The sequence below is a fragment of the Lathamus discolor genome, chromosome Z, assembly GCF_037157495.1.
Source record: "Lathamus discolor isolate bLatDis1 chromosome Z, bLatDis1.hap1, whole genome shotgun sequence".
NCBI classification, from domain to species: Eukaryota; Metazoa; Chordata; class Aves; order Psittaciformes; family Psittacidae; genus Lathamus; species Lathamus discolor.
The window spans coordinates 3,578,577-3,720,911 of record NC_088909.1 but is presented as its reverse complement, the minus strand read 5'-3'; the positions used below and the strand labels follow the sequence as shown (position 1 = coordinate 3,720,911).

At 46.8% G+C, this 142,335-nt stretch overlaps 4 protein-coding genes and 1 non-coding gene across 17 annotated transcripts; 1 reads left to right on the top strand and 4 right to left on the bottom strand.

Moving 5' to 3' along the window:
* Positions 1-6,120: 6,120 nt before the first annotated feature.
* KIAA0513 (KIAA0513 ortholog) lies at positions 6,121-36,713 on the bottom strand. Of its 10 annotated transcripts, XM_065661916.1 has the most exons (15): positions 36,598-36,713; positions 35,470-35,639; positions 33,562-34,620; positions 33,256-33,302; positions 16,869-17,353; positions 16,027-16,126; positions 15,552-15,625; positions 15,370-15,440; positions 14,347-14,554; positions 13,903-13,943; positions 13,254-13,332; positions 12,856-12,933; positions 8,785-8,865; positions 8,411-8,505; positions 6,121-8,301 (listed from the first exon to the last, which is right to left on the bottom strand). In XM_065661916.1, exons 5-15 carry the CDS (start codon positions 17,195-17,197, stop codon positions 8,252-8,254), a joined length of 1,206 nt encoding a protein of 401 aa, XP_065517988.1. In that variant the 5' UTR covers positions 17,198-17,353; positions 33,256-33,302; positions 33,562-34,620; positions 35,470-35,639; positions 36,598-36,713; the 3' UTR covers positions 6,121-8,251. The 10 variants fall into 10 exon arrangements, with proteins under 10 accessions (XP_065517988.1, XP_065517984.1, XP_065517989.1 ...); XM_065661912.1 differs by having other exon boundaries at positions 33,256-34,620; XM_065661917.1 differs by lacking the exon at positions 33,256-33,302.
* A 3,517-nt stretch (positions 36,714-40,230) lies between these two features.
* On the bottom strand, positions 40,231-68,317 carry FBXO31 (F-box protein 31). 3 transcript variants are annotated; one of them, XM_065661455.1, is made up of 10 exons: positions 67,911-68,317; positions 60,817-60,888; positions 58,826-58,912; positions 54,573-54,649; positions 53,056-53,223; positions 51,668-51,742; positions 49,829-49,938; positions 48,956-49,109; positions 47,991-48,340; positions 40,231-46,799 (listed from the first exon to the last, which is right to left on the bottom strand). In XM_065661455.1, exons 1-10 carry the CDS (start codon positions 68,290-68,292, stop codon positions 46,577-46,579), a joined length of 1,698 nt encoding a protein of 565 aa, XP_065517527.1. In that variant the 5' UTR covers positions 68,293-68,317; the 3' UTR covers positions 40,231-46,576. The 3 variants fall into 3 exon arrangements, with proteins under 3 accessions (XP_065517527.1, XP_065517529.1, XP_065517528.1); XM_065661457.1 differs by lacking the exon at positions 67,911-68,317 and adding an exon at positions 61,231-61,563; XM_065661456.1 differs by lacking the exon at positions 58,826-58,912.
* A 332-nt stretch (positions 68,318-68,649) lies between these two features.
* On the bottom strand, positions 68,650-68,722 carry TRNAM-CAU (transfer RNA methionine (anticodon CAU)). The gene has a single exon. It is a non-coding gene; the product is annotated as a tRNA-Met (tRNA).
* A 9,232-nt stretch (positions 68,723-77,954) lies between these two features.
* On the top strand, positions 77,955-87,357 carry MAP1LC3B (microtubule associated protein 1 light chain 3 beta). Its single transcript, XM_065661384.1, has 4 exons — positions 77,955-78,119; positions 80,905-80,960; positions 83,407-83,513; positions 85,562-87,357. The coding sequence occupies exons 1-4, from the start codon at positions 78,080-78,082 to the stop codon at positions 85,734-85,736; spliced, it is 378 nt and encodes a 125-aa protein (XP_065517456.1). The 5' UTR covers positions 77,955-78,079; the 3' UTR covers positions 85,737-87,357.
* A 3,809-nt stretch (positions 87,358-91,166) lies between these two features.
* Positions 91,167-141,554, bottom strand: ZCCHC14 (zinc finger CCHC-type containing 14). 2 transcript variants are annotated; one of them, XM_065661382.1, is made up of 13 exons: positions 140,758-141,554; positions 126,832-126,955; positions 104,795-104,868; positions 101,971-102,042; positions 101,656-101,765; positions 99,693-99,787; positions 99,546-99,600; positions 98,226-98,499; positions 96,760-96,851; positions 95,703-95,830; positions 94,953-95,093; positions 93,392-94,867; positions 91,167-92,179 (listed from the first exon to the last, which is right to left on the bottom strand). In XM_065661382.1, exons 1-13 carry the CDS (start codon positions 141,319-141,321, stop codon positions 92,124-92,126), a joined length of 3,261 nt encoding a protein of 1,086 aa, XP_065517454.1. In that variant the 5' UTR covers positions 141,322-141,554; the 3' UTR covers positions 91,167-92,123. The 2 variants fall into 2 exon arrangements, with proteins under 2 accessions (XP_065517454.1, XP_065517455.1); XM_065661383.1 differs by having other exon boundaries at positions 98,226-98,331.
* Between the last annotated feature and the right edge of the window lie 781 nt (positions 141,555-142,335).

The window sequence follows — 142,335 nt, the reverse complement described above, 5'->3', positions numbered from 1 at the left end:
CAAGGCAATTTGTGAGCTATCACACTCTGCCCTCCATCCAGCTGCCTGCTAATGAGCACCAGCCCAGCCCTGCGCCTGCAATGAGAGCAGCAATCAGCCCTGCTGTTCTCCTGCGAGGAGCAATCGCCCTCCTTCCCTCCTCTGCATACATTTCCCAGGCTGTGGTTTTCAGACTCTGATCCCACATAGCTTTATTCACAAGAGAAGTCCCACTGGGGGCAAGGAAATTACTCCAGTGAGCAAAATTACCCTGTGCACGGGATGCACAACACAAGGGTTGAGAGGGTGGGGGGCTTGCACCATAAATAAATCCACCAAAGGATCTCCAAGCCAAGCCTTGCTCCTGACCATGGGCAAGAGCTGGACAAATCACAGCAATTAACAGGAAGAAAGAACCATGTGGACTTTCATATCCACAAACCTCAGGATGCGATCGGGGTGGGGAGAACATTTCACAGTCACACACTAAAACCAAAGCACATCACAAAATACTCGCTGTCCTCAGAGGCACAAGATGTGCCCTTCGGGAAGGCAGTGCCACACTGTGAGCAGGAGGCTGGCACACATATGCCATGGATGGATGCATGGCTCGTGGGTCTGCAGCAGGACATAGGCAGTGTTGTACCCGGAGCAGAAGCTTTTCCTGATGGAGATTGAATAGCAGGTTGTGCACAAGCGCTGCCCTGGTGGGAAATGAGGGAAATGAGGGCTCAGCTGTGATATTCCACTTTTTCCCTGCAGCTGCAATTGGATGGGCAGAAAAACTCCCAGTGCTGTGCTCAAACACTCGCTCTTGATGCACCAAAGAGTTTTCCACAAGCAACCGGACAGAAAAACGATGCTGCTTTAGCACAAGCTTATAACAATACTGGGAGGGAGGGAATTGTCCAGTATTTCCAACCTAAACCTGAGTCAGAGCCAGGAGGTGAAGCCCACCATGCAGGCAGTAAGGTGGCTGCAGCTTCTCTGGCTGTTTGCTCAATAAGAGCATCCCAAGGGTGAATAAGGCAACTGAATCAGAGCTCAGCAACCCTAAGAAACAAAGGGGAAGTGGGGGCCAAACCCAGCACCCCTCTCCCAGACCCCCCTTGCTGCTGCCTCTCCATCACCCACGTGGCTGCCCCAGCCCATGGTGGGGTATTAACTGCATCCCCAGCGCTGTGTGAGGATGCTCTGGCTGCAAGCAGAGATGTGAGCAACCTCCCCTCTGTGTGCAGAGCTCCAGGGATGGGACATTTGGCAGCTGCCTGCGGGGAAGGTGTTTGAAGTGTACTGCTTGTGTTGGGAACATGAGTCAGAGCTCCCCGGTGCAGGAACCTGACGTCTCCCTCCTGCTCGTTTATTCAGCACGTCAAATATTTGCCCTGCACAGTTGCACCAGATGCACGTGATCCAGGAAAGGGTTTTTTCCTCCCCTTTTTGCTGGCTTATAGTAAAACACCACAGTGCCATCTTGGGAAACTTGGGCTCGCAGATAAGCGCGTTACAGCACCCTTTCCCTTGCCTGCTTCAGGGACCAGCTCCTCTGCAAGCATCTCCTCTGCTGTACCACCAAGGCCCTGTGGTGGCCAGGAGGGTCTGGATACCAAAACCCACAGGAAACAGCAACCACCCCAGAGTCTGCAATGGGGTAAGGTCATTTCAGACCCATTTCCAGCACATTTGTAAATCTGGGAGCCTGCAGGCAGTGAATGGTCCCCCTGTAAATGCATCCCGCCTGGAAGCGATGCAGGCAGTGGCAGGAGAGGCCAGCCAAGGAAAACGGCTCAATTTTGCCTCCCTTTAGTGAGGAATTGGCTTTGCTTGCTGCCAGCTGCACAATAGTCCCATGGGGACCTCGGTCTTTTCTTCTTTGTGCCACATCCTTGGATTTCTTATTTCTTATGCCTTGAATGTCCAATTCCCAGGGAGGAGGAAGAGGTGTTTATATCATTAACAGCTAAAGGCTGGAGAAGGTGACCTTGTGCAGAGGTGACACAAGAAGCCTCGTGTCCCACATGCCCCCCCCCGCCCTGGGGTTTCTATCCCGTGACTGCATCCAAAAATGTCCTGTTTCATCAGGAACTGCAGAAATGGGTCATAAAACACAAGCTTTAGGGATGCAACACCCGCATGGTGCACTGCTCGATCAGCACAGCGTGCTGCAGGGAAAACACATGTCCCTCCACCCTGTTTGCAGGAGGAACATCACCCTTCAATCTCCACTTGCATCCCCAACAAATACACACATAGGGCTTTAGGCCCTCAGAGTTTTCCAGGATCAGGGCTCCACTAAGAAAGCATCCTTGAGTATCGTGCTTAACTGGCTCCAGAAGGATCTGCCCCATCCACCTTCATGCTGGCAGGGAAGGACCAGCTTATCCAGCCTTTAGCCCATGGCAAAAACTGCCCACAGCTGAGCCCAATGTACTTTGGGAAGTCAGCAGTGAAAAAGCAGTGCTTGGGTAAAAACAATACAGCCAAGACAGCACCATATGCCTCCTGGTCCAGCCAAGGAGCTGCAGTGACCTTGCCCAAACTCAGTGCCTTGGGTTGACAGTGCAGAGCGAGAAGATGTGGTTCACATCTGGCTGTGGCTGCAAAGGACGGATGTGTTTGGTTACTGTCCAGGGCCTTATCTGCAGCTCTGTCTATGCACACAATGACTCAGCCTTGCCTTCGAGCCCTTCTGAAAGAGGAGCTGTAGCACATCTCTTCCCAGCAGCATCCCTGTGCTGCCATAAAATAGATTTGGGACATTCAGACTCCTGCAAGGGAAAAAGAAATAAATAAAACTAATCAAAGCCGTGTTTCTCCATGGGAATCTTCCAATTTCAATTGTAAATCATTCAGAGAAGGATAAAATCAAACGCTTTAATGATGGAATCTATCTCTCTAAGCTTAGAGACTTAAAAGCTAAGCATACCCCCATCCCAATGGGAAGGCTCTGGTGAGGCCCCTGTGTTTTCTTAGACACTTACCATAGGGCAAAATGAAGCATCTCCTGGAGATGCTCTGTGTCTGGAGGGAGGCAAAAGTGGATTTCAACAGGTCTCTTTCCTATAATCCCTAGGAAATTCAGCAGCATTTAGTGAGGAGAGCCCCAAAGCCCTGAGGTAATGCTGAACCACCCCATATTAGACATCAGAGGGTCTAAGGATGGGAATGCTGCAGCCAGCCAAACGCAGCACATCCATGAGTAACCTGCAAAACCCAGACCCAGACCCCATCTCCCTCACCTTGGGCAGTGTTTCCCTTCCAATATCACACCCTTAAGCAGCTTTTATCACATTCATCCTCACTGTTTGTCCATCACTGCCTATGGGGACGGAGGGACAATGGGGTTGACGGCTGGGGGTCCCCTGGCAAGCAAATCAACTCCTGCTCTGCACCGCAACCGCCTTCACACCAATGGTTTTTCCAGTGGGAAAGCAGATGGGGCTACATCTGCTGGGAGCTTTTCCCGAGCACATCCTGGCTTTGAAGGCATCAACAGAGTCATATTGTGTGTGATACCGGGCCAAGCGCTGCCTGACCTGGGGGCCAGAAAGCTGCGAGCCAGCAATGCAGTTCACTTGGCAGACACTTGATGGGGCTACGAAACCGATTACCAGCACACCTGGCAGAAACGGGGGGGCAAACCAGCCTCTGCCAGATGTTTTGGGGTCCCGTTTTGCGGGTATCAGGCTGGTGTTGCAGTAGCCAGCAGCATCCATGCAGGATGCTGGCCTTGCTGCAGTGGTACCCGGCATTGGCAGCTCTGCTTTAGCTTTCGGTTGCGTTCTGGACGCTGTGGCAGAGTGAGAATTGCCAGCACATGGATAACGCTGGAGGGTTTATCCCCAGAAGATTGCCCATGCTCTGCTTTCATAAGCACTGTGGTGATGGAAAGGGAAGGTATGGAATGGACAGGTCTGGTAGTGAAAGCACTGATCAAGTTCTACACTGCTGCTGCTGCAGGGTTTGGTGGTGGTGTTGGAAGTGCTGGGGTAGCGGCTGGACTTGATGATCGATAAGGTCCTTTCCAACCTGGTTGATTCTATGATTCTATATACTAGGAAGTGACCTTGCTACGTCCTGACCCACCACTGCCTAAACCCAGACTGTTCACAGGCTGCCGCAGTGGGATTTCCCCATGTTTCACCCCAAAACAAGGGGAGGACGGGGAGATGCAATCCCAGAGCAGACCGTGAGCACTGTGAGAGGTTCAGTCCCGCATTGCAGAGCCCACTGCAGGCAAGGCAAGGGCCAGCCCCCAATTCCCTGAACTTTCCGGCGTGGCTCTAAATCCACCAGGCCCTGCCTGGCTCCAGCTGGCTGGGCAAGCTGGCAGCAGCCAGAGAGCAGATAGCGAGAGTCAAAGCTTCTCTTGCTGGAGGAAAATAGACCAGAAAGAACAAGAGAGGGTCTCCATAAATCACGAGCTTGTTACTGATGGAGAGAACTCCCCTCCCTCTTGCTCCACACACTGCAGTACGAATTATGGCCCCAACTTCGCTGTTGTTCAGTGATGAACATCTGAAAAGGCTGTGACAGATGAGAGAAGGGATGATTTAACAGCCATAAATCCAGCCAGCTTAGAGGTGTTTTTACAACCAAACCCATCTTGAATCCCCTCTGTTATGAATACTTATCACTCCCAGACACTACTACAATGGAAAGATTTTTAACAGCTTTAATAGAGATGCAATAAAACCCCCCAGAGCCCAGCAAGCAAATGTCCTTTTTATCCCTCAAGGGAAGGAGAAGGGGGCTGAGAGCCATTTGCTGTGCTCAGGCTCGAAGGATCAGAGCTGGAGCAGCCACAACTAGCCCTTGTGTTTAATGGATGGGTGGCATCAGCAGAGATCTGTATCAGCTTTCCTAAAGCTGCTGCAGGGAGGGTGTAATTAATACCTCGTAGGGAGGGAGGAACGGGGGGAACAGGCTGTGCCCATGATGTGCAGCACCTTCCACCTCTCTCTTACCTCTGCCACGTCTCCTCCTGTGATTACCCAAGTCACGTCTAGTCTGACCCATCCTGGGGGGTTCAAAATGAGGTTGGTTTCAGCCCAAAGACCCTCCTGGGTTGGTGCCACCCCTCGCTGCTGTTAATGCACCTCATTTCTCATGCACTGAAGGCTAAACAGGCTCAATGACCACCACCAAACAAGCAGAATAAGGGCTCTGCTCACTGTCGCTTCGAGGAGGCTGGGAGATATCCCAGCTCAGGGTTAAGAAGCCAAGGATCTCACTCCCTCTTGCTATATGTGCTGCCTCTATGGCCTCTCTATACCCTTCTGCACATAGAGGCTGCACCCAGCCAGCAGAACCAGTGTCTGAGAGATGCCAGGGTTGCACCCACTGCAAAGGGCACCCGGTGCTGAGCAAATACCTAAGGAATAAGATACCCCTTTCTTATACACACAAACTTATCAGGCATAGCAAGGTGATAACCAATTCATGGGATGGAGGGAACAAAAGCGCTCCCAGGGCAGGTGGCTTCTGGTTTTCCATAGCTGGAAAACCCCAGGTAAAACATCCAAGCACAAGCTTCAGGGATGATGGGTTTCCCTCCTGCAATGGTGAATCCATGGAGTGCTTCGAGGAGTTAAACCAGAAAGAGCAGGGCAAGCTCTTTCCTAAGAGAAAGGTGGCTATGAAACCTTGTTCTTGGGCTATTGAGAGAGACACCGGCATGACAGAGATCAGGCTCAGCTTGACCGTAGGGAGACAAGAACAAACGTGGTCTCCAAAGCCTGTGTGGAGGATGAAGCTCCCAGCCCATTAATCTAAGGGAACATCTTCTTTTTTAATAAGATAACAGTGAGTAATTGATTTTTAAATACACTGAAATCGAATGTCCTGAGGCGAGAGCAGGATCCCAGCTCCATCGTCACATCAGCAGCGAGTGGCAGGGATTGAGAGCACAGGGGAAAAGGAAACAAACCCTAAAGCTCCTTCATGTGCCTTGCTGGCCCCGGGGCAAACATGAAGGTTTCTTTTAGAGGTGCATCAATCCTCCTCTATTAAATACTAGGTCATCAAAAGGGAGAAGCCAGTGAGGGCTGAGCTGGGGCAGGCACCAGGGACCAAGCAGGCTGAGCAGGCAGCATGGGTAAGATCCATCTGATTAAAACACACAAGAGCTGAGTGAGAAAGTCACTTTTAAGACAATTTATTCCATCCTTTCACTCTCTCAACCCATCCTTCACACAGCTGGGAAGGGCTTATGGATGTTTTTTATTTCATTTTAATTCTTTTTGGTAGAAAAATACACGTGCAAATAATATACACTTCACCGCTGAGCTTCTTTTCATTTTGGGGAAAAAAAGGACGATAATAAAGAAACAAAGCAGGATTTGGGAAAGACCTGAGTGGAGATAAACACGGGGATGCAATAGGGATGGGATGCTCCAGGATGCAGGTCCTGGTGCTGAGCTCCCTGATATCCGTGGTCCAGCACATCTTCTCCATCAAATAGGTGCATGTTAGGCCTCTCTGACAGTCCCTTACCCCAGAAAGAAACACTCTCTGGTAACACTGCCCACACTGGGGAATGGTCAAGGGAAAACCAGTGCTGAATCCAATCCTTCATACGAGACCCAGCGTGGAGCAGAGCCCCAGCCCCAGCAGCAAGGGAAGCCCAGCTCAGGCAAAACCATCATTCTCATGGTAGAAAATGACACCAGAAACAGGGAAAAAGCCCTGTTCTGCTATTTATCTGATGGGATACAGCCAACAGCATGGGGAAAAATAGACTGAGGATTGGTTGGAACCTGGACTTCAGTTTCAGGACAGTGTTTTGGGGGTGAGACTGCGTGATGGGCCCTTGGCTGCTTGGAACTGGGGTTTACTGACCCCATAGGCTGAGCTGACCAGGTCCCATCTGAACAGGGATGTGCCCTGTGGAGGGGAGCAGCGATGTCCCCATATCCCCAGCCTCCCTGCAAACCCTGTGCCAAGGAAAAAGCAGATACGCTGCATACCAGGGAGCTGCCATCACTGGAGCAGAATAGGAGATGTGCTTTTAAGACAGAGCTATTTCAGGTTTGATCGATGGAGCGAAGGGGATGGCGAAGGAGAGGGCAGCGAGATGCAGCCTGGGGGAAGAGGGTGATTAATCTCATGGCACGGCTGCTTTGGGAAGCCAGGAGGCTTTGGGAAACACCACAAGCCCACAGCAGCCCTGATGCTGAGGATGCAGCAGGAGCGGGTACAGGGGGTATCAGCCTTGGTGCTGTTTCGCTGCCTCCTCCCAAGCAGCTTCCATGTGTGCTCCTCTCCCAACAATCCTGCCCAAGGCCACGGTTTTTCTCCTGCTGATCCAGGCTAATGATACGGAGCAAACTGCATTTTCTCTCTGCCCACAGGTACAAAACCACACATGCGGTGCAGGGAAGATGTCCCAGGGGAAGGATTTCTCCCCAGCTCCCAAGGAGCTGTATACAGAGGAAGGCAATAGCACTTTGCCAGCCCCATCTCTGTTCCCAGCAAGCCTCCCCACCGTCCATGTCCCCAGGCAGTGGTGACATCCTGGGTACACAGCCCTGACCCAGATGCCTGCTGCATCCCATTGCCATCCCCAGCAGCCAGATCCCGCATTGCCAGGACGAGCCCATGTGCTGAGAGCACCCGGTGCCTCACTATGGAGGGAGATCAGTCAAACCAGAAGCTGCTCTCCCAGAGGAACTGGCCTCCCTCGGTGGCTGCATATGGCCCCAGGGGCTGGATGTGGTCCCTGCCATCACCTCCCATAACCCTGGTCCAGCTGCAGCCTCCATGCAGATGCCAGTGGGGAAAGGCAACAGAAAGGTCACAGCCTTGGATTCCTTTGGATTTACCACCATCCACAGCAGCCTTGGGAAGGCACCGAGCAGTGAACACGTTTGGTTGCCATGGAACACCCCAGACCACAGGCAGCATTCCATGGTGGGGCTGGAGACCCTCAATCCAGCTCTCGCAAACACACCTGGAGCCTGCAGCAGTCACTCTCTCTTTGCGTTTGTTTGGGTTTGGTTTTGCTTTTTTACTCACAAAATACACTTTTGGGGCTGTCTACTCCGAAAACAGATGCGAGGGGGTCTGGCGAGGGGCAAGGGGACTGTCTAGCTCCTATTTCTACGTGCTGCCTTGGTGCAGCGCTAAGGGTTGGTGGATGATCATGCAGGTTTTATCGCAGCTTGTGTGTGTGGTTTCTCAAAGCAGCACAGCTTCAGTTTCAGGTATATCCCCAAAGGTGGGTTTCTTTCCCCATCTTGCCTGCTCCAACCGCAGCGCGATGGCCAGGCAGCTATTCGGTAGCCATCTGCTCAATGTGGTCACTGAGCAGCTTGAATTGCTCTGTGGAGGAGAGAGAAAACGGTGCTGGGAGGGTGCTGAAGCATCCCACCCAGGTAGGAGAGCTCCATCCCTCTGGAATCCCATGGAAGGGGTGCGCATCCTCCCCTACCTTCATCCAAGTTGCCGATGGTCGCCTGCTTCTTCAGGAAGTCACTGCAGAGCTTCTTGTTCAGGCCGAACGCCAGCATGTTGTGGATGAAGGTGCTGAGGAAGGACAGAGATGCTCTTGGTGAGGGAAGGGCCAGGCTGCCTTCTTTTCCCCCCACCTTTCTCTTTGTCCCTTCATCCCCTTGTACGAGGCACTGGGATGATGCTCAGCTACGGGAAGGCATGCTAAGAGACACTGTAGTGTCCAGATTTCAATTTAAGAGATAGGAGCATGTCCCAAACAGAAGCACCAAGCATCCTCTGCACCATAACGGATGTTCCCAATGATGGAACATCTGTGATGTGTCCCCCATCAACAGCCCGTGCCCTGCTCACCCCAGCTGCCCGAAGGTGATGTTCTCGTTAAAGCGGAGGCTGTCATCACGCTCCTCCTGCGTCATGTGGCACCACTTCTCCCTGCAAGGCACAAACCCGTCTGGCACCACCATCGCCCCAGAACCCCCTGCCTGCATCCCCCCCTCCCCAGGACACAGAGAGCACCAAGACTCCTTGGCATGTGGGGTGCAGGATGAGCTCCCACAACTGCATCCATCCGCAGGTCTCTCGCTCTGGGGCAAAGAAAGAGATGTCGCAGGAGAAAGTCATCTTCAAGCTTGGCTTGCTCCTGAAGGTTAAGAGCTAGGAAAAGCATTGGCCTCTTGGCACAGAGCTTGCATCTCTCATCTTCAGTGCCATCGCTTTGGCACGGGGGATGAGTGGGGAAGCAGTGGGTCTGCAGCTCATGCTGAAGCCTCCACAGCCCAGGAGGGGTACCACAAGGGTACCAGGCACCTCTCCCCCATCTGCAGTGGGGCTCCAACTCCCCAAACCCCGAGCAAGCCATTCCCCAAACATACCTGCCCCTCCGACAGCATGAGGAGCTCCCATCCTCTTTCCTATGGCCCCACTCAAGGGCCAAAGTGCCAACATCACACTGAAGATGCCCTGGCTCTACTCCGCCTCCCAAGCAAATGCAACTGCAGCATTGCCTTCAAGGAAAGGGGTTTATGTGCTTTAGATGTTGGCAACCAACTCTAGGTGGTGGCACGAGTCCCCATCCAGGTGTCCCACTTGTGGGGGCTTTGGGAATAAAGCCCATGTCATGGAATGTCACTGTGGTGGTGTGCTCAGGTGGTGGCAGCAGGGGCTCAGTGCATGCACACCAGGTGAAGCCAGCCCCATCCCGAGAGGTTACAGGCAAGGATAAGAGGAGGAAAAGCAAGGAAAAACAGGGATAGGTAGAAGAAAAATAGCTCTATGGAGGAGAAGGAAGAGGAGAACACCAGGAGCGCATCACACGCTTATAGCTCGCACTAGCTCGCCAGCACACCAAGCGGGATGGGAGGAGCTGTACTGGGTGAAAACAGCAGCTGGGATGAAGGGTGTCTCACAGTGCATTCAGGGGGTGAGCTCAGCCCCAGAGCGTGTTTGTGTTGCTGAAAGTGGAGAAGGATGAGTGCCCATCCAGGCTGACCGCATGGAGGTGAGCCTGTCCTCACCCCAGCCAGCACAGCCCATGCGGAAGGTGCTGAGCCGAGCCTCAGGGAGAGAGCTGCTGCTATTCACAGGGCTCTGGAAACTTGTATGGTATATTTAGAAGTATTTAAGGAAGAAAAAAGAGGTGTAATTTCTTCCAGATAAAGCTCACAATAGCAAATGAAAACCACATCCAAATCTGGAGGCTGCAAAGAAAGGAGAAGAATCAAATTAAGGGGGCTTTGAAATCTGGAAGCGGAACTTCACAGACCTCACTGGCCCACTTACAGAAGCAGCATGTTTGTAACAATTTTTTTCCTGCCTTTTTATGTTTTTGAGGGAGGAAGGAGAGAGGAAAAAAACATTATCAAAGAAAAATCTGGCTTGTTATTCGGGAGTAACATGCCTGGGAAGGGGGGAAGCTCGCATGTGGCTCTACTCAGGCCCTTTGATCTTCATACTAGCACAATGGGGCAGGCGCAGGGGTGTGTAACCCCACAGTGTGATAACACCTTGCCTGTATTTTGGCGTACCCAAGAATGTCTTGCCATGGACAGACAATGGTGAGAACTGTGCCTGTAAGATGCGGCTTCATCCACTTGGCATCACCAGTCTTTCAGCAACAGCATTTCACCCCACACAGCCGACCTGAGCAATGCTCTGTCTGAGCAGTGTTCCAGTTATCCATTTGCTGGTGCATGCCTTAGCCACGTGGGAGATTTACTGCCAAGCTTCAAAGAACCCTCATCCTCCTGCTAATGCCCTCACTTGCAGTGATTTGCTCAGAGATTGACGACCCCATGCTCCAGCACAAGAGCCGTGGCTCTCCCCCTGTCCCGATCCCAACTCAGAACACCAATGGATGCGGCTGCATTTGAGCGTTTTCAGCTGGCAAAGGACCCTCAGCACCTCTATGTGGCAGCAGAAGCCAGGAGCAGGCAGCAAAGACAGGAGAGGGGGATGCTTTCTCCACGAAGAGACTCAGTTCATGTCCAAAACCTGCCTGGGGAGCTGTTCCCAGCGTAAACCCTTGGCTACCCCATCAGTGGGCATCTGATTCCCACAGCAAAATGTTACAGCTTGAAACTGGACAAGTTTCCTTATAAAAAGCCACATTAAAGAGGCCTTTCTGGCCCTTTTGAGTGGGTGATGGACACAGAGTCAGATCTCTGGTGGCCCTTCCTCCTCAATGGAGAAAGGGCCTTTCAGAGCCCCCCCGAAACATGTTACCCGCCTCCCCATGGCAGGGTTTGGACCTGAAGTGAGCATCGGCCTCTGGACACTAACGCACTGAAGTAGAGGGACAGACACACCTCTTCTCCTCTTCCTCCCCAGTGTTCCCTCTGGAGCGGCAGCAGAAACAGGGCCGACAAGAGTGGTGCGTGAAAGATCATGCAAGATAGAGGGATGGAGGGGAAAGGAGGGAAGAAGAGATGGAAAGAAGGTTGTTAGAGGCAGAGAGAGGAAAGAGAGAGAAAAAGAGGTTTAGTTCTGGTTCCCATCCCCTGCCCACCCCACCGACAGGAGCAAAAACCTCCCCTGCTTTACTGCAGCCCCAGAGGATACAGCCCAAACACTACAGAGATGCCCTGACCACCCCATAGAAATGGTCACAGCCCTGTCACCACGGGCCATCCAGACACCTTCTGTGGCCAAGCATCCCTGGTGTTCCAAACCCATTCCATGTGACACCAGCCCTCACCAACCAGCTTCTCCTGCCAGGGCTTTTTATCCTCAGTCCAGCAAGCAGCATCCATTCACCCAGTGGCATCCATTATGCTCTCCAGAGCACTGAGGGGGAACCACCACCACCTTCCGACCCCCACTGAGATACTCAGAGCACTCCAAAGGTGCAGCTCTCAAAGCTCATTAGTTAGGTGGGCTTGTTTCTGCAGCAGAAGCAGACTCAGCCATCAGTTTAATTGAGAAAGGCACTCGGAGCAGAGAGCAGCTGCCGGTGGCGTATGTCCTTGTGAGACACTTGCTGCTGCTAATTTGGGGCTTAATCAAAGCAAATGCAGTTATGGTTACATTAACTGTTCAATAGGTTCTCTTGGTGGCTTGCTTGGGATAAAAGGAAAGGCAATAAAGGAGAAAACAGAGATTGATCGGCACGCTCAGCTTAGCAGAGCATCCCATGGTGTGAGCCAGGGCTGCTGCGGCTTAGCTCAGGTTGTGGGGGGGGATGCGGGAGGGCTGTCTGCTCAGAAAAGGGGCTGTTCAAGTGCTCTCACCCTGAGAGCTCAAAGCCTCAAAGCACTGCACAGACACACAGCAAGGGGGAAACTGCAGTCGAGAGAGGAGTGAATTGCTCAAGCCCTCGTGGCAGCTCCATAATGGAGCAAGAGATGGACGTGAGCCTGGCGAGCATCTCACCTACCCTTGCACCCTGTCGGATCTCCATGCCCGGGCACCCAGATGCTCCCAGCACACAGCCACCTTCACAAACAAGCAGCCCCTTCCCTTTGCAGGGTTTCTTTCCATCCTACAGCTCTCAGGGGTGATGCTGACGTCTCCAGCTCCCATCCTTGCTGGTTGCCTGGTGTTGGTCCACACGCTATGCTGGCACAGCATGTCCACAGTCCCCGTGGGGAGAGCTGGTACCCAGAGCATCCCCTCCCTATCACTGCACTAAGCATCTTTCCCTGTATCTGCTTGCAAACTAATCATCAACATCCTGAACCAAGCTGGGTTTTCTGGGAACACCTCTAGGGCTTTGTTCTTGCAAAACTGATGCAAAACAAGCAAGAAAACCTTCATGCACCTAAATCCCTAAGAGGATGCTCCCCACAGCCCAGTAGTCCCACGGATTTGCCATCAGGGGCAGAAAGGAGAGTGTTTCCCCATGGTTGGTGATGCTTAGGACCATTGCGAATGCTGTGAGGCTGGAGGGGACACAGCATCTCCTCTTCTGATGGGAACACATCCTACCTGGTGGTGGGGGACCGCTTCCTGCGCTCGCAGTGCACAGCGTCGAAGAAGGCAGCATTCCAAAACCGCAGGTTGTGCCTGCAGGGATGGAGGGAGATGTTGGGAACGGCCACCCCACAGCTCCCATCTCTTCTATGTCTCTGGGTCTGCCCAGGGCCAATCTCTCCCATTTCCCAAGAGCCAGGAGGTGATTCAAGGGGGTTTAAAGCAAGTCTGGTGGATTTGGTTCATTTCTGGACCCACTCCTTGGGTGGCTGCAAACCCACTCTCGCTGGCACAAGAGGTGTGAAAAAGCCACCAACGTCCTCTTTTAGGGGCAGCAGCAGCTTAAAAGCACTCATAAACATACAGGGAGACCAACACTGGTCAGGAACCAGCTCGCCCCGGGCAGGCTTTACCAGATGGGCTGCTGCTTGAGGTGCATGTACAGGTAGATCTTCTCTCCTTTCTTCTCCTCCTCTGGGCTCTGCACGGAAACTGTGGGGACACAGTTATATACCGAGGTCTGGACGATTCCCACCTTCCCACCCATGGACAGACTATGTGACCCTCTTCCAGCTCAGTGTCCAAGCAGCCGTGATGGCAAGGTCTGCAAATCTAATGCCCATCCCCAGCACATCCACAGCAACAAGAACAAGAGCTTTGGCTGCCCTTTGTGGGCAGGTATAAGCTCTGACCAAAGCATGGATGTCCCAGAAGGATACTTGAGGGACTGGGTCACTGGTGGGTAGCACACACAGCTACTGAGGGGAAACTGGTGCAACGTGAAAGCTCAGGGGCAGTGGATGCCCAAACCTCTGCAAGCTGTGTCACTGAGGACAAGATGCCACAAGGTGTCCTGTGGAATAAGAGCTGTGATTGCTCCAAAGCAAGGAGCTGTGAAGGCTCCTTTAGAGCAATTCTCTAAGGGCTCAGAGAAGATAGCATCTTCCTGCTCTTCTCCTGGCCCCACAGCTCCAGCAATGCTGGTCATGGTTATCTCATACTGCCTCCGACCCTTGTTCCTGCACTGGGGTTGCCATTACTGCCAGCATTGGCTTCACTCACCCGTCTTCTTCAGCTTCTCCTTTGGTTTGTCCTCCCCTTCGCTGTGGCACAGAAATCAGTGTCAGCTCCCAAAAAGCCTGTCCCCACAACAGCACATATGGCAAAGCCCTGCCCACCCCAGCAAGGGGATCACCCTCACTGAACCCCCCCCCATTTCCATGCCATGGTCCCCAAGGCTAGAAAGGTGGCTAAGGGACTGTGATGTCCATCCCAGTCAAACCCAGTACAGAGATAATGCAGAAGATCACAAAGCAACAGCACCATCTCCTAGAACCATACATTTCCATGCCCAAGGGACATAGGAATCCCACACTATGAGATACCCAATGACCAAAGTACGAAGCATGGGACCACCCATGGTAACTCCTGGCTCACGGTGACCCTGCACCCAGGAGGTTTCTGCCTTGGTGCCTGCCTCATCCCACCCAACACAGAGGTACTCACTCGCTCTTTTTGCTCGTAGGACCCTTCAGTTTGGTCTCCAGGCCCCCGAAGAAGCCCTTGACATTCTCTGTCTTGGCTGATGTGGTTTTCAGCAGCCGCTCGGCAACGTCCTTCTTCTCTGCCAGCCAGCTATTTGCTGACTTCAGGTACGAGTCGATGCTGCCCATGGGCTTCTCCTTGGCCTCCAAGGGCAGTGTGTGGGTCTTGCCTGTGGGCAACACATCAGGAGCTCAGCTGCACGCATGGTCCTGGGTGCTGTTAGGTCCTGCAGGGCCTGCTCCCAGCACAGGCTGGACCCGTCCCAGTTACCATAGGTCTTTACCCTCCCCCTAATTTTGGATAGGAATTCAGGAGTGACCACCACACACCAAGCAATAAACCAAGGTGGTTGTGGGTTGGGACATTCACAACAGAGCCCCAGGGTCAGGGAACATCTGGGGATTGCCAGACGTAGAATCGTAGAACAATAGAATGGTTTGGGTTGGAAAGGACCTTAAGATCATCCAGTTCCAACCCCCCGCCATGGGCAGGGACACCTTGCACTAGACCGTGTCTCCCAAGGCTCTGTCCAGCCTCGCCTTGAACACTGCCAGGGATGGAGCACTCACAACCTCCCTGGGCAACCCATTCCAGTGCTTCACCACCCTCACAGTAAAGAACTTCCACCTTATAACCAATCTAAACCGCCCCCCTGTTTAAGTTTTAACCCATTACTCTTTGTCCTATCACTACAGTCCCTAGTGAAGAGTCCCTCTCCAGCATATTCGCTACGTACCTATAGAATCCCTTCTTGTTCTCCTTAACATCCCTAGCCATGAACATCCCTGGATAGAAGCAATGACAAACCAGCATCAGCATGAGCATCAGTGAGGGTCTCTGGAAGGTTTGCATTGCTTCTTGGCCATGGAGGATCTTTTCAGCTCAGTATCAGCCAAGCCTGAGTACCCTCCATCAGCCTTCCCATGCACAAGGCACACTTCACCACCAACACAAGCAGAGCCCAAAGGTGTAGGTGCCTCTTACCCACATAGTAGTAGGTGAAACACATGGTCATGAGGTTCTTGGCAGGGCTGAAGTCATCCATCTGGTGACACCTATCACAGAGTGAGGATTTGGTAAAGAAAGACACCCATCGGTGGCAACCCATGGGTGCTGCCTATAGGCTTTTGGTGGTCCGAAGAAGCCCCATCCCACCCCTGACTTACTCAAACAGCACGAGGGCAAAGGACTGCATCAGGCGATAGAAGGTCTGCTCCGAGACGCACTTGGAGTTGCAGCGCTGCAGGCACAAAGCCCAGGGTTTAGCACAGGTAAAGCAACAACCTCAGTCCCCACCATGGCCCCCATGCAGGGAGATGGGCAGAGCCTCCCTCCTGGAGACAGGGGTTTGCCTCTTGGAATTGTTTTTGTAAGGAACAGGACATTTCTGAATGCTGATGGGATTTCATTTTACATAGAAGAGGTGACTTCTGTTCCCACACTGCGATAAAGATGTATTTAACTGCCTCAAGATGCATTCATTCACTTCTCTATCTCCCTGTACTGAAGTTCCTCCTTTTACCCCAGCTCCTGCCCTCCATAAGTATTGCTTTGGGGTGTTGTTGAATACCCCTGGCTCAAGCCTCCTGCCCCAAAGCCCCAGTGCAGGGTCACTGCTCCTTTGCCAATCTTTCCCCTTACCTGGGCACTCACGTATCTTGCAAACCACTCCCTGCCCTTCCCATTCTCGCTGCTGCAGAGCTCACCAAACCTGGCCTTCTCTTCTTGGTCCAGGTCCTCTCTGAAAGGGGGTAGAAAGAGAGAAAAATGCTATTAAAGGTGAGGATGTGGCTGGCATCCCCTATCCAGCCACCAACGGCTTAGCTCCTCCACCTCCATCCTGGTCCTGCAGGGAGGAAGCAGAGGAAGAAGAGCATCCATTTTGCCATCCCTCATCTTATGCTGCTCTTTTGTTCCTCTCTGGCAGGAGGAAAACCAAAGGCAGAGGGAGAAGGGAAGAGCTAAGCACAGCCCGAGCAGAAACTGAGCTCCAGAGACAGGCACTGTGCCCCAGAGCAAAAACAACCCCTGTTGCTGCTCATCACACTCCATTTGCTCAATCCTGTTTGACACACCGAGCCACAGCGTTATGGAGACCACAGTGATGGGAGCTGGGGGGATGCAGGGCTGGGGTGGGAGCCAGGGGCTGCTGCAGGGCCAAGGGGCACGTGGTGAGCCGCTGGTGTTGGCAGGAGCATCATTAGTGGGGAGGAGGAGTTGGAGACCACGACATGGGAAGAACCCCAGCATAGGAAAAGGGAGAAAGGAGAGGGGTGGGAAGCTGGGGGTGAAAGATGAGCTGGGATGTGCCTAAGAAAGGGATGCAGGTCAGAGCCTGCATCCTCGCCTTAGCTCTGACAACACCGGGAGCAACAATCCGCATCATCCAGGCACAGGGAAGGACACAAACCAGAGTGAGAGAGCACCCAGACGCCATCCCATGGGATGTCCCCTAGCAGCCTGCTCAGGCCCCGTTCACTCACCCCCCGGTGAAGATCTTCTCCACGTAGTGCCGCATGAACTCCCGGCGCTCGGCCGTCTCCTCATCCCGAGCTGATTCCGTGCTCTGGCTGGAGGAGAAGGACTCGTTGGATGAGGAGCGGTGGTACCTGCCCCAGTGCTGGGGGGAGTCACCCATGTCATTCTCACTGTCTGCAGACTCGGTGGCATCGCTCTCCTCCCCAGCCACATCCCCCATGTCCCCCTGGTGCCCGTTGCTATTGGGGGCTGAGGGCTCCGAAGGGATGCAGGCGGGTGTTTCAGTGTCGAAGTCGATGAGATTCCCTACAGGCACATCCTGAGGGGCCTCCATGGCTCTCCCAAGGGATGTGGTGTGTTGGGGGGGACTCGGTCCTGGTCCTGTTGTCCTCACTGGGGTGTTGAGGTCATTGCTAGTGGGATGCTTGGGAGGACAGTCTGGCTAAGGCAGGCAGGTCCTTCTGTGCAGGGACAGGTTACTGCAGGGCATCTGAAAGACAAGGGGAGGACAAGAGTGAGGACAGGGCCCAGGGGAACCTCCACCATGGACCTTGGGCAAGGAGATCACAGGCCACCACCTACTATATCCCCAGGATGCCCATCAGCGGCATGGAGAGACAGGACAGGGATGCACTGATCAGACAGAGCTGGCTGCTCTCCATCAGCCATGTGAATAAGCAAGCCCATGCAGTGCTTGCGTGCTTTCTGCACTGTTCAAGAGGGTTTTTTATCCGTTGGCCCAGAATAGAGACAATTTGAGCCCAAGCTCCATATGCCACATTTGGGATGTGACATCTCGCAGCCTGACAAGCAGAACTGGGCCAGCGTGAGCCAGCAGCTGGCAAGCACACCGGTGATTTTCCACGGCAGCCCCAAAGCATCATCCTCCCCTCTTCCATCCCCTCTGCTCTTGGGTCTGCCTGACCCCATTTGTAAATGGGTCCTGGATGGAGCATCCCAGTGTTAAACACGCACTGACTCAAACTGGGAGTGGAAAAGGGGATGCTGAACACAACAGAGACTGTCATGGGATGCAGATGTAGGGCTTTGGGCTGCGATTAGGTTAATTTTGGCATCCAAGCCACATTGCAAAGGTCCTGCAAAGCATTCCGGGCAGTACTGCATCAGTTGCTGTGCAGCAAAAGGGGCTGCCCTGAAGCTGCCTCTTCATCAGTGACTCATGTCCACAGCAAGCATGTTTGTGCCCCAGGAGGTGGAAGTGATGCTTTCTGAGGAGTGAGCCTGGTACAAGCATCCCTGCTGCAGCAGCTGGGCATGGGGCCAGCGCAGGGCAAGGGAACACAGCACAGGAGCAGGGACAGAAGCACTGTAAAGCAGTGACATCTCCATGCCAGCGCCGCAACAGCACTGCCACTACCCTGCTGCCTTTGAGGGAACTGACCCCAGGACACAGGCAATCACCCCCAGAGCAAAAATAACCCCTGATTTCCTTCAGCTCAAAGAGTAGCACAGCCCAAAGGGCCAATGTCCTGCCCATCAGACAGGAGTTCAAAATAGAACACATCTGAAGTGTTTCACCAAGCTCGGAGGCTAGGAAAATAACCATTCGTGGCAGGAGGAGCAGCATTCACAGCAGTGCCCTCCTCCTCCTCCTGCTTCCAAGGCCCCTTGTGGTGAGTAGGGTGCTGGGACCCACAGGACAGAGAGGAAAGCACCCACATGCACCCACACTGAGCAGTCAGCCCCCTGCTCTACACCCTCCCTCGCACTGAACCCTGCTCATCCCCCTGCACGCACCTAAACCGGGATCCTGGGAGAGCTGCGAGGATGCTGCTGCAGTCAATGAGGCAACAGGAGCAGAAGCTACTGGGAGGAGAGGAGCAGCCAAGAGGCTGCGGCACAGGAGGGACTGGCCTGGTGCCCACAGGGAGCCAGATAGCTGCAGCACAGCTCAGCCCCCTGGGCAGTGTGACTCTGTTCACCCATCCACCATCCACCCATCCCTCATCCACCCCTACATCCATCCATCTCTCATCCATCTATCCATCCATCCACACATTAACCCATCCATCCATCCATCCATCTCTCCATCCATTCACTCATCCATCTCTCATTCATCCATCCCTTCATCCATTCAGTCATGCATCCACCCATCCACCTACCATCCACCCATTCACCCATCCATCCATCCATCCCCCATCCATCCACCCATCCATCCATCCACCATCCATCCATCCATCCTCCACCATCCCTCCACCCATCCACCATCCATCCATTCATCCATCCACCCAGACACCCATCCATCCATCCACCATCCATCCATCCACCCATCCACCATCCATCCATCCACCCACCATCCATCCATCCATCCACCCATCCATCCATCCATCCATCCAACATCCATCCATCAATCCATCCATCCATCCACCATCCATCCATCCACCCAGACATCCATCCATCCATCCAACATCCATCCATCCATCCATCCATCCATCCATCCATCCATCCATCCATCCATCCATCCCCAGCCCTTCCCACTCCCAGGGCAGATGCAAGGTCCCTTTTGCCCTGAGGGAGCAGCCCCACAAGCTCATTTCTGACCATCCCAGGCTCTACTTTAAGAGGCCAGGATGCATGCGATGGGCTTTCACACAGCTGTGCTTTGTGGAAGCATGTGCCTCCCTCCCTGAGTTGCTCATCCCCTGTGCACTGCGATCAGGAGCAGACCTGGAAGCAGGAGGCAGCACATCTGCAAACTGAGCTGTCAGAGCTTTTTGAGCAGATTTTCTCCATTCAACACTGAATGGAAGGGAATTGGTGGGGACAACGAATCCCCCTGACCAACCATGCATGGATGTGGCACTGAACAAAGTCTGGTGCAAAAGACTTTGTGCAGGCACAGTCCCAGATTCCCCCTATCATGTGCATCCTGTAAAGAAATAGTAGAAATTCATCTACCAGCTGAGCATCCCTATATCCTTATGAGTATCCATCCCAATCAGGTTTGCTCCCACTAGGTCACCTGGGGAGACAACAGTGTTTCTGCACGGGTACTTTGCAAAGAGTGCCAAGCCCTCTGTATGCCTGAACAAAGGGCTTTGCAGAATCTGCTCCAAGCAACACATTGCTTAGGAGCAAAACACAGCCAGGATTAGGGAATTCCAGCTCTAGAAAGCAAGTGTAAAGGAAGACGCATCTCTTGGCATCATCTCTGGCTCTGGGCAGGTCTGTCCTGCCCCAGAAACCCAGCGCCAGCCCAGCAGTGGCTCAGGGGGAAGACAGCCACCTCCAGAGCAGTTTTTATCCAGACATCACCAGAAAGGAACCAGATGTGCTAGGGCAATGCTGGCTCCTACTCTGCTTGAGCCCATGCCTGTACCCAGGAGGGCACAGAAGCATCCCTGAGCTCTCTGCCAGATGTGCACAGCAGGCAGATGGCACCGCTGCTGATGGGGCTCTGCCCATCCCCGTCCCCTGCAGGCAGCAGCTCAGGGTCTAAGGGCACATGGCAACGTGCAAGAGCTCACACACAACACTGCCCAAACACATTGACCTTCTTCATATACACACATCCCACGACCCTACGGGAGAGAGGACTTGGGGTACAGGCTGAGCCAGACCCCAGGACTTGCAGTGGGTATAAGGAGCATCGCAAGCCAAGCAGAAACCTGGCCAGGGCTGCAGGCAGCATTGCTAAGTGCATTTCTGACCAGAAAGGGTTTAACCACTCGCTGACCAGCTCACAGTGAAGTCCTGCCCTCGAAGGAAGGCCACAAAAGGAGATTCAAGTGCTCCAAGGTTGCTGGGTTCTCAGCACAGAGCCCAGAAGAGCTTCAAAACCAAACCAAGCCTCAATCTCAGCCCTGTACCCACCCCACAACCCAGTTGTTGCTCCAATGGAACAAATACAGGAAAGGGATGGCCAAAATACAAACCAAGAGCCCCAGGTCCTACATTCTGAGCACTCAGTTCCGTCAGCACATCCCAGCACCAGCCAGACACAGCCCAGAGCATCCTGCTCCTGGCTTGCCATTGCTGGGTCAAGCTTGAGAGTGAATAAGGGCTGTGCAATAAAAATGGACTTTTTTGGCTGCTTGAGAGCCTACCACAATATCACAAGCTTCAGCATCATCACAAGCTTCAGCATCATTTGGGTCCTGCAGTTCCTGGTCTGACTTCATCCACGAAGCTAAACCAGACAGACAAGGCAGCACAAAGCTGACTATAAGCTTTCTCACAAGCAAGCATCTTCTAGTACATCTGTATTCCCTGCAGACATTTGGAGTACAACAAATCTGCATCTTCCCACTGGAGACACCAGCCCAGGAATACTGTCAATGAAGAAAGAGTTGGCTGGAGCCATGCATGGAAATGCCGCAGGAAACCTGTGGTACCCTGAAACTTTGGAAAAGGCCTGATTTTAACTAAAAAAACATGGGGTGTTTAAACCTGGTGCCAGCAGAGGAAGGGGTGAGGAGCTGGGATACAAAGTAATGGAGTTGGGGATGAGGTAGGACCTTTTTCTGCTCTGTTTCAGAGGAATGCCAGGAGGATCTCTGCCATCATCCTCCCATTTGGTCCCACCGCATCCTCTCCAGGGAACAGGACCACTCAGTGTGCAGTTGAATTCCTTGCTCCCTTTGCAAAACCTGAGGATATGACAGAGGGGCAAAAAATCACCCCCAAAGCATCACTGAGTGATGCTGAAGTGGTACCCATGGGATCGAGACCAGAGAACAGCAATGATAAAGGACACGACACAGCCCATCTTCAAGCACAGCCTTTGGGGAAACCTCTGTGCCCGTGAGCAGCAGCCAGCACTGGTGCAAGCAGTGCACTGAGGTGTGATGGTCTCCCCAGGGCAATAGCTTTGACTGTGAGATGAGTGGCCTGGCCAAGGTGACATGGCAAACCCAAAACTGTCCCTCCCACCAACATCACAGACCCCATCATCCCACCCAAGCCCAGCAGCAGCCCTGGTCCCTGCAACATCAGCTCTGTCACTGTGCGAGTTGTGTGTCCTTGTGCCATGAGGTACATCCTATCAGGCAAGGGGATTCCAGGATGAGGTGCTTTCCCTGAGTCCCTAAACCCTGTGGGGTTCCCCCTTGGGGTTTATTACAGGTGTGGTGGGTGCTGAGGCTGGGTTTGCTGCAGGACCTCAGCAATTCACGGCTGGGAAGTGGGATGCAATCCCAGTTTGATGTGATGGAAATCCCACTGTGGAGCAGGATTCAGCCAGTCTGTGGCTCATTGCTCCCCAGCCCACTCAGTCACCAGAGATGGATGACAAACTCCACTAATCAGTGTTACCAGCTCAGGCCGTGGGTGCATCATGTATCATGACAGTGCTCGAACCCACACTCGCATCTGTCTCCTACACAGAGATGGTGCTGCAGCCCGGAGCCTTCAGGGGTGATTAAATACTGTAATTAAAATGAAGGAACCTCTGCCTATCTTCTCATAGCTGCAGCATTGCACCCTCCAGTCCCTCTGCTCACTGAGATGCGCACGGACACTTAGTGCAATGGCTCTGAAAGTGCCTGTGGACATCCAGCCCGTTTGCATCCCCACCAGAGATGCTGCTCCAGGGAAGGGGCAAGACACAATGAAGTCCTGTAGGACATACCCTATGTCTCCATTTTCCAGCCATGTCAGGGGACATGTGCTTCCTAACACGCAGGAAGGGGGATGATGCGTTGCTATCGTCCTCCCACTGACCGTCCTGCTGCCCTGGAGAGGATGCAGCCTGGATGCAGGGGATGATATGGGGAGTCACTGCTGCTGGCGTGACAGCAAAGAGCCATTGCTCAGTACTGGCACCTTTCCACGCTGCAGCTCACCACAGAGCTCCACTTGTCCCATCCTTCCTGTGCATAGGGAGTGCATCCAGATCCCGGTAAGGAGACTGAGCAGCCTCTCTCCTCCATTGCATCCACGGGTCTGTGCTGGCACAGCACCTCGGCACCAGTGGGAAGTGCCCTGGTGGGCGCTGGGCCAGCCTGGACGGGCTCTGCAAAGGTACCCTGGACAAAGCTTTGTTTCTGCCAAGGAAAACTCCCTGTGCTCTAAGGGAACGGCCTGTTTCCTCATGGGGAACTGGTCAGTCTTGTTCCCTGCTGTCCCTCCTGCAGTGTGAACACCTGGGCAGCTGGGTCATGGCTGAGGGATGCTGACCCCTTGAGTGCCAGATCCCTCAAACCACCCTGAATACAGAAGCACAGCACCTACCCCTCTTCTCAAAGTGTTCCATAAACACCTGAATGCCCGAACCTCCTTGTTTAAACAAGCCCTGGGAGCCAGGGCAGCTGAAATTCCCCCTCTGTGAGTCTGCTTGTCCCTATGCAGACCTGCTCTGCTCCCTGTGCGGCAGCCAGGACATGCTCCCTGTTCTATCAGGGTGTAAGATGCATCCTCCTCAAGGCACAGCCATGTTATCCTGACGCTGCTCAGCCGCTCACAGGGCAGAGAAGTTACAGCCTCTGCAACTTAATGAAAGTAATACCCTGGATGCTAGGCCTCATCATCACCTCCGTGGTGCTGGCCACAAGCAGGGCCCTTTGCCTCCCCAAGGCAGCATTAACCCACATGGGTCGCTCTACAGACCCAGCTCGTTCAGCCTTAATAACGGAGCTGTTTCAAGACGATCTGAAGCCCTGCAAGCTCCCACCTTGCCCTGCTATGCAAAAAGCCCTTTTTCCTCCGCTGCCATCAGACACCATATGGCAGCTCCCCATTTGCCTGGACTTCAGAAGGGAATTAAATATCTCTTGAATAGACCTGTGCTGTGTAAGAGCAGCTTTTGTGCCGAGCAGCAGCTTCTCCTTTAACACTTGCAAAGCAGCATAGCTTTCACTGTCCCCCCTCCCTTGCCGTGCACACACATCTCCAGGGAGCCCTGAAACTGGAGCTGTTTATTCTGCAATTCCAGCATTCACCCAGTTTTCACGTCGGAATGCTGAGGGGCCAGCCGGTACGTTGGACATGAGCTTCCCTTCCCCAAACACGCTCAGCCCCGTATTCCCATGGGAAACACTGCCTCCAGCCTCCATGGTTAAAGATGCAGCCTTTTGATGAAGGAGCGCAGGGACCCGCAGGGCACCCATCCTACCCCAGGAGGATGAATGCATCCAACCCGCAGGCTGATCCTACAGCAAAGTCCAACTCCTCCTTGCAGGAGATGGGGAAAGAGAACGGGTTAAACCTCAGCGGGGGGGCCCATGCCCCCCGGGCCTGTCCTCACGCAGGGTCACAGCGGACTCCGTCCGGATGCTGCCCTCCCTTCCTACCCTCTCCTTTACCTGCACGCAGGGCCCTCCTCGCACCGTTGTCAGCGGCATCCGTCGGGGCCGTACCCCCCGTGTCCGGCGCACCGGGAGCCCGGCGGCGCGGGGCCGGTGCGGTCGCTCCCTGCGGAGCTCAGGCGCATCGCTGGTACCCACGCAGCACGCACGGCTGCGCGCAGAGCGCTGCCGCTCCGCCTCGGAGCAGCGGGAAGGGAAGCGGCTCATTGTGTAATTCCGACACAGTTTTCACGGCCGGGCGAGCTCCTTTCCCCTCGCCACAGCGCTTGTGCGGCGGGATGCCCGCACCGAGCCCGTCACCCGACACCCCCAAATCAGCCTGCACAAGCCATTGAGCGCGCAGCATCCAACCTATGAAGGCAGGTTCGGCGTGCTCCCCATCAAGAGTTTTTCATCCCTTCACATCACTTTTAGCTGGTATTTAAACACCCCCCATCGCTCACAGCCCTGCAGATTGAGTTACCTGCTCCGCTCCTCCCCACAGTAAGGCACTCCAGGAACAAAAAGTGCGAGTTTTGATCAGGGGGAGGAAAAAGCCCCATTGGGGAGGAGAAACCGGGTGAGGGCAGCTGGTGCAGTTGACAGGACAAGGGCTGTGCTTCAGTGAATTATGGCTCACCTGGAGGGTAGTGCTGCCAGAGTCCGGCTTTTCCCCTGGCACCGTTAGGGAAAAGGTTCCAGGAGTTTCATGGCAAGAGATGGGAGAGAGGGGAAGGACAAGCCCCCTGTGATGGATGTCCCAGTGAGGGTGTTGCATGCCTGGGTGGCAGCTTGGGAGTGCTCACACTGATGGGGAGTCTCTGATGCGAAGAGAAGCAGTAAAGAAGGCCACTAACCCCTCCACCTTCTGCCAGGTCCTGTTAGGGCATTCAGCCATCCCAAAAGGACCTTGTCACTTGGTCAAGCCACTGTTGACATTAACGCAATGGCTCTCTCCAAAGTGGGGTGCTCTGGGGGAGCTACAGCCTCCCCCAGCTCTGCTGTACTACCCATGACAGTGAGGGGAGGCTGGAAACCCCCTGTGTCAGCATTGTACCCCTGGTCCTGCTTATCCTCCCTGCTCCAGCATCACCTCAACTCAGAGCAGAGCCTCTTTTCATACTCCTGTATCCGCGCGTCACTATGGGCAAGAACACAGCGATCCCTGACCCAGCACACCCCACAGGACCAGCAGCAACAGTCAGTCCTGTTCTGCCACCAGTGGGGAGCAAAAAACTGGCTTGGCTGTAACAGCAGCATCTTCTCAGCTAGGAGATGCCATGGGGAGATGGTCCAAGAGCAGCAAATTGTATGAACCCAAGGAAATATCGCTGGGACTGCAGCATCCCTGGCAACGCCTGTCCAAGCCCAGCTGCTGCTGCACAAGGGCACTCTAGGGAGAGAGTCGAAAGCCTCCGCATGCCTTTTTTAGTCCTTTCAAGCTACACAGGAGATGGGTGAGTCACTCCTGCCATGGAGCATCCTCATCTGGAGAGCTCAGATGCTGCCAGTTAGCATGGAACTGCTCAATGCCCCTTTCAACCCTATGCAGAGGGGATGCTGCCCGCCCCACACACTCATCATCGTCAGCCCACAGAGGAAGCAACGCATTTGTGACACAATGTTTGAGCTCAGCAGAAATACAAGAGCGTTACTAATTGCCTGTCTGCTGAGGGTGATTATTATAATTAAGCCAGATTTCAGAAATGGCAAATGACATGTAAAAACGCACCCCAGATCCACAGTTTTTATGTAACACCACAATGAGGGGTTTGCTGCCTTCCACTTGGTTGGGCTTTCATGTGGATGCCCAATCATTAAAGCACAACTTGAAGGTCAGAGGTTGGGGTTTTGTCTGTGGCTGCTGTTGTTGACCTGGGTTTTGCACTGGAGCATGGGAGAAGGAAGCCCCTGGAACACACATGTTCCTGGCACTGAATTGAACCCAGCCTCCAGCACTGGGATGGGAGATGGGCAGTTTTGTGCCTGCTCCGCCTGGTTTGGTAACCCAGGAATGATTTGCCTGATTGAAGAAAGGAGAGACCCCAGGATGCCAGGAAAGCATCCACCATGGGACTTGGCCATGGCACACTGCCTGCCCTGGAAGCAGCCAAGGACCAGGGCAGTCCCTCTCCATCTACGTCTCCTGGAGTTATGGACCCACCTGCACCCATATGAAACATAGACTCGTTTAGGTTGGAAGGGACCTTAAGATCACCCAGTTACAATCCCCCTGCCCTCACACTAAACCATGTCACCCAAGGCTCTGTACAGCCTGGCCTTGAACACTGCCAAGGACGGAGCATTCACCACTTGTTTGGTCACCCTATGCCAGCACCTCAGTACCCTCACAGTAAAGAACTTCCTCCTTATATCCAATCTAAACTTCCCCTGTTTCAGTTTGAACCCGTTACCCCTTGTCCTGTCACTACAGTCCCTGATGAAGAGTCCCTCCCCAGCATCCCTATAGGCCCCCTTCAGGTACTGGAAGGCTGCTCTGAGGTCTCCACGCAGCCTTCTCTTCTCCAGGCTGAACAGCCCCAACTTCCTCAGCCTGTCTTCATACAGGAGGTGCTCCAGCCCCTGATCATCCTCGTGGCCTCCTCTGGATCCTCATGACCCTCTTCTGGACATACGAGAACATATGAGATATTCAAGACTTCCCAAACAGCTCATGGAAGCGTCTCCATGGAGGTTCCCCCCCCAAACACCCTCATATGGGAACAACCCCTCTCCCCATCTCCATCCTCAGCCAGGAACCATCTCCCACTGCTCCCCACACTTGCAGCCTCATCCACCCTCCAGCATCCACCTCCCTCCATGGTGCGTTTACAGGCATCCTGCAAGCATACACAGACGATGATGCCCAGCTGCATCATCGCACATTGAGAGCTGCCTCTGCCCCCGGACTGACGTGGATATTCATCACTGCATCCCTCTCCTCACAGACAAAAGGCTCCGGGGGTGGCTGTGTCTGTCGCACACGATAAGTGGCCTATTTTCCTTCCCTGATCCCAACACGGCACGACTCCAGCAGTAGGCGGGCGCCGTGAGACAGCCAAGCTCACATCTGCCTTGTGGTTCTCCAGCACCAGGAGGGGGGAATCGGTGCTGAGCAGAGGGTGACATCCCTCCTAGCAGGCAGCTGCAAGGGGAAGCACCTCTTCTGTGGAAGTTACTAAAGAATTGGGCAATGTTTTGCTTCACACCCTTGAGCAAAAGGCAGCCCAGGAGAGCAGGGCTGGGCACGAGGCATAGGGGAAGGCAGCGACAGCTCCGGAAAGGAGATGGGGTTTCAAAGACAGAACGATGTGATGCAAAATCCCACTGTAAAGAATGGAGCGGAGCAAGAGCAGGGAGGAATGAGGTGAAAACACTGATAACAGGCCCAAAGCACAGGTCCTGCATGGAAACACTATGGGGTCAGCCTGTAGGCTGAGCCCCACAGGAGAGGGCAGCCCCTTTGCTGCAGCCTGGGCAGCGTCATGCTGATGAGCACAGCAAAAGCGCATGGAGCAGGACAGGGACAACAAGGCACTTCCACACCACAGAGCCACATGCATAACGATGGATTAACTCACGTTGAAAGACCCACAACAGTATGAAACCATCCAAACCCTAATGGGTACTCACCCGCTGTGATCTCATGGGTAAGGGACTTGGTTCAGACTCACAAGACAAGGAAGATGTCAGGTTCCTGATGCTTATTTAGCAGTGTTCTTCCAATCCCTCCCTCCCTTGGCCACCCAACACCATCTCCCCTGTGCCCAGCCCCGCTGCTCACTGAGCCCTCAAAGCCAGCACCCCAATGTGAGCATGCAACGCAACAGTGTGTTGCAACACCAAGTATAGTTGTGACACGGCTGCTAAAAACCTAAATAAGCCGCTCTTCCAGTCTGTCCTTCTGCAAATCCGTCCTAATCCAATCTGGTTTATGGCATTAACTTGGACCCTCCCATACCAAACACCCCTGTTTGCACAACGGTTGGGAAAATCCTCTCGTTTCCTTATTGCTGGTTGAATCTAATGCAGAGGTCACCGGAGCTTCCTCTTCCTTGCTTAGGAAAGGGACTAACAACAGGGATCTGACTGCACTCCCGGCTTTACACATTGCTGCACATCACATCCATGGCACAACACTGGCTCAGGCATGGGAAACCTCCCTTTGCACCGGCTGTAAACGGGCTGGATGCAACCAAGCACCTTCCCCTTTGCTGGGTGTTTATGTGTTTGAAACACAGGGGTTTCTCCACCTTAACCAGACACAGCAGAATAACCAGAGGGGGTGATCCCTGTGCTGACTTCCAGCTTTGCCAGTAAATCACAGATGGGATCCAGGTGATGAAACGAACCCCAGACTACAGGAATTTGGTGCGTTATCCACGCAGAGCAGAAGATGCCAGAGCACACACTCCTCACCTCGGTTCCAGTGATGCTCTGCCCCACATGGGACCACCCCATGGCTGGACCCGCATCAGGGTGACACGGCTGCATCGCCAGCCACCCCTTACCTCCCTGCTGAGCAAAGCAGAGCAGCCAAAGACACGCACCTCCTTGATGCTGAGTTCTCTAGGGAGGGAAAAGCCTCTCCATGTCTCCCTGGGGTCCTCTCAGCAAACATCTGCCCCATCACAAGCTCAGCAAGGGAGGCGGGCATCAAGGAGATGGGACCAAGGTGTTGTAATTACCCTCAGTCATCTGGGAAGTTATTGCCATGGGAAAGGAAAGCAGCAGAACCTATTTATAACTCCCTTCCCATTGAGACGCAGATGGCCGGGCTGACACGAGCTCGAGAAACAGGAGCGGGGCTGCTCCCCCTCTGCTTTCCCTGCAAACACACCCGGATCACGTTTGGCTCCATCCAACACTTAATACAGAAATAGCTGGGGCCCATGTGGGTGTTGCTGGCACCATTGCTGGCCGCACGGCGAGGCAAGAGCTCCGGCTGCACCTGCAGGTTAAACAGTCCCCCCGAATGCTGCTCTTTGTCCTTCCCCTTCCCTGCAAACCAGCCCATGGGAGCAGGGCAAACCACCCGGGGAGTGCTGGCAGCGACGGAGCTGGGAGGAACAAAGGTGGTTTTGATCCCTCCTGCCCATGCGAGGCAGCTGGGATGGGCGAGGAGCAAACAGCAGTGATGGGAGCGCAAAGGGGCAGCTCAGCTGTGTGCCAGCAGTGCCACAGGGCTGGGGTGGCGATGGGGACATCAGTGGGGAGGCAATGGGGACGTGCTGTGCGGTGGCTCCCTAAGGAGTAGAAGGGGCCTCAGTGTGGTGGATAGAAAGATGGAATGGTTTGGGTTGGAACGGACCTTAAGATCATCCAGTTCCAACCCATGGGCAGGGACACCTCACACTCAACCATGGCACCCAAGCCCTGTCCAGCCTGGCCTTGAACACCACAAGGGATGAAGCATTCACAACTTCCTTGGGCAACCCATTCCAGTGCCTCACCACCCTCACAGTAAAGAACTTCCTCCTTATATCCAATCTAAACTTCCCCTGTTTCAGTCTGAACCCATCACCTCAGCTTGTGCGAATTCCAGGTGTCAGGAAAGGTGGTGTGGGCAGCTTGATGCTGGGAAAAACCCCGTGGTGCCTCCGCCAGCCTCCCCAGAACATGCTGCTTGCTGACACCTGCATCACCTGCAACCGCAGCTCCTGTGTTTTATGTCCCTTCTCCCTCCCCTTGCTCGGTGGCTAGAAAGGATGACAAGCCATGGTTAAATATCACCTTAAACCCAGCCACAGCGGGGTCCTCTGTTGCCGCCCCACACAAGGGACAGGGGAGCCTGTGGCAGCCCTATGGTCCTCAGGGTGTTCAGACGTGAGCAGCTCCGTGGATGCTCAGGAGATGCTGGCAGCTGCAGCACCAAAGGGAAGGTCACCAGCAAGGTGGTGCGGATGACTTGAGCTCAGTAACACGAATGCTCAGGGCACAACATGCTGGCAAAGGACCGAATGCTGTTTTCCTGCTTGTATCCCAACATCCTGACAAAGACGCAGATTCCTAAGCAGGCCAGCTCACCCATCCTCTGCTTAGGTGTAACCTCACCACAGACCACCCTGCGTTCCCAGTTATCATTCCCAAGGGATGGCTGATTTAACTGTAACATCACCAGCATCCTCTGCAACCGTCACTGTGCTGCCTGCAGCATCAGCCATCACCATCAACCTTCCCAACCAGCAGCACTTGGTACCCAGCATCAAGCAGGCAGGGACAGGGAGGATAAAAGACACGTTGCATTTCCAGACAGGAAATCACTCCATCCCCAGGGAATCCCATCCCTAATTGTTTTGCATTAAGAGCTTCCAAATTCATGAGCGTGATAACCAGAAAGAGGAGAAAAGCAATTAAATTAGCTCCAGGAGCCATGAAAAGCAGCCTTGCAATGCAGCAACGGGATGGGATGGGATGCGATGCCAGTTAGACGGTGCCACTCACACCAATGTCTATGCAAACCAAACTCATTTCACATGCACCCACCAAAGCTGCTTCCCCATCATGCTCTTTTGAAGTGCTTTGTGCCATATAATTTCCTTTCCAGTTACAACAGCCAGCAGTGACTCCCGGCTCTCTGTTTGTGTAAAGCTCTATCACATGCCGGATAACAGCCCAACAAGGAATTTATAAATACAGGCAGTAATTGTCACTCCAGCCATCTGTTAACATGGAGAGCCAGGCAGCGGCGCGGCGGAGGTGGAAACACAGGGAAAAGCGTCGCAGTGGTGCCATGGATGAGCATCCGACAGGGAGCCAGGGAGATGCCGTGATTTGGGATCGGCACTGTGATCACTGGCCATTGATCCTGTGGCTCATCCTGCTCGCCATCCAGAAAACCTGCGTGGTCCCCAGATGACATCAAATTTGACAACTTTCCCCATCCCACACCTTCTTTTGCCATGTGGGATGCAGACCCGGCAGACTCCATCATGGCTTTGGGATGCAGCCATGCCACAGGGGGATGCCCACCCTCTGGGAGCCCCAGCCTGCTCCCCATGTTGCTCCAAGCACCAGTTTGACTTTTACCTTCACCCCACGGGTGCTGGGTGCCGGGGATGCTCCTTCCAACAGGCAGGAAGCAGCTGGTAGAAGGTGATGTTCTGTGAGCCCCAGTGATCTCGATATGGTGCGGACACAGCCTGATGTTACAGGGATAGCCCTGCAAGCATTTACTGGTCCTTAATGCTTATTTAAAGCTACAACTACCAACATAAAGGGAGCCAGTGACGCATCGGGTGCTTTTCCCCCTCCCTAGTTGACGCCCCGCTGCAGACGTGCCCAAGAGCCGCAATGGGAGCTCCGGAAGGGACTGTGTGCCAAAATGCAGCCCAGGGCAGGACTGGAAAGACCTGTTGCTGCTGCCAGAGCCACGAGGGCACGGTGCTGGGAGGCGAGGTGTGGCAGAGGCCAACGGAGCCTGCACTACTGCCACCAGCACTTGGGAAAGGGTTGGAGCAATGGAAGCAGGCAGGGGTGAATGGATGCATCCCATAGCCCAGTGTGAGCCCAAACACATGCGGACCCTTCGGAGGCTGTGCCTGTGAATGGAATACACTGATTTAAATCTGCCCTTTGTCTGCAGGGCCCTGACCCATGGCCAATGCTCAAGGATTAACCCAAATCTTATACCCAGGGTCAATGGGATGACCTGATGCAGCCACTCTGGTACCCTGGTCCCCGTCTCCCATTACTTCAAATACAGCACAAAGCGCTGACAAACCAACCAGGGAAAAAAGGAAAAAAAAAACCCAGAAAATAGAGGAAAAAAACCCAGAAACCAGCAAAAAAAGCCCCAGAAAACAGGAAAAAAGCAGCAGGTTTATTTCTCCCTGACATCTAATAATGTTTATCGCCCTCCGAGCAGCAGTTTCCCACTCCAAGAGCCAGCAGCAGGGCTGATCCTCCTCCAGGCTGGAAGCAGTTTAAAGCCTGGCATCTCCCCATCTCCCGCCCTCCACCACCAGTGAGAAGCCCAAAAAGGTTCAAAAGGCACAAAACAGAAGGAAACGCTATGGGAAGCAACAGCCCTGGATGCTGGGGCCAGGCTGGCTCCTATACAGTTCGATGCAAACCCTGCATCCCTGCTGCTCCCAGCTTCATCCCATAGGATTCCTTGGGCTCTGTGGTTGTTTTCCAGCTCTGAGCTCATACAAAAGGTGCTGAGGCCACAGCAGAGCATCCAACCCACTGGATGAGGTAGTTACTAGGCGAGGGGGAGAGCTGCTGACAACTTGCAGGAGGCAAAAGGAGAAGTTAATGGTGCTGCAATTCCCACTGCCTCTGTCATTAGGAAAAGAAAATGCATTCGAGCATCCTCACTCGAATGCGCAATGTAATTTGTTCTAAGTTTAATATCATTTTCTTTCCTGGAGATGGGCTGAAGCTGGGGAAAGTCTTTGGTTTTATCAGCCATGCTTCAGGGCAGATGCAAGGAAAAGTAAAGGATTTGCAGAGTTTTACAAAGGGGAAAAACTCATTTAAACCTGTGCAGGGTGGCTGCTGCAAGAGGCCACCGGCCACTGAACTACTACAGACGTTATCACCCCGAGCAGTGTGCTCATAAACCAGCTCAAATTAGCTCAGTATTTAACATAGGTCGTTAATGGAGGGTGCGGGTTTTGTCCTGCCCACCAGACTCAAGCTGCCTGTTGCCACCACGCTCCTGCACGAGGCAGTGGCATCGCCTCACCTGGAAGCACCAGTTTTGGGGCAGAACAGGAGGAAAGGGGAATCCCGGTTTGTCTGCGGTTTAATCCCCTCCTGGAGCCCTGGGCTTTGCACAGGGAGGTTGGGATTTTCCCCAGCCTGGCTCATGCCATTTCCTCCTTGGGGCCTCTTGTTTGTACAGGCTGCTGCAAACGTTTCCTCCTCCTGGCGCCACGGAACAACACGGCTCTAGGGGGGGAGCATCCTGGAGCATCCGCATCCATGACCCACCCCCAGTGAATAAAACACCACGAATTAAAGGATCAGATCTGCCCCCCCCCAACACCCCCCCCTCCAAGAAAAAAAGCAGCAGAGCTCCCCTGCACCTTCTCCTTCTGGCTTTTAACCCAAGAGCGCAGCGGGGCCACCAGCCTTGCGCTGTGTAATATAAATCAGGTTTCCTGGCACTGCTGGAATAGAGAAATGATAAAATACAGACCTGGTGGTCCCACGGCAGCGGAATCGACAGGCTTTTTCTCTCCAGGTCTGGAACAAGGAAGAGATAAACCACGCTTGCTCCAGAGCACAGGCAAACAACCGCTTATCACCACCTTAGCAGCCTCAAGGCTATTGCACGGCTGCAGGAAAAGTATTATTCCTCCCCGCTCGCGGTAAAGTTTCTATTTTGGGCCCCTCCGTCACACAGAGCTGCTGCCTCAATCCATGCTGGGCTGGGAATGCAGCCAGCCATGCAGCCCCCAGGGACCCCTGCAAAGCCCGTTTCCTCCAACGCTGCCAAACTCACCAGCAAAGGGATAAACTTTGGGTGAACCGGAGGTAGTTTTTGTTAGAGCGGCCGATTCCCGTCAGTTCGCCTTGGTTTGGGTGTTTTGCTGGGGTTTTTTCGTTGGTTTTTCGCTTTAAGTGGTTTATTTCCTAGGAGATGTCCTCAATGCACCACCCTGCAGCCGGCCCTCTGTGGCGTTGCCATTGCCAGCACAGATTTGCAGGGGGAGTTAAATCAGGGCGGCTGAAACGCATCCACCTGCAGATGCCGAAGGGCATTGGGTACTGTGAGCCCGGGCTGGCTGTGGCAGGGAGGCAGCTCTGCCCTTGCTGCTGATGGGGAGCCTGTCCTGGAGGGCACGCAGCAGTTTGGGGACGGTTTGATGCTGTGGGGGGTCCAACCAGGGGTACCCTCTGGTATCTGGGCTGGTGCACTGAGGGATGCTCGCCTGCCTCATAGGGGGAGATAGAACCATAGAATGGTTTGTGCCGGAACAGACCTTAAGATCATCCAGCTGCAACCCCTGCCACGGGCAGGGACCCCTTCCACTGGAGCAGCTTGCTCCAAGCCCCTGTGTCCAACCTGGCCTTGAGCACTGCCAGGGATGGGGCAGCCACAGCTTCTCTGGGCACCCTGTGCCAGCGCCTCAGCACCCTCACAGGGAAGAGCTTCTGCCTTAGATCTAATCCTGTTTCAGTTTGAACCCATCACCCCTTGTCCTACCACTACAGTCCCTGATGAAGATGCCCTCTCCAGCACGTTTAAGATACCCAAAGGGCAGCTGCAAAAAGCCAGACTTCGTGCTGGGCTTTCCAATGACACTTTGAGGGTTTCGGGGTGGAAAATGGGGAATTCTCCTTCCTCAGAGGGGCAGAAGAAGCCGCAGCTGATCCGGCCCTGCATGGTCTGCCAGGTCCTTCTGCCAACGCATCTGTGACACTCTCCTCCCCTGCACCACGTTTTCCTTGGCCGGAGAGAACAGATCCATTCATTTCATGTCTCTGCTGGTTCCACTTCCCAGGTCTCATCAGCGAGCCTTGGTTGCGGAGCTGCCGCCGCGGTGCCCAAATCCAAACACTAAATACAGCAGAAAAAGAACGTTTTTGATAATTACGTTCTGTAGGACGGTGGGATCTGTAATTGAGGGTGAAATTACATCCACGGTACATTTCAGAACTGAAAATAGCATAATAAATTAGCTCAGCTTTTTCCTGGTTGACTCAGCTAATCCTTCAGACGCCAACAGACAGATCTGATTGTATCGCCTCTCCTTAGGCTCAGTTAATACGAAGGCCAAGTCGTGGCAGCTGCAGAAGATATATACAGAGCTGCTGCCTGCAATATATAACCTGCCCTTGTTTCTCGATGCACCACGGCTCGGCAGCAGAGCTGAACAGAGGTCGCTCCTGCTCCTGTTTTGATTTATGAATATGGATCGTGTTGGTTAAGCCATTAGGAGCGGTGATGAAGCAATTCAGCGTACATCCTGAACTGCAGCTTGCCTTATTGGAAGCCCCGCTCTGCAGAACATTCTCTGTGTCTTCCCCCTACAACGCTGTTCATGCAGGGAAGATTATATTAAGGCTTTGTCTGTGATGCTGTAATTCCACCTTGAGCCCTCTCAGATGTGAAACAACGCAGCCGCAGGCAAGGAAAGGGTTGCAAAAGGAGATTTGCACCCATGGAAGGTGGGAGAAGTCAAGATCCCACCCAAAGGGCTTAAAGAAAAGCATTAAATCAGCTCAGACCCCTGCCCTGGCTGTTTGCGGGGCTGCCCCAACGCCTCCCATGCATCCCAAGGGGCTCAGGGATGCCCTGAGGTAGCTGGGGTGGGCGGAAACATCCCACTCTGTTCCATGGGCAGCATTCCCATGGGAGCAGCCCTTCCATACCCCCTGGGAGCAAAGCACTCGAGAGCATAGTTACCATCATGGCCATGTCCTGCTGAGAGGCCGAGCATTGTTCCCCAAGGAAGCCGAAACCGGTTCTATCCCTCTCCTGCGGCCTTTATTCCCAGGTCAGCACGTTCCAGCCCCATTCCACGGAGCTTTGTACCAATGTGGAGTAAAGAAACAGGCTGTGCCCGGCAGGCCCCACTGTGCAATTAGAGAAAACAAAGAGGGAGAGGGGAATTGTACGTACGGGGAGGGCCGGGGTACAGCCCCTGCTGCCTGGTTCCCAGCTGCCTGCCGGCTCTCGGCCCTATTTTTCCTCATTGCTGCCCTTATCTGCTTGTTTTGGACAGGAGGAGGCTCCCCCCCCGGCTGGTGATTGCCTCCAGCTGCCCTTGTGTCAGGCACTGTGCTGTAGAAGGCCAATTTGGCACCTTCTCCCTAACAAACCAGCACGAGCCAAGATGTGGTCGTGGATGAATCAAACGCGTTATCCGTGTGGGAGCCTTTGGGAAGGGTCCCAGCGGGGGCAGGTTTCTCCTCTCTGCAGCAAGCAAGATGCTCAGAAAGGGGCACACATCATCTCCTCTCCTTCCTAGAGTGGCAGAAAATCACATTTCCACATTATTTATCCGAGCATCTCACAGATCTCCTAAATGGAGCGGATCCATCCAGCATCATTTGCCAGCCATCCCCCTCCTCGTTTGTTTTTAATTAGCAGCAACATGCAGGGGGCTGAGCCAGGCAGCCCTAGCACTGCTGATGCAGTGACAGATAACAGGAGCTTGCCTTCTTCCAGGTGGGATTAAGGGATATCAGGCAGTTGGCTGCAAATCACCCTCCTAATATGCTGGGAGCAAGGGTGGGATAAATGCAGTGGAGCAGGTAACAAGGTCAGTGCCAGAAGGACACTTGCTCTGGGCCTCAGGTATTACAGTAATGAGGGTTGAGGGACACAGGATGAAATGGAGCTCCATGAGAAGAGCAGTGACTGCAGGCACCAGGGTGAGCTGTGAGACCTGCCCTAGTCCGTGACTAATTTGGGTTCCTGGAGGTGAGGAGAGGGATGAGAAGGTGAGAAAAGCCCCAGGGAGAAGCCAACCACAAAGAAGAGCATTTGCAAGAGAGGTGAGAGGTGAGGGCTGACAGGGAGAGAACTCACACACAGGTTTAAAGCAGCTGCATCCTCAATGGCTCCTTTTGAACACAAAACCTTCGCCACGGCTGAGGTGGGCTTGGCAAGCGACAGACTGAATGTGTTGATGGGAACCGGCTCACCTGGAACGCATGGGGAAGGGTGCATTGGTGGGTGAGCAGCAGGGATGCTCCAGCTTGCACTTCGCTCAGTCTGACCCCAGGGCAGCCCATGGGCCCCAATGAGAGACCATTGTTCCACAATGGGAACATCGTTGTTGTCATTCTGGCTCCATCCAGCCTGGACCCTGCTTGCACTGGGGGTTGTCCCAGCAGCCTGAACTGATGGACAGTGGGACAGAGCAGGCAGCAGGGAAGGAAGCACATCAAACAAACTACTTATTGAATAAACCAGAGAGAGACAATGGCTGGTGGCCACAGACTCCCATCACCCTCCCTTGCCCTTCGCACCAGCATTCTGGTTCATCCTATGCTGTGTTCCCAGAGAGGTCAGTGCTTCCTTAACCGGCTCAGCACTTCCCACTGGGTGTTGGTGGGAGAAAGCGTTATCCCCACATCCCCCTGGACCAGGCATCCTCCAGGCGTGGAGGTTGGTAAAGCCAAAGTCCCTAAGTCCCCCTAGGGCAGAAATGGAGACCAGTGGCAGAGCACCCTGAGGGTGCTGGGTCCCTGTGGGTGCCCCCAGTGTCCCCATCGGGGGGTACGGATGCTCCGGGGGTCCCCGGTCCCCTCGGTGGCCGGTCCCTGGTGCACTGGCCCACGCGCGTCCGTGCCCAGTCTCTGGGCGCCCCCTGGCGGACGCGGAGCAGCACAGCCCGGCAGCGGCTGCAGCGCTTCCTAGAGCGAGGAGATTCGGATGGGGACCCTGGATACAAGGGGGAGTGATTCCCCCTTGTTCAATGGGGTTCAATGGGGGCGATGTGACATTAAATCCTGGTCGCAAAAGCGCAGGACAGAACCTCGGTGACCCAGGAGCTGGCAGTGAGCAAGCCAAAGGCTGACAGCTCCAAGGAACAGCAGAAAGAGCTCAGGAGTCTTTAATTAGCCACGTAGAGCTTGGTACTAATTAACCTTTTGCACTGGGAAGAGGAGGAAAAAACAAAGCACTGCTGGGAAGCGGGGTGAGCAAAACACATGGCAAATTGCTCATCATCCTCCCTGCCAGTGCAGTGGGGAGAGAGGCAAAAAGGAGAGGGCACACCCTGGTTTGGACAGCCAAACATTCCCCCACATGGCTTGGAAACTGGGAATCAGCAGCGCTTGGAGCACAGAGTGAAGTGGGTAAAGTTCCTCCCTCTTCCCCTGGTGCCTGGACTCAGCATGGACACACAGCCCCCAGGAGTGATGGTGTGGGTCTGTCCCCTCCGTCCCCTCCTGCAGAAGAGAAGGCAGATGCTGCTCCCTTCTCACAGGAAGGAAAGGGCTCAGGGTAAACCAAATGGCTGACAAGCACAGAACAGTAAGAAACTCAACCCTCCCAAGTGGCACTGAAGGGAAGCCTTTGTTCCAGCCCATTCCCAAGGGAGCAGGGAGATCAGGCAGTGTGCGAGACAGTGTTTCGCACAGCTCAAGGGTGCTGATGCTCTGGATAAGCTTACACAACATCTGGACCAAACACAGCTTGGCTTGCCAGGCCAGTTGGCATGAAAATACAGCCCAGCCCAGCAGTGCTCATCTGAAAAGAGCCAAAAATAAAACCAGCATTGGGCAGAAAGGCAGAAAGATTGCATTGAGAGGGAACGGCAAAACTGATGCCACTTCCACACCCATCCTTACCCCAGCGTAAGGTCTCCAGCTGCTGCCAGCAGTTGGACTCACAGGGAACTGGTTTTCAGCCACATGCAGCATTGAGAACAGACACCTACCTTCCTTCCTTCCTGGCTGAAACCAACAGGCTCTGTGTTAAGGCACCAAAGCCTTGCTGGTTTTAGAAATGAGCCAAGTAGCAAGAAGCAGCATCACCACAAATGGCAGCGGTGGCCTCTTTGGCACAGCAGAGACACAGACCTAAGAGGGGACCAAGATCCAGCTGCAAACACAGCCCCCAAGCCACTGTGGGATGTGCCTACTGACAGCAATCATCTGCCCAAAGGGGGAAAAACCTACCCTTGCATGGCCATAGTTTCTAAGAGAGAACCTCCTCCCTGTTCCACAGTTAAAAGCCCAGAACTGGCCCTGACACTGAGGACTTCACCCCTAGCAGATGGAAAAAGCAGTTCATCCATCATCGAGCCAGGAGGAACAACCCACCTGCTGAGGAACATGTCATCCAGATCATGGATATCTCCTTACCCCTTGGCCAGGGGCTGCAGCAAAGGAGGTCGAATGAGGCTTAGCCCCGCTCCTCTCCAGGAGGTGTTAGGCTGCCCAGCACTGAGCCTTCACATCTCCAAGTTTCCTTGGAAGGAGAGGGGTGGTTGCAAGCCAGCATTCAGGAGGTGCATGTGGTTGGTGTTCAGAAACGCTGCCACTTGAGGAACTACATTTGTGCTCCTCGAAGGCCAAACATATGGTCGGAGTTACTGCGTGTTACACCATTCTCTCTTGCTAAGGCTTGAACGACTGCGCGATTATATATAGAACACTTCACATAAAGGAGTGGGGTCAGATGTGCCTTTAGCACCAGAAAATTAACTCGTGGCATTAGGGGAAAGCGGCGGTGGTAACAAAAACAAACAGGAGGTCACACGTTCATTGCAAACTGCGCTTGAGGAGCTCTGAGTGTGCGCTCTGGTCTTGACTAACTGCCAGCACCAAGGCAGAGCCGTTTCCAGATTAAAAATTAATGTGTAAACTTTGGTAGTTCAATGCCCCACGGCCAAGGTTTGTTCTTAAAAATAGTAATAACCCGCCAAGAAACTTACTGGCAGAGTGGGGCTGCAACGCTCGAAGCACAACATCTGCTCCAGTAAAGGCAGGCTCAGGCCATTCACACAGAGCTGGGGACTCCATCGTGCATCCTGGCACGAGATGCACAGCTCCTTGGTGGCAGCTGAACTTACACCACAAAGTCTCCCATTTCAACACAGCCACTCTTTTGGAAAAGCAGTGACAGCAGTTCAGAGCTGAAGTGGGTGTGAATTTGAAGGTGTGTGTGGGAAACATGAACAAAGGAGTAAGGAATACAGACAGCTTTAGCCAGATTCCATAAAGAAGGGAGCTTACACCATAACACTGTCTCCCCCTCATGTTAGTTTTGTGTCAATTGATCCATTTCAGACCAAACCAAAGGAAGAATGAAGAAAGACCCAAATTCAGGACTACCATATGCTTCCATGCTTCCTTTTGGAAAGAGAAAGCTATGGCTTGGAGGGCAGAAAGACTTGGTCAAGGATCAGGTCATCAGTTCTGCCAGCCCCAGCATCTGCTGTTGGAAGGAGCCAGGTAGTACAGGCACCCATGGGTAGATGCAGGGGGAACAAACATAAATAGGGACAAGAGAAGTTGGATTTTGCAGCATGAGGTGTGGGGGTGAGTGCCTCCCATCTTCAGGAAATCAGTTCAACTGCTCATCAATTATCCAAACAAGGGAAAATTAATTCTTACGACGTGGTGGAAGACAGACTGCTGCATGCCAGGAAGCTGGAACTCATCTCCCACTTTCCTTTGGAACAACAGAGGAAGAAGAAGCAAACAGAAGTAAGTTCACAAAACTTTGCTTTTTATTATTTGAAACTGGAAAAGGCTCCTTGGGTAACAATGATCAGGTGTAAAAGTAACACACGCGTTTTGCTCAGCTTTCTGATAGCTGGGATGAAGTAGGCAAAGTGTTGCAAAGTCACATCTAGCTTTTATCCAGCCTATTACTCTCAAAACCCACAAACAGAAGGACAAGCAAAACAACTCAGACAGGTGAGTTGTTTAAACTACAGTTACCATGTTCCACAGGGATATCTGTGACATGGAACCAAGCTGTTTGATGTCAAATAGCCTTTCCAAAAGAAAAGCTCACGTTTTTTCTCTGCACTATGCTCTACATGGAACATGGATCTGATGTTTCACCTTCATTTTTAAGAAGTATAGAGAGTTACATATACACAAAGCCTACAGGAGATGCCCAGATTAATCCACTGGTGTAATCTTGAAGTAGTGAGTGCAAAACACACATGGAAACAGAGATGTAGAGTATTAATCAATCAAAAAAAGTGCAGATTGCTTTGATTAAGCTAATGAACACAGTTGATCTGAGTGCTTTTTCCCCAAAAATTAAAAATACTGCAATCCAAACAAAGAACAGAATCATAATTCAGCACACACACACACACAAAAAAGGTCAGTGGCACTCACAGTTTGGTAACTTATCTTCCACTCCACCTCCCCATCACACCTCTCAAATCTTTCACTGTCCAACTGGTAAGTTACACTGTGTGCTTGGCCTGCAGTGAAGGCCAGCACATAATCCTTTGGCAGCTGAATGCAACAGAAAATTATTGGCCACGTGAGCAACCAGCTACAAGACAGAGTTAATATATTATCATTTCCTAAACTAGCAAGTTGAGATTATACAACCCAGCTCCACACAACACCCAATACCCCCGTTAAGTTCCACTAGTTTAAAATTAATAGAAAGCAATAAAAAGTCACCCTTGTTTAAAAGTAAACATTGAGCCAGCTGCATTTTGTTTTTTTCCTGGTAGCTTACAACTCCAAGCACACTTCCAACCTGAATTAGCTATATCCCCATTACAAGTTTCCTACCTTACTGCCATCCAACCTCTGCTGTCCCATTCCAGAGTAGCCATGGCAGTACTGCACTGTTCACTGTCAGCAGGAAGCTGACAGCTGAATTACAAGTAATTCTGTCCTTTTTACTTCTCCTCAGTAAAACAAAAAGCCTGATGAGTCCACGTGGACTGCAGCGAGTCTCCTACAACCACAACACCCGATCACAGCACTTTTATAGCTGTGAAGTCAGGCCCAAGGCAAACAAACAGGCGGGATGAGGATCTCTGATACTTCTATTTTCCAGCTGGCCAAACCCATGGGTTTTGACAACTCCAAAAGCACACTCTAGGAGCACAACACAGCCCAAGAACGTAAGCCAGTCACTTGCTTATTGCTCCTCAGCTAGAATAAAACCTAAGGTCTTGCTGTGGCAACTAGGGCAATGCTGCTCTGCAACCTAATTTCTAGCGTTTCAGTCCAAAAGGCTTCTGCCAAGAGTATTGCTACCCCTGACAAGTTGTTTTCCATCTTCCCCAGCACTTCCCACCCATCTGGGATCAAGAAATAAAGCAAACTATCCCCAAGGTTTTTCTACAGAGAGAAGAGGACAAGGACACATCAGCACCAGAAATTTATCACCATCTGCAAGGCACCACCACACATTATCCCTGTCGACAGCTCACAGAATTATCGCAGCAAGCTGGACAAGTAGGGAACAAACAGGGGATGCAAGGAGGTGGCAGAGCCTCTACCAAACATGAACAAGTACAAAAGTACAGGTCAGGTTGGACAGAGTCTAGGGTGACATGGTCTAGTGTGTAGTGTCCCTGCCCATGGCAGGGGGTTGGAACTGGACAGTCTTAAGGTCCTTTCCAACCCTAATTCTATGATTCTATGAAAACACTGTGCTGTAGCACTGCTTCCACAGGTACCACAAAGGAAGGCAGGACCAGGGCTGCAGCCACATCCCCCTTGTCTGATGCACAGATCCAAACTGCCTGCTGCCACATCTGGCTGCACTCCTCTTCATTCCCCTATCCCAAAACTTTCAGAGCTGCCACTTATCTAAAGGGGGCCTACAAGGATGCTGGAGGGGAACTCTTCATCAGGGACTGTAGCAACAGGGCAGGGGGAATAGGTTTAAGCTGAAACAGGGGAAGTTCAGGTTAGATATAAGAGAGAAGTTCTTCACTGTGAGGGTGGTGAGGCACTGGCACAGGTTGCCCAAAGAAGTGTAAATGTTCCATCCCTGGCAGTGTTCAAGGCCAAGATGAATGAGGCTTGGAGCAACTTGGTCTAGTGGAAGGCATCCCTGCCTATGGCAGGGGTTCAAACTGGATGATCTTAAAGTCCTTTTCAACCCAAACCATTCTATGATTCTATTCTGCTTTTCTCTGAAAACACTGATGTAGCCATGCACAAAGGAATGAGCAAAGGCACAAGAGCACCTAGAGCATTGATGCCAATCTCTCCAGATTCACTCTCTCAATAGCTTTCTTCGCTAGCTTTAGTCACAACAGAGGAAATTTTCTTCTCATATGCCACAAAAGCCTGCCAGGCTTTCAGGAGCAGAAGGTGATAAGAGAAGGCAGAGGAGGAGTATTAATACAAAATTTGCTACTTTCACTGCCTTCACTCTAGACAGAATAAAGCCACAGGGTATCAGCAGTTTTGCCTTTAATCAGGACTAGCACACTGACATTTTGAGGCCAACCAGGTATGCTATAAATAAAAAGATGCTACTACAGGGGCAAAGCTGAGCTGTGAGAAGTTCCTGCAAGAGTGAATCAGTCCTCTGCGAAGCCCTTCCCTCCAGCCACCCAAGCAGGTCCCACCTTCAAAAGGGAGACCCTTACCACTGCCACTACAAAGGTCTGGAAGGGACAAGCTACAAGCAGAACAACTGTCTCAGTCTGGAGAACAGCAGATGCACAACCTGTGCCAACAGCCAACCAACAGGTCCTCATCCAAGTGACAAAGCAGACCCATATCCAGCACCGAGCAAAACCCCAACTGCTACCATAGGTTTGCAATCCCCAATAGACTCCTGGTATCAAGGGGACTTTAAGCTGCAGGTAACAACTACTAAAAACATCCTGTAATACATCAGTGGAGCATACCTACACCACCTTTACGCTCCACTAACCCAACACAGCAGGTTACAGTGAGGAGAGTGGGTACAGAAGCAGTGTCTCTTCTTAGGAGACATTGAAGCAGGTCTCAGGCCAAGTGCTCACAGTGCATTCAATGCAGTCTGGATTTTCAATCTCACTTTAAAAAACAAAAAGTAAAAACTATTAAGTCAGTTACATAAAACTTCAGGATTTTTATCTCTTTTGGGTGAGTGGGGACATTGCGGGAAGGAGGAATCCACAATGCAAATTTGAAGCTGAAGCAGAGCTGTTTTAGGAACGAGCAATTGAAACAGCTGCCCAAGGGGACCTCTCTCATCCCTTGAGGCTGTTAGGGAGAACACAAAGCAGTCAACATACTGGCTGCACCAGCCTAACAACAAGCTCCAAGACAAAGTGGCCACCAGATGCCAAAAAGATTCCTGATGCCTTCAGGTATCCAAGAAATCTGTTTTCATCGAGCTGGAAACCTGCGTCTGCAAGATTAAGCATTAAGATTATGCTTAAGAAGAGCTGCTTTTCTGCACACAGCTCAGAACCTGGCTCAGCAAAATGCTGAGCTGCCCAATTTTTGCTTCAGCTCACCTTCCTGCCCATGCACCTAGGCTCAGAGCACTGCCACCCTTCCTGTCTCCCAGCCTTACTTGGTGGGGTCAGATCCAAGTCAACTCTACCCTCTCTGCTGATGACAACAGGAACACCTCTAACAGGCTGCTCAGAAACAACCTGCTTTTTATAGCTTGTTCACTAGAATGGTAATCGCACTTCACATCCTCACCTCTAACACTGAGGCAGGTTTTCCACTACCGACAAAGCAGTAGGAAACAAAGGAACAAGTGCCCCAAATCAACCTTCAAATTCCCAGAGGTTTGTAAAACTATATTCAAGGAGACAGGAATTAATCCTGTGAGTGACGTGACCTTCTGCTCCAAGTCTCTGCTGGAGTCTCGGTTCTCACACAGCTTGAGTGAACATTCAAGAGCCAGAAATGGCTAAAAGCCCTTGTGAGAGCAAGAATAAAAGCTGCTTGCAGTGAAACCAGGCTGTGACTGAAACTTCTCCACAGAAGGGGTCTGAATTTTCCCTTCCTGGCCCAGGGGTTGAAGAAGCACAGCATTGACAGGTGGGACAAGGCAGAGCAGACACCACTGCATCTTGCTTGTGCAAATGGATGTTGTTACATACCTAACAGAAAACAAGTGTAAGCTAAACTTTTTTGACAATGATTACAGATCACCACTGATGAAGGCAGTACAGCACCAGCAAGAAAAGTGCGTGGCTATTCTGCTACAGCATGATGCTGACCTGAATCTGACAGATGCAGATAGCAATACTGCCCTTCATCTTGCTGCTGTATCTCCTAATACATCCGTAGCAGGGCTGTTACTTGACCATAATGCCAGTGTTGATGCCCAGAATAAGAAGGGATATACCCCACTTATTCTTGCTGTCTCCAAACATTAAGAAGAGATAGAAGAATTTATTCTACTACAGACATGTACAGACTGTACACATGTAGAGACACATTTACAAACCAAGACCTGCAGAAGATATAAAGGCAGAGTTTTGTTAGACACAGATCTGTCTGGTAGCAGGAAGAGAAGAAACATGGAGTGTATCATCACAGCCAGAGAGCAACTGCAGCAAAGGATGTATTTTCCTTGTAACCAAGATGTTCCTTACTAATAGCTCTTTTCTCTCCGCACACGGGTCCCTATCATCTCTTTCTACACAGGATTAATAACAGGTGCTGATGCAATTGCTGATGCTTTATACCACAACTCACAGCCTGTACATTAGCATTAGCCAGAATTTTCCTGGATAGGACAGTCAATACGGAATCTGCTTTGTGGCCTGCAGAGACCTGGAAGGTAGGGTCTCATTTCCAGTGGAGCTCAGGTCTGCCACACAGAATGCATGTATTACGGAAACAAATTAAGCCCAAGAGATTTCTGTTGAAGCAGCAGTCCTTCGGGATGAAACAAGCACAACTAGAAAGGGAACAGAAGGTTCTTAAGAGAAGAGCAGCAGCATCCACCTGACAGCACCAACTGTAAAATGTGCCAGAACAAGCCACTGCAGTATTAGGAGAATCCTCCATCGCTCCTTCAGACTGCACAGGGCAACCTGATAGGAGAGTGACACCTAAAAGGAGCTATATCAGTACCAGCGACACATGCCACCTTCTGCTGCCCATCACAGAAAACAGTCATCAGGCTGCAGCTGGGCTTATTTCACAGTTGGTTTTCTTTTTTCTTCTTCCTTTACATTTTCAAACCCACTTTAAAGATCTGACGTTAACCGTTCAGGTACAAAGCCAATCTGAATGCACCAGCATCTGCAATTTACACTCACTTCCAGTTCCATACCCAGCTGCTGTAAGAAAAATCATCTCCTTCTTGCTCAGGGAGACACCCACACTTGGAGCCCCAGGGACAGCACATCCATCAGGCTCCAGAATCCAGGGTAACACTACACACATTGTCATTTACAGTGGGAATCCTCCCCTTGCTGCCAAGCTGAGGGAAATTCTCAAAGGAAACCACCCACTGCAATGACTAAACCAAGGACTGCAGGTATTACAGCAGCCTCTCTTAACAATGCTGCACCCAGAGAAAGGTTTCTGGAGAGGAGGATATGCTTTGTCAATGGTGACATTAAGCAGCCACCCAGTTTGCAGCTGGGGACTACACAGCTTTTCAGGACAGTAAAGCAAGTCTCCCAGAAGGACAGATCATCCTACAGTGTAGCAAAGGCTTTAAATGAGTCCCCTCCTTGGAGAAGAGCTCTTTCCACAGGAGACTGCTAATAGTCAGAGAAGAGGGCTTGCGTCCATCCTGTCAATTAGATGTTCTTCTGATCCAACTCTGACCTCGAGTTACTTTTGTTCCAATACATTCTTTTTCTGCAATAAGAAAGGTCTGTTTCCTCCTCTGCAGGATCCCTTCAGCTATACAAAGCTATATTACAGACTGGGTAACAAGAACTGCTAGGGAGCAGTGTGGAGTGGCAGGGAGGGAAGGACAGTCATGGATATTTTAACCGGGATGTGTACATTTGGGGTAAAAAGGCTTTATTAAAAGTGCATGCTTTTCTTCAGAGGTACCAAGAGCAAGGAATCCCCATCTAAGCTCTGGCTGGGGGAGTGCAGCAGCCTTTGCAACCCCTAGCCCTGTCCATCACTACCCGTCAAGTAGCCAGTGACTGAATGTTCTTCAGCATTTCATCAAAAGCCTCACGGGAAGGTGCTTCGGCATTCTGGAAGGCCACCTTGATCCGGCTATAGAGACTGAAGGACTTGAGCTCCAGCCAGATGAATCCGAAGCGGTCGTCATCGAAGAGAACAAACACACCCGGTGTTCGCTCGGGGCTGGTGAAGCCGTGGCCAGCAATAAGCCCCGTCCCATAATAACTGCAAGAAGAATAGCAAAAAAAAAAAAAAAGATGTGAGAACAGCCATAATTACCTGACATTTCATAAGAAAATAAAACAAAAAAACAAAAGTACGATCAAGCTGTTGTCAAACACTGCCAGGTGCTACAGAACAGCCAGTTTTATACTCAGCTCTTACCACACAGCTCAAAACACTGTTGATACCATTTTAAGTAAAAAAACTCTCTGCTGCTATTTGGAAGTTGCTGCTTTTGGCTATCCTAACTAGCCTCTGCACACCGAGGCTGATTTTTTCCTGTAATTCAGCCCAATAATCCATCTGAGATTTACTCCTGCAACTCAAGGATCAACCAAAGCCCAGACAATCCTCACAGAAAAGGCATGTTGAGAGAGTGACCATAAAGGCAAACCTTGTGATAAAACCTAGGGGAAGGGAAAGAAAGGATGATCTAAACAACAGGGAAGTCTAACTGGAGCCGGGGAGGAGTAAAGGTCAGCCTAACCTCCAAGCAAGCAGCAGGTGGAGCAGGGTTTTACTTAAACACAACTCGGTTGTGACAGCAGGGATCTTTGGGGATTAACCAGCTATAGGTAGGTTTTTCCATGAGCACAGATGTTTGGCTGAAGGTCACCTGCCTAAGCCTCAGCTTTTGGGCTTTTTTTCCACACTTCATTTAGTATGCTGCTTCACTGACTCCAAGTCCCTTTCAGCAAGGCTCTCTGCATACTTGTACTGACTGCTTAGGGTGCTCAGCACCTTCCAGAGCTTGCCTCAAGGTACCAGAGGTCAGGGAAGGGTGGGAGAGAGCACTGTGTTCTGACAGCCAAGGAACAGAAATGACACACACAGGAATGGGAAGCTGCTTGAACAGGTCTTCAAATACACAAACTGGGCAGCTCTGGGAAACAAAACACACACAAAAGAAGGCGAGTAGGTGAATTACAGGAGAGTGCTTCCTTCAGAAGAAACAGGTTAAACATCTAGCAAGGAAGCAGAATGGCAGATAACTGTGGTGAGAAAGAGGGGGAGCAAACAACAGCATGGAAGGTAGGGCAGCGACAGCACAAAATCTGAGGACAAGAGGGTGGGAGATCCACATCCAGGTAACAGGCAAGCAAATAACAGAACAGATCTCAAAGATACACCCTTCCCTTCTGTTTCAAAAAGCGCCTGGCATGACCAGGCTCTAAACCCACCACCCCCCATTACCAAATTCGGCAGGTCCGGGGATAGTCCTCATTCCTCGATATGACTCCTATGGGCAGCACAAAGGGCTGGGAAGCTGGTGCCTTGTCCTGGGTTGACCCCTCCGCTCCTGCTGCGGTGTCTTCCCCCTCAGCCCCTTCTCCTCCCAAGGGCTTTGCAGCAGGCTGGGAGGGGTCCTCTTCCTCCTGACGGTGTTCCTGTTCCTGCTCTTCCCGACGCACCTGCTCCTGGACCTCCAGGACAATGCGAGACAGCTCACTGAAATCACGAAGGTTCTCAATGTCAGGCAGGTGCAGAGGATGTGCCAGGTCAATCTCCACAGTCTGCTGTCCAGCCGGAATATTGGGATCTCCCTACAGACAGTAAACAACAGCTTGGCTGCAAAGCTCAGACCTGTATCCTCCCCATGTCCACCATCTGACTTCTATGTAGTTCTCCCTGTTCTACAATCACCAATCTGGCAACAAAAAAAGACCCTCTTGGACCTTGTTTGCTGCTCCCTGAGATGTCTACATCATGTCTGCCTCTTGCCTCCCAGAAAGAGAATTTTGAATTAAAAGCTACAAGTCAGGCTGTACTTGCAAGGGTGAAAGTCAAAGCTGCAACTGCATTTTAACAGTCCCTCCCTGCAGAGAGGAAGGAGCTCACTAGCCTGGCCTTAGTGAAAAGCTGCCAACATTTGGTACCTAATCCTCAGATACATGTAAGCGATCTCCAGTGACCTGCTACCAGCTGCTCACAGAAAGCAGCTGGAAGGGAGAGGACAGGAAAAGGGAGCCAGGTGGCATCAGGAGAAACTTAGAACAGCATGTTTTAGCTGCTCTGCACGTGTGAAGATTCACCTGATGCATCAATCCCCACAAGAAACAGGATCTGGGGCGACAACAACCTTCCAAAGGCCTCTCCGATGGATCCATAACATCGAGAATATTTTAACAAACATCTGAGAGAAAGACAAATGCACTCACAGTGATTTTAGTCCCCTTTGCTTTCTTCCCATGAAAGCTCAACATGACAATCTCCAGCCCATGGCTCCCATAGGTTCCTTTGAAGAGACCTGGTTTTATAAGGTCATCAGGGCTACTAGGAGGGAGGTAGATGCGTCGGTATGTCAGGCAGTTGCTGTGCAAAAACCAAAATGTTAGAGAGGTTAAGAGAGAATCCCTCAACATGAGGAATGTGTCTGCAGTCTGTTCCTCCAGAGAGCTTTGGGATGTTGACAAAAGAGAGGTGGGTTCTGTGTTTTCCACAATACAAATAAGCTTAACAGACTTTGTTTTAAGCCTATACAAGCATTCCCTTCCTTCACTTCTCTATGCCAGTACTCAGCACACCAGAAGGCTCCAGCAGGAAGACCACAGTAAACCTCCTCACTCCTTGGGATTTCCAGAGAACCCAAGAGTGAAGCATATTTAAACATTTGCTACAGTGAGGAGGCTGCTATTATCATAGAAGCATATAATGGTTTGTGCTGGAAAGGACCTTAAAGATCATCTAGTTCCAACTATTAGAAGCTGGGAGCAACAGTTTAAAACCCACCAAGTTCTCCAGGACTGATTGATTCCTGCCTAGCACGCTCCAAAGCACATACTGCTTATTAATATGGATACTGAGCAGATAGCTTCTTGAGACTACAGGTACTTGCTCTGTCTCCAAACTAAATACAGTGAAATGACTGGAAAGCACTGTGCTTCACTGTGTCTTTGCTCAGAACCTGCAGAGACATAACATCCCTCTGGCTGTTAAAGCCCATTGCAAGCACCCGGTCTTCAGAAAAAATGATCCAGTGTGGTCTGCAAGTTGCAGCAGCCTCAATTCCCAAAAAAAGCTGGTGACCTTACTCATATTGGCTGGTGTAGATGAACTTCATTAAAATGAGCTCTTGCATGTGTTCGTGGAAGATGTCTTCCAGAGTTCGACCCCACTCTTCCCGTAGCCAGGTCCGGAATTCCTGCAGCACAAGAAGAGAAAATTGGGAAGATAAAGGCATTTAATTTGTGACAGTGATGCACCTCAACATGACTTCAGCTCATCAGCATGATTTACTGGCAGAGCCACAGAGAGAGCATATGCTCTGTCAGACAAGAGGATCATGGCTGAATTTGCTAACTAGCATGTGTTGCTACAGAGCTGCCTTGGAAATACACTTAACAAGTAATGATAATGGTAACTGCCCTATACCTGCCAGACACCACACAATAGACATGTGCCACTTCAAATACATTACAGGCAGAACCAATACGCCTCCTCAGAATAAAAGCATAAGCATCACCTGTTACTGCAAAGTAGCTGATCTACTACTTCTTTACACCCTGACTTACCTTGCAGTTGCTGATTTGTGTACCCATAAGCTGACTCCTGTGCCCTACCACTGCATATTAAACACAGAAGGGGAAGCTTTTGAACAGAAGTGAAGATTTAGAAGGTTAAATCCTGATGCATCTAAATCCAAAGGGTGCTTTGAAAACATCTCCTAAAGTACTTTTACACCAGCTCTGACAAGTTAATACCCTACCATGAGTTACAAGTGATAACAGCTTACACTAAGATAGCAGCCTACCAAGTGATATTCCAAGCCCGCTTGCTTTATCTTCTAAAGCCAGATCCTCCAATTACCATAATGCCACGCACATTTAACACAGTGCTTTGAAAGTATTAAAGCATTTCTCATCTGCTTCAGAACCAGAAAACACTTAACTAAACCTTTCACCCAGCTGTTTCCCATTAGTAGACAGACATTTTAAAACATTTGTTAAAAGCAACTCAAGTTTATCAGATTTGTCAAGTTTAACTAGCTGGCAGCAAACAGCACTACCTGGAACAGGTATTAGCTGAAGGTTTTCATCCTGACATTTATACCTGCACCTTAAAACATGTAGTTTGAGCCAGGAATCTATCTTGCTGGGTATAGCTGACACACACACAGGATAAACAATTAAATGAAGCTTTCAATCCCTCAACCAAGATGATAAGCAGCAGAAAGGTGCCCCACTGACAAGGAGGTATTCAAATGCAGCTGGTACTCTGTATTAGGCCTGTGTCTGATAGATTTTAATTACACAGACAGCAATACCATGAGATTAGTGTCTGGCGAGTGCTGCAGGACTACAATGTGTATTGCTATCTTTGGATACTCCTGCTATCAAGCAGGAATGGTATCACAGCACAGGAAGGAAAAGTTCCTGGGGGTCCTCTAAGCACCTTGCTCAGAGAACTGCCTGAAATGGCTTTTTTCTCAACAGGATGGATATTTACAGCCTGCTCCAACAGCCTGATACACACTGAGATTAAGGCATGGAGTCTCAACCCAGACATTCTGCAGATGTAACACTGAACTGATACTTAAATCATACCTTGGCAAGTACGGAAGAGGTTCCCCAAGATCCTGCTATTATTCAAACATGGCCATTTACATTTCATTAAACATGAATTTAACTTTTGATTCAAGTCACAGATTGATTCTACGCACTTAAAAAAGATTCTAGTGTATCGGTCAGAAGCTACCAGCCTGGGTTTTCATGTATGTTCCATGTATGTTCAGATACACAGAAGTTAGAAGGCAGAAGACCACCTCTCTGACCCCAACACTAGCTAGGAGCTTCGGTAAGACAGAAATGCTTTATCTTTAGGGAAGGGGACATACAAAGAGCCCTAATGCAGACTTGGCAAAGGACTCGTACCTCTTGTCTTCCCCCTGACATCCGATGGTGGTCTGTCTGGTTGCATTTTGTGGAGAACTCATCCTTCTTTACAATCTGTAGTTACCATGGAAGAGAATTTAACAGGTTACAAATCTGTTTAGAGATGCTTAGGATGATGTAACTAAGACTGCTGAGAGTAGATGCTTGCCACAACAAACATTACTGAATTTACTACAACAGAGAAATCATTAAGTGATACCAAGTACATCAGCTACAGAAATGAGAAATAAAAGCAATAAAACCCCAATGCATGCTAATGAAAGATAACAGGTTTAAGTTGCCTCTCTATTTCAGCTTCCTTCTTTAAAAGAAAAGGAAACAAGCTCTCAGGAGCCTTTTCAAAGCATCCAGTGTACTGAATGGATGCTACATCATCTTTTCAAGGTCTCATCTTAAGAGAGAGCTGTAAAACAGTACAGGTCTGTGTGTCTGCTTGGACACATTCACCAACTGCACAAGGACATGTTACATACCCTTTCCCCCAGCCTGTACACATACTGGTGCTCCTGCACTCCCACCATGCTCCAGCCCAACAGAAGACAGTGCAACAGCCTTGCTGTACGACTGCCAGTGAACAAATTCAGAGTGGGGAACAGCCCACACAACTTGCCAGACACATTGACGAGCATAAAGCTGGCATCCACACAAACAACAAGGTGGTGAACACCACATCCCTTAAATCAAATTCTCATGCAGTTTTTTGATGAGCCCATTTCCAGAGCCAATGTGCATGATTGAAGGAGGAGAAGGAGGAGCAGGTTGAAGTAGGTGATCCTGTCCCTCTACTCTGCTCTCATGCGACCTCACTTGGAGCACTGTGTACAGTTCTGGTGTCCTCAAAGAAAAAGGACATGGAACTGTTGGAGCAAGTCCAGAGGAGGCCACGAGGATGATCAGGGGCTGGAGCACCTCCTGTATGAAGATAGGCTGAGAAAGTTGGGGCTGTTCAGCCTGGAGAAGAGAAGGCTGCGTGGAGACCTCAGAGCAGCCTTCCAGTATCTGAAGGGGGCCTATAAGGATGCTGGAGAGGGACTCTTCATTAGGGACTGTAGTGAGAGGACAAGGGGTAACGGGTTAAAACTTAAACAGGGGAAGTTTAGGTTGGATATAAGAACAAAATTCTTTACTGTAAGGGTGGTGAGGCACTGGAATGGGCTGCCGAGGGAAGCTGTGAATGCTCCATCCCTGGCAGTGTTCAAGGCCAGGCTGGACAGAGCCCTGGGTGGCATGGTTTAGTGTGAGGTGTCCCTGCCCATGGCGGGGGGGTTGGAACTGGATGATCTTAAGGTCCTTTCCAACCCTAACTATTCTATGATTCTATGATCACACACAGGATGGATGATGCTGAAAGTGCCAGAGGAACTCACCTGGATATGGCCATTATGAGGTCCCTTATGACCATACATACACTCAACTGTTGCAGCCTTCCTCTCCATGAGATGGATCCTGAAGAGAGGTTTGAACCTCATTGGATCATCAACATGAGGGTCATGAGGTGGCAAGTACATCCACCCAATGATGAACAACCCATCTACCTGCAGAGGGGTGGTAGAAAAAGCACATGAGATCATCTCTGCATTTTTAATGAGTATGCAGCTAACAAATCTGGGGCCTATTCTGCAACAGGGTGGGAGCTGTGGAACAGCTTGCTGCATTTCCAAACTGCCTTCCAGCAATTAAACCAGACCATATGCACTCGCAGCACACACCCGGTGAAGAGGGAGAAGGTTTGTTTACCAGGCTTCCCGCACCACTGGAAAATCAGGCCTTTATTACTGCAAACGACTTTGTGACGGATGCTTGGTGTGCAGGATCCAGAGGGAGAGGCTGCACTGAAGAGACCACACAGCTAGTCAAGCTGTAATTGGTTTGAGAGCTCATGCTGGCAGATACTCAAGCAGACGAATTCTGCTTCTCATGATTATCCATGTCTTTTGGACAAAGAATTATTTGGCTCCATTACTCATAGACAGCACAGGAAGCAACAACCTCCTCTGCTGAGAGGTACAAGTGCCAGCCCTCTTCCTGCATGCCTAACAGAATCCATCCCCTCTAGCCCAACAGTTCCAGAGAAAGGATATTTTCCAAAGAGAGATCTGAGACAAAAGAGAAGCAGCACCACAGAGGCACTCTTGTCTTTATAAGGTCATAATATCATGTAAGTATTGGTGCACTTGGATGCACTCTTCTACTAGTTCACGGAACAGAATCTCGTAAAACCCAAAGGTCTTGTGATTTGTTACACTTCAACCTGTCAGCTATTGAACCCTGGTGCAAAGAACAAGGGCCTCGGGCAAGCTTCTGGCCCAGCTCTTACCAGTAGAGTCAAATGTTGTTCATTAACTGCTCTTCCCAGCAGCACAAGAGCTGCCAGGCGCCACAGGTCTTGCACCAGTCAGGCCCCTGTATCATAACATCTGATGCCTTAGTCTTAGACATGGCTGGTGAAAGACGGGAAGGAAATGAACATGTACATGAAAACCCTTTGCAATATGATCAGCTGCAGGCAAAGATAATGCAGTAAGTGATGGGCCAGTGCCAAAACCTCTGCTGTACCCCACACACAGGGAATGGACTTCTGTGCCAGTTACAGGAATAACAGCACTGAACTCTGAATCAAGCCTTCCCCTGAAACACTGCTCATGTTTTCTGTATGCTCCTGTGGCTGCTTGGAGTACAGCTGAAACACAAAAGGACTCCCTGTGGAAAGGCGGTGATGACGAAAAGGTCAAGAAGCAACCTCTTGGTCCCAATCATTTGCTTCAGGACTGACTATCCAGAATCCTCAACAGCTCAGAGGTGGCAACCAGGTCTAGAAAGCTGTATAAAAAGAAGACTCATGAGCTCTCAACATCACAGCCCCCAGAATGAGGTACTCACTCACCACCACGTTCAGCAGTCCCCCATAGGGCCCGATGTCCGGCTGCCATAACCCCAGGATGTGTCGGTACCGGTGCAGCACTAGGGAACAGTGAGACACTGGAGTGAGCACATCACACTAAGGAATTGGGATTTTGGGGAAGGAAAATAAAAGACTGCTACCAGACCGCACGGAACACTGCCCAATACCACCCACAACTGCCTTTACTAATGAAAACTGGTTACTTCAAACCACAACCAGGCAGTTCTGAACTGAGGCCTCCCACAGGCTCACACAGATTTACACTGTTCCCTGCAGCCCTGCTCCTGGCCTGGTGCAGGAGTTTAAACGAACAGAAACCTCACCAGGAATTCACAGAAAACATGGTCCCATCAATGCAAATCACATTATCAGAGCTAAAAACAAATAAATTATCTGCCGTCTCCAAAACATGTTCTTGATGCCTCAGGCTGCAAAGCAACAGAAAATAAGAAAGAACAGAAATGCAGTAAGGAACAGGGGAATTTGGATATTTTGAAAGCATTTCTTTGCCTTATCTGGGCAAACTTGTCTCCAGAGTTCAGCATCCTTAAGAACAGCCAGCAAAGCGTGCAGACCATGCCAGCTCAGGAGATCTGGGTGTTACCATGTCAGTAATGGCATTAAAAAAAAAATCTAAGCAGCTACACTTCAGCACTGCCCAAAAGCTGCTTCAATGTCACCCTCAAAGCCTACTGCAGCAGGTGAGGCTTCTCTGTCATCTCAGAGATAGGTGCACTTTCAATCCCACCAAAAAGGACAAGTAGCAACATCATCAGCAAGCAGGAGACAACGGTCTTAATAAATCTCCAGTCCTTATACAGTCAGCCATTAATTCTCTCCATGTCATCTCCTGACATGACCAGTACAATCCGACATTTTGGTCAGAATCAGGATGCAAATTTCTATGTAGGTGGCAAGAAGATACTACCCTTGCCTTAAAATGATGCTCCTGGCCAACTCAGAAGGTCATGATAACCCATTTAACTTACAGGAGTGGCTTGAAGAACAGTTTCTGCTTTGCATCAATTTATAGGAAGAATTGTGTTTCGGTGCAGTTGCTATAACAACTTTGTTGCATTTACCACCAAAGATAACAAGAATTATAAGAGTGGATTTATTACACCAAAGCAGAGAACTTCCACAAAGGTTTAGGACAGCAGGGAGGGCTGTCCAGAGCTGCTGCCAACTGGCCCGGAGGAGCCTTTTTCCTGCGCAGTAAACAACTTAAGATTGATAGCCTGGATGACCCAGTGAACCAAGTGCAGCACAAACAGCACTGAGGCAAGCAAGCAAACCACATTCCCAGTCTTCTCATCTCAGTGTGGTAATGTCACATTAATAAAGGCGCTGAGCGTAAGCGGCACCACCTAGCACAGTCTGCCTTCTACCCTGTCTGGCACGGAGCTGATACAACCCAGCTTAAAAGAACACTACTTTTAGGACAGAAAACTTCATGCTATGCTATCCAAGAGCGATGAGGATGTCCCTCTCCCCAGTTCCTGTCGCAGAGCTGTAGGTACAACTGATGGGCTTTTCAACAGCCTGGTAAGTGTCTGTGTGAAAAGGCAATCCCTTCCACTGCAAGCCACATGCCCACTGAAGATGGTTTGTGTGCTCACTTTGAGTAAACAGCTGGCTCCAGCTGCAGCTCAGTTCACCAGGAACCATGGTTGAGAAAACATGTCTGAGTCACAGACACATGGCTGAGTGTGTTTCACCATCTGTCCCGAACACCCAGAAACCCAAAGGAGGGAGGAGGCCAAAAAAGTCCCATTCACCTTCAAAAGAATCCTACCCATTGGGTAACAGATTCTGTGCTTGGTTTACACACCAACAGCAGGGACACCTTAACGGACAAGCCGTCTTCCTCACTCGCTCAGGATGCTGTGGACTCCTCCTTCTGTTCTTTCAGGAAAGGAAGTGACTGGGGAAAATGCTGGTACTTGGCCAAAGGCCCAAAACAAGTCTCAAAGCAAAAGCACAGCTCCATTTTCAAGCCTGGAGTGTCTCTGGGCTCCAGCATGCCAGCAGCTATATTCATAGCAGGGAAAACCTGATGAATTCCAGCTCTGGCTGTTCCTGGAGGGAGACAGGATGGATCTGACAGTTGTTTCCCTCCCTGCGCCTCGAAAGAAAACAGCATTTGGGTCTTTCTCCAGCATTTTCCTCTGCTAAAAATGGTGTCCATTTTTCTCAATCCTGAAAAAGCCTTTTGCCTATCTGAGCCACAAATCCTCACAGATGGAGCACAAATAACATCCACTGGATGCTTCAGTACAAGCCCCATCCAGCCTGGATAATACCCACATTGACACAAGCAACCCTGCAAGCTCTTCAGATGGGGAGGCAGCTTGAATCCAGCTGGGGATGGGCGAGGAAAAGCAGTGAATGACCAAGCTCCCACTAACAGAAGGCTGCCTGGGAAAGGACTAAAGCTGTGCTCTTCACTAAGAGTTAAGACACAGGACAAGGAGGTGACACTGAGCAAATGCACAGCGATTCAAGCAAGCATTGCAGTGCTCACACACCACAGACACTACAGGTATGAGCAGACAAGTTACAACCCCAGAATGGGTTATTAAAATGGGAGAGCAGGTGCTTTCAGATTCTGTTCTCTTATCCCATTACTGTGTTCAGCTTGGAGAGCACATGCAGAGAAATGCAAAAACCTAACACGCGAGTTGTCAGTGAAATCTGTAGCATTTAAAGCAGAAGTAGCTAGCTTTGAGTGGAAAAAACCTGATCAACTACAACTCCCAGGGCCTCTCAGGATGCAGCAAGGTATCTCTAAGCAAAATGAGTTGGAATAATACAGGCCGTTGCTGCCCCCCAGCTGGTGATAACTGACCTGCTAGTGGGAAACACTAAATGTTAGAGCCAGGCTAGTTTAAAACACTGGGGGAAGCAATCTGAACTGACCTGGCTAGTGCTGAATACAAATTAGGGAGCACTCATGGTAAATCCCGGCAACAAGGTCTTAATAGTCAGGAAGGGAAAAAAGGAGGAAATGGGCAACTGCATCTTAAACCACACTTGCTTTTCCAACATGCCCCTAGAGAAAATGGGCATGAGACATCAAAAGTGTGGGATTGTGGCTAAACAATTAACTGAGGGAACAGCACAAAATGCCATTTGAGAGCCACCAAAAAGAGCACATTTGGAGCAAACACCCAGGAAGCAATCTACAAAGGAATCCCTCATCCTACAGGACAGCTTGGATGTGCTTCTCCTTCCCACCCAGATAGAGAACAAGGCTGCTGTCAATGCACAGGACTGCTAAACCTAAAATTTCCTATCAATTCCTGCTGTAGCACTGCTGCTGCTTGTCTGTCATGACTCACATTAATGACACCATCTTCGCTTTGCGGCTACCTATGCTTTCTTTAGCACAGGTAAGTCTGCAGCATCCACTCCACTCAGTGTGTGTGAAAACTACATTCCCAAGCACCAGTGAGTTAGTAACTTGACTTGGCAAAACTCTGCAGACCTAAAGAAGCATTATAGACAGCTCAACATCCCCTCTGAAACACAAGCAGTAGTGACTTTCTTAACTGATGTTAAGAAAGGAAATACTCATCATTATTTTCCCCCAATTCCTGCTGAACAGTGAGTGTTAAACTCCAGCATTTTAATATTCTTCCCTCAACACAACATTAGGAGGGAAAGAAGTTTACCCAAAGCAGCTTCTTGACTAAAGAAGGTAAATCACAACCTCTGAAACACCAGGAGAATGTTTCCTAGAGATGGAGATAGTGCTTTAAACGATGCACTGTGCAGGGAGGGACTTAGTATGGGAACTCTCAGCATGTTTCACTGGGAAGGGCTGTGGACCAAATGCATCTTAACTGGATCATGAGAAAGCTTTTTGCCAGTCCAGAGCTTACTCAAACTTGCTTTTGGGAGCCCTTACCAAGGTATCTGAAGATTTCCTTCTAAGAAAGGAGCAATCTCTGAAGAGCAGAGGGAGTGCTCCCTTTCTATGAACGGAGACCCACAATTTTCTAACTCAAAGCACTCCAAAAAGAGACTCAGCATACCTCAGTGGCTGCCCTACTCTCATTGCCACTCTGAAGAGTCAGAATACTCCCTTAACGTGCAACAGCATGAACTAACCGGCACCCTCTACACTATCCCAAGGTCCACCCCAAAATAATCTGCTTAAAGCCACGTCACACTCCATGCAGCATCTTGTGTGTGCTTAGTGCAAGAAGCATCAACCAGCAGGAGGTACGTACGGCAGGTGTAAACATCTCTGTACTCCATGTGCTCGTAGTCGGGAAGGATTTTCATAAAACGCCCCGACTTCACTCGTGGGTTTATACCTGAACAGACACAGCAGCGTAAGTACCAGCAAACTCTGCTCCACTGTAACCAGCACTGTTAACAGCATGATGAACCTGGACCAACCACGCAGGAAAGTCAAACTCTTTTTCGACTTCACTTCCAGTTGTGGGGCACCATTTGTTTGCATCAGCCCAGTCTCAGGTATACATGGTTAGCAGGATTACTCACAGAGCTTGGTATGCTCAAAATTCCCCACAGTCAATATGTATAAATGGCATCCAGTGAATTCAAAGTGGAATCAGGCTCCTCTTCAAACTCTGTAGTGGGACTGTAATGAGCAGTGCTGCCTCAAGAAAGCCACTTAGGCCAAGGTAGTACATGGACAGTAGCCCAGGCCTTGGATTAGTTATGCTTTCTGTAACTTAAACTCAGTTCCCCATTTCCCACACTACTTCTTAGAGAAACACATTCAGTGGACAGAAAAGTGTATGTGAGCCCTGCCAGTAGCCCCAAATTAACTCTTCTGTAATTAGAGAGGTTTATGGGACAGTGGAGAAAATAAGGTCACACCACCAGGAAACTGTTCCACTAAGAGCCTGCAACAGGGCAAACTGCTGAATCTGGACAGGAAAGCAGAGATGGTGCAGCCCTGAAAGCCAGAAACTTTGGGCAAGTATTCTCACTTTAGATTCACCATTGCTAGTTAGGACTGTTGAATGGATATGGACACAGTCCTTACTCAGTACTGCAATAAAGTCTGTCACAGAGGTTCTCGCATGTCAAGTGCGGCTCTCTGCCAATGAGTGCAGAAACTAGTACAAAGGAAGACTGGAAACATGTGTAAGACAAAGCCTGTCTGATTTTCCTGTGGATGCTCAGCAAATCTACTAAACGTGGGGTTAAAACCCTTCTGCCTGTTGTTCTTTCCAGCATTAAGATCAATGCTTGAGGTCATCACTGTCTGAAGGTTTAACAAATACAGTACATGTAGAAGCTGAGCCAGATTTTGAGTCTGCAAATCTACAGAGACCTCTCATGACTGATTTCTCTGCTTTTGTTTCATAAAGCAGGACCTTCTTCAAACAGCCAGAAACCATAGCTCAAGTGCTTCAGGTCATATCTTATTTTTTATCCTAAGGACCACAGGTAAGTCAGTCCTTTACAAGATCTGTGATTAGGGAATCAAGACAACACAGCTTGGCAGTGCTGGTATGGGAGCTCTCAGGAGCTTTGCAAGGCTCTCTGAGCAGACAGCCCAGCTTCTGACTGCAAAGTGCAAGGTTTGGCGACAGGGGAGACAGCCTCACCATGGACCCAGGCCTCCACTCAGCCCTTAGCCTACTTTGGTTTCTCTCATCTGATGATGCCCACACCCCTCCTTACCGTAAGACAGAATATGTGCATCTGCCTTGCATAAGCACGGTGGGTCTTAGGATTTGGGGTTCTACTATTTTACTATTCCTAAACTCACACCTCACAGAGGCCCAGCCCTGCTAAGCTCTCCTCCTTCAGGAGCAGCTCAGAGGAATGCTCATTCCTTTACCTACTGTGCTTTCTCACTTGACAGCATCTAACAGTGTCTTTTCACTGAGATCAAGACATAGCTACATCAGGGCTATGAAAAAATACCAGTTAGTTCCTTAGCAAGATTTGAAAACAGCAAAACAGGAAAGGATGAAAAAACTCCAATACACTTTATAATAGGGTTAAATTATACTCTCTTTTCCCATCAAGGGATTGAGGGGCATAGACATCCCACTTCTTGGCATCTGCTTAAAAATAAAACTCCAGACGTATGAACTTCACAGATGAATCCCCTGCCATCAGCAAGTAAGTCCAAATAACTTATGCTCTCAGCATTTAATAAATATTCAACACATACATGCTTTCAAAATTGGTACTAAGCAAGGACATATGGATCTATAGCAGCTTTATCACTTACGCTTGGCATAAACATCTCGACAGGACACTCCTGTGATCTCCAACTTCCGCAGGTTTTCACAGACCCCGTATTCTGCAATGACACAGATAACAATGTCAGCTCTGGCACAAAGGTGTTTGCTATCCCGGATCTTGAGATCCACTGTTCGAGAAAAAACAAGATCTTATTAGGTGTTTATTATCTTGCAAGAATAATCTTTTTATTCTTGCAAGCTGCTGCATTAGTCCAAGAATCTTATTTCTGCTTTGAAGAGAAAACAGAAAATTAGACGTAATTTCACTAAAGTTTGGGAATCTAACACATTTTACAAGCAATGCCTGCAACAATAAACACACCATCAGGAACATACAAACACACCAAAGCTACAGGTGCTTATACCTAGACCACAAAGAAGGTGAAATGTGGAAGACCTACTCATTCCAGCTGGGACTGTACACCCATTTAGATCAAATCCTGACTCTGTGTAGTCATTATCTACTCCCACTGAGGTACCCAACAGGGAAAACTGCTTATTAGGATCCTACAGAAAAGGTCACAGACTTTAAAAAGAATGAAACGGAGACATAAGACAGGCATCAGCATGTACAAATATGGTTACACTTGAAAGCAGATCAGATTGAGACGGGTCTGTTGTACATTCAAATGCCTTTGATTGCTTACAGAACACCCTGAAAACAAAGCAAAACAGAGATCTTATAGGCAGCTTTGAAGCAGAAAATGAGATTCTCCTCTTTCATTTTCAGGAAGTACATGCTGAACCTCTGAGAAACCTTAAAGAAAAAATAAAAATAAAAGCAAGCGCTAACATCTCAATACAAGAAACCTTTGGAAGACCAGAGGGAGGAAATGAGAGGAGGGAGATCCCAAAAAATCATCAGCAACAAAAACCACCATGCTGCAGTGACCCTGACAGATCAAAGACATCTACACCACAGATCAAACACCAGCCTTCCTTAGCAGTACCAAACATCTGCCAAATATGTGATTAAAGTGTATCTGCGAAGACCCTTATCCAATCATTAAATATTAAACTTATCCGCAGTAGAGCTTCCTTGAATTAACAATTTACTGTGGCTGCCAAATACCACTACTGAATGCTGGTAACCTACTGCAAACTGAGAATTCATTTTTCATATACAAGAAAACCAGAAGTTTCCCTGAATGAATTCAACCTCCTCCATTCTATAAATACACTTGTGCTACATGTACACGATGAGACAGCACATGCAAAAGCTTACCGTCAGCCTGCCTACAGGGAACACACATTCTGCACAACATCGCTTTGGGTAAGCAAGTTCAATGAAGAGTAGGCAGAAGGGACAACAAACACATTGCCCTTCATTAAAAGATGCAAAGGTCAGTGGGAGAGTTCCTTCTGACTTCCTTCGCAAAAGCCAGAGGAAGCTCTAAGCATTATCAAACACAAGGTGGGATGAGGAAGCACCATCAGCCAGGGAGCAGACAGACAAGCTTGCAGTAAAGGACTTCCAGCACAAACAAGCTATTTAGTGCTGGGCTGCAGCCAGCTGACCTGAGACAGCTAATTCTGCAGATGGGTGAAACCAGAGCTCTGTTGGAGACTGGAAATTCAGACCCAGGCAGCAGCTCACCCAGCCCTCCTGCCAGAGCTATCAAGGCTTTCAACCACTGGTGTGCATTATGTGCACAAGTGGGTATGTGTTTGCTAATGGAGGGAACAGCATGTCTCCTCAGCCTATCTGAAAGTCAGAGATCATTATAACAGAAACAAGGCGGTCATAGCCTGCTGTTTGCAAACAGGCAACTCTTTGCATGTAAACAAATACTCACCTGGCCACAGAACCAGTAAGATGCAGGCTTTGTGCAGCAGGCATTGCAGCTAGATTAAATTCACTATCACTGAAGATATCTGTGCTGCATCAGAAAGGGAGGAGACATGCAGAGGGTCCTGCCCAAATGGCATTTCTCCGTGTTGCTCTAACAGCAGTACTAGCACAGTCATATTGTCTCTTCCTCCAGAAAGTGCTAATTTTTCAGTTTTCCCTACTAGATCTATAAATCACTTTGAGTGCACTGCCACAGTAAATCTATTACCAGCAGGTATCTTAAAACAACAGGGTGGGGTGGGAAGTGATTGATGTTAAAGCTCTATCCCAGTTTTATGCAAGTGCCCTTGGTAACCTGCAGTGAAATATTAATGTCATGAAAGCCAAACCGCTACTAAAGGTGCATTTCTAACTGCTGGAGTTTGTATCTTTCCTGAAGAGTCAAAGTTCTTCCAATAGCAAGCTCATTTAATTAAAAAAAAAAAAAACAACTTAGAATTTAGATATGCTACATGTGATTTGATGTTAGATTCCAAGGCTTGTAAGAAAGTATTATCAGAATAGAGAAAAATAATCAAGAATAAAGAAAATAACCTCATTTTTGTGCACTTTAATACATCTCATTTTCTGACAACTAGTCCGTATCCTGTTTTGTACAGCAAACAACTACAAAGAGTCAAAATCCCATAGAGATGGTTAAGCTCTGGTTAAGCGCATCACTTCAGCTTCTCTGATCCATGAGATGTTAACACCACAATGGCCTCTTCATGAGGCAAAATAGTCCTTTGGCTCACAGTGCCTACAAAGCCTCCAAATATCACAAGCAATAAATGCAAGCATCTCTTTAATCCATACATAAAATTAAAAATAAGTAGAACTTCAAGATAGCTACAGTAAAATAAAATGGATGTTTTCTTAACAGAGAACAGAAAGCCTTTTCCAAGAAAGCTTTGAAGGGCTCAGGCTTCCTAGGAAATTCCACTTCAGTGCAATTAAATCTATTTTCAGGAAACACATCTCAGTGCAACAGCTCCCTGAGTATTTTAAAGAGTTAATAGTCACAGAAATCCACACACAAAATTTAGACTGTTAGAAAATGGCTACTTAATCCTACTTCAAAAGCAAGGCTGGAAATTGGGTTTAAACTTCTTCCCTGACCAGCTGGAAAGCCTGTTTTATTAGATTTGTAATAAATGCTTGAAAGATTTACCAAACACAGTGCTGTTTCCACAGTCACATGCACTAGAATTTAAGGGACTTGGGAAGGCAATTCTCCATTTATTAGGAACTGCACTAATGCAATTTACTCCCTGGCCTGCCTCTTGCCATATGCTCTTTTGAACCTCATGTTCCCATCTCCTCTCTAGAAGCCATGCCATACATCTCCCTCCTTGTGGCCTGCGCTGAAGCTTAAAAAAGCAATCAAACAAACCAGGTTCTTCCAGCCCAAGTAGGGAAGAACCCCCATAATCTTATCAAAGACCAAATCACTGCTTTTCCTCTCCATCCTTCTCAGCATGGCAATGCTAGTCAGCAGCTGCAAGCACTCAATGTGGACATCCGCAGTTCAGAGGAAGTGAGGATGTCTGGAAGAGCTTGACACCCTTATCACTGCTATGTTTGCACTGTACCCTGCTTAATCAAGTCCTCCAATTACCCCTGGATAATTGTGTGTTTACAAGGCTGTGCACAGAACAGAAAGCACAGAAACTTACTAGATTATTTCAGGGAACACAAAAATGGAAGATTCTGAGGCTAACACTCCCGAAATACCAGGTGGACAAGCTTGGAACCAACTTCTTGATTCCAAAGGCTGAACTACCAGATTGAGATACACCAAACAGTTTCCCAAACACTTCTCCCAAGGGAAGGCCTGTAGTTACTACAGAGGTATTTTGCAGTCACAGATAAGGAGATCTGATCTGCAACAAATGAAAGCATTTGTGGAAACCCTGAAGCAAAAGATGGGTAGCTCTAGGTCTACAGCTTACAAGCTGACCCAAGGAAGACTCTCTGAAGGATGGCTACAGCTAGTGAGCACCTGCCATTAGCAGTAAGAAACAGCAAACCATTGCCAAGTTGTACTCTAAAAGCCAAAGAAAATGGTCAGAGATGAAGAAAAGCCCATGATGGTTCACTAGAGAAACACATAATACAGTGTTTTAACCTCATATAAAGGGAGATTAGAGCCCTGCGACTTATTAAAATCACCTTCGTGTTTGCTAGAGTGCAGCACTACAGGAAATTGTTCCTGTTGTGGGAGCAGTTGTACATCAAACTCCTATGTGGATTCTCTGGAGTCCTGTAAGAGCTGAGCTTCATGCATCAGCTCCCCCACTGACTGTATAAACAAGATTTCCCACTCTTCTCCACAGGCACCTCCTTCTGTACAACCTGCTGGAGGTTAGCATCTTTAAACACCTTGGCTGACATTTTTCATCAGGTCCAAGAACTGCTGGAGGTCGTTCTCACAAACAAAAGCCTTTTCATTCAAGTTCCAGATCTGCTTATTCTGAATTACTGGCCTGTTTCCAGGTGTTCTGCTGCACCTATGCTGTTTTATTTTAAGATGAAAGTGGTTACCATTTAAAATAGACTATCAGGTGTTAATCAAGGTAGGTGATTTCACCAGCCAGGGTGAAAGAAGCTTTAATTCTGCTCCCACTGCAGAGATCAGCAATCTCCTATTTATAGAAAACATGAAAGTGACTGCAATCCTCTTCTTGCCAAAGATGCAATAGAGACATTGTTTACACCAAACAGTTGCAATGATAAAAGGACAACAGCCCTAAAAAGCCATGCCAGTGTTGCACAACCACTTCTGGTTAATCCCAGCACTCTTTCAGTTCAAAATCCCCAGCAAAAGCCACCCCGCTTTCAGGAGGACAAGTCCTCTGAATGCTTGCACTAACCAGAAGATGCTCTCAAATCAAATCTACGGCTGAGTCAGCCCACAGTAGTGCAAGAACAAGATACCAACACTCAGTGGTTGACTGAGGCAATGGCTGAGCTTCTCTCGGAGAACTGTTCCATTTAATTTTAGAATAATCTTTCTTGTTTCTTTACTGCTGTGCATTTCTGAAAAAGCAGATTGTTTTGCATATGCAACTGACACAAAGTCGAAGTTTACTAGTTACTACCTCAGAAAGCTCAGCTCTGGAACATCATCAGTAGGCTTCAGAGTAAATAAGACATCAATGCAAGGAGCACACCAGGAGAGGTGCACATGCTCTCGTTCTGTTTCTAGGACACGCAGCTTCACAAGAAGACTTGGGCAGATACAAGCACACATTGCCCTCAGCTGGGAAGTGGCTTGTTTTGGGGAAAAATAAATTTCGTTTCATCTTTGACTACCACACAGTAACCAGTGTAGGGTTATACAGAAACACAGTACAGGATGTTCTAAATTTTACGTGTGCATGTATATACCTGATGCTCATGCAGGTCCTCAAGTAGTTGCACACTCACATTTGAACACACTCAGTAGCTGACCATGTGCAACAGATCATTGAAACACACACAGATAACTGCAAAACAGCTCCATAAAATGACAGATTTCATATGTGTACAAATGCTCACGGATGACAGCACTACCATAAGGGTGATTACTTACACTGCTGTGTAGAGTACTATGGACAGTGCAAGTCCATACTAACTGCTTGGAGAACCATGACTGTTTAAAAGACTGCAGTAACAGTTTCACAGATTAAAACTTGCTTTATGCACCTCTCACCTTGTACCTAGCCAAGGGCCTTGAGACAAAAGTGTAATCTAAAAACTTTCCCTTCCTGTCTGGTTCAGTTTTAGCCATATAAAGCCCACTTAGCTTTTGAGCATTGCTTTATCTACTTGCAAGAAAATACAAGGAGCAGTGACAATTTTGGAAAGCAAATTTATTTCTCAATCAAGCCTAATTTAGTGGGTCCTTTCGAAGACAATCTAGCTTATATAGAAGTTGTATACATTTCTCTGTAAACATATTGCCAGGATCATAACCTATTAAAATAACTAATCAGTGAAGTTTTGCAAACCATTCATAAAACACACATTCATGAGGATTCTACGTTAGTAGAGGAGTATAAGGAAAGAATGAATACTATTTTATTAGCCTGTCTCCAAAAAACAATATTAAGTTACTGGGACAACAGGATCATCCCATGCTGAAGTAAGGAACAAGAATGCTTTGGTGTACATTTTCTAGGTACAGCCTTTGTACTGTCCAAGGGTTCCTGGATAGTGCTGATAAGGCAAGAACTCATTCCTTCAAGGCTGAATGCATTTGAACAGATCCCACTGCTGATGGCAGGCAGCCACTCTGCCATATCTAAATTCTTCATCTTGATGCCCTCACTGGTATTAAAAACAGAAAACAACAACAACAAAATATACATGACTTCATGTGCTGGCAGCAGATGCACCTGGCAGGATCATACTATTTAGAGAGACGATGAGCACAGTAGGACAGTCACTGGATTAGCAAACAGGGAACAGAGAGCCACAATGTCGTCAGAAAAAGCACAAGGAGGAAAGAGTAAGAATTTCAGCCTAACAGCAGCACAGAACTGAGACACTGTACCAACAATCTCCTCCCCCCTCAGGCTTTGCATTAATGCAGCACAGCATTCTTGTAACAGACATTCCTCAGGCAATGCACATGCAAACTGGGAACCCCCAGAAACCTGGCCCTCTGCTTCCCGGGATGGGACAGGAACAGATGACCTTACCCAGGGCTGCCCTTCTCCATCTGTTCACTAGACCCCAGCGTGATCCCTGCTCCTGCTTTACCCACTGTGCCTCCACGCCTCCAAGGCCCCCAGCTCAGCCCCACTCTGCAGGGACTGATCACTACCTGTCCTCTCTGCCTGAAATACAGCATCCTCAGGATTCACCCAAGGACACTCTACAAGGAGGCATCACCCACCAGGGCCTGGTCCCATCCCCATTCCTCCCATCCAGCTGCCACCCCGGGGAACAACCCCAGCTCGATGCCCTTTGCTATTGCCGCTCAGACGTCACTCCTTCTGCAGCAAGGTCCACCAAGTAAGGACCGCGCCCCAGAGGACCCGAGATGTACCCTCTTCTCCACCTCCACCCCTAGAGCCCTGCCTGGCCCACTCACAACCCCACAACCCGCAGCCCTCATCTGTTTCCTCCACCCCCAGACCTCCCACATCATCCCCTCCCGTCTCTGCACCGCCCCACCACCTCCCCATAACCTCCGGCTGCTTCTGCACCGCAAGGACCCTGTCCTTGCACCCCTCCGGCCCCCCACCTCAGGGCGGGCGGTACCTTCGCGACAGCGCCGCCGCCAGATCGTGTCAGTGCGGAGGATGCGGCGGAAGGTGGTGCAGACGCGGGCCAGGCTGGGCAGGTCGGTACCGGGCAGGGAGCCGAAGATCTGCACCAGGAGCTCAGGGGGCAGCTCCAGGATGGACAGCGGGGCCCGCCCGGCCGGGCCGGCCTCGGCGGGGTGCGGCAGGGGCCGCCCGCCCTCGATGCGCTCCGCCGCCTCCTCGTCCTCCTCGGAGCCGCCGCCGCCCGCCTCCTCGGGGTCGGTGTCGGTGTCCGGCTCGCTGTCCCCGGCCCCTCCGCGCCGCTGCTCCCTCGCCGCTCCCCGCCGGCGGCACCCGCGGGCCGGGCCCACGCCGCACAACCGGGCGCACACCGCCATGACCGCTACCGCTCTGCCCGGCGGGGCGGGGCGCTGTGCCGCGCGGCGCCGCGGGCCCCGCCCCCCTGCCGAAGCAGCCAATCAGCACCGTCTCTAAGGCCTCGCCACGCCCCCGCTGATATTATGCCCAGACCCGGCACAACCGTCAGTAGGCAGCCGAGATCGCCCCCTAGCGCGCGGGGGGACCGAGCGCCCGGCGAAGGGGCCGGTGCGCGGTGAAGGACCGGCGCCGCAGCCCGGCCGGCGGTGCTGGGGCCGGGGCAGCGAGGCCGGTGGCCCAATTCGGTTGGTAAAATACAGAACCCAAAATGGCACTTTTTCGCTTGCCGAGGGGAAAAACAAAGAGGACACCTTGCTTGCCCCGTGTGAGGATCGAACTCACGACCTTCAGATTATGAGACTGACGCGCTACCTACTGCGCTAACGAGGCTCCTCCTCATGTGCTCTTCCGCGTTGTGCACCTCCGCCTACTTGCATCCCCCTGGGACCCTTTCGTGTGTTCATTGCCCTTTCATGCTTCTCCGTGGGGTGTTGCACGGGAACCCTCCCTTCTTTGCTTCTTTTCTTTCTTCGCAGAAACACATGCGTTGTTTTTTATCCCTAACTCGTCCTTTTCCCATGTTTTCCTGCAAGACCTGACATATTTTGCAAATGGCTCCTCTTTCCCATGCTGTTCTGCAAGAAATACCTTGGGTTTGGATTTTTGTTTCAGTAAACGGTTATTTTTATCCATGATCTGCAAAACAGCTGCATTACTGACTCCTGAGCATCCTCATCCAGGTCTGCTGGCCAGAACAGGCTGCGAGGGCTGCACTGACAACATGCTTGCAAAGAAATCAAGTTGTTTTCACATAATTGCGAAGATTAAAGCCAGCCTTGTTTGTGTTTCTGCTTTGCAGAGTCGCTGCTCGACTGGGATTTCTGCAGTGAAATGAACTCTATGCATTCAGTGAAGTGCTCGGCAGAAGAGGCTCCCTTGTGTTGCCACAGAAGTGCTGCCCTGAATCCTTATCAACAGGCCTTACCCTTAGTGAGGGTCTCCAGGCAGCAGTCACCATGACAATCAAGCAACACGTACCTAGATTGGAAGAAGATGGGAAAAGAGATGCTTAATTGCTTTGGAAAGTCTCCAGACCTCACCCACGAGCATCACTGCAGGGAAGCTGTTCACCTGCAGAGCAAGCAACTGGCAGAAGATGAAGGAACAGACCTTTAAACATCATTCCCACCAGACAAGAAGAGATGTCTGGGTCAGCCCAAGGATTTTGCCAAGGGTCTGGTGGGCAGCTGTCATTGTCAGGGGGGCAATACCCTAGTTTTCAAGGATCAGATGGACATTCAGGTGTTGAATTCAGGCTGCAAGGCTGGTGGTATGAACAAAATCACTGCAACCACAGGATGAGTAAATCCAAGGCTTCTTACAGCCTGAACCACTGCATTCCTCCCTCCAACACTGCCCACGTGCAGAATGAGGATGGCATTTTTAAGAATGTGCTAATCCTTTGGTGCTTCAGTGATGGACAAGTTCAGTGCCCACAGTTCTGATCACATAAAGAAAAGCTGCTCCAAGCATCTAAACCAAGGCACATGGACAATGAATCACCTAAAACAGACATCAACCATTGGGAAATGTCTATAGCTGTTTTCCACCTGTATTGAATCACATGTTTTTGCCCTCACTATGTTACACTCAGCTGGTACTCAAAAGTTTCTGACACAGCTATAGAAGGCCTTGTCGTATCTGTTTGCTTATGAACTGATGGATTCATGGTGAGGACAGGAAAAGTACCGATGGCAAGGATTTTCATGTGAATGAAACAAAAGATGTCCTTGGTGATATTGCCTCGAGCAGAAACTCAGCAGCCTACAGCACACACAAGCTTTTCCCTCTTTTCCATTTTCTGTTTTTTATCTGAACTTTCTTCTTTTTCCTTTTCCTCTGAATATTCCTGCTGTGCCACATAACCTTCTCTCCTTTTCCCTCTCCCACCTCTCCCTATAACCTTATCCCCCAGCCTTGGCTCCATGGATGCTGAGCCACTGCATCCTGCTACATCACTCAGTGCTCAGACTTTCCCCCTGGCCCACTGACCCCCTTTCCAGACCAGCCCAGCAGAAGGCAGGACAGCCCATCATAAATCCATGCCAATTCACACAGAGCTCCATCACCCCATGCCATTTCCTCCAGATTAAGAAGAAAGGGAAAAGTCCATCTGGCTGAAAGGCAGTGCCACCTCCATGATGCACTGATGTCACCTGGCAGGGAGCAAAGCCCAGCAAAGACAAGGCAATGCAACAAGCCCTGTGGGCTCCTAGTACTTGGGGTGACTGCATTTCCCCTTCCCATGGATCAGAGTGGGGGAATGTCAGCTTGTCATCACATTAGAGAGGAGAAACGATCATTGTCTCCACCCCAAGTTTCATGACACAAACATAAAAGGTTTTCAGTGCTGTTCTTATGGAGCATCACACCATAGATAGTTACATGCAGAGAGTTGGAGGCTGGGCACAAGGAAGGTCCTTGGGGAGAACAGAACAGGGTTCTTATAACTGAACATAACTTACGAATTCACTGATAGCCACCCCACCATCAGACGATAAAACTGGCACTTTCCCCTCTCTGTGACTGAGTCCATTATCTGAATCTACCAGCTTTGTTCTTGACGATAGACAAAACCAGTAAAAATGTGTTATCATCATCTTCCACCCTCTGTGGCGCTACCAACTGTCTGAGCACCTTCCTTTGTAAACATTGCCCAAGTAATAGCCCTGAGCTTTCCAATCCTGCTGTTCCAGGCAGGCAGTTTGCAGCCATTAACAGAGGGCTTTAAAAAAAAAAAAAAACAAAAAAAAACCAACAACAACAAAAAACCCAAAACAAAACAAAAAAAGAAAGATGTACCAAAAGGAGAAGATTTTATTGTTACATTTCCCTTCAGCAATTAAGGAGCTGATGCAGCTCCCACTATAGTCAATTAGTCTCCACGCTCGCTCTAAAGGGCTTTGGATTGGTCCCAAAGTTAGCGTCCTCATTTTCTGTAATCCTGGAAGTGTTTACGCCTTCCCAGCCTTTGAGAGGGGATGAGCCAGCTGATGGCATATCCAGCCAATTATAACCTGGACAGCTAGGAGAGAATTATTTATTTTCCATTTGGCAAGAGGGACAGAAAAGTATGGCAAGGGAGGCTGAGACAGATGAACAAACCCTCTTTGCAAGCCCTCTTTGCCACGTGAAGTATTTGCAGCATAGCTTTTTTGGCATAAGCCTGCAGTGAGATTTCTGCTTTGTAATAAGCATCATTGGAGGCAGGACACTTTGAAGAGAGAATATATATATAGAAAGACCAAAGAATTTTCCTTCGGTTTTTGTGAAGTACGTATTTTCCTCTCTTTTCCTTGCTTTTTTGTAAGCTGAAAAATAGCTCTTCTCATCATAATTTCAGTGTTTTTCCTTCCTTCTTCCTTTCTGTCTGGACATTGATTTTGCAGGATAAACTGATTAGTGGACAGACTGGGCTCTTCAGGGACAATCCAGAGCACTGCAGAAAATGCTGCAGATGACTCAGGAAGTGTTTTGCATCCTTCTGCTTTAGAGCTGAGCCTGGTGCCTTCTTGTTATGAAAGAGATTATGGTCTTTCTTCAACACACTGTCCTTGCAATGTGGTATTAGCCAATCCTAATGATCAGCTGTGGTCATGAGTACCTGGGGTCACCAAAGACTTCACTCCTGCTAGAAGCTGTTGCTGTTCTTTCAGCTCTGGCCATGGTCCAGCCTGAACGATTTCATTGTGCCCAGCACTTCTGGTAGCTCAGTTCGCAGAAGCATTATCCTCTCCAGGACAGATCACAGGACAAGCAGTCAGGTGTCTGAGATGCTATTACTGGGTCGGCTGCTGAGCAATGGTTGTGCAATCACAGGCAGCTCACTGAACCTTCACGTGGCTCAGTTTCTCACGATGTAAATAAGGAGGGTGTTTACTGAAGCCACAGGTGGTGTAGTACTCAGTTAGTATTTGAATGTGTGTGGAATTCCGTAAATCCTAGGAGTGTTAAAAATCAGTGAAAAACTTTGTTGCATACTGTATTATCCCACAATTTCCCTGCTATGTCTTCTGCACTCATGCGGTTGTTACTGTTTGCCAAGAGGTTATGGATCTGTTTGAGCAACAGGTAGTACATAAACATAAGTTGTTATTGCTTACACCAACCGATTTACTGCGTTTCCTTGTGAAACGAATGGCTCCCATTTAAAAGGGGGTCCTGAAGCCAAGAAATGTTTGCTGGAACAGCAATAGCAGCAGTACCTGATGTCAGGGCTATGGCTCATGGCAATGATCTCTTAGGCAATACTTCTTGCAGGGGGAGTGCAATGAGTTTTAACCAAACATTCTAAGAAAACTGTGGGTTTGTGATGACATTGCACAAGTCTGTGTGCTAGTTTGGGTTTACCATCCAAAAAAGCATCTGCCTATTAATCTCAAAAGTGTTATATTCCAGAAGTTTTGTGAAATATGTGGCCAGATAGAGGAGAGAGTCAATGTTCCCACTGGGTAACAGCTTAGATAAGGGACAGCTTATCTGCTGTTAGACCTTAGAGAAAGCTCACATATGGAAAATGTTCTGCAACTGGTTTCTTTAGCTTCACTTCTCTCAAATTACATTTTCATATCCACCCAAAAGAGAGATATTTTGTCATTCTCATCACTTCTTTGCTAGAGTTCTCCTAAGTCCAAAGGTGATTTCCATAGAGAAATATGAAGTTTGGGAATTTGTTCATAGGGTAGTCACCATCTTAGGACAAATTTAAGATTAAAACTTCTCAGAAGAGTTATTTTAAGGCATTTCAAACAATTCAGTACAATCTTACTCTGTCTCAAAATCTTCAATAGTAGCTGGGTAATGGCTGCACAGTGTGTTAAAAAATCAAGGCCCACATTGATCTCTACCTGAGCTAGATCAATAAGAACAATTCATGAGAAAATAACTGAAGGAAGGTATTTTGATTCAAGTTTAAATGCAAGTTACTCTCAGCACAGTTGTCCTTCCTTTTATTTTGTGAATGTTTTCTGTCCATGTTTCTGGTGAATTTAATACTGCTGACAGCTGCTGAGCTAATAGCCCTAGACACTAAAGTGCTGTCTTCCAGCAAGGGTGTAGCACTGCAGAGGAGCAGCTTTGTCTGTTCACTGTAAAAGCCTTTTCAGATCCGTTGTGCCAGAGAAGTGAGGGGATGGTTTATAATTCTGACTGTGAAATACACTCACTTTGTTGTGAAGCAGCTCATATGTAAAAAAAGAAAGAAAAGTGGGATTTTTTCCTCAGGGAAATGCTGTAAATATCAGCTTGGGTTTGGGTTTCGTGCTGGCTTTTAACAAAAAAAACCAAAACCTGTAACCAACCTCATGGAAGAGATAACAGCTGGGAAAAGCTGGTGTTGTTTTCAGCTTTGGATTTGATATAGCCTGCCGTATAGGGTGCAGACACGAGAATCTGAGATGAAGTCCAAATCCAGCTTGTGCTCTAACCTGTTTCCTAAGTTTGGGCAAATCACATCTCTTTTGCTTCATGAAAAAGTAGGGCGGACAGGTGTTGTAATAGATAGATTACCCCATCCTTCTCCCTGAGATAAAAACAATTCTCCCTAATCTCTTCAGAACAGATGTTTTACTAATTTCTTGTTCAACAAAAATATCCGATAGTGATTATTCCACTGCTTTCCTAGGCAATTTGTTCTGGTGCTCAACTCTTCTTACCCTTAACCCAGTGTCTAATTTCTATTGCCTTTTCCAAGATGTAAGCTCATTATTTCTTGTCCTAGACTCACTGCATGCAGAGAAGAACTAATTCCCTCCTGCTTTGCAGCAACCCTTTGCATATTTGAAGACGATATAATATCTCCTTTCAGTTAAGGCTTCTCTTTTTCAGGCTAAATGCTTTGTAAAGTGTTCTAAGACTAGAATAAAAATGCTCTGCGGGCTAGATCTTTAAAGGGCTGTGTTCCAGCACAGCCACCAAGTCTGAAGCAAAAGCAGCATTTTCTCACTAAGGATGGAGAATTTGGGTGGTCCCAAAGGCTTTGTCCATTCTGTCATTCCAACTGCGCCTCACACCTTTCTCAAATCCAGACTCACCAACTGTCTGTGCTGTCGACATGCAGACATAGGCGAAGGCTGACATGACATGAGGAGGGAAAGGTCAAGTGAGTCTTGGTGTGGATGTAAGTTTTCCTTCTCACAGTCTCTGCAGATTATTTATGAGTGGAAAATGTGATAGCCCAGCCTGTCAGCAGATACTCTGATTGTGGCTCTTCCTAAGCACCATATGGATGCTTTCAGCCTGAGCTGCAGCCGTGCTAACAGTTGGTAGTGTGGATGGAAACCAAGCGACATGCAGTGCTCAGTACTGTCAGCCCTGCCACTGCGACTGTCCACCCCAAAAACAATGCTATGTGGCTGCACCAAGGCCTGTTGTAGAATCATAGAATGGTTTGGGTTGCAAGGGACCTTAAATCTGATCCAATTCCAACACCCTGCTGTGGGCAGGGACCCCTTCCACTAGACCAGGTCAAAGCCCCATCCAACCTCGCCACACAGCCTGCAGCAGCCCCTGACATACAATTCTGAGAGCGTAGTGGAATTTCCTCATCCCAGAAAACGTGTTTTAAAAGGCAGTTGCTTAAAAAAGGAAGAATTCTGTTGAAACAAAACCTCGGGATTGCTAGTTTAACTTTCAGATGTATCAGCCTTTCGATGATCATCCACAGTGTCTCACCTGCTGTCCCTGGACAGTGATGTGATGGACAGAGCATTCGTAGACCTTAGGGCTGTTTTTCTTCCCTTGATTAGTCACATCTTTAATAGCCTCATCTTATAATTATACAAGCACCGGAACTGGATGACCCTGAATCATAAAGTTACGCGAGGAACACTCATTCCAGCGTGTGAGTGCAGCATCACTCTTAGCTTCAATGCATCATTCCACCCCCAAAACCCCTGATAATCTCTGCGCTGGTTACAAAACAGTCCTTCCCCCTATACTCATAAGGATACTACTGGCTGCAGCTCCCTGTCCCTTCAGGCACAGAACCTGGATTGTAAAGTGAGTTTGTGTAGCCCTATTGCTGCAAACCACTCTTGTATTTCAAAACACGGAGCCAGGAACATATGTGAGGGAAAGAGAAAGAAAGGCAGCTGAAAGTCTACAGCCAACAGCTTGTGTAGGGAAGCTGCTAAAGGAGGAAACAGTTGGGCATTCTTAATCGCGATGCAGTTATCTGCAGGATGAACACAAGCAAAGTTGGCTTCCGAATGAAATGGTTGTGATCCAATCAATTCCTGACAAACCGAATGAGACCGGGTGCTGGGCTTCGAGGGGAACTGGAACACCTGCTCCTAAAATGTTCCCTGAACTAAACTTTACCATGGCCTCCTCACGCTCGTGTCTATGGGTGGTGGAGGCAAAGTGAAGGCAACTCACGCAGCTCGCACCTCTGTATGGAGGTGAAGCTGCTTAAGGACACGTGCTGTTAAGGGGGGACATGGTGGGCCGCTCTGAGATGGCCGTGGCTGTGTGTTGCTGAGCGCGGGACGTGGCAGGGCCCTCTGAGCCGGCCATGGATGGATGTTGCTGAGGGGGGCTCTGAGGCGGCCATGGATGGATGTTGCTGAGGGGGGCTCTGAGGTGGCCATGTATGAATGGTGCTAAGGGATGCTCTGAGGCGGCCATGGATGAATGGTGCTGAGGGATGCTCTGAGGCGGCCATGGATGAATGGTGCTAAGGGGTGCTCTGAGGCAGCCATGGCTGTGTGCCACTGAGGGGTACAATGGTAGGGCACTTGCAGGTTCGCTGTGGAGGAACATGGCAGGGCATTCTGAGATGGCCATGGCTATCTGTTGCTGAGGGGGTGCAGTGGCAGGGCCCTCTGAGGCGGCCATGGCTGTGTGTCACCGAGGGGATACAAAGGCAGCATGCTCTAAGGGGGCCATGGCTGTGTTTTCACTGTGGGGGTACATTGGCAGGGCTCTCTGAGGCAGCCATGGCTGTGTGTCAGAAGGGGCACAGTGGTAGGGCTGAGGTGGCCATGGCTATGGGGGTGCATTGGCAGCGCTCTCAAGCCAGCCATGGCTGGGTGTCACTGAGGGAGCACAGGGGCAATGCAGAGGTGGCCATGGCTATGGGGATACATTGGCAGGGCTCTCAGGGCAGCCATGGCTGGGTGTCACTGAGGGGGCACAGGAGCAGGGCTCCCTTGAGGCGGCCATGGCTGAGGGGCACAGGGGCAGTGCTCTTGGGGCAGCCATGGCTGTGTGTCACTGAGAGGCACAGGGGCAGTGCCGAGGCGGCCATGGCTGTGTGTCACTGAGGGGGCACAAGGGCAGTGCTGCGGCGGCCATGGCTGTGTGTCACTGAAGGGGAACAGGGACAGAGCTCTCTAAGGCAGCAATGGCTATGGGGGTACACTGGCAGGGCTCTTGGGGCAGCCATGGCTGGGTGTCACTGAGGGGCACAGGGGCAGTGCTCTCGGGGCAGCCATGGCTGTGTGTCACTGAAGGGGCACAGGGACAGAGCTCTCTAAGGCAGCCATGGCTATGGGGTAACATTGGCAGGGCTCTCTGAGGCAGCCATGGCTGGGTGTCAGAAGGGGCACAGTGGTAGGGCTGAGGTGGCCATGGCTATGGGGGTGCATTGGCAGCACTCTCAGGGCAGCCATGGCTGGGTGTCACTGAAGGGGCACTGCGACAGAGCTCTCTAAGGCAGCCATGGCTATGGGGGTACATTGGCAGGCCTCTTGGGGCAGCTATGGCTGGGTGTCACTGAGGGGCACAGAGGCAGTGCTGCGGCGGCCATGGCTGTGTCCCTGAGGGGGCAGAGGGGCAGCGCTGAGGCGGCCATGGCTGTGTCCCTGAGGGGGCAGAGGGGCAGCGCTGCAGCGGCCATGGCTGTGTCTCTGAGGGGGCAGAGGGGCAGCGCTGCAGCGGCCATGGCTGTGTCTCTGAGGGGGCAGAGGGGCAGCGCTGAGGCGGCCATGGCTGTGTCCCTGAGGGGGCAGAGGGGCAGCGCTGAGGCGGCCATGGCTGTGTCCCTGAGGGGCAGAGGGGCAGCGCTGAGGCGGCCATGGCTGTGTCTCTGAGGGGGCAGAGGGGCAGCGCTGCAGCGGCCATGGCTGTGTCCCTGAGGGGCAGAGGGGCAGCGCTGAGGCGGCCATGGCTGTGTCCCTGAGGGGGCAGAGGGGCAGCGCTGCAGCGGCCATGGCTGTGTCCCTGAGGGGCAGAGGGGCAGCGCTGAGGCGGCCATGGCTGTGTCTCTGAGGGGCAGAGGGGCAGCGCTCTTGGGGCGGCCATGGCTGTGTCTCTGAGGGGGCAGAGGGGCAGCGCTGCAGCGGCCATGGCTGTGTCCCTGAGGGGCAGAGGGGCAGCGCTGAGGCGGCCATGGCTGTGTCTCTGAGGGGGCAGAGGGGCAGCGCTGAGGCGGCCATGGCTGTGTCCCTCAGGGGACAGAGCTCTCCGAGGCAGCCCCGGCTGTGCCGCCGAGCAGGCTCACGGCGGCGCCCCGAGGTGCGCGGCCACCCGCCGGTGCCCCGCACCGTGCCGCAGCCCCTCCCCGGCCCCTCCCGCCACACCAAACATGTCTCCGCGGCCCTGCCCGCCCCGCCCCGCCGTGACGCGAGTTGTCAGCTGACGGCGAAGTCGCCGGTGGTGGCGGCGGGGGGCGGGCGCCGGCAGTCCGGGTTGTCCGCCGCTGCCGTGCAGAGCCGCCGCCGGGCCTGAGGCCGAGCAGCCGCCGCCATGCCCTCGGAGAAGAGCTTCAAGCAGCGCCGCAGCTTCGGTGAGTCCCCCGGGAAGGGCTGCAGTGCGGCTGGGTCGCTGACAGGGCCCTCAGGCCGCCCCGCCGCCCTCCGGGCCTCGTCGCTCTGCTGGCAGGGCAGGGCAGGCCGGCGGCGCTGTCCTGGCCGCGGGGTGGAGGGACCGGCGAAGCGGGGACGGGGCAGGTCTCTGTAGGAGCCGCGGGGATGCCCGGGCAGCCCAGGAGCGGGGCTGGCTCCCGCTGACAGCGGGGCTCAGTGGCCGGAGCGGGCCCGGGCGCCCTGTCCCGGTCACTGGCGTCGCCGTGCGGCTCCGCCGAGGGCTCCGCGGTGTCCCGGGTGCTGGGACGGAAGGGGAGTCACCGCCCTGCTCGGCGCTGAGATGGAAACAGCCCCCGGGCTGGGCTCCGCTCCCCGGCAAGGTGGGGAAGCGGGAGAGGCTCTGTTTCGGATGTCCGGAGGCGTGAGCGAGGTGTGGCGGTGGACGCCGTGCTGTGCCAGGATGAGCTCTGCCTGGGGAGAGGGGCTTGGGATGAGGAGTTGGCCTCTCCGTACCATCCATTACCTACTGCAAAATTCCTAGGAGCCAGCAGACATCACTTTATGTTGTGTGCCAGGAGCTGGGCCTGCCTGCACCTCCCGACGTGTCTGCTCAGTGCCCGGCCGTGTCTGTGCTATTGACAGAAGAATTAAGCTCCACTTACAGTTCGGTACTTGGCGCGGGGTGAGGAATTCTCTACCCGAGTGTACTGGGTTGTGTGCCTCCTGTCTCCATTTAGTTATTGAAAACTAGCAAGGCATCGAAAAGAGCTGTGTAATGATGGCTGGGGAAATGAGATTAGTCCCTTTCTAGAAGGAACAGCCTTGATAGAGCAGTGCCAACACTTCTGTCTGTGCTTAGGATGGGACCAGGGCAATCAAAGATCTCGGTATCTGTTCATGTGTGTCAGTGAGAGAGGCTGAAATGCTCTGAGGGTAACAAGAACTGGCAGCGTAACCTATTTCTGCGTGAAGTATAAAATCCTATATGTAAAATTGAATTGGTGGAAGTAATTGATCCACATTTTCTTTTCCTTCTGCCTTTGGGTTAAAGGCAAGCTGCTTAAGAGAGCTTTCTGGTGTGCCCACCCTTTGCTGTTCAGTTGAGCGTAAGCCACTCTCTGCATAGAAGCAGTGAGAATTTCAATCTAACAAAGCCTGGTTTTAAGCTGCCCCTTTTCTTGGAGTCCTCCAAAACTGTTGTTGACCCCATTGCCTGTCAGCAGCCTCTATTGCAGGTATTAAGTTCAGCTAGGATGGCAGCCAAGCAGTTGCCACTGCAACTAATGTCGTCAGAGAACACTGTTTATCTGTGGCTGACTGAAGCCTGATTTTGAACACACCATATACAATAATCTCAGTGATTTGTCCGGTTTATGTTCCTGCTACTCCAGGGAGTTCTGCTGAATAACATTGCTGTGGACAAACCTGTTCCAGTTACAAAGTTAATCAAACCTCCCTGTGCTTGCTAGGTTGACGGTTGGTCTCATTTACTCGCCGTATCTTATGTTTCTAGTTAATCTTAAAAAGTATTTTAATTACCTAGTAATCTCTGGCTCTGTCCTTGAAGTGTTAATGCTGGTCTGTGAGAGCGTGGCTAACGCTGTGGGATGCGAAGCAGGATGGCTTTCAGGTTCTCACTCCTGCAGTCAGGTGAAGGCTTTGCATGCTCCCTGCCTTAGTTCAGCTTGATTCACTCCAGCTCAAAACCGTGATTCACGTGAGTTGCATTTCCTTAACCAGACTCTAAAAAGGCACACGGATGTGTTTCATGCACCCAGATTTAATATAGACTAATGAAGAGCTGAGTGATGTTACTACTGAGTGACGGGACAGGTAATGTGTCCTGTGCATTAACATACCAGCAATGAGTTGGGCTGACGGGTGCTGATCTGAGCTCTTCCTCTTCCAGAAGAAGCACGTCTCCCTAGCTGAGTGTCTGTTAAAGCTGTGATGCAACATTAAATCTCCTCTCTGAGAGGTGTTTATAAGATGGAGGTGGCCTGGAAAGCCCTGACCTGCTGAAAACACCCAGAGAGGTTAAAATTGAGTTTGCTGAATCCGAAAGTAGGCAGGGTATAAGCAGATGCAACTGCCTCTGAAAGCAACTGTTCCTGTTTACTTTGCCTTGGACGTGTACTTTAGCCTGGTTTATAATATCTGTGCTATTAATATTTATGTCTGAGGAGAGATGAACTTTATCCTGAAAACTGGCACAGGGAGCAGTGCAATGTTTAGGTACAGAAGAACCTACCAACAGCTTCTGCAACAATGGGTGCAGCATAATCAAGCCAGAAAACTGTAATTGGTAATACTAGAATGCACAGGGTAAGCTGATGCTGCCAGGCTTAGGCTGGTCTCAGCTCTCATGCAAGTGTTGACTACTTCTTCTTCTGGGATCTCACAGAAATGTTACAGAATACTTAGTCATTAACTTGGGTGGTGTAATTCGGTGCCATAAATTTATGAGATTAAATGTCTGCTTTAGTGGGTGGAAAATGAGGGGTGTGTGGGGAGGAAGCTGTCTGCTTCGATGCTTTCTAGGAGTCGCAGGTAGCATGCATGCAGTACTTGTCACCTTGGGTTAAAGAGCAAAGTGTCGTATGTCACAGGAGAGGTTTTACTTGTGACAGTGCTGTTCCATTTGAAAACTGCTTTACCTGAATTTGCTTTTGTTAACATGCAGTCCCCCTCTTCAGTGGTGGAGAAATAAGGTAATAACGCCATTAAGTGTGGATGTAAACCAGACTTTTTTTACATCTCTTGCAGAGCAAAGAGTGGAAGATGTACGACTGATTCGAGAGCAGCATCCAACTAAAATACCAGTAAGTCTGGTTCTTTTAGTTTTTCACTTCAATTTCCAATTTCATATTACTTTTAGTAGTTAGAAGCCTGTAAAAGAGCTGTCCAAACAGGTGAAAGTTTGGCTGCTCAGGGTCACTGAGCCTGGATTTCAGAAGCATTCTCAAACAAGTAGCCAGCCGTCAGTGTGGCAGAGCAAGGTGCTAGCTGGGACTGGAGGAAGTTGGGTTTCCTGTGTATTGCTGCTTCGTGTTGTAACTTCAAAGAAAACCACACCCCAACTGAGCTCTGAGATTCTTCTGAGTGTTCAGCTCTGTTCAGTGTTTTTCTTCTCCAAAAGAAGAGTCTGCAGGGGCTAGCCAAGGAGAAGACACAGTAATGGAGAGACAGATCCGCCTTTCATCACCAGTCTGTACTGAGAGGGGCAGAAATGCTTGTCTTTGGGAAATGGGCTTGTCTTGAGGGTCCAGAAATGTGTCCTGGCTGTCAGACCCTTCCACCTTGCCTTAAAGAGAAGATCAGGCCTCACCTTCTTACTCTTCTTTAGCTGGTCAGCTCCAAATGTTGCCTGAATTTTTGTTTTCTTTCATTTTTGGCACCAGAGAGGTTACAAATGCAAAGTAAAGCATCCTAGGAAGCAAAAGGCATGGATTGTGTTCTATTGCTGATGAGTTCTTTGCAGCTGCTGGGCTTTGTGTGATGGCTGTCACCGTGGTAGGCAATAAATGCTTAGGGCTGGAACAGGGAAGGTCTTAGGTCTTGGTTGGTGGAAGAGAGAACTCTATTGGATGCATCAGCCTTTGGTACTTAGTGGTGAGAGCTGATGATCCCTGTGAATGAAAATTCTGCTGTGAACAGGCTGCTTGCAAACTGTCTGCACTTCAGAACACGTTCATTCACAAAGCAGTTGTTGCCTCCATGTCAAGTAGAAACCAAAAATTTTCAGCTTCTGCTCAGCTTTAAAGCTGTTTCATCTTGAAGCTGCTGCTGCTGTTTTACTGTGTTGTTGGGCATAGGAACAAGCTCTATTTTACAGCACAGATTTTTTGACTTTTCTGGAATGCAGAGTTTTCCAAAGGCCCTTTCCTAACAAATCCTTCCTGACAGAGGATTACTTTTTCACCCACCTTTCACAGATCACTTCACTGTAGTCCCCAAGCTCTGTGACCACAGATGGAAAGACACTGATTTATAGCAAAGCTCTCATTTTAAGTCAGCCATGGACGTACTACTAGCAAAAATTCAGAGCGACCTAACGAACTCGGTGAAGATGCAGTGATGCAGACTCACAGTGATGGCAGAGGCCTGCTGGGATCTCTGGAGGCTTGCTGGGGTTGCTTGTCTGTGTCCTAACTTGGATCATTGCCTCATTATTATCATTAGCAGTTCTGCATGAGATAAGATGTCAGTGTCACACTAGCTGGTAAATCCTCCCATGCTATAAACATCCTTTATTTTGCCATTGGAAATACTATCATGATCTGCCTTTTTAAAAACAGTGGTGTATTTTTTTCCCAGAATGACCCAGCATTTGTTTATACTGCTGTAAGGAAGCCGTTGTCTGAAATAATTAAATTGGCTTGCTATCTCTTCACCTGAGCAGATTCTGAATATCCACACAGCCAGGCCTCGTGAGCATGGAAATGATCCAAGCGGATGGTATCACATTGCTACCGTTGCTTTAAAAACAACAAACCCCAAATGGCTGTGGAAACAGGAGTGCACGAATTCTGAGATCATTTCTTAAATGCAGGAACTATGTACAGTTGCTGGGCAGGGTGCTGCTTAAATTGGCAAATCTGCAGCTTCCTTGTGAATTCAGTAGTTACTACCTAGCGATCTTGACAGAATTAGTGGTTCCTGAGTGTGCTGTCTTGAGACTACGGGGGAGAAAGTTCTCTCCTTTGAGGCTTTATAGCCTTCAAAGGTAGCTTTCTCTCATCTGTTAGACTTACCATGGGAGGTGAATGGAATCACATACTAATCTGGAGGTGTAGTTCTTAGAAAAAGAAGGTCTTAAACTGGAGAAATTCTAGTGAAAACTGCTTGGATTCGCAGGCTTCTATAGCAGCCAAAGTCCCTAGTCAGCCACTGTAATGTGTTACAGTGAAGTGTGCTTTATCTTTTATTGGGTTTCCTTGTTGCTGGGTAATTCAGTGCTAGATTAAACGATTCCAGCAAATGAGCTGTTCTGAAACTGCTCTGAAGCTGTGATATGTGCTGTTAAAATCCTGTTTGTTCCCTCTTTGTGCAGTGACTCTTGTGAACAGAACAAGAGGAGCACATGAAGATACTTGTAATTGTTGCTTTTCAGATGTGAGAGGCTGGATTCACAAATGAGGGGAAATGGAGTTTAGCATAAATGCTCGTACTTTGCTCTGTTTAGAATGCAGGGGGGAGATGAAGGCACCAGGCACCGCTTCTGCCTTTCACATCTTCAGCTCCTTTCTTTGTTGTGTTTCTCCTTAGGTGATCATTGAAAGATACAAGGGAGAGAAGCAGCTTCCAGTTTTGGATAAGACCAAGTTCCTGGTGCCAGATCATGTTAACATGAGCGAGCTAATCAAAATTATCAGGTAATACGCTTTGGTTTCAGTGTAAGATGAATCAGCCTAAGATTATGTTTATTTGTTAATTCCCCACCTGATGTATGCATTTGGGAACAATACATAGAAGATTCATCTCCTGAGCCCTCAGTATCATCACTGGGACAAACTGGTGTTTTTCCTTTGGCTTTGCTGGGGAAAAATCCAAACCTCTGAAAATTGCTGTTAGTCTGCTTTCAAGAGACATAACTGGCTCCCAGAGATGTAGGAGAGAGTGTGGGTCCATGAATACCTGCCTGACATGGGTGCCTCTGGCCTAGGGCTTCAGTGCTTCCTGCTTGGCTATTTTAGGCTGCCTTCCTTCCCAGTGTTCCTGCTGGGAGTCCCTCTCTGGAGTGCTTCCCTCTTCCCACCCACTGGAGGGGAGTGTGGGCTCCCATCCAGAGCTCTGAGCTACTGCTCAGGGTTGATGTTGGCTCCCTTTGATCCTGAAATGAGGTTTCCCTCAATGATAGTATCAGTGTCTTTTTGTCCGAGCTGTTTGCAGACCGTGGCTTGAAGGCTGCTCCGCTCGGCGTGCTTGAGCTTTGCAGAAGTCAAAGAGGAGATAGGCATGGAGTGGAAGTTGTGTGGTCTGAAACTGTGGTCAGAAGTCCTGCTAGAAGTGCATGTCTCCTGGCTTAAAGGGAAAGCTGAGTTCTCAAGTGGTAAACTTGGAAGTCAGCAGCAAGCCAGAGCTGCTTTTTCATTGGTCACGGTGTAGCCGGGAGCTGGTTCATGGAGGCCACAGGCTACAAAAACTGGGAGTTGTCCAGGTTGTCCAAACAATCCCCTGCCTTCAGGGCTTGTACAGAAACTGCCTGTAGTGAACAAATCCCAGCTCTTACATGAGTAAGAAAGTGAGATAGGGTTTTGGAAGAAGCATGATCCAGGTTGCTTAAGTCTGACAGAATTTCTCACGGAACATTAAAGACCTTGGGCAAAAAGATCAACAGCAATCGATGGAATTTTCCCACCTTTTTTGCTTTGGCTTTATTGTTAATAGATAACTTGGTACCAGCTGGACTTGATCCTCTGCTAGCCCTTCTTGTTTAATAGCAAAGCCTGTCCTTCCCAGCCCTCAGGTAGCTGCTGCCTTCTCCCAGCCTGCTGTCCCTGAAGGTTTGGAAGGGTTCCTCTTCAGGGAGGCTAAATAAAGCCTTGTTCCCAGCTGCTGCTGCCCCTCAGCAGGGAGCAGAAGTGGCAGGAAGCTCTTTTCATGTGTTGTTTCCTCCTTTGTTTGGTTGCACCTCTACATAGAATCATAGGGTAGTTAGGGTTGGAAAGGACCTTAAGATCATCCAGTTCCAACCCCCTGCCATGTGCAGGGGCACTTGTCTGACCTCCTCTTGCTTACTTTGAGGTAGGGAGAGAGCTCCTCTCTGCAAACCTGCTTTCCAGTAGGCAGCTTAGCAGAAACACCTGTCCCCCCCCAAAGTGGAATGAATGATCCAAGAGGAATGCTGAACTTAAGATGTTTACTGTGCCGTGCAGTCTGTTGCTCTCTGCCCTCCCTATGATGCTTCTCCTGGGCAGGAGGAGATGAGGGTGCAAGGTGCTCCGAAGGTTAAACACAGGCTGTTACAGAGCTGGTGACAAAGTGACTTTAACAGACCCAGGGCCTTCACATGGAAGCTCTGCCCGGCCTCCCTGCCGGATCTCTCAAGGTCAGCTTGGGTTTGTATTTCCAGTGAGATGCTGCTGAGCTAAGGTGCGAGCCAAAGGGCCCACAGGCTTTGCGTGTTCCCTGCTTGTACAGGGATCACCTTGGCTTCTCCTTTTCCCTTCAGTTTAACACCCTTGTCGAGAGGAGCTTTTCCAGAGGAAGAAGGGCTCCTGCCAGTGGCTCTGACAGCACTGAGTAGGTGACCTCAGTAGAACTTGGAGGTGGGAAGCAAAAGCCTTCTCCAGTGGCAGAGCTGCTTTGGGTGGGGACATCTTAAAACTGCTGCCAGTGGTGAAGGACTTTGTTTTGCTGCCTGCTGTAAAGAGATGCCGAGTCACCCGTCACACTCCTTCCCCCTTCACTCCCCCGACAGGCGACGCCTGCAGCTGAACTCCAACCAGGCGTTCTTCCTCCTGGTGAACGGACACAGCATGGTGAGCGTTTCCACACCCATATCCGAGGTGTACGAGTGCGAGAAGGACGAGGATGGGTTCCTCTACATGGTGTACGCCTCTCAGGAGACTTTCGGAGCGCAATCTTCTGTCTAAGACACGCGAGTGGCTTCTAGCCTAGGATTCTGATTTACCCTTGGCCATCACCCCCACTCTTCCCCACACGCACCCCAGGGAAGGAAATGGATGTCACCTATGCTCTCAGTACTTTAGCATAGTCTTGCTTTAGCAGGTGTCTCATCTTACCTTGCCTTGTTTGTAACTATTAAACAGTACAGACGAGCACCTCCGGCTTTGAAACCTGCTGTAATATTCCACACAGGCACATTTGCATTTCTGGACTTTATGAATGGAACCCGATCGTGCATGTGACAAATTGCAAACAAAAAGGACACTCGATTGACTTCTGACAAGCGAACAGGAACCAGGGAGGACCTAAAGTGTTTCGTGTGACAGTTTTTTGGAAAAATCTCCCTTTTATTCCTTAAAACTTTGTTTTTTATTTTTAAATAATGGGAGGGCTTCTCATGAGAGCAAAACTGTTTTAATGTTCCAAAGCGGAATGGCTCGATCAGACTCGTGTCAGTGCTGCAGCGAGTTAAGGCGAGCGCTTGGGGTGAGCTGGGGGGAGTCCGGCTCTTTTTATCTCTTGTTTTTTTGTGGCACTGCAAGTGTAGGAACGGTGCCAGTATCTGAAATACTCATACCAAACACCACAGCTTTATTGTAGTTTTAGGAAGTGTTTAACTGTAAAGTCCACACCAGGACAGGTAACACTGAAACAAACTCCAGTCTGTAAAGAATTTCCAGTCCCTGTGTTCAGTGAAACACCGTTTTCACATGAGCTTGCTTCCAAAAGATTTCCCCCCTCCCTAACCTGGAGTTTTGCTGTTCCCTTGAGAGGAGGAGGTAGTGGAGGGACCCACTGGCAGCACTGGGGATGCATGTGGCCAGTGATAGAGCAGGCCAGTGCCTGCTAAGACACAAGCAGTGCCTGTCCTTGCTCTTCCCATTGGCTTGGCAGGGCCCTCCATACTTTGTTGTACCCCCTCCTGTTGTACCTGCCACTGGAATTACCAGCCCGCGCTGCCCAACCGGTCTGGCACTTGTTTGGGTCAGGGAGAATGGCTTTTGGAAGCGGCTCAGGCCCACGAGCTGCTGCCCAGTCGATGAACAAATCATTTTTGCCATCACTGATGTTTCCTGCCACTTGTATGGGGTTGGGACGATGCTGGCGTTAGGCCTGACCTGAGACAGCCTTTGCAGAGGAAGGGTGTTATAGGGGACTGGTGTTTCTCCTCTAGAGTTGTTGTCAAGTGAAGCATAGCAGGATGAGATTACTCGTGTATATTATGTGTCTGTAAACTAACTGCATCTGTTACTGGAAGCTAACTACTATAACGGGGAAAACCAAGCAATACTACTGCGCCTCGGCACTCTAGCTCAGCAAGGTGTACACTTTTTACTACCTACACCTCTCTGCATGCATCTCCTTCACAAGGCTGACTTGGGATTTTTTTATTGGTTTTTGTGTTTGTACTCCAATGTAAACTTCTAAATGCAGCTTCTTCTACGTTTAGTTTTGTTCGTGTAAGGAATTGTTTAACTCATAACTGACAACCATACTTGTAATTACAACGTGATTGACTGATACTCCTGTACAAATGTTGCTTTTTTAAACTTAATACAGTGCTGATACGGATGGATTACATCCCAATTTCCCTATGGCTCGTGTGGTTATTTCTGGACAGCTTGCTTAGGCACAGGACCTGCTGGTGCTGATCACTGGGCACAGCTCGGGGAGGAACCCCAGGTAAAACCGTTCTGCTCCATAGCCAGGTATGGCCCAGGGTGTTCCTGCACACCCATGGCTTCCCATATCCCCATTTTGCTGTTCCTGCTTGACCAGCCTCTCCCTCAGCTTCCAATTCCCGGTGCTTTCACAACCAGGACCCTGCTCCTTGGGAATGGGCCCAGGCACCGGCCATGGAAGCTTTAAGGACACAGCAGAGTGATGATTCCTCCTGCTCACCCCAGCCTGTGCCTTGCTCTGCAGTCAGTGCACGAGGGCCAAGCAGCGCTTGGAGGCTCGGCTGCTGCCTTCCCTTTGAACAGGAGGCAGAGCCTCCCTGCTCATCCTGCCCACAACCCTGCCTTGGACAGGCACTGGAGTTGGGCCACTCTTGGTACCAAACCCTTGCAGAGCATTTTTCCTTGGCTCAGCCAGGATCCAAGTGGTTGCAAGCACCATGATGGATTTGTGCTTACAGACGGATGTCTGTAGGTGGAGAGACAGCAGCAGCAATTAAAGGAATTAAAGCCCCCTGGTAAGTGGCAGGCAGAAGTCCCCACACAGATGAAGCCCCTTTAAGAGAAATACAAAGGGATTCTTTTTAATTCTTTATTTTCCATACATTAAATTTACTCAGATAAAAACATTCTAAAAATGTACAATTTTACTTTTAACAAAGTATAATAAAACATAAAAATCCCAATACCAGAATACTTGACATTTACAATTCAAAATCAAATTAGCTGAATATTAAATATTTACAAAACTATTTAAAATATTTATAAAGTTACATGCACAATTTGTAATACTAGAATTGACCGAAGTAAAAGAAATGGCTCAAATGGAGCAGGAGTTTCCTTCATTCCTAGTGGAAAGTTATGTCCAAGAGAAGCTATTAAACTGCACTTGAAAACACACAGGATTTGCTTTCTGCTTCAGTACCAACACGGTTCTTCCTTATGTGAGGAAAACTGGAAGGGAGCAAAGGGGCAGTTCCAAGGGTTCGGTACCGGAGGTGTCGTCAGGCTGCAGCCTCTCCCACCCAACGCGTTTCCTGGCCTCTGGAAGCACTCAGTCGCACGGATTTCTCTCTAGCTCTGCTCACATCCCTCTCATTTAACAGCATTCCAGACTATCCTGAACACACAGCTCTGAGCTCTGTGTCCTCCGATAACCAACCAGGCAGCGAACCCACGTGCTGGGGGTTCAGCTGATGTCAGGTTTATTCTGGGGAGGAACCAGGCCGCGTTTCATTTCCGAGTACCCTCGCCCTGCAGCTCTCCAGCCAGGAATAGCACGGGATGGAATCTGGGTAATGGCAAAGGCCCGGTGTTAGTTAACCTGTTACTTTTGGAAGCCCGGGACTTAATTTGCCAGGATTTACGGACCGTGGCATGAAAAGGTTCCACAAAAAGGGGAGTGCAGCGTGCTCCGAAGGAGAAGCCTCGTGGAGCGCTCTGATCCATACCCCGCTTGATGCAGTGAGGCTTCCCTCTTCACCCTCCTGCTGCTGGGCGTCGAGCCTGGCCTATTTATTAACACTTCACTTGCAGGCTGCCAGCGTGACGAGAAGCTTGCTGGGAATTCCATCCCATTTCCAGTATTCCCATTGCCAACACTTCCAAATGGAAAACGCTTCTGAGACAGCACCGCACATCGCTTGCTCCTCCCGAGGGAAGCCTCGGCGCTAACTTCTCCGTGCCCCTGCAGGGAAGGACTTGGGATTCCCTTTCTCCTTTGCGTTTAAAAATCACTTCTATTCCACAGTGAAATCCATTTTGAGAACTAATTCTTTTGATCCTTCTAGGACACAGACAGGAATAAATAGCTTTCTTTGAAATCCCCATCTCTCAATGTATAAAAATAGGTTTTAAGAACTGGTTCTTTCAGCCAGTGAAGCCAGAACTACAATTCTAAAACAAGCTGCCTTGCTTTTTGGGGGGTGAAAAGATGGATTTGTGCCTTTTAAAAACAGATGCAAGGATTATTTGACAGAACTAAAGTGCTCTGTTCAGACTTACCAACTTTGGTGGTTTGTGGTACTTTGAACAGCGTTTGCTCACAGAGCCGGAGCCACAGCTCGCTGGGTGTAGGGAAAGCTTGGGAATCGCTGTTAGCTCATCAAACACTTGCACTGCTTTAAGGTACTTGAGACATCCGAAGTTGAACTTACCCTAAAACCAGACTTTGCCACTTAAAACTGTTACCTAAAAGTACATGTAAGCCCCTTAAGAAACATCAGCCTTAACTTCACACAAAGGAAACGATCCCAAAGACAGCTCTGAAGAAAGGAATGAAAGTTTGCTGGACACAGGTTGTTTGACAGTCCTTTTGTGACTGTTTCGACACTGATGAATATCAGACGAGATGCTGTGCCCAGCCCAGGGCATTACACAAAAACAGAAGTGGTACAGAAATTAGTATTCCTTACTTTTTTGCTGTTGATTTTTGCTATTCTGAGAGCGTTTGTAACACTTGCATGTGTGTTGAAATAACAGTTTTCTTCAATACAATTCAGTTTGAAAGTATTGTTAAAAAAAAAAAAAAAGTGGAAAAAACCCCACTAAAACAAAATAAAGGTTTGGCTTTCAGCACATGTTCCAGGCCACTGGAGAGACCCCCCAAAGCTGTAAAGAGTAAACATCACCACTGAAAACTGCGCGTTTCCTCAGCGTAACACAGTACGACAGATTGTTCCTCCCATTGTTTCAAGCTCATTAAGGCAAAGTAAATTGCATTGTCAGTTTTCATCACTTTAGTGTTGTAGGTCTGAAGGTTGGTGGTTAGAACTCAGGGAACCTCCTCCAGCGCGGGCAGAGAGATGGAAGCATCTCCGCAGCGCGTGCAGTACCACGGGACGTGTGAGCTGGGATGAGGATGCACAAATCTTTCTGCTTCATTGCATAGGAAGTAAAAATTCATCCATTTTGCTTTAAAACCAAACATTATGCAATTTTAGATTTGGGTTTCCATGAAGCCACATCCACTACGAGCCACACATCCCCACCTGGACCGAGCCTGGTTCCGGGCCATCTCATGCTGCTGTGCCTCTCTGGCAATGCTCCTTAATCCTGCTCTCCCGAGGCTGACGACTGCCCCTTGAGCACACAGGGCTGAAGGATGTTTCTTTGCTATGGTCCAGAAAGGTCTCAGCTGTCAAGCTCGTGCATCACCCCCTCCCATGGACATTCCACCTCCAATACAACTTCCCTCGCTTCCAAGTGAAACTGGCTGCACCACTACACGTACCACATCCTGGTGTGGTTTAAGTTGGTGTAAGAAATACCTCCAAGTGTAAACAAGGCTTTCGACTTTCAAGATGTCTTCCCAATTACAGTAAGGAAATATCTCTACGATACAGAAGACCCACCTAATGCTGTCAGATTCCCTCGTGAGCCATGAGGATCAGTATCTTCTTTCAAGCAGGCAGGACCAAACTTTCAAATTAGCAGTTCAGGATTTGTTTGGCTTCCTCTCAAGTCCTAATTTAGATCTGTCACCCACAAATGATGTACGCTAAGTAGTTAATACCAAAGCTAGTCATCTACAATCTATTGCAACGAAGGAGGCTGACGAGAAACCCGTCAGAGTCTTGATAATAATGAAGTTCACTACCTTTTACATGTTTGGCTTCTACCACTTCTGAATCCCGTAGCAAAAGCCTCTGGGTAGGAGTCAAAGGGGTATTTTTTTATATGAAGTAAAGCAAAAGCTTACAAACTCTGCTGACAGAGTTCTTTTTTTTTTTTTTTTTTTTTTTTTTTTTGCATTTTTCTTCTAGGATGGTTTAAAACTCATTTACAAAAGCAGAATAATAAGGTTTCTGTGAAAGAGACCTATATACAGTAACAGGACGTAAAGGTTTTGTGTATTACAGGAATATATCCTTGAAGCCTTTATGACTCTGGAGTCTCTGGGACTTGGACCCTTGAAACTAAAGTCTATTCCACCGCTGGGAACCCAGCACTATCTAGCAATAAGTGAGACAGTGAAGCACAAGTTTGTTTCCAGAAGGAACCGAAACCGCCGTGTTTGTGTTCTTTTGGTAGGGAAAAAGGAGACACTTACTTCAGACTTTTATTGTGTGGTTAAGTCACGTATCGCCTGCTGGTGCCAGCTGTTAACAGCTGGAACTTCTTTGCCTCTTGCACTGGTCTCAGTGACACTGCTGGAAGTGCAGAAAGCTCGAAGGGTTTTACATTCTTCTGTAGTGCAATCCTCAATAATCCCAGAGATTAGTGCCTGATCACTTTTGAAAAAAAGTAGACATTTTACCCAACCCAGGGGTGCCAAAGTCCTTCCGAACGGCTGCTCCCACCTCCAGCTTCCACCTCAGAATGAAGCTGCCCTGGAGCTCGATGCTTCCCCCTTTGGAAGTCCACGTATGGCAACGTGGCTCCAGTAAAAAGAAAGTACCTTGGATGTTGTACTCGCATCAGGCCAGCTCCACCATCCATCGATCCCGTGACACGGAGTCAGAAGTTCCAGCAACAAGATCCAAGCTTGAATTTGGCAATCAAAAATGGGTTCGATGCACCCCTAAGCTAGATTTTCTACCTAGTCTAATAAAGTAAAGCACCTTTGGATTAAAAAATACATTAAGCTTAACAGCAACTGGACGTCTCAGTTTGGTAGTTCAATCTCCTTGTATCTCCATGGCTTACAGTATTTTCTTGCCAGATGATAAAATATCAGTCTGTGGAGTCAAGACTTTCAGAGGGAGGGGCGTACTTCAGCCTAAATGTACCTGGGGGAGAGGAAACAGAAGAATTAAACAACATCAACTCCCTTATGTCCATTACATCCCGGCACTTCCTAAACCAAACTGCTTCTTATTGGGCACATAACACAATATTACGTGTGTAATTACAGCACAATGCCAGCTTGCAGCACGGTGCTGAACCTGCAGGAGAGGCTGACAAACGTGTCTGCAGCTGGTGGAGCTGAACATCCAAGCTTGGTTTTACGCAGTCAAAGTCAAGTCACTGGTTTAGATGCACTTTTAGGGCTGGCAAAAAGTCATTTGGGGTAATTTGAATGGAAAATTAATTAATGAAATGAAATTCATCTTAGAAAGACATTGGGCTGTGTTTCTGAAGTTTTCTGAATTAGGACTGATGAGACAGTGCTGCTTCTTCCCCACTGGCCACAATCAATATGTTATCCACAGAAACAGCACTAATTATGCATGTTTTAGCAGTGCTGTCAAGTGCTGCCTCAAAACCAAGTCATTTATTAATACATGGTGTTCAAATACTTGTCTGCACCATATAAAACCAAATACAGACACCCACTACAGACAACACAGTGTAAAATGAACCCCTCAGTGCGGTTCCCTCCAGTCAAAAGTTCACCTTTCATTTTTGAAGCCTACACCGTATGCAAATTATCCCAACACAGTGTGTCAATCCAGATGTAAGAGAAAAAAGGGATTAGAAAGTGCTCTCAGTAAACCGAACGTTCTTAGTTGTTTCCCACCTGGAATTAAGGATTTCAGCTCTCTCCTGGGGAAGCCTGGTCTGTAACTGTGTAAGCAACATGCCCTACAAAATAATTATAGCAGCAAACATGGGACCTTCAGGAGCATCAGTAACTCTCCATTTGGGTTACTATTTCAGGAAGGGAAAGGGGGAACAGAGCTGTTCAGCTTGTAAACATCCAGGGGAACTTGCCCATTAGAACCAAAGATGACCTGGATGACACGGAGTAAAGCAGCAGACCCAGGGCTTTCCTTGGGCCCTATGTCCCTGCACTGGGTCTGCACAGGAGAACTTGCAAATACAGCTAAAACCCCACCAGCTTCCAAGAACAAGATCTCTTTATGCAAGTCAGAAGTTAAAGACAGGGCACTGCCATCAGCCTCCCTCCAGCCCTCACAGCATGCAGCCATTCCCCTTGGCTAAGCACAGCGCTCCGTGTGTAAGCTGCATCCTGCATCAGTCCCTCCTCCTGCTTTTACCTTGTCGATTGAAATCCATCGGAGGCTGTTTGCAGTCCTGAGCTCTGTGACCACTGGCCCCACAGTTGTAACAGGAGAGATTCCCGTTTTTTTTGTGACTTGAACCATTGCTGTTTCCCATCATTCCCTGTGCCTGGTACACCCCTGCTGTCCCTGCCATAAAGTTCTGCATTGGTGGTACCGCAAACGTCGACTGCCCGGTCATCACGGAGTCTGGTGCTATGCCGCTGTTGTAAGCGGTGTGGACCACAGGGAAGGTCGTGCTGCTGTTGTACTGCTGCGTGTTGATGTAGCCGTTACTACACAAAGGGTTGAAGGGCAGAAACGGAAAAGTAAACATTGACGGGCCTGAAAATGGGTGCTGGAAATAGTTGGCGTAGCTGACGGTCATACCGCCGGTGCCGCAGTTCCCACTGCACCCGCAGGAGCTGCACACCATGCACCCGGGTGGCTGCGGCTGCTGCTGCTGGTGGTGATGGTGGTGGTGGTTCTGGTTTGGTACCGGGATGCTCCCTGCGGATCCGCTGCTGCTGCTGCTGCTGCTGCTACTACTGCTGTTGCTGCTGCTGCTGTAGAAGTTGTTGTCGGCAACAGAGGAGAGCGTGGGGCTGGAGCTGGGTGCGGGGCAGCTGGGCAGGTTGGCCATGGTCGCGTAGGATGTGGATGGGTGGCTGCTGGAGGAGGCTGCATTGCTGTTTGCACAGAAGCTGCCTTGCATTGGCGCCACTGGCACGCTGCTCATTGCAGAAAAGGCAACTTTGGTGTTGGCTGTGTACAGAGCAGTCCGGGGATTTATTATTGCAGGGGACACCGTTATTTGCATATTACTGGAGCAGGAAGTCTGTCCGGCAATGGCAGAATCGGTCGGAAGAGACGAAGACACCAGGAGTTTGATGGGTGGACGAGCCACGTGGAAGACTGTACTGGATGTTACAGTGGCAGCAGTACTCGTTTCTACTATTAATCCTGGCTGCTGAGCTGTTTTTATCACTCTGTCCAGAGTTGAAGCATGTACAACTTTGGTTCGAGGACCAAAGTTAATAGTAGAAGTGGGTGAGCTGTTCTCAGCAGCCCCTGACAGCACTTGCAAGGGCTGGTGGGGAGAAGATGCAGACATTACATCCACCACTGTATTTCCAAAGCTCTTTTCCATTTTAATGCTGCCCCTAGATCCAGGAGAAACTTTACTTCTCTCTTCTAAAGATAAAAGAGAATGCATAGACGATGAAAGGAGCTTCATGTCTGCATTGCCACGCTCTGATTTATGCACGGAGTTTAGCATCCGAATGGGGGTGATGTGAGTAGAGGCCGCTGACATCATTTGCATGGGCAGAGCATGGTGGCTGGACGGATTGGAGCCTGCGTCGTTTTGCACTGGCAAGACTTGAGCCGTGGGTCTGGCAGAGCTCGAAGTGAAATGATTCAGTAACATCACTGGCTTCTCCTTTTCAGAGCCATCTAAGTGAATCTCCAAACCTAGGGACAAAAACATCTGTAAGTACAACAGCTTCACTAGACAAAGCTGGGCAACACAGCACCCTCTCTGCTTGGTTCTGCTTACGTCTGTCGTTCTCCTCAGCGCTGTCCGAGCTCTCTTCCCTTGTCTGGATCCCCATGGGGCTGGAAGAAGAGCTGGAATACTCGGATGAGCTGCCCTCACGGGGCAGTGGGTGAGCTGGCTGATCCACATCCACTCGCAGCTCTGCAGATAAAGGGTGTACAAGCCATAAGGCAGTGCAGACATGAATGGTGACACCTACTTGGCAGGACTTAATTACACCTGTTTCATGACACCATCTAACATACAGTGGTGCTCAAGGTTTACAGACATACATCGGCTAAGGAGCAGGAGTCTGGAGCTATAACAATTGCTGACCAGTGCAGCCAGCCATTCACATGGAACCCACAAGGAGGAAACCACTTTTTATTGCACTACACATACACAGGAATCAGAATCCCAGCCTGGTTTGTGTTGGAAGGGTCCTTAAAGCTCCTCCAGCTCCAACCCCTGCCACGGGCAGGGACCCCTTCCACTGGAGCAGCTTGCTCCAAGCCCCTGTGTCCAACCTGGCCTTGAGCACTGCCAGGGATGGGGCAGCCACAGCTTCTCTGGGCACCCTGTGCCAGCGCCTCAGCACCCTCACAATAAGGAATCAGACTTTTTGATTGCTCCCCATTAAGCCAACAACATTTTGGAAGATAAAGCTTCTGACAGGTTGGTGAAAAAGCACTGTTAAGAATGAGCTTGCTATTGTGCAAGGTCACATTCAGCCTCCAGAGCAGAGCAGTGTCCTTTGCTCTTCTTTCTTACCTGCAGCATGGTTGCCACGAATACTCTGGATTGGCCCTACATGTGTAGTAGGGGGAACCCTTGCCACACCGCTGCTGGTAACTGAAGAAGGTGTTGAGGAGTTTAGGCACCGTTTCTCCGACTTTTCTCTACGGGGTGATGGAGAAACATATGAGGAAACAGAAAATGGCTAACACACAACAACAGATAAATCAATTTCTGAATGAAACCGAAGCAGAGAGAGCCCACTGCACAATCCACTAAATGCTATGCTAATGTCAACTGGAAACATTTGGAAATCACATCAATTGTGACCATAGCATCCTGCCAGCAGTTACATTTGGACTGTGCACTGTCTGGTTACAAAACTAATGCTCTTATTTGTACAGGGTAAAGTACCACCCAACAGTGACTAAATCCTACCACACATGATGTAAGCACATCCCAAGCATAGCCATGCACACCAAAACCAAAGAGAAGACAAATGCAGCTCCAAGTTTTCATTTTGTAAACATAATCTGGAAAAAACTAAGACTGATGAAAAGTGCTGTCAAGGAGCTTTGATAAATGGGCATGGATTTGGATTTTTAATTACTTTTAAAGTAACTGCAGAAGCTTCAGAATAAACATTTCCCTCTAAGAGGAGATGCAAAAAAATAGGACAGTCTGTTACATCAGTTTCCCCAAAGGGCTATTAATACTGCACAGAGCACTGGAAGTATTATGTCTGGCAATATTAAGATCATGAAGGTGCGACCTTCATGAGAGGAGGTGACAACAGATATTTATTATGTGACTGGGTTGTTGTATCCTTTTAAAACAGAGTTCACAAACTCTTTCCATTCGGTTATGCCTACCACAACCATGAACAGGTGACAGTGAACCAGTAAGTAATAGATGTTATCTGGTAAGAGCTTTTCACAGTAAGCAACACATCTTCAGAGGAAGGGAGATACGCATTACCCATATTGACAGCTGGGAATCCTGGTAGGTATATGCTCTAGAAAGCAAAGGCCATCATAAAACTTGCGTTAAATATGGCCTTAAAAAGACAGTTTCCCCACACACACGCACTTACTTCTCCAACTCTAGCTGGGTCTTGAGCTTCTTCTTTGCTCCCATGGTGAGGGATTCAAACTTATTCAGATCTTCCTCAGTAAGACTCAGAAACTTGTAAAGAAAAACAATGCATGCTTAGTTTTACAGCCTGGAATGTTCTTATTTGCATGTTTAATCGAGATCAACTCTGGAAGGCAACTTTAAAGCTATTTTTTAACACTTTAATTCAAAGAAACTCTCTGCTCTGGTTTTTGGTTATAGAATCAATGTAGGCAGAAACTGTGGGAAAACAGCGCAAAAGAAAGAACATCTGTAGATGAAATTTAATTAGGTGTGTGCTTATATTAACCACCCACAATAAAGATGGAGTAATTTGTGTACATATTAAAATAGAATTTTGTGCTATAAATGGGTTTAAGGATCTGATTCTCTGAAAAAAAAAAACCCACTCTAGTCTTCCTAGTTGTGTCGTCTAACACAGAAATCAATATGCAGTCATCTAATCAGTTTAATTAGAAAATATACTCAAAAATTAAATCTTATCATAAAATATAGACGTAGAATATGAAATTGTAATATATACATTTATAATGTAACGAAAATCAAAGCCAGCAAAGTATGCACAACAACACATGCTTATTTAAAATACACTAGAATATGCATGGTCTTGCTACTTTATTAGAGAACAGAACACTATATATTTCCCTCACATAATGACGAAAATCAAATCAGAAGACTCTGGTAACAGATTAGAATTAAATCCATCCAACATTCTGCAACCAGCATAAAGCCACTCCAATCTACACCTGGACCTAAGCACTTGCTCCACTGGAGGGCGTTCAAGGCTAAAAACCAGAAAGATTACATGAATCTTAACGGATGGGAGCTGGGTAAATGCTGCAAACGTATTCCATTTAGATAAAACCCAGCAACACAAAAGTGTCATTTGTGACTCTTGTTGTGCAAATATACAAGTGATTCCTTTCCCACAAGAATTCCAGCAGAAAACAAAAACCTCACATTCACTTACAGGTACACGCACACTGATGTTCGTTTCAGAAGTCTCTAAATCTGTTCTCTAAAATCAGGATAACCAGATAGTTTTTGGAGAAAAATCCACCAAGAAGCAGAAGTAATAATAAAAAAAGCCCCTACAAATTTCAGTTATGTGCTGCACATCAAAGGGATGAAACAAGGAGCCAAAGCAGAGCTCCTGAGGCCGCATTCAAGATGGATCTTCAAGCATTCAGTGAAGCATTCTGAAGCAGGAGGCAGCTGTGGAACAGCTCAGGCCCCGGACACAACACAGAGCCAAACAGAACGGTTCTCATCAAAATATTACTGCTTCAAAAGAGCATAACATTCACAACATTTGACAATAACTTCTGCAATTCTCAATGCAGATGTCTGCAGCCTCTCTCTCTGCACTAGAGAACATGAGTATGATCTAAAAGCTACCTCCCTGCTGTTGATCCTCTGCCCTACCTTCTCCATTGTGAGCTGTTTGAAGACAGGATAGTATTTGTGCAACCGCAGCTTCCTGAGCCAGTCTAAGATCCCGTTTTGCTCCTGTGTCTGAGGAGTCTGTGGACTGGAAGACATTAACATGGGTGAAGAAGAGGTGTCCATCTGGGTGCGATAGGCCAGCGACGAGCTGGTACCTCCTGCATGGGAACAGTGGGGCAGTGCAACGGGAGCAGCAGCTGAGTGTTGAACGTGATTCTGAGAAGACTGAATGCCAGCCACTCCACATATAGGTCTGCAAAGGAGTAATATAGTTCAGTTTAGCACATTGAATCTGTCTCACCCATAGTTCAGCTACTATGGCCATACAAATCTACCACTTCCAGGATTTCTAGTAAATTCTGAGCTGTTGGATCCAACTTGGAGATTTGTATCTCTGCTGTTCAATACCACAATAAGAACAGTGCAGCCTAGCGCAAATAGTTTTGTCTTTAGCTTAAGCAGAGGTTTCCTTCTATAATCACAGATAATGTATGGTCTGCTACCTCTGTGTTTAAAAGAAGTTTAGAGAGAATGACCACAGTTTATCGTAATTCTCCAAATTATTAAAAAGAAGCCCAAATATAATAATGTGGAAATTTTTACATGTGTAAGCGGCACAATAACCCACAATATTGGCTCCTTGGAAGGTCCTGTTTTTGTAGAAGAAAATGAGAATTGCCTCTTCAGAGAATGAGTTCTGAGTTTGTTAAATCCTAACAAAAGGCAAGATAATTTCTTTCCTCCCAAGGCTGATTTCTGCCTCCCCTGGAAGAGGTCTCCTCTTCCCTCTGAAATGAAAACCCCTGCTGTACAAGGAAACATTCAAACATGCTGTAGAGAGAAAAAAAACCCTTTCAGAGATGTTCTAGTCTCCCTCTGACCACAAAGACCTGTACTAGGGATGATACACCTATGATTCAGATTCAAAGCAATTCCTCCTAAGCATGTAATCGAGACCATTACCACTTCTGCAGTAAGCAGCAGATCACAAAGAAATCATCCATCACCACAGCTCAGCATTGAAATGTTGATGCCAACTAGCAGCTACAGCTGTAAACCTTTAGAGAAAGGCTGCTTAGAGCAGGTTTTACTGCCAGCCAGCAGGATCACTGCAATCCTCTGATCTTATCTCCCATGTAACGCTGGTCAAAAGGTTTCCCCAAATTCTTCCCTGAACACACAGATTTCTTAGGGCAAGACAGCCACTGCTGATTTCATAACTTCCAAGGACAGCTAGTTCCTGATGTGATGGGGTTTTGCAACTAACCAGAACAAACGTAAACATAATAAATGTTTCACCTTCCAGATGTCCCCAGCGTGGTTCCTACTTTATAAAGGGAGGGGTTGCCAGGATCTAGAAACAGGGAACAGAAGTTACAAGTGGCATCTGTTTATGAAATTTGCATCTGTAAAAAAAATTCATTTTTAAGCTTTATTTAAACTTACTCGAACTCTGAAGTTGCTGTGAAGGAGATGAAGCGCTGAAGAACTTTCTGACGTGGTCATTTTTCACCACATGGGAAGGTAACGGTGCCAAATACCTGCATGTTCATCAAAAGCAAACAACCCCCCCCATTCTGTTATGTTTGATTTGGAGCTGCCTATATATAGTCAAGATTACAGACTGTACATGACGTTTCGAAACTGAGAGGGAAAGTTTAAAACTAAAACATAAAAGACCTTTCAAATTGATAACACCATGCAATACTGAATCAAAATATGGATGTTCTTACACTGAATACTACTTAAACACGTTACCATTGTGTTGCTTTCACTCTCGAGTGTTTCGGTAAAGATGCTTAATTTAGGAACACTGAATGCGTGTAAAGCAGAAAATGTTCAAATATAAACTTGAAAATTTCCCTTCAAATTCACGAATCTGAAGACCATAAAATATAAGATGTATCTGTTATTTCATTTTCTCCTCCTGGAGATAAACAGCAGATGCAGAGTCTGGCAGCGTAGGGAAAAAGGCTGTAAAACTTATGTCACATTTGCTTTGGGATTGCTGTGCCTCTTTTGAGGGAAAATCTCTTGAAACTTTGTAATGTACAAAAAGTGTGTTCCATCAACATGTATAAACTTCTCATGGTCATGCAAAAACTGTTGCCAAATCTACAGATTTCAAAACCATACAGAAAATGGTTTTAGAAAGACCATTTTGACCATATCTTTACCATTTTTAGTGTCTTTGAGTAAAAAATAACTCAGCTGTATGCATGCACACAAATATGCTTTCCACCTTGAAAAAAATCACAGTTAAATTTCTGAATATTTCACCTATGCAGCATTTAACAGAACAGCTTCTTTCTCTGCTCCAGAGATGCAACCACTGCTCTGTGAACACAGATTGCTGCTCCATTAACCTAGATTTGCAGAGACTGTTGCAGGCTGAACAGCAGCAGCATGCATTCTTCCTTATCCTCCCTAAGTCCTGTCAATAGCCTGTGATCCCCAAAGCACAGAAGGGACTATGTGAAATGTTAATGCTGTTTGCCATTAAAAATAATCTAGGCATGTACCTGCTGGCTCTGACTATGGAAAACCAATATCCAAGGTGGCTCTGCTAGTCTGGACTTAGGGAAAATAGGTGTTTAGCAGAAGCTCTAACAAAAGCTAATTAGTATTTTAAAATGCTATTTAATACTTTGCATAGATAAAGACAGTAGTAGCTCACAATAATGTAAGTCCTTCAAATTCTCCTAGCAAAACTACTGTGGTGTTTAGAAAGAAGGATCTGATGTGACCTGCCACAGATGATGGTTTTTTAAATGGTGGTTTAGATTAGATAATGGCCAGGTGATTTGTGATAACGCGAGGAGCTACTGTCTAAGGCTTTAAAAACATCTTAGCTGCTAACGGCTTCCACAAACTTAATGGTTATTATATATATATACATATATACGTATACACATACCTACCTTTTAAAAATTAAAGTAAATACCATGACAACCTAGAACAACTGAGACAACACAAAAACTCTCTTAAGGGGTAAGGGTAAAAAAGAAAATGCCTACAACCCATCCCTCAATACGGAAGGATGACTACTGAGGCAGCTGTATTTTTCCTGAGTTTTCCGGCTAGTTTTTGAGCCTAAACCAAGCTTCTGCAAAGCCCATGATCCTCTATTTGTTTTGAATAAGGAATTAGGAAATGTCAGTTCTCCAGGAAGCTTAATACTGAATATTATTACCATCTGTATTTCCGAAGAAAGAATTCCTAGAAAATTCTTCCATGCTGGAATTAGTAGAACATCAAGAAATAATGCTCAGGATGAGCCTCTAATTTCTTGAAAGTAATTTAGAATAGGAACATACTATTTCTATTTTCCGGAGTTTTTTTCTTCCAGTTGGTGAAAAAAGCCAAGTGTTAAGGAAAAAAACCCACCACAACAGAAATCCCAGCATACCTAAGGTCTGATTCCAGGTCCATGTGGTTCCGTTCTAGGTAAAATGAATCTGGACCAGTGAGGCAAGGAATGAATTTCTCCAAGTTTTCTTCTGGATACAGCTGAGACAGCTAAATATGGAGGATAGTACAAATAATAAGTGAAAAGACGACTTGTTACTCATACGAGATTCAATGCACAGCAATTTATAAGTCAAACATTTTATGAAATTCAATTTTTATTATCTCAGCATATCTGAAAAATGTCATTTGATAAAACTACACAGAGGGATAAAACATCTTCCTATGTTCAAAGTGTTTTTGATAACGCCTTTACCTTTGAGATAAAATCAGTCACTTCAGAGGAAGATTTGGTTACCAACGTCACTGAAGAATCAGACCACAGGACCTTAGGAAGTAAAAAGTATTCAGTTTAGTAACTAATGGCCAGGGACTTAAGTTTGGTTCCAAAAGATCAATGATGGTCATCAAATGTCACTCCCAGACTTCAATAGAGTTTGTAGTGTGTGACAGCAATAAGGAAAATCTCTCTTTTGTGCACAAGTAACTATTACTCAGTCCTCCCTCGCTGCCTGGTTGTTGCTGTTATTATACTTCACAGCTATTCTGAATGCTTAAAAAAGCACTTCATAGTTTACACAGCCATTGCACGCTGCAGACGTCCAGTATTAAGCAACAGACTACTAAGTAATGGAATTTTTTTTCTCTCATTACTGTTAAAGAAAACAGCTGGTTTGTAGAATCTGATGTTCAATATGAACAACTCGCCACAGCACAACAGTGCCTATTTATAATTAATCAACTCCATATGCCATGCGAAGTTGAAGATGGCAGCAAATCACCACGCTGCAAAGAAAGGCAAAGCCTTAGAAAGGAAACCTGCAGCTCCTGCTCTAGCTACACCCTTGAGACACCATCTTGTATATGCCCTAGAAGAAGGACTGAGTTCAGTATCTCTTCCCATATGTATAAAGTCATTACATTCTTAGATACAGAGGCTTTTATTGCGCTGTAGATGATTAGTTTAACTGAGCCAAAGCCCAGATTTCTTGGCACAAAGGACATCAGCATGAGGCCAGCTAATGATAAATGCCTTCAGACTTCAGGTATCTGTTTCACGGCGTCTGGGAAGCATATGGGTCTTCATCAGTTCTATAGGGGAGGAAGCTGGATTTATATGTTAAGAACCAGGCGACCATCTTCTCACATGACACTAGTTTCAATGACAACTAAAAACATGCACAAAGTTTTTCCAGCCACCAGAATGCTGCCAAAAAGACTGGTGAGAGGAGAGTATTTCAAAATACATTACATAATGGAGGAATTTCCTCTCCGAAGAGCTATTACACAAAAAAATAAGGAAAAAGAAAAGAAAAGACAACGAGAACTTAAGCTGTTTCTGTTTTCACAAAGCCTGTGGGGGTTTTTGTTGGGTTCTTGTTAACATTCATGATAAATGAATACTTTTTTCAGAATTCATGAGAAATTTCAGAAAAATCTAGAACTTTCTCTTTCTTTCTAGTTTTGTAATAACCCAGTATTTGTTATGACTTCCATTTCGCCAACTGGTTATAATTTTCAATACTTATAAAACAAAAATATGAATCATAAATGCAGAGAACAATAACATTACAAAGCGATGCTGAAAACACTAAACTACTCTATTGACCTTCTATTCCCAAGCTGCTAAACAAAACATTTAATAGTTGGGTTTCTAACCGAGCAAACAGCAATTTATTAGCTCAACTAAATTACATACTATTCCTTCAGCTATAAGCTGTCAAGTGAAATACTGGTGAAAGTAATTTCTGGTATTTACAGAAAAATTCACAATAGAAAAAGATGTTTCACAAAACACTAATACATAATTGCGTATTTCATAGCGATTTTTAAAATCGCTTGAAAAACTCCCTTCTAATACTGACGTTTGGAACAATCCTGGGATTTGGAAAATGCAGAACAACATCAAGTCACGCAGAGGTTAATGCTGTCAACATCACAAGCAGATGCTGAACTGATCTTGGGTGGTAGTTTTAAAGAGTAACTTTTTCTTTTTTGGTAAAATAGCAGAGAATTGAAATTCTGCTGTCTGTTTTCTTTCGGGTTCTCCTTTTCTCACCAACTGTTTGGCTCCGCTGCCTCATTAAGCAAACCAAAGACATTTTCTGGGCTTTGAGTCTGAATTTTGGAATACATCGTTCCAACTAGATGGAAGAAAAGCAGTTTGCCATTCTTGCTCGCCAGCACCCAGAACCCAGTCTCTGCTATTAACACGAGGCTTCACACAATGAAGTCATCCCTCCACAGAAACTGTGAGCAATGACCAGACCTCCAAAAGCTGCGTGAATAGAAGGGGAAGCCACTTCTCCCAGCAGCCTGTGGCTAACCACCCTCATTCCAAAGAAACTGTTCTCACTTCCAGTTTGAATTAGTCTGGCTTCAATTTTCAGACCTCGGTTCCTGTTATGCCTTTTTCTGCTAGATTAACACCGCCTTTACAGTGCAACATTTTCTTCCCTTTGAAAACACTTTCATAGGATATTGAAAATCATCTTTCAGTCAAGTTCTTTAAGTCTCTCGCTACATGGCATTTTCCTCAAGCTTTGAATAATTTCCAGGGCTATTTTCTGTCCTTCTCAACACTCCTTTCATAATCAGTAATGCCTGAAGGATACACCAGTCTCACACTCCCCTCAGTGCTGAATGCGAAGATAAATGACCATCCTACCTCTTTTCCAGTATGTGCAGCAGTGCCCGAACAGTCTAAATTCTCATTTGTCCAGATTAAGACTTTAATTCTTTCTTGCTTCTGCATTCAGCACAAGGGTAACTGTTCTGTAAGTGTGGCATGATATTTCCCCCTAAATATATACTTAGCCATAACTTGCTGCATTAGAGTGAATGTATCTATTTTGCCTGTGTCCCACTTACCAGACAATCTCTGCATCACCCACATATGTTCGTAACCAGCCATTTATGACTACTTCCAAATCACTGATTAAAAAAGAAGACTACCATTTGTCTCAAAGAAGCTCCACTAGACCAATTTCTGGGATTTAGCAATGAGGTCTGAGGATTTCTTTAACTTCTCCTTAAGTATTATTATCCTCCTTTCTTTCATAGTAGAAAACCATCCTTACCTCAAAGGAATATTCAACATTTCTTTCATTCTTCTTGTGTGCCAGTCCCTTTAATTCCACTTTTTCAACACTCACTATGAAAAAACAAAGAGATAAGAAGAATGAGGCAGATATTCATAAACACATGCAAAAGTGATGACTCTCTGATACTGCCAGGCCTTGCTTTGAGAGCACCTCACACCTGTAGCAGTGCTCTGGATCCACAGCTCAGGTGGGAAGGTTGATACCACTGCTGCATGATGCTTTTAACTCCAGCCTTAGCAAGGCTTTGTCTTAACTAATACCTGAACAATACTCCAAATGCAAAGTTCCTCATGGCCTTATCATACCATTCATTTGTATAGTAAGTGTGCTATGCAAACTGCATGGACTTATCCTAATAATATCAAGTAGCAAACACCATCCCTCTGAGGGAAATCTGGTGCACAGAAAAACAAATATAGGCAAAAGTCTCCATGTTTTCAGAGGCTGATTTTGCAGGGAGTTTAGTGTGGGTTTGTTGCTGCATTGACATCATGACAACTCCTCGACCGCAGTTTCATGGAAAATTTCAGCCTCAATTACTGCAATTCGAGTAAGTTGTAAGTAAAAACAGGATCTTACTGTGGAAAGGGCTGAGTAACAGCACAGGTCACTGCTTCCATCTCTGCATGTGGTACACAGCCGTCAAAAGACACAGTCTTAAGCATCAGATATTTGATATACTAAATTCTTGGAGCCTCTCATTTCCCTGCACACACAGACAGAAATCCCACCATGCTAAACTTTATGAAGATTATTTCACTGACTTTCTATTTGTTTTGCAAATTTCTCCTGTCTTTTGACTGCACGCATGTGGATACCGACACAGGGAATTTTATTTTTTTTTTTTTTTTTTTTTTTTACAAAAAGCTCATGTACATCAGCTTAAATATTCACAAGAAATTATACTAAAACAAAGTTACTGGAATTTTATCTCCAAGTGAGGTGCCTGAAGGGATGCATGCTGTGTATATAGTGTCTCACTTACTGCTTCTCACAAAACCCAGAGATCTACCATTTTGTGTCTGGTGAATCACCATTTACAACACATTTACCTGTTCTCAAGGCTATTTATACACTGTATTACCTGTAAGACTCAAACCCATGTTTATCACATCTAACTTCCTCATAACATGACTGCACGACAGAAGAGTTGCAATGCAAAAAGCCATAGAGACCGCAATACAACAGGCAAACTGTGTCATCAGCCTCACGTCTCCCTGCTCCCCACAGTGAGCTTGATTTTCCTCCATCTCAAAACAATCACAACCTGAAGTCTTTACTGCGGCCATTTAAAAACTTTGTGTGTCCTGTTCATTTAAAAGTGTTCCAGCCCAGTTCTTGTCTCTTAAAGACCTCCTCTTCCACTCTCATTTATTTGCAGTTGAAATTTTTAGAACAGGCAAGTTTTAAATAGATCTACAGATGTTGATGCCCGTCTTTAACATACAGAATTAACATTCCTTCTATGCTCATCTCAACCACTCCTTCTCCATGTAATTCCCAATTACAGTAACATAAATCCCTGAGCTTACAAATAATGTCAATTCATTACTCTCTACTTCCTCCTGCATATTATGATTTTTGTAGAGATTTGCTCCCCTTCAAGTTTTCAGTGGAGTCCTCACCTGCTTCCGAAATGATTTTATAGTACTACTGAGCTGGTACATCGTGTGCTGAGTGCCACAGGAATAAATGTGCATGCCAGGTATTGACGAGCTATCTAGACAGTATGAGTGGCATAAACATTTTAGCATGCACATGGTACAGAGGTTTTCTTGCTATTTTAAGGAAAATCTATCTTGGTACACTTAAAGAGATTTCAGGCCACCCCTAATTGTGATCACAGCTAAAATACACTGAGTATTGGTTGGAACAGTATGTGCTTCAGAATTATAATTAGAAAGAACTCATGAAGTGGATATTGATAAGGGGTATCACCATGCAGCTGGTGAAACAGCTGAAGGATGAGCAAAGAACTCATAGAAAGCCTAGCGTCAACTGCTGCAGCATCTGTTCTTGGAGTAGGATAAAGAAAGCCAGAAAGACATTGCAAGTCAAAGACTAACAAAGACATAACAAGTGTTCCTTACCACTTGTCATTCATAGCAAATCCAGTGCCACTTTACTGAAACTGTTCTTATCACTGGCATTTCTACAGTATTCAAACCCCATCCCTTTACCTATCCTTCTACAGTAATTCAGGCAAAACAGGATTACCTAGCAATGCAAAATCTAGCTTGCTTTTTTACTATGTGCATTAATAACAGACCTTAAATCACCTCATGGATTTTGTTGTGCTGATGGTTCCATGACCTTTTCATGCTGAAGTTCTGGTCTGAACTTGACCAGTTAATATAATCTGAAGTGAATTCATCCTCTGGAAAATGATTTCAATTAGCAAAGTGGACTATTGGGTAGTTATTTCTGCACCTTGTAGCAATTCTAAACCTAATCTTGTAAGATTAGGCCTGTCCTAGAGCATGAAATATAGTTCATTGTGCTGCAGCAATATGCTTCTAGGGACAACTGGCTAGATAATTACTAATTATAGAAAGTGCTCCAGTAATTTTCTCCTAATTATCTAATACCATGAAAAATATAATTTATCTAAAAAATTACCCAAGTTCCTGTTTAATTTGTCAAGTTGTATGTTTTTGTTATATGGCCTCTCACATACTCTTTGTATTACTTATGTTGCAGTTGGTTTTATTAAAATAAGCTTCATAAACCTACTGTGAAGCTCAACTTTGTTCAGAGCAATCAATTATACAATATTCAGGAAGAAAAAGGTGCCATCTACCAAGCAGAAGTGAGTGGATATTAAATTTGCTAACTAATAATACAGTGAAAAAATATGTAGTTTCTTTAAATTGCAGTTACTATCAAAAGCATGAGAAAACGCTCAAAAAGCTGACTCCACCCAGTATCACTATAAATGATTCCATCACCAGAAAACCTTTGTATGGAACGAAGGACACGTGAATGCTGATTTTCTTTTCAGGATGCTGAATTAAACAAAAATCAAGCTCCCCAACCCACGGGATAAAAAAAGTAAAGTTACTCTTTCTAATACAGGAGATAGCCAGAGATCGCGTATCTGCGCTTCTTTACATCTGAGCTTAAGTCTGGAAACTAATCAATGGGAGCTCATCTCCAAGTAGTCCAGCTATACTCTCCACAACAACTTTGTTGTTGTGCATGGGGCAGGAACCACCCAGAGCAGCTTGGCAGGACATCAGTCACAACACAACAACACAAAGACATACCTTTTGCTTCCCTCTCCCAGCACTTCCCTGTAAAATGAGCTAAGAAAAGTGCCCAAGTGTACACGCCTGCCTCACTGCTAGGCTAAGATGCATTGGCAGAGGGGCACAGAAGACTTTCATTGTGGAGATTTATCCATGATTATCTAGGGAATGATGATCACAACATATCATCATAGATGAGATCACAACAGCACCTTTTTTCTAAGCCATTTTCTTTACTGAAAGAAAACATACATGAGAGTCTAGAGCTGCTTCTGTCACCACCAGATGAAAACCACAGAGCAGGAGCACATCACAAGAGCAGAGCAACTGAACAACATTGAAACTACCAGGAAGAATTTACCCCATCATCTGAAAGAGTAATTATAACTCCGTACCTAGCTCATAATTTTTCATTAAAACACTACTTGTAGGTTTAGTTTTTATGGCATGTAGCATGGAAATACTGTTCTCCGGTATTCATGTAGCAAAATTTGAGCGTAAAGATACTAGATTGGACCTGTTCAGCTTGAGACAATGGTACCAGACAAAAAAGTAAAGATAAATCAGCATTTATGTAAAGCAGGAAAAAATCTTAACTAAAATCCTTTAGTTTGTGTTATATGGGAAGCCAAGTACATACCCACAATTGATGCTTCTGGATTTAAAGATTTATTAATTTCCATTAATGAAGTTTTGCCTTCATGGAAACAGGCATTCAAACACAAATACAGCCATTGAATTTTTGCTGAAAAGGTCTACTTAACAAAAGGGAACTAATAAAATACTTTCCATATCCTTATTTACACGGAAGTGGTAACCAAAAATGCAAAGCCAAGGCTTTCATATGCCAACTCCTCTTGTTTTGCTAAAAGAAGTACTTCAAAAGGAGCATTACTCAATTACTGTTGTACATTAGACATCAGAAGGTAATCCCAAATGACTGCCCAAAACTGGAAACAAAACCCCACAAAAGTCTCCCCACTGAACTCTCAAACCCACCAGTATTTACATTCCCATACATACAGACAAAGGAAGGGGAGGAAGAAAAAAACCAAAATACAGTTTGTTTGCTAATTTCAAAGCTTATTTTTGGCTACAAGCACATGAAAGTAAAGTTGTTGGCAATTGTTTTTGTTTAACAATTATCAACTGAATTGAATTAAAGCAAAGAAACTGCTCCTAAGAACGAGCTAAAGATGTTTGCTTTTTTTAATCTGCCTGTTTTCATAAAGATTCCTGCTTTCACATTTCTTATCTTTTAGAAGCTTTTTATCTAGGCTACAATGGAGAATGGAAGAAAACTAAGATCCACTCTCCTTACCAGCGAACACACCGAACCTCATCTGCCACAAACACACAAGACTAAGTTTTCTCATCAACTAAATACATTTTATTTCCTACCCTGCTACTTCTCATAAATTATTTATTAACTAGAATACTGGAAGCCTAAAGCAGCCTTGCAGATCAAACACTAGGTTTTCAAAGCACATACGGAAATGGTTGACCAAAGTCTGTAAGATGAGCAGATAAGAGAGAACGGAGATCTACATAACCCCGGTATTGATCAGCAACTTTCAGAACCTGATGTTAATGATATATCCCAGGATGTCAAATAAGGTCAGCCTCATGTTTATTCACTAAACCCCCTTGTAATAAGCCAGAGATTTAATACTAATTGCAAGAATTAACTTGTAATAGTTTTATCATTAAAGCCAAGAAAGAGCTGGAACTGTTGCTCTGTCCCCAAGATTCCTTTAGAGGAAGATCTCACTGGAAGTATGTCCCCAGAGCCTCACCTCAAACTTTGACCTAACAGGTTCTGAATCACTTAATGTTAAGAGGATGACACTGAAAACATTTAGCTTGAACTCTGTTCAATTCAACAACCAGCAAAAGCACACCCTGGATTGTTTCATGACTCATTAACTCACAAACTAGTCCTTCTAAGAGATACCAATCGGCATCAGAACACTGATGGGCCAGAGTCCAAATAATGGTATGACAAAAGAGGCTCTTTTTCTATGAAATAGTTTGTACTTACAGAAACTGTGCTTCTGGGGAGGGAAAGAACATGAAAAGACAGGAAACAAAACATTCTTATAATGTAAGTGCATCAAAAAATTAAAAAGCATGACATAAATTTAACTGTTATGAGCTTGTCTATCCATAGCTATACTAGAATGGAAAAAGCTTCTGCTTAAGAGCATCACGAAACACCTTTAGACTATTTCCTTAAAAGTAATGCAAAGCAGGTGGGGATGTAAAGGTTTCTTTTTGAAAATGAACTTATTTTAGTACCTAGAAAAAGTCAAACCTAGAAAAGGATGAAGAAATTTCTCTACAGTTCACTACATTGAGTTGTCATGTAATAATGACCTTTCATTACTACATTAGTGAAGAGAAATGACATCTCATTCTCAGAACTCTCCAGACACAGCAGGGTAATTTATTAAGATATTAACCTATTTTTATATAATACAGTGGTTATGGATTGAGAAAACATGTGAAGAGGCATAACTGGGACACTGAAGTGATCCCAAAACCTTGGTATGAAAGCACAGCGAGATCTTTGCTTATTCTCCCTTATCAGGTATCTTCAAAATCCTCCAATAAAGCCTGACTCATCCAGGAAATTACGGACTGTGTTCCAGGGAACACAAGAGGGATGAGACTAGCACATGTACAATAGCTCTGAAACTTAGTGGTGACCACTGCAATACAAAAATCATTGAAACGCTCTTGAAAAGAAATCGCACATTCATCTAGACTCCAAACAGAGCAAATTCTTTAAACCAAGTATCCTGTAGGGATTAATTTTGCTAACACAAACTCAGGAGACAGGACTAGTTGCCATCACAGCTTTCGTTTACAAAAATAAAGGAGGGAAAATTTAGCAGAGGACAAAAAGGGGCCTCTGCTTCTTGCTTGAAGCTGGTCAAGCAGTGTGTCATAGCACATGATGCAAGACCTGCCGGCCAGCAGTTATTCAGCACATCGTATCACTTGCTGCTCCCTACATTTCCACTTTCTGTCTTTTACTTCTCTTAGGAGTTTGTGGCTCCTTAAGAGTCAGTGCTAAGTTGAATATCTTCTCTTACTAAGAGAGATGGGTTTATGGAGAAAAAGGGAGAAAACAAAACTCGAGTTTAAGGTATGCTAACTTGTTAAAATCCAGTTCAGCCTCGTAACGGGGTCCACCACCCTGTTTTCTGCTGGTATCTCTTAAGACTGAAAGTAGAAGAGCAGACAGCAGATTTTCTATGGTGTCTGCTTAAAAAGGAAACTACAGCTAGGAAAAAACTTGTAACCAGTTCTACTAGTTAGCAAGAAAGTCTTCTGGCTGGTTGCTGCGACACAGGAAGGCACTGGAAATTAAAGCTTCATGGACATCATAACCAAAAATCTGTTAGCAGCAACATTAGCAGAAGAAATGCTCTTAAAACTGTAATTTTCTTTGTCGGAAATAAGGATTCTTCCAATTTACAGAACAGGATCACAACACATACTTGTAACGTGACTTTTAAGTGACAAATTAATTTTCCTTTAATTTAAAAGCAAGACTTCAGATTATGAACGGCAATATTCCACAGGAAATAATTACACAGCTTTTACAGAAAATCAAAGACATCAGTTTGCTTTTGGCAGCACACAGGAAGCAGTAATACACTGAGATTGTATCACTCGCTCCCAATCAAGCTGGTAGTTTTCATGTTCCTGCTATTTCCTGTTTGGCTTGTTTAACTTTCCAACTAAGTGACCTCCTTATGTTTCTAAAAAAGAAAAATAAAAAGAAAAAAAGAAAAAAAGACAGATAGTACAAAAAAAGTCTGTATAGCTTAGCTTTTAAGATTTAGTTGAATTCCTACATTGTTTTGAGCCCACTGAACGACACTGTCAGCACTTCAGCCAACCACAAAAGCCGATCAACCTAAAGAATGGTTTCGCAACTTCACTGGATTCAAACAGCTTAAATAAACTGAAAAGCTGTCTGTGCTGAAGGCTGGAGAAGACTCCCATCTGGACAGGAAAATGTAAACCCCAGAAGAATCAGTCAGCTGCTTTCAAGAACCAAGCTACAGCGTCAAAAACCAGCATGAAGGCTTTTCTTACCCACTACTTCAAGCCAAGAGCACTAACATTCACATTGCTGCCGAGCTGCCTGCCACTGCCACTGAAGAGAACTGCCTTACAAGTTGCCTTGTTTTCTTTTCTAAGGCCAGAAAAAGCTTTTGCAGAATAAATTACCCAGAAAGGGCTGCTGTATTGGACATATTTGTGTAACAGCTCCACTGCCTTACTAAATCTGAGCACCAACACGTGTTACCAAGCAGGTGCTGTGCCTTGAAACGTATACTCACCAAGGATATGCTGTTGAAATATATATAATAATGCTCTGAGCTAAAGGAGAGCTATGATACAGAGCCAAGAGAGTCTGCAAGAGTTTTAATGTTAGCTAGGGACAGCTGAGCAACAGGTAAAAACATCATTTCTTAATTCAAGTAGCTCTGATCAAGCAAGGATAGATCTCTTTGTACTATCACAGAACATACCCTGAAAGAAATGCTTAACTATGTTTTTTTTAATACCATGGAAACACTTTGGCATTTTCAAGCATGGTTTTAGGTAAATACTTGCAACACTGAAAGCTTAAAGATATCCTACAACAAATTCAGATTAGTTGCAGTGTTTGGGAATAAGCATGTGGTCAAATTTTACTGCTTGGTGGCTGGGGGACTGCTGCATTTTTAAAGGACTTCAGAATTTAATTGACAAAATATACTTACCGCCTAATTCCCCAAGCTGGCTAATTCTATATGCATCAGCAGCTAATTAACTATTTTCATACAACTGTGAAAAGCATGTGTAAGTTATGAATGCAGCTGTGTACTTAATTTGGTTGGAGATCCAGCCCAGTGCCTGGCACATCTTCCTTCTCCAACTTAACTCAATTTCTCTTTTCAAAAGTTCTCCTGTAAAAATGACCATAAGCCGAAAGGCTCAGTTTGAAGGCAGTGTCAGTAACCACTGACATACATTCTTGTATAGGCAATTAAAATAAGCAGGCTGCCCATATCTAATTACACAGCCCATGGCAGTAAAAATATCTCTGCAATCAAGAGAGATGTTCAAGTTAGTATATAAATACTTTCACTTACTGGGTAAGTAACAGGCTGTATATTTAGTCTAGTTTGATCAAGTAATTATTTTAATTGCTGTTCTTAGATCCCTTTTAAAGAAAATACTGGCTTTATTTCTTACTTTTAAGGGAGTGTTAGTTCATCCTACAGAAGCCTTATGCTCCCCTAGAAAGGATTTCCTCTAATTCACTGGAACACCCACAAACCCAAGGCAAGCCAGATGATTAGTTCTAATACAAATGCTGTATTCACTGACAAAACTAAAACTGCAAAGTCAATTTTCCATGGAGAACACTCTTGGTAATGTAAGCCCTCTTCCTAATCACAGATTTTGTGCTAGAGTGTACCAAACACCAGGCTTCACTAAATCTAAACATCACCAAAGGAAACAACCCCAATTCAGCCAAAGCCTTTGAAGTTTCTATGTCTGCGTGGAACAGACACCCTGAGCTTAGAAAGGGCATACAAACCTGAAAGGGAACCAGAGGAAGAAAACGTGACACATTCAGGTAGTCTCCACAGCAGGGAATCCAATGGCATTTGCTTTGAAGTTTACAGCAGGGTCCGAAATACAGCCAAATTGAGTCTCACACCAACACAGCTGACCCACCACTGACATAATGCAAGATGCCAACTTTGGGTGCAGCTTGAACTAACAAGAAACCATCTTTTTCAGAAGGATGTGGAAAATGGGCACAGAGTTAAGGCTGCCTACTACTACCCATTAGTTTTCCTTCATCACACAAGATTTCATTCATTTAAGCCTTCTAGGTCCCACTTCGATAATTATAATCCACTGTTACTCTTTATTAAAACCCAGTCCCCACTGCCTAAAAACAATTACAGTTGTAATCACAGTTGCATCACAGGAGGATTTGCCCAGCAACACTTTAAGCTTCTAGGTCACCAAGTCAGGACCTGATTATTACATGTATACATGTATTACTGATCAAATCTTGTCTGGCAGAATGCAGGAACAATGATTTATACGAAAAGTAGAAACGGGAGCAAGAATACATGTTAGTTATATATATGATACTAACATATGTGCATGTATTTTTTCTATGGCACAAATACCACTTATGGGCTGCAGTATGTAACCATATATCAGCATAGCTGGACCCCTGTCAGTGAGATTACAGCACAGCAGCTGCTCAGCCAGCATGCCCTGCCTTGAAGGGCAATCTGGTGATAAAACACCAGAGCTCTGAGATCAGATGCTGCCTGCTCCAACCTTGGCAGAAGAAATCCTTCAGCTACCTAAAGGAGTTAAGAGAGCTTCCAAGTCCAAATCAAACATACAGCAGCCATGTGCATTTCAAACTCAAAGGCACATGAATACACACTGCTAGTCTTATTTGAAAGGCAGATACTCCAGAACAGCACAGTTTAATGTTCATGTAAATAAGCATGTGCTGTTTTCTGCGTGTTAGAGAACAGTATCAGCATCTTGAAACTCGTGACTTAAGGCTGTAACAGCAGGGACAAAGTAATTTTATAGCTTTTTTTCCCCCCTAAAGAATTACGACATGAAAACCTTGTTAACAATGAAAAAATATTCTGTTAGCATACTATGTAAGAACACCAGGCTCAGGGACTAATAGAACAGGCAAAACCTTCAGTACATATAGTCTTGCCAAGAGCCACAAATGCATTCAAGAGCTTAGTTCAGTGAGAAACAAATATCCCTCTGCACAACCACTTCTGTGAGGTTGTTCTTTTGCTAGCAATTATGTCCTTGTACATTCTCAGGTCTCTGGTCTCAGGCTTTAATATTCTTGTTCCTTTTCTGCTTTTGTGTAAATCATTATTCCTTCATTCTGGACCCCCGACAAGATCTTACTAGTAATTCAAAGAGACAGAGAAAAGTTCTAATTCAGCATTTAAGCTTACTTTGAGATACTGTCTACTATGAGACAACTGTTTTTAACACATCTATGAAGCAAATGTAAGAAGGAAAAGACGAAAGTAGATTTTGTTAGTATTTGCCAAGGCAGTGTGAGTGCCCAGAAACTGAAGGAAAGAAAAAGAAACAAAACAAAACCTCACGCACTAAAAATCTGTTTTAAAGCTTTGACTCCCCATACTTGGCGCTAGGTTCTTCAGCAAGCAATACAGAATGAGGCAAAACACACTTCTGGCAAAAATAGGGTTTAACACCCTTGCTCCCCACCATCTTTTGCAATAGTAGGAGACCCATCAAATCCCTGAACTATTTAGTAGCAGGGACAAGAAGGAACACAAACCTTGGGCTTCCCAAGCCACTAACACTTATTTCATACCTACTGTTTTTGCAGACAAAGTTTAGTTATTACACATTTTCACAGGACCAAACGAAGTCTGAATCCTTTGCAAATAAACCCATGGGGTCCAACTGTATCTCTGCTTGAATGACACAAATTCATACATCCACAGAAGTGGAAAACACAATAGAGATAATCTAAGGCACAGTTGTGTTTTACGCCGTTTCCTTTCAGCTGTGTGTATTAATGATGTAATTTTAGCAGGGCTACCCCTTCAAGTTACTGTTAAAAATAGCATCCACACCATACACTGATGAAATGCATCCACTCCAGACAGTGAAGTAATGCACCACAGCAAGTTCACTGCTTTCTTTCCCAGGGAAATAAAAGAACATGTCAGAAAGCAAACAAAACATTAACCTTTTCGTTTAGCATTTTTGTGCGCCTAAAAACCACTGTATTGCATGATTACAGCCTGTTACTTTCCAGCATAAAAGAGCAAGAGAAAATTAAATTAGAAATAAAATCTAACAAAGCACCTCAACACCACCAAAGTTGACTATTTGTCTCCTCCTCTACCTGTGTGGCACACAGTATACACCATATGGATCAGAGCCACAGCTCCTCCATTGCAGGAGCACATCTGATGACACTAGCATCAAATGCTTAAGGAAAGTACAAGATACCCCACTCCACGCAGGTTTGGGGCAGCATGACCCCTTAAACTGCTCCCAGTTTCCACTACCTGCAATCTACAAATGAGATTTTAGTCTTGATTTACTTCATAGCATCAACCCAAAATACATAGATGCTTTCATTACCATTCAGCTGCCAAATCTCTTAATCCAGGTCTCAATATCTGGCTCTGCTCTGGCATTTTTCAACAGATGCAGTTTATGAAAACCACGTGAAGCCTGCATGAGATGGAAGAATCCAACTTTCTTTAAACAACCCCAAATAAAACTGAATTAATACACAGCATTTTGCTGCTTTGACTTTTCAGCTTCATTTTGATTCTATTTATAATGAGCCCAATGTTAATATCACCATTTTCTTGTTTGGTTATCAGCAGAAGAGATACAGGTCGCATATAATTTAGTATCTATGCAAGCAAAACAAAGGAGAGGAACTTGCCTCTGTCTACAAGGATTGACCAAAGAGCCTTTCTGTCCACCAACTGGAAAAATCCCAAACACTTTGACACAAAACCGAGCTTTTTCTCACAGAGCTATACAAACATTAAGCCAGCCCTGGTGTGAAGCAACAACTATCCCAGCTTGACAGATACGTAAATAAGATGCTACAGTAAATCTCAAGCAAAGCCATACCTAGAACACGAGAACCTGAAGCTCTGGCACAGTGAAAGAGTATAATAAAGTCAACCATTGTCTTCTGACCTGTGAATCCAGGCTGGCAGCAGCTGGTAGTTAAAATGCAGGAGAACACTGATTAAAATGTCTTCCCCTTTAGCTGCATGCCCTGCAGTAAGCCTCATAAGTTACCGTCTGCAAAGGTCTCCCACTAGCATTAAGTATTATTACATTCATTGTTTCTTCTTTGTACTCCATCTGTTCCTTTGTGTCAGATACCGACTATGAGAAATCATGGAAATAAAGCCTTGTTGTTTACTAAATAAGGTCACTTCCAGATAAGAACGGAAGCAGAGTAAAGAAATACTTGCTGTAGTAGTAGGGAAAGAAAAGAAAATTGCTGGTAAAGTAACCTTCTTTTTGGTGACATGTTCTCATTCCTCCTCTCCACCCACCTCCTCATTTCCAAACCAGATCAGTCAGTCATGACAATGCTCAGTACTAAGGAGAATTAATCTCACTCCTGTGACTTACTACCTTATGTGAAACCACAATTTATTGTTTCCAGGTCCAAATATCACTAAGGAGAATGAATCTCCTCCTGTGACCTACTACCCTGCATGAAACCACAATTTACTGTTTCCAAGTCCAAACATCACCAATATTTTTAAGTTATATCAAGTGCTGCAATGTCTGCTATCTTTTCTATGCTGTACTCTGATTCTTTGGAATACAGCCTCCCATGCCTGCAGAGAAAAGCCCCAGTGTCAGAATTCTAAGCCTGATTTTGACATCAAAAGTCAACCAAACCCAAGACTCACTTTAAGTTCTCATGAGCTTTCAGATGGACACAAAAAGATCTGGGAGGAATGTAAATATTTCTAACTTGTATATGCAGTCACTCATAAAAACTCCAGCTACTGACAGAATTGCTTTAAGCCTATCGCCCTCAGAGACACATTTTGGGGAAAAAAAAAAAAACAACCAAAAAAACAATCTAAATTTAAAGGTATATAAAAATGAAAAATATCTTCCGGAAAACAGGAGATTTAACAGCAAACTGATATGGGAAGAGAATGAACATCTACCAGCTAACAACTAACCAGCTACAAAAGCTTATGAAGCATGCCATACACAAGAAAATTGCCTTTTTGTCATTAGTACACTTGTGACACCATGTAGAAAAGAAAAGGGGGGGGGGGGCAAGAAGATGATGGCTTTCTAGGAGCACATGTGAATCACTTATTTTCCTCTTAAAAGTGTTTTTTTTTGTCCAATTCAGCCTGTAAGGAAAAGCAAGCCACTTAGTTTAAATTCCTGTATCCCTCTGTTTAACGTGGCAGTGAAAGGGGTTATTTCAAAACAGACACTTACAGATGTTAAGGGGTGTTAAGTTCTAAAGGGATGCAATAAACAGATGAGCATTTCCAAACATTCTACACAACCCTTAATCTTCAAGCAGTAGACACGAGAAATGTCCAGCCCTAGTGAGAGATACATGCCATCAGGTTGCAGCAGGAATTGCCAAGAGCAAAGAATCAGCAGCTAATGTTCAACATCACTTTTTCTTGAAGTCCTTCCTGACATGTCTTTATCCTTCAGTAAGTTTCTAAATTTCAAATTTCCTCTCCCCACCCCCTGTGTTTAGAAAGGATTTTCAGTATTAAAGCAGGTTTAAGCATTAGTTCCAGCAGGTAAAGTTTTCACTCATTCTGACTCTGGCACATTTTTTTCCAGAAGATGCGCTGCATTAAGCCATTACCTAAAGATCTGAGAAAAGCTGGGTTTGCTCATTAAATGCAATTTTAATTAAAAGCTCAAGTTGCTTATGTTGCTTTCATTACTGGCAGAAGGTCATGCTATTGCTTCCATAGCTGTTAAGGTAATGGCTCTTAATTTCATCTGCATTAGCAACTGATGTGCCACTGTAGTCACTTCCAGGACTTCATAAACATGAACTGCCAATACAAGAAGGTCCTTCTAGGAATGTACACGCCTCAGTGTTGCCTCCTGTGCTTCTAAAGAGCCATGAAAATAGTGTTAAATATGAGTTTATAGTCTCACATTAGATATTGACAACTAAGATCAGGAATCTGCCCAAGGAATGCATTACAGTGAGGCAAACCCCTTGGCATGGCTGAATTTACCAGCATACTATTCTTAGAATTCTGGGTTTTTTTAAGAGTAGCTTGATTCTAATTCATTATAAACAGAAATACCATCCAACTCCCAGTAAAGCCAAACTGAACAGGCTTCACAGTACGCAGAATCAAGTGCTTCATTGACAAACCTTACTTCAGCAGAAAGCTGGTCATTTTTAGTGTTTAATAAGAAAAACATATTGCCCAGCACATAAATTCAGAACAAATCTTTATGTAAAAATAAATAAAAGCAAGATGAATCAGAAAGGAGCAAAATGAAGCCTTATTTCCCATGGACCTATGCGGTACGTCTCCTCCTCTCCGGAGACTCTAGTCCGGCACCACATACAACAGACCTACAACACTACTTTCCATATTTACCAGGTCTACCTTAAGTTTTCCACATAGTCCCTAAACATACACTCATAACTAGCTACCTTCCTTCCACAGGCACCCACACCATTGCAAGTCACCTGCCTCTCTTGCACACCCACTTACTTCCTCAGGATGCCAGTTCAGTCTTGCATCCCCTACAGTGATTTGCACAGGACTCTCCTGAACTGCCAGCTGGGCAACAATCAGCACATGTTGCTTCTAGTCCAGAAAAAACAAACACAATGAGTGTCTGGGCAGACAAAACAGGATAAGGGCTGAACTGTTCTTACCTCTCCTCTTGATGGAAGCATGAAGGAGACTCTTCTATTCAGAGACTACTGTAAATAACTCCAAATGCCTCTGTCAAATTTGGATTAATTTAATCAACGGGCTCAACAGCTAATAAGGTAGGGACTGACAGAGCTGCCCAAGCAGAGTGATTCCACCAACTTTACTGAGGCAAAACAAGCAAGAAGCCCAAAAAGAAGCACTCAACATCTTCAAGATAATGCCCTTAGGCATATGCTTGATATAAACATTATATGAGATGAGTATGTGAACAAGGCATACAGTACATGCAAAATAAAACTGCTTACAAGAAGTGTGCATTAGTAAAGACTTACGAACTCAAACTGAAAACACTGGTAACCATAGATATAATGACTTTCCACTGAAGTCAACTCACTGCAGCTCTTGGCCAAGGAGTAGACCTTATAGTCCTCATGTAGAACGCTCGTGAACCAGAAAGGGCTGCCCTTGTGAAGGAATCTAGGCCATGACTGCCAAACTTCAGTAAGGAGCACCTTGGACTATTTGCACAAAAAGGTTATGACAATTAACTGCATGAGTAGGCAGATCAGAACCTTTCTTTTCATTCAGCTACCAGAGCCTGTGCACTCTGGCCTCCTCCCCCTTTGCATCTTGTCATAACAATCCCTGATCTGACATTACCAGTCTTGTTATATGGAAAGGGTGGTAACAAGGAAGACAAACCCAAAATGACTCCAACATCTTGAGAGTACAAAAGCTAACTTATTAACAGTTAACAACACAAATTTGCTAGAGTCCAAGTACAGCCCCAGGAGTGTGGAACTCTTCTCCCAGCTTGGACACAGCCCAAGGGTGAGGTACTTAACATGGCCTCTGACTTGGAGGCAGAAAATGGGCTTCAATGCCTGACTACATAAGCACACTGTACAACTGCACAATCAGTAAAGACTTCAGATGAAATGCAATGCTTTTGATTTTTTCTAAGCTATACTGAACAACTCCTGAATATTGTCTTTATTGCCAAAGTACGCCTGCAACCTTAACTGAACTCCCAATTTCAGAAGACCAAGCTGCATCTTGGTCTTTATGCAGCATACAGGCTTCAATGTATTTATGCAACATACAGGCTTCAAAATATCTCTTTATATACAATAATCTTCTAGCAGAGGGGAAAATACGCAACATGAAAACAACTTTTTTTAAAGTACACTAATCCTTGGATCTGATTGCTAGAATTAACTCTAAACACTTGATACTCATAAGACCACTATGTTAGAGACAGTAAGTCGGGAATGCAATGCCTTTTATGTGATCTAACAACCTACACTGCTGAAGTTTAGAGTCCAAGCTCTACTTCAGAGATAAGATGAATGAAGACATATACAAACAGCTGAAAAAATTACATACAGTTGGTAGAGGGAGATTTTTTCCTGAAGGATTATCATAGCCCAAATATTTCTTTAAGCCCTGCCCTAACAGTAGTTGACCCAATATTATTAGAGATGATGTATACACTTAAAAATAGAATAATCCCACTACACAACTGATGCAGAACAAGGCACTGTAAAGTCTGGACCCTGAACCACAAGGATTTCAGAGCTTTTTTTCTCCTGTTTTCTCCCTGCCTTCAACAGGCTGAACAACTGGTGGACAGTATTTCAGGAGACAAAGACTGTTGATTGCCACTAAGAGAGCTCTTGCAGTCTGGTTTCTTGTGGACAAAGAATGAGACAAGGAAGTGGGAGACAGAGAAAGGTATAAGACCATACAAATACATTTTGCCAAGGAAAATAAATCAGGTAGCAAAAACAGTGGTTAGAAGTTCTGGATAGCTTACACCACACATTTCTACTGACTATTGTAATGCAAGTTCAGATACCAAAGCTTGCTACACACAACAATCAGTTTAACGTACCTGCAACTCGTACCCTACCTGAGGTCAAGAGGGCTGCAGCAAACAAGAATATATTTTACAATCTAATATTAACCCAAAACTGTATCAATACCTTACTGTATTTTCTCTCAAGATTGTTTTTCCTCATGCCCACAGAATGCAGCAGCCTCTGTCAAGTAAGTCATGTGCTACTCTGTGTATTTATTCTAGCCTGGCACACTGTTGAAGCTTTGCAGAAACCTGTATGTGGGCTAACAGGACCTTCAATTAAGGAAGAAGTTCTACTGTGCTCAGCAGGAGCACCAAAATAGAGTACAGATTGTAGAATAAAGCCTACTGCACCCATTTTACATCTTCACTCCTCTCTGTCCACAGAACGCAGTCTGTGTCTATCATTAGATGCATGTGTTGCAAGGATTGTGATTCAGCTTCACTATATAAGGATCACATTTCAACAGTTGCTTCATTTGAAATCAGGCTGGCTGGGAAACAATTTTGAGGTTTTGTGTGGCAACAGCGGAAAGGCAAGATAAATATACAGGAAAGACAAGAATAGGGGAATTTTTGTCACTTTGCACAAAATTGGACTTGTTCAGTCAAGCAAACCATCTTCCAGACTGCTTTATGGAGGAAAACAGTGGTACGTGCCACCTGCAAAGCCTCATAACAGCAATGAACATCTTATAAATACCAGCACAGAACTTCCACTGCAGAAAATTCAAAACAGAGGCTGTGAAAATCAAAATTTTACTCCATATTATGAGAAATTACAGTATGAAGACTGCGTGGTGACATTTTGCAACTTACACTGCCTTTATTATAAACATCCTTTTGTTCTGCACTTCAGCATCTGGTCTAATATACTTTATTCCACTGTGCTTTTGGAAAATATGCTGTGGCCACTGAGCATATTTCATACATTGCTAAAATATGTCACATGCACAGAGCAGTATTTGCCTACAGTGATTTTCACCTATCAGCCAAATCATTCGGCTTGGAACCACACAGTAGGAGTAATTAATAACATCTCTGGTGGAGAGGAAATTCCTATCACTTTTGTATTTTAAAATACAAAATAAGCTGATTTTTTCATTCAGCTTTGGCACCCAGCTACTCCCTTTTGGGAACTGCCACGCAAGATCAGAACAACTCTACATCCATAGGCTTGTTACAGATTAGCTCTGTGAATGGGACTTCCCCTAGGTCTGATAGCTCCTTCTGGACTTTGACATAGTAATTCCATTTCCCTTATCTACCGACACAGAATTGCCCACAAAACAGAAGTTGCTAATGAGTATTCTATTTTTAAACAGTGACCTTCTTTAACCACCCAGGTCAGAAATCAGGGAAAGGTTTGAGGTGGCTCTCCATAAAATGCAAGGTAAAATCCTTAGTTTCAGACAACCAAAATCAGAATACCTGCAATCAGTTTGCTAACTTGGTTGGTATTGTGCTGGGAAACACAAACCTGCCTACAGAAGGGATCATCACTATGCAGCTGCACTGTTGCTAAAATATGTGCCTATCAGGCAAGCATTTGCAAGCATGAAATCTTGTCTTCATGTCAGAAATGTAGATTCCAGTTTTGGATACCTGCAGCTATGCTTGCACTGGTTCAACTTTCATAGTATTGTGGGAAAAAGCCTAGGGCACAACAAGAAAGACAGAAAAACACTCAGCTCATGCAGTATGCAAAAGATGCCCAACCCTCATTTGAAATTGAGTGTTTTGTTCAGATCAGTGTTAAAGCCATAGTTAAAACCTGGCTAGATCCTAGAAACGGTGGAAAAAAACACAAAGATCTAGCAACATTTCGGTTATCACAACAATCTGTATTTACCTATGTTTCCTTGACCTGTGAGATGTCAGTATCTTAAAACCTGTGCTTGTGTGCAGCTTATAAGCACAACAATAGCCAGTCACTGAGAACAGGGAAAGTCTCCACTTCCTGAAGTTACCTTCAATTGACTTCCACATCAGTGGAAACAGGTTTGAACAACCCTCAATCACCAAAAGATGTCAGTAAAAAGCACAATTCATAATGCATGTTACAGCTACTAGATTCCAAAAGAGGTTCACATCCTTCTATGTCAATGCCCATACACAATTTTTCTAAACTGGATAGGCCAAATTTTAGAACTTTATTTTACAAATTAAAGTCCAGATAAAGGGCAGATATACAAAGAGCTTATGTCAACAGCCACATGATGTGCCAAGTGTCATAACTTTTACTTTGCAGAAATGTCCATCTGGTTTGCCTTGCTTTAGCACTGATACATAGAGAAGGGAGAGGGGGTTTTAACTAAGACTGAAGGACCACTATAAAAATTGATGACTTTTGCTAAATAACCATATGATTGCCCCCAGCTGGTCGCCACTCCCAGCAACTTGGGCATTACAGTATGGATCCAGGAGCCCAGTGCCTGACACCCCCCCAGTTAGCTGGGCCTCTGAAATAAAGGCTTCTCAGTGACACTCATTGTATAAATTTGTTTCTCAAGGCAACAATATTCTGTGCAGGTAGAATGGTGAAATTACTCAGAAGTTATGTACTTGACAAGTCTCTACATGAAGCATGCATGAATGTTTCCAATTAACCACTTGATGCAAACAGAAGTGCGTACAGACTCCCACCACAGTTAGTATAGGCGTATTCAGCAATATACTCCACTCTTCTCATCTGTCTTCAATATACAAACTAGAAATCTTTTATACTAAAAGCTAGATTTAAAGTGTGGTTTAGGAGAGATACAACCACTGATAGCTTTCAGGTCCAAGCTTACTACAAACACATTCCCTGTTCATCTACGTACAGAGTATTTTAAATTACTAACATTTGTGCAAATCAGGATTAAACCATTCACTGGGTTAATACAAACTGTCTCTAATCCATCTAAGCACAATAGATACTGCACCTTTCATGAACTTTCTCATTTTTCTTCTGTTTCAGCTACAACCTTTTTAACTGAGACACTTTCAATTCCAGTATATGGAATCACAGAATCATAGAACAGTTAGGGTTGGAAAGGACCTCAAGATCATCCAGTTCCAACCCCCCTGCCGTAGGCAGGGACACCTCACACTAAACCATCCCACACAAGGCTTCATCCAAGCTGGCCTTGAACACTGCCAGGGATGGAGCACTCACAACCTCCCTGGGCAACCCATTCCAGTGCCTCACCACCCTAACAGGGAAGAATTTCCTCCTTGGATCCAATCTAAACTTCCCCTGTTTAAGTTCAAACCCATTACCCCTTGTCCTGTCACTACAGTCCCTGACGAAGAGTCCCTCCCCAGCATCCCTATGCCCCCTTCAGGTACTGGAAGGCCGCTATGAGGTCTCCACGCAGCCTTCTCTTCTCCAGGCTGAACAGCCCCAACTTCCTCAGCCTGTCTTCATACGGGAGGTGCTCCAGTCCCCTGATCATCCTCGTGGCCCTCCTCTGGACTTGTTCCAGCAGTTCCATGTCCTTTTTATGTTGAGGACACCAGAACTGTACACAATACTCCAGGTGAGGTCTCAAAAGGGCAGAGTAGAGGGGCAGGCAAGAGTGGAATGACTGACTTAGGCAGCTCATTATTTCTAACCGTAAGTGAGAAGCAATCCTGTCCTCTCAAGCTCCCTGAAACAAGGCTCACTAGAAAATATCAACACAAGAATCACACAAGTGTCAAGCAACCTGTCCATCCTATACCCTCACGGCAATTTCATGTGCTCTAGGTTAAAAAGTTTGTGGGTCCTGCTAAATTAAAAGATACCTGTTTGCTATGAGAATCAGAAATTTAAGTGAGCAATGGTGGCCCCAGGCTGGCAAAAAATCTTCAGTGTTACTCCAACCTGAAGAGGCAGAATTCCCTACCAGTCACATCGTACCTCAAGGAGAACTCAATCATTTCTGCTGGTGAACCAGAAAGCAAGAGTATCAGTTAGTAAGAAAATTATATTTGTTTCATGACTCCTTTTACAACTATCTCTAAGGCAATCTATAAATTAAAAAGCTACATTCTCTGAAAACTAAGGAGATATTCTATAAAAGAAAAACAGATCAGAGGAAAACCTAATTAATTTTCACAGTGCACCATGACTAATCTTGGCATATATGGTACTGGAATAGCAATCACTGAGTACAAATGAAAACAGTGTTGAACCCTGTCCTATTTTTAATCAGATGAAAGCCACAAACCTTAGCCATGCTTCTGCTTAGTGGTGCATTTTCTTCTACCCTGATAGTTTTTACAGCTGGAGAAATAGCTACTTACAGCACTATTCTGCTATAAAATATTATTGCTGCTTACAGCTTCTGGGATTCTAGTTGAGTGTGTCACAGAAAAGGAGGCCTGGTCCAAGCAAGCTAAGAACATTTTCTTGGGATATGTAACCCTTTCCAATCCGTATCAGCTCCTCTGAGTGAAGATGTGCTTTGAAATTCTTCATCGCCATTTATGTGGCACTGAACTGTATTTGCAAAGTGATGCAGAAAGCCAGTGGCAGAGACCAACTCCAAATAAAAATAAACTCCAAATAAAAAAAATATGTATATGGTCCATGGCAATATTTTTTAATGACATTTAAAGGCAATATACTAGTGCTGCTGATGCGATGGTGCATTTCCCCTACATTAGCTCTGCCATACAGAGCTATTTTTATTAATACCACAAAAAGTAGCTATTTGCTACTACAAACAGAGCTCACAGTTCAAAGATTTTCCTCACTTAACAGTGCTTTTCATATGCATTAAAAAAAAAATTACTATTAGTCACATTTTCACCTCGACATTTTAATATTTGTAATCATAGCCTGGAGTGTGGAAATGGAACGCATACTTGTTAACGCGAATTTGCTAAGCCCAGCTTTTAGCCAGGTCAAAAATAAAGACTTATTTTGTAACAGCATTCAGGGTGCACACTGAAAAGGAAAAAGGTGCAAGTTTTCTCTCCTGTCTTCCACTCCTCTTTCCCCAACTTCTCACTTACACATTCTGGAACTAAGAGAGAGGTGGAAGCAGAAGCCTAACTGCTGCTTCAAATGCCTTCTCCTCTCCCCAGTAAAGCAACACACCATATGTTTCATCCAAGAAATAACCTGCTACTATACGAATGAGAGGTGGAGTGTCAAGAGATAGTCACTCTGAGAATACAATATTCCATGAGAGCTAAGTTGGTATTTCAGCTTATAAGGAATGCTCTTGCTTAGTTCTCCAACAGAAAAAGTAAACATACTTGTCTCCTGATGACCATTTTTCACTGATAGCCTTACTACAAGACCTCTTCTGTGACTTCCTTTGCTCAGAAGCAAAACTCCAGTCTCCAGTCACAATTGAAGTAACACCAGTTGCCACCAAGACACATGATATTGTTCCGCCATTGGAAGTGCGCATGCAAAAAAGGACACACCTTTGGAGTGTTTCCCCGAAGGCCTCTTGGGTAATGACTCCTCAATGGAATGTGTTGATGTATGTAGTACATTTTCCAGACTGTTGCTGACACTGTTGATGGGGGTCTCAGACCTTGGCGTGACCTGGAAAGACACAAAAACCCAATAAAATAAACTAAAGGAATGTGCAAACATCACACCTTCCTCCAGAGTGAGCAGAACCACTTTGATGGCAGTCAGAAGTGCCTCTTCTAGAACCAAGGGGTGTTACTACTGATACTCCACAAGTAACAGTTTAGGGGAGTTGTTTCAGTCAGCAGCTATTCACAAATCTAGATTATTTTGGCTAATCTATAAAGCTACTCAATGTTTAATTTTTTGTTAAACGATAGTCACACAGCAGTCAATTGTAGAGATATTGCAAGATCCTTAACCTCTCCACACTGCAGCTCTTAACTCTTCAAGAAGAAAACGAATCCCATTTTTGTTATGTCATTATGCTGGTTGTGGCTGGGATAAAGTTAATTTCCTTCATTGTAGCTGGTATGGGGCTGTGTTTTGGATTTGCGCTGCAAACAGTGTTGGTAATACAGGGATGTTTTAGTTACTGCTAAGCAGTGCTTAGACATAGCCTTTTCTGGTTCTCTCCCCAGCAGTGAGCAGGCTGGGTGTGCACAAGGGGTTGGAAAGGGACACAGCCAGGACAGCTGAGCACAAGGGATATTCCATACCCTATGGCATCATGCTCAGTGTGGAAAGCTGAGGGATAAGAAGGAAGCGGAGGATGATCAGAGTAATGGCATTTGTCTTCCCAAGGCACCAGCCAATGGGACGTGGTGAACGAATTCTTTGTTTTGGGCATTTCAAAGTATTTCCACACAGAATACAAAAATGTATTTCAATTTAGTGGGAAAAAATAAAATAAAAAAAAATAAAAATTGTCTTTGCCATTCAAAAGCTTGCTATTGTGACTGTATTTCAATGAAAAATAGCACAGCAAAAATGCCCAAGCAGAAGGCTGCATCATCAAAACAGACCTCATGGCCTTCACCTACCTTCTAAACTGCATTTAGCATAATAACACTTACTTTCACCATTAAAGCTACATAAAAAAAATATAGAAGTCATGGGAAGAGGCAGAACTGAGCACTGCCCACAAGCTGCTGTCCACAAGAGCATTCAAAATTCTGTAGCAACAAAAACACATCTATTACTTGTAGCATAACATTCAATGCCTGCCTCATAAGCAAGGCAATTACTCTGGTTTTCTAGGTAATGAGAAGCACAAGTGGATGAACAAGTTACATTGGCAGCACTGAACACAAGGGTTCAAATCTCTTAAAGAGGAAAGTGTGCTCTAAAGAGGTAAAGACTAACAAAAGCACTCATACTAACTAATGCATCACTTGAATTTCAATTCACACATTTTAAATCAATGAAAAATCCTGGCATAGAGAGCTGTAATGAGAATTTAGCATCGATTTCAGCCTTTCACAAATCACAGGAGAAAACCTGTGTCTCCACATCACAAGAAGCTATCCTTTATTCATGGTAACCAACACCAGTGACTAAAGGTCCCTGGAAGGAAAAAGGCTCTCTCAGACCCTGTTTACATGAGGCTGGTGTGACTTAGGACAATTTAAGCTTCAAACAATACTTTGCTCACCCTACCATTAGCCTTAAACATTGACATCAGCCAGAATACACAATGCAAGTCAAAAATAGCACATCCTTACTCTAAAATTACCTATTGTAAGCTCCATTTTAAGACTGATGTTTATAGATTTATATGCAGTTTAAAGCAGTAGCGCAAGTGAAAGGCCTGGTATACTTGACATCCATAAGAAATCAATCTAGAAGGACAGGCAAGTGTCAGAAGACAGCAGGATTACACATACCTGCTTTCCTTGTCAGCACTGTTAAGTCTACTTTTTGATCAAAAAAATAAAGTTTATTTGTATGCTTCTTCAGCACAGCTTTCCAGCAGTAACAAAACCTTAATACCAAGCTTTCCCATCAGGAAGACCAGCCATTAAGCATCAGTCCTGGGGGGGGGGGGGAGGGTGAAGAATAGTTTAAGACTCCTTGACAGAGTCAGCCTTTACCCAAGCTTATCCCACACCATCTCTCTCCTGGAGCTGATTAAACCCTCACTCTAGTGGGTTGCTGCTGAGAGGAAGTTCCAGCAGACAGAGCATTGACACCACCATCCTCCTGGCCATGGGAGATGTCATAAGAGCAAGCGAGTAACACAGCAAGCTAGAAAATTAGACTGAGGCAAGACTATGTTATCCGTAACAACCAGGTTCTAAATATACGGAGCAGTCAAACAAATGCTCAAAACAACAAATATAAACACTTACATGAAACTGAGTAAGAACACAGCCACATGGCTTCACAAAAATCTCTAAACAAGCAGTTTGTTACAACATATTGCTTCCTATCTCGTATTCCCTTCTCTCCATCATCCTCACGATAAGGACCACGTTCAGTTTAAAGTTTGCATTTTGTTTATACGTAACATCCAGTTCTTTCCATAAAGACTTAATTTTTATATATTTGGTAAAGATTAATTTAGCCCATATGTCTTGATTGACTGAACTCAAATACTGTCTGATTCAGCCACACATCAAAGGAAAGCAGTTTCAAATTGGCCTAGAAAAATCACAAAGCTCTGATTAGTTCCAAATGGAGCACTTTGTTAGTGAGCTGAATGGGGTTATAACCAGTGAATCTGACTGCTTGAAGCTTTCATTCCAAATTTTAAATAATTTTTTCCACTGACTTAAACATACCAATACTGCAAAGGTTTGGATTTGCTTAGGAAAAGTAAAATGATGAAAAATGTTTTGCAAACCTAAGTTTTATTTTGAAAATAGTAACACCTTTTCTTTTTCTACTTCAGTTTTAGGCCAAGCAAACCAGAGGAACAATAACCCATGAGCTATGAACCGCGTAAGATACTCTCCTAGGAGAGGTGGGAGAAATATGGGCAAAAGCTTGACAGTAGAGAGATGCCCAGAAAGGATTTGTGCAGATTCAACTTAGAAAGTCAGTGACCTACCAATTCTGGGAAGAACACTTGCCATATCTGAACATTGCTGTAATCCCATAAACTGGGCTCAGCACAACTACTAGTAAGCAGTCACTACATTCTGAATAAAGAACACGGCATTCCAGTGAGATAAAGATTCTAAGAAATCGTATGTAAATTGCTTTAAGTCTTTTAGGGTCTGTAACATCTCTCAAGAAAGCCAAGATGCTACTAAAGAGTAAGCATCTGCTGTTCAGAAACTGTTAAAGGTTTGTTTTCTAAACCAGTAAGAGTCCACCATAAAGGCGGAAAAGCCTGCCTCACAAATCAGAAGGGCCCAGGCTGTAGATCATAAAACCACAGCAGTGACATTTTATAAGTGCAGAAAAATTCATGAATCGTTCAAGGTGTAAGAGGGTACAGCATCAGACATCTGAACAGAAGACTTTGGATCTTTCAACCGAAATTATTTGAGAACACCAGCAGAAACAGTCCATGAAGACTAATCAAATACAACAGCAACCCCAGAGAGTTAAAGGAATAGAAATATTCTTCACTATACATAATCTTGCCATGAGCACAGCACTTCGTAGAGGCCAGGGAAAAGGAAAGCCCTCTGTTCCACCTAGCCATAGTTTCACTAGATTATCTGTAAATTGTTTTAACATGAGAGTGGCTTCTTCAACAGCTCCAGATGTACCACTCAAATGGGTGCAAAAGGGATTCTTAAACTATTTTTACTCAATTCTTAATGATATTGACTCCCTCCATAGCAAAGCATCTGGCTCACAGATGAACTGCTGATTGTCCAGATTAAAACCTAGACCGTCTCTTGAATTTCAAGTTAAAGTAGTAGTCATAACTGAAAATAACAAAGAAAATTCGTCACTACTGCCGTGGTTTAAGCTCAGTCATAAATCAGCCACGCAGCCCCCGCTCACCCCCCCCGCTTTCCTCCCTCCCCTCCTGGAGGGATCAGGAGGAGAATCGGAAGAGTGTACCTCCCACGTGTTGAGATAAGAACAGCACAGTAACTACGGTGTAACACAAACCACTACTGCTGCCACCAGTAATAATAATGATAAGGGAAATAACAAGGGGAGAAAATACAATACCACCCGCTGACTGATACCCAGCCTCACTGAGCAGTGATCTAGCCCTTCTGGGTAACTGACCCCAGTTCTACATCCTGGGCATGATGTGCTGCGGTATGGAATACCTCTTTGGGTAGTTTGGGTCAGGTGTCCTGTCCCTGCTTCCTCCCAGCTTCCCCTCCTCCCTGGCAGAGCATGAGGCTCACAAAGTCCTTGGTCAGAGTAAACATGACTTAGCAACAACTAAAACCATCGGTGTTATCAGCGCTGTTCCCAGGCTGAAAGTCAAAACCACAGCACTGCACCAGCTACTGAGAAGGAGAAAAATAACTGCTACTGCTGAACACAGGACAACTACCTAATGACCAAGGCTCAGCCTGAACTCTTCTGTGCATCATTCTCCATAGTAATAAAATCAGTTCCAAAACCGAAAAGCACATCCTTCCCAACAAGGGCTAGACTAAAGGATCACAGAATGCCACCCTGAAGCCCTTCACCTCCAGGAATCAGCAAGGAAGTGGAACAATTGCTTTGACTCAGGGGCTGATGACAAACACATCAAGGTACCAGAAGCCACTGCTAGAATTTTAGCCATTATCACATTTTCCCCTTTCTACCTGCCAGCAAACAATTGTATTATTTTTCTTCCGCAGTGCAGTGATTTTTTTTGTTTTTTTTCCTTAGATTCAGAGATACACTAACAGGCATAGATCACCTTGGGAGAGGAAAACAAAAAGTTCTAGAAATCTCTATAAACCCCCATGATCCATCAAAAAGCACACAGAAAACAAGACATTAACTGCACAACAAAATAACCAGGAGCAGTTACTTCAACAGGTTCTCCTTCAGTCAGTGGTACCTGAAAAGGGTCTGCCACTGTCCAAGACAGTGGAAGTCAATGGAAAACAGTAAACCTGTGAAGCTAGATTCAGTAACCGTCAGCTTGGCTCCTCAGGGACAATCCCGGACATTTAGTATAGCAGAGTCTTTCATAAAAATAACAGGACTGATAGAAGTCAAATTTCATGTGGTAAGAATTTTACCAAAACAGCAATTATATGTTCCTTCTAAAAATAATTAAACAGAACACAGAAAATGCACAGTTTAATAGTAAAGTATTCGCTGACTTAGTTTGAAGTGGAGCCAATACTAAAAATCAACATAGCTTACTACCTACAGTATGCATGCAACCTCGAATATAGGATCGGAGGGAATAAAATATGATTTCTATTCCTAGTTAGTTATGCAATTTAGGTCCTGCATTACCCTGTTCACGTAGGAAAACATTTTCACATAAAACTTAGTGTTCAGAAATGGCCAGTGATACACTGGGAAAGTCCCAACGATAAATGCTTCTGACAATATTTGCTTTGGAAGCCTCAATTAAATGAGGTTTTTCATAATCATAAACTGACCTCCACGCTTGAGGGTGATGCAGGTAACATGTAAGAGTGCATTCAGGGCTTGGAGCACTGAAGTCTGGTGGGGGGAAAAAGTCAACTTTGCTCCTGTCATTTTCATATTAATGAGTGTTTACAGCAGCTTATTTTAAGGTCAGCACCAAGCTCTTTAACATGGAGCAATCCTGTTTGCAAAAATGCTCCAGCAGAAACTTGATGGCAAAAATACAGCCCTGGCATGCCCAGGCAGATAAGCAGCTATTTCCCAATGGAGAGACGTTAACTCAGGTTCCCAAATAATTTGGGAAAGAAAAGCATTGCTGACACTCAGATGTCACTCTATGGGGGCATGAGATTGTTCAGTAGGCTAAGTCTGAGCCAGAAACAACCAGTGCAAGGACCTGAAACTCAAAACCTACTGAGACTAGAAAACCAAGAGGACCAAAACTGAGCAACTGTCTTCCTCTTCAAAGCAACAAGCCATTAGTCTGCCCAGCTGCTTGTGAAACCATAGCCTCGAGCACCAGTTCTGCAGTTACTTCTATATGCAAATACTCCTTTTGAAGATCTGGGCTCTTCCACAAGGATGTTCCAGGAATAGTCACACAAACAACCAACTTTTCACATACCTACTGAATTCCTCAACACGACTCAATAGTTAAATTTACATGTTTATTTTCTTTGTTGGACTGGGACATAAATACAACTGAAAGTGTTTGGCTTGTGCTAGAAATTCCTGCAGTTCTAACAGCTAGGTCTACCAAAAAAGATGTAAGCACTATGTCAACCAAGTCAGGTGTGTCCATGTTTCTCACATGGGAAGCTGGTAAAAAGGTATCCATCTCCGAACACAAAGGGTGAAGAGGTAATTCACAGTGAAATGGGGTAATAGATCACACGCTATTGTCCTGTGAGACTATTACTGGGATGAAATGAGGCATATAGTACTTAAACGCCGCAGGACAATCACACACCTGCTCCAAGGCTCCATTATAAATTCAGCAGAGCAGATGGACCAAAAAACTGAGTTGTAATTTATAGACTAATTTACACCTAAAATCCTTTGCTTAAATAATTGCAAATGCTTTGTCAATACTAGGAACATAAACCTACCACAGAGTAACTGGACTAATTACGTTGTGCTGTGCATTTGTCATTCAAGACAATCAAAACGAAACACTTGAACGTACCTGACAGCACTAGTTTGTGCACTCACCACAAACAAGTGAAGCTGTCCTCTGCAAAGGAGTTTCAGAATTCTTTAGTGTTAAACTAATGCAATGTTTGCTGCCACCACCACACAGTCTCCAACAGTTAACCACAGGAGATGCCAAGCAGGCACAATTTGTGAGATTTCCTGCTGAAAAGCTGTATCAAGTGAAAAGTTTGAACTCTAAAGGGAAAAATTACAGAAGACAACAAAAAACACCCACAAGCATTAATACAAATAAGCTACAAAACAACAACCGCCTGTTTCATCTACCTGATCCTCCACAATTTACTACATAGAGAAGCTGCAAATGCAACCAGTTCACTCACACTGCTGATTCAAGGCACTTCCATTCTAGATTTCTGGTGCATCAGGCATATTTAATAATAAAGAAGGACAGATGGCAAGAAATACTTTTATTTTCCCTCCAAACACACAAAGAAATCAAACCCATATTTTACAAACCAATCATGAAAAGCACTTTAGAATCAAAACAGATAACTGCTTAACCAGACCTTGAAAGAGGTACTACTGCTCTCTCATGTACAAACATGTCCCTGTTTCTTCACCTGAATGCCATCAAAAGGTAAAAGCCTGAAAGCATAGCTACCAGCAGGGAAGATCACCTTACACTTACCGTGAGGATTCAAAGTGTAGCATGGTCCTACCCATTCTACAAGCCTCCACCCCTTAATGACTTCGGCCTTTAAAACATTATGTTGACTTTGGAGCTAGCCTACTTCTATTGCCAATATATGGGTGTGAAATCGCTTCCACCAGGCCAGCATTTATATTTGGGAGGTAAAAGGCCTGTCAAAGAAGCAATTCTAAAACTTGAAGTATAAACCAAGCAATGACTCCGTAAGCTTTTCCCTGGTAGAACAGTTCGTTGCCACTCCAGCCTCTTTTGCAAGAATTCACAAATTAACAAGGTTGGCAGATGTTATCTGACAAGACACAAATACACTGAATTGGATTTCTCCTTCCTCCTCCCCCCCCCCCAGTAACCACTTAAGTAATGGCTTGAGTGTAATAAAACTACTATGGTGGAAAAAAGGCAACACTGGAAAATAATTCATAATGTGCATGAAAAATGTTCACTTTCACTATTTATCACCATGACGTGGCAGGTCTTTAATTCAAATTGAGATTTTACTCTTAAGTAATTGATAGCATTATTTCCGAATCGCTTCAGCTATTTACAAATATCCTGAAGCCCATTACTGGCCAGACACCCTATAAAAAAGTAGATCCCTTCTAATGCTTACTGTTGGATAATTACACCAATGGAACCAAAGCAAAAATTCTGTTTTAGCATGAGGCAAGAGCAAGGAATTTTTATGTTTGCTCATTACAAAACCCATGCAAAGAAATATGTATCTGAACCATATCAGCATATCTTTGCTAGATTTAATACCCATTTCAAATCTAAACAGAGAACAAGTTCAATTTTACTTGCTCCAATTCTTTTGCTTAAGAGTAAAGTCAAATTCTAGTTTAAGCATGACAATGGTTCTCATTTCAACAGACAAATTAGATCTAGCATTTCTGTGGATTCATTGAAATGGAGTCATAGAAATGCTTATCTATATTCTTAGGAATAACATTCCCATATTTGCCTCTTTTTTTTTTTTTTTGGAGGAGGAGAAAAAGCACTCAAGAGCAAGTAGTAAAACGGTCAGTGCAGTATCTGAATACAGAAGATGACTATACACATCCCTTTACAGAGCACTCAAGGGGAAAACAACACAGATACTGAAGCACTGAGAAGTCAGAGGAACCAGAGCTCTACCCTAACACTAAAGCAAATGGCTAACCACTGCCAAAAAAAGGATGCTGTTCAGTACCTTTGAAGTTGGACACTGGAATGCTTGTTAGGTGTGGTTAATTACTGCTGGCCCCTGCTTTTCCAAGCAGGATCTCCACAGAGCTTTTACAGCTTCAATTAAATCAGTTTTAAGTATGGCACAGTTGAAAACACCCAACACCTTACAAGAGGCCTTTTAATTGCAGGAGAGATAAGGCCTTCTAAGGAGAGATAAGCAACTTCAATGTTGCTTAAGTGACAACAGTTACAAGGTAATTAGTAGGAGAAAAGAAAAAAGACTCAATTAAAAAAGTTAAGTGAAATGTACTCTTGAAACAAAAACTTGATTCATCCTGCACAAAAACAGGGCAAAACTGTTTATAGAAAAAACAACAACATTATTAGCTCAACACAATTTTTTTTTGCCAGGCTGGGCCTGATGTCTGGATGCAAAGTCTATTTCCCAAGCAAACTAATTTAGGTTCTTAAACTCAATGATCAGGCAAAGTGAATTTGGTGGCAATTAGTATTGTTACTACAGGACACTGTTGTCTTCCAAGGATTCCTTTGTATGCCAAGCTCATTTCTGAAAATACGGCAGGTTTGAGACTTAGATTATCAGAGTCACAAAACCTTTCAAATGAGAGTATCAGTAAGAGAGCCAGAACTGGAAACCCCAGGTTTCTGAACTGGAACATGAAGAGGTGTGTGTAAACAGTGTTGCCTCAAGTACCTAGAATACCAAAAGGACATGCAAAGACTGGCACATGTCCCCAGCTGGAAGCTGCAAGACCTGCCCCTACAGCTCCGGAGGTGAGGTTTGTATGTTTTTGAAAATGAGATAATTCCTGAGATAGCAATTACTGATATCAGTGAGTAAACGCCTCTAATCCTAGCTAACTGCTATTAACATGGTAATCTACCAAAGCTATGAAATCTAAAGCTATGACACATGTTCAGCGGGTAAGGAGGCTGAAAATTAGGTTTCTCATTTATTCTATCCACACAAAGCTAGCAAAAAAAGCCATAATGGCAGCTGGCATAGATCACCGAATAGTTAGTTCGCTGACTCTGTGAGGCCTTAAGGGCTCAGTTTCAACCCAACAAGTAATAGGGCTTTTTTCCAACTCACCATTCCACAGACAAAATAAAAATCAGAATATTTCTGAAAATGGAGTACATAACTTCAACCACCTGAGGCAAACAGTGCAGAAAGGTGCAGTTATTTGAAATGGATCTCTCAGAACATCAGCTCTGCACCACTCCCAATATACAGTCTTTAGTTATTTTGAAAGTTTGGATGATCCTATTGAATTAACACAACTGAAAAATAGCATCTTATGCTAGACACTTGAAATAGATGTTCGTGCAGTATTTGGAAACTGACTCGGCAAGAACCCTTTTTCCCATTCATAAGATACCAACCTGAAACAGCCACATAACTACAGTGTCACTGACTCTTATTTCCTTTGAGCTGCAAACAAACTGTACTCAGACTTACTATTTATGACCCCAGTTCTGCAGCTGAAGCCTCAACCAGATCATGGCACTAATTGCATTGAGGAGCTATTGCCATAGCTGGGTCGCACAGCTAAGTAAGCAACCAAAGCATTATCTTATTTCCTTGTTTTTACAGAATGACCTCAGCAGATGAAAGCAAGTCCAAGAAATACAGTGACATATTCATTAATAACTTTTCCTTTAATTCTGGGAGTTATGTCCCGAGTGATTAAGTTTTCACCTATAGCAAAGTCAGATGTTTGTTGTCACAAGGCACACACAACAGAAGTCTGAATGGGTGGTTCAGGATGTTCGGAGGCAGCTTTTCTCCCTTTTCTGCTGGTCACAGATTCAGCAGTGGCAGTTTGCCTGTCAAAGCGCCTGCATATGTACATGCACAGCAGGAGACATTTCACTACTGGTTTTCGTGTGCCCTGATGCTTCCAGCCCCCCCTCGTCTAGAAAACAGCAGAATTTGCAGCTCTAAGCACTATACATCAGCATAGAAATGAGCCTTCAGATGGCTGGCCAGAAAAAGATACCATCTCCCTTGTGGCAAAGGTATAAGACACCCAAATAGGCATCTTCTGAAAACTTAGCTGCATCATTTCCAGTTAAAAAAAAAAAAAAAAAAAAAAAAGCCTATTACTGTTAATCTCAGGAACAAAAGTTTTAAAAGACCTGATTCCTCAGACATATGATTGGGCTGCATTTGAAGACAATTTGCACTGTTTCAATCTTTAAAAACCATACTACCACCTCAGATTTCATGCCTACAGCCAAAAGGTTTGAAGAATTTACAATTCAAGTCCTGCAAGCACTGGCACCATTCAAAACCAGAAGAAAACAGACGACAAGGGGCAGAAATTAACATCTTTACAAAGACTAAAGCCACAGTCTGCTGTACAGAGGGCAGAGTTCTCATTACTTAGGGCAAGGAAAAAATGTTAATTTTGTACTATCAAGTAGAAGCCATGCATCTAATAATTACTGACCTACGTAAAGCCAGCCACAGCCACCTTTTCCTGCTAAGATTCATATATTCCAAGAATGATTTTGAAAAGCACAAATTAAAGCAAAAACATATGGGCAGCTGTTTGGAGCCTTCTTGTAGTCAGCAACTGCAGCAGAGTAAAAGGGAACAGTAAAAAGCAGTTGTTTGGGATAGATGAAGTTGGTTAGTGATGCAAAGTAACTTGAAGGCTCATGAAATGTTTGCAGTAATTTCCTATCAACTGTTCAGTTTCTTCACAACTTAGATTTCACTGCAAGCTGTGAAAGAAACCGGAGATGGAAAGAGGACTGCAAGCTCCAATCCTCTGGAAAAAAGTTGTAGCTAAGATCAAGTTGGGTCATACTTTAACAGGACTAAGAAGAAGCAGCACATTTCCATTTGTTTCTTCAAAGAGAACAAGAAGACTGTTCAACTTTTTTTGTTGCAATTCCCTGAATAAACCAGTTAAATGTAAGTCATAAGAAACTGTAACGGACCCCTAGTTATACAGAAGAAACTGTGGTCACACAAGTGTTAGTCCCTATTCCCACACTTGGCACAAGAGAAACTCTGAAGGATAGCTAGCCCTGTTCACAAAGAGCTCCCTATTTGCATGCCGTTACACATCCACGCCATTCCAGCTTCCCAAAGTTTCTCAGGACCTCAAATGGTGGCCATTTCTGCAGCTCATTTTTTTAAGGATGAACTCAAAGAGGTTTACACTTGAGAATACAGGAGCAGCATTCACACAGTTTTAACACGCAGCACTGACTTCAAGGACCAGCTCTGCATAGCTCCAGCTGTAGTAAAGCAACAGGAGTGATGAGAAAGTGCTGGCACTGGGGAAGAAACTCTCTTCCAGTTCTGAAGAAGATGAAGAGCACGGGACTCTTGGCAGGCAGCAGCCCACTGCCGCTCACTTTCTCTTGACATCTGTACTGTTGTTTTTTTAAGTGATGTTACAGCACAAGTATTGTCACAACAAAACTTGGTAACATCACAAGATCGAAGTCCACAGTGTTGGAATTTATTTGTGCATATTTAAACTGGGCTGAATGGAGAAAGACATTGTTTTTTCCACTTGCTTCATCCAACTCCTGTTTTAAGCCAACTGCTCACTCTAAAAGTAGCAAAATTACCCAGCTATCAACACTGAAAATATTCAACAATCTTAAAGGAAACCTGTTCAAACAAAATGCATATTCAAGAGACCATGAAAGCAAAGTCATCTTTTTTTGCTCCCTCCAACTATCCTGTATTTGGCAGCCAGTATTCAACACTTATTTCTTAAAAAATAAAAAAATAAATTAAAAAAGTATTTTCAAAGAGCCAACCCTTCAATGAGTGCAGAAGAACAAAAAAAAAAAAATCAATTAACTGTCCTATGTGCCTTATGCTGGCACAAAAAATGCTAGAATGGATTCTCTGTCCATCTTAGAGTGACATAAATATTGGAAGTTTTTCAGCTACATAAACCGTGGGCTATTGTGAAGCTTTGAGAGCATACTCTAAAAAAATGTTCCTGCCCACAGAACTTTATCTTTTTTTACTCACTTTATTTTGGGAAAACTTGTATCTGATTTACAGTCTTCCCTTTCAAGCCTAGGTCCATGCATCTTTTGAATAAAGGAAGTTGCAAGTAGTTAAGCATCTGAAAGGAAGCTTTTTCTGGTTTTAATTATACCCTTCCATACTCTGCATGAAATCTTTCATTCCATGTTTTATTCACACAGAGGTTAAAACTTAAGGGCAATGCCATACCTTGTTCTTTCCCCTTAAAACAAAATGTCAGGAAAAAGCACTGTTTAAGGACGTAGGAAAGGAAGATTAGGAGAAATATGAAGTTCAATAATACTCATCTTAAATTTTACAATTGAAGCAGCAGTGTTCAAAGAAACAAAACTGGAAGGAAATTTGTATTCAGGGGAAGACTAAGCATAGATTGCTCTCTCAGTCTGGAATTGAACACTCAACACAATCTGTACTGAGCCCTCAGAAAAAGCTTTATTTAGGATCCTATTCCAACACAGGGATTTTCATAGCCATTAAATATACACCTCTTTCCCAATAAAAGGATAACACAGTTATTTACTGACTGAGACCATACACCCTCAAAACTTACAGCCTGTTCACCGATCACATGCACCCACCTAGCTGGTACTTAGCTTGAACTTTCAAGCAGATTAAATTTAGTCAAAAAGACAGTTTGACTCCCTAAGTTGCAGCAGGCCAAGAGCACTTAAGCACTCAGTAACATAGGTAATAATTAACAGCACATCTTAAAATGTTACTGCGTACCTTAATTGCTGGCAGCTGAATGAACAAACAGCAATTTAATAACAGTGAACCAGTGACACCAAGATCAAGACCCAGAAGATTCACAGGCAACCACCACACTTCTTGTAGTATTAGAAACTGTTTGCCATCACAGTTGTCTAAACAAAACCCAGACACGCTAAGATGCTTTTGCCACTGGACAGCTACTTCTTAAGCTGATCCTCCTTTCCAGCTTATTCCAGGGAAACTTTTAAACAGATGCTTGTTTCCAAACCTACATGCTTGCTTCCCGTACTAAATCACTAGTCTTCCCCACAACTAGCAGGACTGTCCCTCCAGCACAGGTACTGCCAAAAGCAATCAGTTAAGGTTTACACTGCTGCCTGTTGATCAGCTTGTGAACTTCTTCACACCTGAATGCCACAGCCCACAAGAACTCCATGCATCCCTCTTTTTGCCCTCAGTTATTCATCCCCATCATCAACCACCCAAACGATCACCACCAGTTTTTCAGGCTGCCATTTATCACTAGAATGCCTGTACTAAAAGAAAGGTTTAAAACCAGAGCTTAAGACACAACCCAGTGCCCTGCAGAAGGGCCACCACGGTGTGCAAAAGCCAGATACCCACCTTATGGCAGCCAGGATAGGTTGCCATGGTGTTGAGGGTAGAGGTGCTCGGATTCTTGCTGGTGCTGGCCATGATATTCTGGATCTGGGTGAGCTCTTGCCTCAGGACCTGTTTCTGATGGAAGCTGAAAGCAGGATGGTTGGATGCCATTGTAAAGAGCAACAGGAACTCATCCCCTGTGCGGCCCTCGTTGAGTTGTAGCCCATAGTTGTTGATGACGGAATCGATGTGGGTGAGGGTACGGAAGAGGACCCCGGCCGCCTCTCGGTGTGCAGACCCGAGCAGGGCGAGAGACACCAACAGTTTGCTGCGAACCACCTCGTCCGTCAGGTTGGTGAGGCTCCCCAGGTCGGCGGGGTTGTTGGCCTTGATTTCGGAGTCACGCAGAGAGTGGTAGTCCTTGCGAGCTAGGTCCTCCAGGCAGGCGCCTAGGAAGCGCAGCTCCAGCGGGATGCACAGGTCCAGGAGGCCGCACAGGAACTCCACACGCTGCGGAGACGGCAGCTCAGAGAACCACCGGTACACGCCGTCCCGCTGCAGCCGCGGGCACCGCTTCTCCACCATGGTGCTCCGCCTTCCCCCGGCCCGGAGGGCGCACACCCTGCTGGGGGTCGCGGCGGAGAGAGCGGACGGCAGCGCACCGAGGGGGGCCCGTAAGCCCGGGGCCCCGACACCCCCTAAGCGGCCCCCTCCGCGCTCCCGGCCCCCCGACAAGCCCGGCCCCCGGGGGACAAGGGGGCCCGGCGGCGAGGAGCGCGGGGGGCAGCCGCCGGCTGCGGGCAGGGCCGGGCCGGGCCCCGCCGAGGGAGGCCGCCGGCGGCGCAGGCCCGAGCGCTGAGGCGCGGCCTGGCCGAGGGGTCCCTGCCCGGTAGGGCCCGGCGGCACCGAGCAGGCCTCTACGCTCCCGCGTCCTTCGTCCCTTACGGGGCGGCTCCTTCTCCCAGCCGGGCGCCGGCTGCCTCCATCCGCCGCGCTGGAGCCGCCCCACCGCCGCCGCTACTACCGCGGGAAATAATCCCTCGCTGCAAGGCAGCGAGCAGGCGGAAGGGCACGGGCCCGGGCGGTCACAGCGGCGAGCGGCGGAGGGATCCCGCAGTGAGAAGTCCCAGCCGACAGCGAAGCGGGAGACAGAGAGGAAGGAGCGGCGGAGCGCCTCCACTCCCGGCCTGACCCCTCGGCGGGCCCCGCCCACCGCCACAGAGATTGGCTGAGCTGTCTACTCGAGCCTGGTGATTGGTTTACCAGCTCGCTGACTCCGCCCGCTCTCTCTCCGGCGAGATGAGGCGCCTCAGAGGCTCGTCAATCAACACCTTATGGTCCGCGTTAATCCCGCCCCTAGCGCTGATTGGTCGAAAGGATCCTTAAATAGGCGAGGCGGGGGCTGCTCGTCCTTTTTGTGTGCGGGGATGTCTGGGGCGGGGGGCTCCGCGCAGGCCGCGGTGGGGACTCGCGGTGCTGGGTGTCCCAGTGCTGCCCTCCTGAGGCAGTGACCCCCTCCGGGCACGGCTGTGGACACCGAGGAGGAGCTCTGGTGGCTGGTGTGGACCTGGGAGCTCCTGTCACCCGCGCAGGGAGAGG

What these genes read in the sequence shown, in the direction of transcription:
- KIAA0513 (XM_065661912.1), bottom strand. Translation starts at nt 17,197, where the DNA reads ATGGAGGCCCCTCAGGATGTGCCTGTAGGGAATCTCATCGACTTCGAC. An exon ending in CAAGATACGTGAGTGCCCAG is followed by an intron (nt 15,626 to 16,026) that starts GTAAGGGGAAAG and finishes TTGTGCCTGCAG; the next exon opens with CGCTGCAACTCCAAGTGCGT. An exon ending in AAGCGGTCCCCCACCACCAG is followed by an intron (nt 8,866 to 12,855) that starts GTAGGATGTGTT and finishes TGTGCCTTGCAG; the next exon opens with GGAGAAGTGGTGCCACATGA.
- FBXO31 (XM_065661455.1), bottom strand. Translation starts at nt 68,292, where the DNA reads ATGGCGGTGTGCGCCCGGTTGTGCGGCGTGGGCCCGGCCCGCGGGTGC. An exon ending in GCGGCGGCGCTGTCGCGAAG is followed by an intron (nt 60,889 to 67,910) that starts GTACCGCCCGCC and finishes GTGTCATTGCAG; the next exon opens with AATACGGGGTCTGTGAAAAC. An exon ending in TGTCAGGGGGAAGACAAGAG is followed by an intron (nt 49,939 to 51,667) that starts GTACGAGTCCTT and finishes CTTGTGCTGCAG; the next exon opens with GAATTCCGGACCTGGCTACG.
- MAP1LC3B (XM_065661384.1), top strand. Translation starts at nt 78,080, where the DNA reads ATGCCCTCGGAGAAGAGCTTCAAGCAGCGCCGCAGCTTCG. An exon ending in AGCATCCAACTAAAATACCA is followed by an intron (nt 80,961 to 83,406) that starts GTAAGTCTGGTT and finishes GTTTCTCCTTAG; the next exon opens with GTGATCATTGAAAGATACAA. An exon ending in GAGCTAATCAAAATTATCAG is followed by an intron (nt 83,514 to 85,561) that starts GTAATACGCTTT and finishes CTCCCCCGACAG; the next exon opens with GCGACGCCTGCAGCTGAACT.
- ZCCHC14 (XM_065661382.1), bottom strand. Translation starts at nt 141,321, where the DNA reads ATGGTGGAGAAGCGGTGCCCGCGGCTGCAGCGGGACGGCGTGTACCGG. An exon ending in TTCGGGGAAACACTCCAAAG is followed by an intron (nt 104,869 to 126,831) that starts GTGTGTCCTTTT and finishes GTTTTTTCATAG; the next exon opens with TGAGTGTTGAAAAAGTGGAA. An exon ending in CGCTGAGGAGAACGACAGAC is followed by an intron (nt 94,868 to 94,952) that starts GTAAGCAGAACC and finishes TTTTGTCCCTAG; the next exon opens with GTTTGGAGATTCACTTAGAT.